The 144179-nt window shown below is 36.2% G+C and overlaps 8 protein-coding genes across 17 annotated transcripts in view; 5 read left to right on the forward strand and 3 right to left on the reverse strand.

Moving 5' to 3' along the window:
• The first annotated feature begins 14360 nt into the window (after positions 1 to 14360).
• Positions 14361 to 20399, forward strand: LOC122295733 (thaumatin-like protein 1b). Of its 4 annotated transcripts, none has more exons than XM_043104837.1 (3): positions 14361 to 14512; positions 19188 to 19289; positions 19596 to 20399. In XM_043104837.1, the coding sequence occupies exons 1-3, from the start codon at positions 14410 to 14412 to the stop codon at positions 20276 to 20278; spliced, it is 888 nt and encodes a 295-aa protein (XP_042960771.1). In that variant the 5' UTR covers positions 14361 to 14409; the 3' UTR covers positions 20279 to 20399. The 4 variants fall into 4 exon arrangements, with proteins under 4 accessions (XP_042960771.1, XP_042960772.1, XP_042960773.1 ...); XM_043104838.1 differs by having other exon boundaries at positions 14362 to 14512; positions 19188 to 19286; XM_043104839.1 differs by having other exon boundaries at positions 14395 to 14512; positions 19197 to 19289.
• Positions 20400 to 36952: 16553 nt separating this feature from the next.
• On the forward strand, positions 36953 to 37837 carry LOC122296823 (protein FAR1-RELATED SEQUENCE 5-like). The gene has a single exon (XM_043106620.1). The coding sequence runs from the start codon at positions 36953 to 36955 to the stop codon at positions 37835 to 37837; it is 885 nt and encodes a 294-aa protein (XP_042962554.1).
• A 27-nt stretch (positions 37838 to 37864) lies between these two features.
• On the forward strand, positions 37865 to 40094 carry LOC122296824 (protein FAR1-RELATED SEQUENCE 5-like). The gene is made up of 4 exons (XM_043106622.1): positions 37865 to 37995; positions 38092 to 39115; positions 39204 to 39302; positions 39996 to 40094. Exons 1-4 carry the CDS (start codon positions 37865 to 37867, stop codon positions 40092 to 40094), a joined length of 1353 nt encoding a protein of 450 aa, XP_042962556.1.
• Positions 40095 to 46781: 6687 nt separating this feature from the next.
• LOC122297661 (thaumatin-like protein 1b) lies at positions 46782 to 63293 on the forward strand. 4 transcript variants are annotated; one of them, XM_043107792.1, is made up of 4 exons: positions 46782 to 46921; positions 56923 to 57024; positions 57407 to 57477; positions 62632 to 63293. In XM_043107792.1, exons 1-4 carry the CDS (start codon positions 46861 to 46863, stop codon positions 63244 to 63246), a joined length of 849 nt encoding a protein of 282 aa, XP_042963726.1. In that variant the 5' UTR covers positions 46782 to 46860; the 3' UTR covers positions 63247 to 63293. The 4 variants fall into 4 exon arrangements, with proteins under 4 accessions (XP_042963726.1, XP_042963727.1, XP_042963729.1 ...); XM_043107793.1 differs by having other exon boundaries at positions 56923 to 57021; XM_043107795.1 differs by having other exon boundaries at positions 46794 to 46921; positions 56932 to 57024.
• LOC122297660 lies at positions 60725 to 62543 on the reverse strand. Its single transcript, XM_043107791.1, has 2 exons — positions 61120 to 62543; positions 60725 to 60790 (listed from the first exon to the last, which is right to left on the reverse strand). Exons 1-2 carry the CDS (start codon positions 62222 to 62224, stop codon positions 60753 to 60755), a joined length of 1143 nt encoding a protein of 380 aa, XP_042963725.1. The 5' UTR covers positions 62225 to 62543; the 3' UTR covers positions 60725 to 60752.
• A 6817-nt stretch (positions 63294 to 70110) lies between the features above and the next one.
• Positions 70111 to 71046, reverse strand: LOC122296825. The gene has a single exon (XM_043106623.1). The coding sequence runs from the start codon at positions 71044 to 71046 to the stop codon at positions 70111 to 70113; it is 936 nt and encodes a 311-aa protein (XP_042962557.1).
• A 42876-nt stretch (positions 71047 to 113922) lies between these two features.
• Positions 113923 to 115605, reverse strand: LOC122295672 (UPF0481 protein At3g47200-like). The gene has a single exon (XM_043104752.1). The coding sequence runs from the start codon at positions 115555 to 115557 to the stop codon at positions 114139 to 114141; it is 1419 nt and encodes a 472-aa protein (XP_042960686.1). The 5' UTR covers positions 115558 to 115605; the 3' UTR covers positions 113923 to 114138.
• Positions 115606 to 143027: 27422 nt separating this feature from the next.
• The window catches only part of LOC122295480 (phenylalanine--tRNA ligase beta subunit, cytoplasmic-like), a 13580-nt gene continuing 12428 nt past the window's right edge, over positions 143028 to 144179 (forward strand). For 2 of the 4 annotated variants that reach the window (XM_043104516.1, XM_043104515.1), the window contains exons 1-4: positions 143029 to 143228; positions 143353 to 143408; positions 143532 to 143632; positions 144084 to 144179. The exon at positions 144084 to 144179 is cut by the window's right edge and continues 34 nt beyond it. In XM_043104516.1, coding sequence (XP_042960450.1) covers positions 143171 to 143228; positions 143353 to 143408; positions 143532 to 143632; positions 144084 to 144179 — 311 coding nt within the window. In that variant the 5' untranslated portion in view covers positions 143029 to 143170. Of the gene's footprint in view, positions 143229 to 143352; positions 143409 to 143507; positions 143633 to 144083 lie in introns of all 4 variants that reach the window. The other 2 variants (XM_043104517.1, XM_043104518.1) reach the window with 2 other exon arrangements.

The raw sequence follows: 144179 nt of genomic DNA on the forward strand, positions 1-144179 counted from the left end.
AGATATTTTCATAGTAATGTCATAAAAAATCTGCAAAAATGTGACAAAGAACCCCACACTCGTCCAATCATGTATGTTCGGCAGACCAAACCCCTTTCCTGCAGGCTCCAGCAAAGCATACTTAAGACCCACATCCTCCACCTCCATCCGCTCAAACACATTTTGATACTTTTGTGCCACATCCAACATCATGTATGTAGAGTTTCATCGAGTCAGAACGTCCAAACACAACGTCCGTGAATGTTTTATCCCAAGCTATTCTTCTATTGCCCTGAACTTTTTAAGCCTTTGGGGGGAAGCCTCACATACCGCACAATGCTGCAGACTTTTGGAATGGAATCGTCAACCGCTTTTAACCCCTCAGTAATAATCAGGTTGATTATGTGAGCATAACATTGAATATGATTAAACTTATGGTCCCGAATGACATCATCTCTCACTCTCGTATTCCGCTTGAACCATTCAATTGCAGTATCATTGGCACTGGCATTATCAACTGTAATGCATAATACTTTCTGAATTCCCCAATCTTTCAAGCAATCATCCATCTCCGCCCCAATTGATGCAGCCTTATGATTATTGATTTCTTTGAATCCAATAATCTGTTTTCTTAAAGTCCATGAGCTGTCAATGTAGTGTGCTGTAATACACATATAGGAAATGTTCTATATAGACGTTCATGTGTCAGTCATAAATGAGACTCTCTGGCCAGTGGTCACAAACATTTTTTCTCATCTCAGTCTTGTCTTTTAAATGTCTTTTCATACAATCTCGCATCACTGTATATCGTGATGGCAATGGGAATCATGGCTCAATGAGCTTGATAAACTTTCGGAATCCTCTTTTCTCGATTGTGGTAAAATGCATCTCATCTTCAATTATCATATCTGCAAGCGCATCTCTCAACATTTTCTCACTGTATTGAGGGATGACCATTTTCTTAAGTTGCGTACCATCAGTCGTAGTAGAAGTTTCGTAACTAAGCTTTATCTGATCTTTGGCCGCCAATCCCTTTGCTATCTTATACCTCTAGCAACCATTTAGATGTAATATCAAACAAGCAGTGCCTTGTTTCTTTGAATGACATCCAACTTGTTGAGCACAATGGTTGCAAGCCGCCTGCGGTTCCTTGAGATTATCGTCAACCTTGGTGAAATGTTCCCACGTCTACGACCTTTTTTTATTTGATCATGATTGTAGTGGCCTTGTGGATGGAGGTGTTACATCCGGCTCATCCCCAATAACTTATCTACTATTTATATTCAACCATTTAATAAAATAATATATTTTTTTCAAATATTATTATATTAAGAAAGGGTGATTTAGTTGTAGGTGAGTGGGTCTCTATCACTTTTCTTGTAGCTATATAAGACCATTACAAATTAGCAACTAGTTGTTGCCTGCTGGAGATTCAAGAAAGAGATTCACTGATCCTCAGAATTGATGGGTTTAGCGAGTGGAAAGCAATTTAATGGACTTGAGATGACAGCTCTTTCAATTTATAAACTAAGTTCTCAATTTAATCAGAACTAAAATTTTCAAGTTGTTTTCCAAAGTAGAGACATTCACATTTTTTGACAAGATGAATTCTTTCTTGTGCCCTTAATTTTTTTTTTCCTATGCAAGTAAATTTCATTAAAATAAAAGATAATACATGTTAGGGGGTGGGGTTCCCCAACAAATACCCTAATACAACAACCACAATGTAAAAGAGGTGAAAAAAAGAATAGATTTTGAGACTAATTTCTTAGTCACAACCGGCCAAGCCCTACAAAGAGGGTATCATCTTGTGGTGCCCTTAATTTACCTATGAATGGGCTGATGTTTTTGTTGATTGATAGAGCACTTGTTGCAAGATTTATTACAGATATAGAAAATTCAAAAATTCATTACAGTCGAATAAAATTCAAAATAAATTAGGATAGGTTTGGAGTGTGAGATGAAAATTTTTAGTTTTAAATGAAAATTTAAAATAATATTTTTTTAATATTATTATTGTTTTGAGATTTTAAAAAAACTTAAATTGAAATTTTAAAAAAATTAAATTATTTATTACATTTTATATAAAAATTTCAAAAAATTATAATAATAAAATGAGATAAAAATTTTATACCACATTTCATACACTAAACCTACGTTGGCATAGGCGATACTGCTGCCACCAGTCACTTTAAACATAAAGCTTGGGAAAAGCACTCTTCATTTAAGTTAACCAAACAAGAAGAAAGAAACAAATCTTTCTGACTCCACCTTTAGAAAGAGAAGTTCTGACTTCTCTCTAGAAAAACAAATCTCTCCATTTGTTTTTTCCGGAGAGGAAGGTGTGAGTTCCGGCTCCACCTTCCTCTCCATCTCGTTTTCTTTTTCCGTTCATTTTCTACTACCTATATGTGAATATGCTTATATGGTAGTGTTTTTCTACCGGTTCGGATTTTCTTAGATTTGCAACTTTCTAGCCATGAACAATCGACACGCGCCCCAACATCACGTACGCCTTCCTCCGATCTACTGGAACGAGGCGGATCCGCGCCAAAAAAGTCTGCGCGTGGTCCTCACGCGCGGCTTGTTTCCGCGCTTGGCTCTCACGCACTGCTGCTCTCCGACAGCTCCATCGGCTACACGTGCCATACCAGCAGACTTCCCCGCCCTCCGATCCTTCAGATCGGCTCAACCTCTCACCTTTTCAACCGGCGCGTGGTCTTCACGCGCCACTCCAGAGGCGCTGTTCGGCTTTTCAGCGACTGCTTTTCTGCCCTTCCGATACCAGTCTATCCGGAGTTTTTCTTCCCCTAACCAGTGATCTTGTGAAAGAGACTAAGGACCTCACCAACAAATACTTCAAGACTTTCAACTACAGTGCTTCTGCTTGCACCGCCTTTGGCGGTGGCTTACCTTCAAAACGTCTTTTAAGACGATACCCTCTTTGTAGGGTTTGGGTAGAGACTAAGAAATTAGTCTCAAAACCCATTTTTTTTCTTTTTTTCCACCTCGTTTATATTGTGGTTGTTTGCTTTGGGGAATTTGTTGGGGAACTCCACCCTCTCTAACTTGTATCATCTTTTATTTCAATGTTATATGCTTGCTTAGAAAAAATAAAATAAAATAAAAAATAAAAAATAAAAGAAACATCCTCGGTTACTGGGAAAAGCTAATCTTCTCGGAGAAGTGAGCAAAACAAATACATGAACCTACCCCAGGGTAGCCATAGGCCCAAATTGCATTGATAGAATGCGACGCACCCAGGCGGCTATATACTGTATACATTTAGGTAATAAAATATTCTATCTTATTTTATCATTATAATCTTTTTAAATTTTTATATAAAATATAAAAACAATTCGATTTTTTTAATTTTTTAATATAATAATAATATTAAAAATTAATAATATAATAATATTTTATTCAACTTTCAACTTTTATATCAAATAATCTAACTTTTATCTAAACTCATGTTAATTTAGTGTGTAAACTGTTAACAGGAGACAGCCCTGACCCACAACGCCAAAACCACAAACTGGGTCTCATCTAATTGTTAGGAAGTCCAAGTTTGCTAGGCTGTAAAGCAACGTTAAAAACAAAGAAAGAAAGATGTAATTAGCCTTAACCTATTTGCCGTAGTTACGATTCCTCTACTTTCTTTGTTGGTGGATTCCTTTGTTTAGTCACATGGTAAGGGTCCACAAAGAAATGAGATGATCTCCAACGACACAACGCCTCTCATTCCAAGTAATATTTTCAGCCGTGTAGGTTCATCACTTCCACATAGGCACTTTCCCTGTATGACCAATATAGACCAGTACAAGCAGAGAAGAGACCATACCATCTGACTTTAATCTGCTGTTTGCAATCTCTTCCTTCTTTAATTTCCATTGATTTCCACCATTTCAACCCAGAGAACATGGCCGAGGCTACAGGCCTACTTCTCTCCCCCTTCCTCCAAGTACTCTTTGAAACAGTTGCTTCCCGCAAATTCGTGGGCTCATAAAGAGGCTGAAGATAGATAGTATTGCTGTCTGCGAATGTTGTGCTCGAAGATGCTTAGGAAATGCAATTTACAGAGCCTATGGTGAAAAAGTGGCTTGATGAGTTGAAAGATGCTATCTATGGTGCAGAAGATATCTTGGACGAGACCAATATCACCCCTACGTGAGACCAATATCACGACATCCCAATCGTTGCCGAGGCTGGAGTAGGGGGCACCACAAAATATGGAATATCATGTGTTGCTCTTTAAAGTGATAGGTTCGTCCTGAAAAAATTAATTAAGGAACGGCAACGAAATCAATAAAAAAGGAATCCAAAAGGTCTAATGTTGATCTTTATACTTTTTATTAGACTTATTTTTCTCTTTTAAAAAAACGAGTTTCGAAAACTAAACGAATTCAATTAATTACAATATATTCTCTTCTTGGGCAAATCCATGCTTCCCGTTTATTTCACCCCGTTTGATTCATGTACTGCTTTCAAAAGGAGTAGGTCCATGTTGACACACTCAATATTCAACACACCGGCAATAAAGAAATCTCAAAAGTCTAAAGTTCATACGGAAAATTAGTCGATCGGTGGATATCGAGTCTGGACGTTTGTTTTATGCGGGACTTCAGTTGGAATTGGTGTACGTAAATGTGTGCAAGTTGGCTTATCAAACATAGTACTTGTAACGCATTTTAGCAAGTCGTGCATGCATCCAAAAATATTTATTATGATAAAGACACTTGTCTATAAGTCTCCGGATACCATAAAAATATTTTAACGACATCAATCAGAAGTCCTCTTTTGAAGAAACATGCAATATCAAGAAACATGTTCTCATTATCTTCCAATACATCATTATTAATCATCTGCATATAGTTGAAATTAAAAAAAACCAGGTTTAGGGCCTGTTTGGGGTTGCGTTAAGAGTCTTAAAAAGTATTTAAATATTTTTAAAAACTCTTTAATAAAAAAATTAGGTCGTTTGGATGTTATATATTAAAGCACTTTTTATTTCAAATAAGCTAAAAAATACGTTTGAGGAAAAGTATTATTTTGATATTTTTCTCAAACGTGCTTTTCCAAATAATGAGAAATGTAATTCAAATTTTAAAAAGACTGTCAATGGACAAAAATATCCATACAATTTTAAGATAATTACAACTTCCAAACTTTCAAGAATATGATAATAATCTTTAAAAACTTAAATAATCGTCATTTCTACATTAGAAAGTACTTTTTAATTTGTTTCAAAACAAACGAAACATGTTTGAAAGTATTTTAAATATATGGTTACTAAACAGTAAATAAATTTTTAATAGTAAAACTTATTACTTAAATGATAAGTTATAAGTTCTAAAATTATAAACTATATTTCTCATCACAATCCCAAACATGCACTTAATAGTTGGAGACATAAAGCGTAAAACTATTTCGCTCCCTACGGAAATATTTGAAGCTTTGGATGTCCAATTTATATGAAATCCTGACAAAAGTACTTGCTTAATTTGGTTCAAAAAGCGTACAATACTGTGTGTAGATGAGTGGAGACGAGTCCCCACATTTGTACTGTACGGAACTGTTAAATGCACTGCAAGTTTATTTTTTACACTGTCAATGGTCAACACATCACCAATAAAGATGTTGGAGTAGGTGCTTACTTAATGTGATAAAATCTACAATCCTCTCCCGTTAAGAAATCTCGATTATCTTTTACTCCTTCCGAGTCTTCCAGCCTGCAGATCAAGAGCCTTCAGTAAGGCTTGATTTCGAATTCAATACTCAGACAAGCTGATTCCATTGCTTTCTCATGACCTCCAAGTTCCTATATTTCGGACCAATACAGCTTAACGTTCGGGCAAATGCTTCAATCAGCTTGCTTGATGGATAAAGCGATACACTCGTCATTGATAACTTTATTCAGAAAATTGTCCTTTCCTGCAAGTAATTAAAACTCTGAACAGGTTTCAAATTGTCACTTTTAATTAAATATTTCCCAATATTTCTACATTAAACTGCAATATTCATATATATGCATAATGCAGTTAGACAAATATATTTATTTTAAACCTTATTATATTTTAGAGGTAAATTCGCTTTGTTACCCATATGTATACATTTACCAATTGTCATGTGGCACTCTCTCGGGTGTTACCATTCGCCCGAAAAATCTCAAAACTTTTAATTGTACCATAAAATCTTAAATATTCTTATGTGTCTAATGGTGTAATTCGTTTTTCAAAATTCTACTCTTAAGTGCCCTAATTAAATATAAAGACACTCTCATCCACTATTCACCTAAGAAACTTGAAACTTATTATTGCACTGTAAAGTCCTAAATAAAAATGCAACTCTGCCACCATAGTAGATTAGGATCTGACTATACTAACGGACTAAACCCTAATCGATCACTTGATTCGTAAAATCTTTTAAGAATTTCATGACGTGTTCTAAGGTCTAAAAAAATTTATCTATTGAATGTCTTTCGGTTCTTTATACATACTCTTTGGAACTCCATTGGCATGAAGAAATTAAGCAATTACCAATACTAGTTTTGAGAATTTCTAGCTAAATGAATGTACCTATTACATTGCAATATCTTGGTGAAATTGGGTTGATTGTCATTGGTCATTAACAATGATTTCCTGCATTTCAATTGAAATACTAGTAGGTGGGAGGCCATACCCTTTCTCTATATATAAATTAATTGAAATTTGAAGAAAAAAAAAAGTGACTTTTGCAAAACAATGTTGGAGGTAAGTGCTAGCCCCCCCGGGGCAAGCAAAGAGTCCTCACACCCTAGACTAAGCAAAACTACTCAAAAGAGTGAGCAAAATGTGCTTGCACCCCAAGGTGAGCAGAGAGTGTTCGAATCCACGAGCAGGCAAAGCGTGTTGTCACCCTGGGGAAAGCAACAATAGCTCGCACCCGACGCAATCAAAAGTGTTTGCACCCTAGGCGAGTACCATGAAGAGCTGAGGTGAGCACTACAGAAAGCTCATGAAAATTGCCCCCTCGATGAACATCATGAAGGAGCATGAAGTCCGCTACCTCACAAAGCAAAGCAGAGAAAGAAACCACTTGCCCACAGGAGAACAAAACATATTCGCCCATAGGAGAGCAAAAGTGTTTGCCACCCAATTGAGCACCGCAGGAAGCAAAATACTCTCCCCAGGCGAGCAACTACTTGTCCCAAGTGAGAAAAAGTGCTTGTTCCATGGGCAAGAAAAAATGCTTGCCACACAGCCGAGCACAAGGTGGTAAAGTGCTCGAATCCTAGGGCGAGCACAGAGTACTATCACCCAAGGAGAGCAAAAGTGCTCACGTTGGAGGCTACCACCATGAAGACCAACAATGCTCGTTGCCAAGTAAGCATCCTGAGAAAAGGATGAAGGTTTTCTTAGGGGCAAGCACAGGGTGATAAAAAGTGCTACCCCCGAGTGAGCACCATGGAGGAGCAAGCAAACGTGCTTATCCCCAAGGTGAGCACCATGAAAACCAAAGGTGGCCGCCTCTAAGGAAAACACCACGGAGAGAAAAAGTGCTCGCTCCTTGTGTGTCAAGTAGATGGCTCGTGCGAAACTCATATAGAGAGTTTGCTTGACACTCACTCGAAATGACACTCAAATGAAGCTGATATAGAGAGTTCATTCTACACTCGCTCAACATGGAACTCAAGCGAAAATTCATACATAGAGTTCACTCAACACTGCATATAAGTATTTCTGATGGCGCCATTCAGTAGGGAGCTTGGTGCATGGGAGCCACTCTTGGTTCCAAGTCAATTGTGAACTTGGTTTCTCGAACAAGAGGCAGTCTTGGAAGATCATTTGCAAAAACACCTGAAAACTCCTTGACAATTGGAATTCCCATTACTGACTTCCTTTCTATTGACTTAGTAGCCACTTGCACTAGGTATGCTTCTACCCCACTGGCCAAATCTCTATTTGCTTGAATCGCTGATATTGTAGTGAGCCTCGCCTTCAGTTTACTACCCACAAAATCCATTTACTCTTCTTTGGGTAGTTGGAAATTGACAACCTGACTTTGACAGTTGATGCTTGTGTAATGTCTGAACAACCAATCCATTCCCATGATAATGTCAAACCCAATAAGGTTGAACACTATTAGATCAGCTTCCAACACTTTCCCTCCTAAGTCCAAAGGGTAGCCTAAGGCAACCTTTGAACATACTATCACTTCCCTAGTTGGTAATGCCACTGCCATGGACTATTGTAAGGGCTCCAAGATTAAGCCACACATTCGGGCAAAAGTAGTGGACACAAAAGATTGGGACACTCCCGAGTCAAATATAGTACAAGTATAATAATCATAGAGTTGAATTCTTTCTGATAAGGTCAAACATCTTCAATCTAAAATACTACGCCACACAAATGAATCAACTTTCAAAAGATTTGAGCAAGTTCATACCTGTGATGACTCTCACATCTTGGGTCTTTGGAACTTCATCATCCACCTCACTCGGTGTCAAAGCATATACTCGTGCCTGTATTGGTTGTCTTTGGCCTAGTCTTCCTCCACGTTGGGCTAATCAATCCCCCTGAGCGGCATTAGGGCAATCCCTAGCAAAATGCCCCTACTTGGCCAAATTTGAAGTAGTTAACTCCTTGGCGACAATCGCCCTCATGGAACCTGTTGCACCTACCCCCCCCCCCCCCCCCCCAAAAAAAATGAACTCCTGTAGTTTGCACTCCAATCCTTGACATGAACTTCTGGGGTGATCCCGTACTGCTACCTTCTTTAGTGTAGGTCCTTCTCTTTTGACCCATTGGAGAGGCCACCACAATGCCATATTCATGTTCTGCTATTAATGACACTTCTACCAACCTTTGATAACTTTGGCTCTGAAGACTTGCGACCTGTACATGGAATCGTTGTTGCAAGCCTTCCTATAAGTGTTCAGCTCACATCTCCTCACTAACTATTAGATACATAGCAAATCTTCCAAGTTTCATTAACTTCCGAGCATACTGTTCCATGGTCATACTACCCTAGTCAAGGTTAGCAAATTCCCTAGCCTTTTGTCGTCTCATAGAGCTCGAGAAAAAGCGGTCATTGAATTCTTTCCTGAATCATTGCCATGTCACAGCCACTATGGATCTTAGTTCCATTTCAAGAAGCTCCCTCTTTGTCTCCCACCATGTCGCTACTTCACCTTGGACTAGATATCCCGCATATAACACCTTCTAGTCTTTAGTGCTGCCACAGATCTCAAAGGTCCGCTCAAGATCAGTAATCCAACTACCCGCTCTGACTAGTTCTTCATCTCCAGAAAATCCAAGAGTCCTATAGGCCAAGAAAGGCTTGTACGAGCATCCTCTTTGCTAGTTCCGCTAGTGTTGCTTGAAATTTTGTTGCAGAAACTCAGTCATGCGGTTTAGTGCTCTTGCCATGGCGTAATTCCCGTTGCCACAAGGCAGATAATCTTTCAGGGCTTGGCCAAAGGATTCATCTCGAGAAAATGTAGGTTGCACTATTTGTCTTGCCTACCAAAAATCCAACTTTATCATCCTAATGATTTCCTTGGTCTCTAAACTTGAAACATTACACAAGATTGAAACTTAGAATTATGGTACTACAAGTAGGTGACTTATGAATTTAGCCAGAGCTGTAAAAGCTTTGATATGACTTATGGCGCCCTCAACCCCCTCTTATGTTTTGCGGAAGTCGTGATGCTTAGATGTTGGCCGCTTGGGTCACGCTCCTAGTGCATTGTGAAAGCAAGTGTGTGCATACATGTAATATAATAGTGTGTAGTTAATTTGTAGGGGAAAAATAAAAAGGATAGTTAGTAATTCTAACAATGCTAGAAATTAGTTATTGCGTTGCATCAATTTTAGCAAAAACATCTAATATGTTAAGATTATAATATAAATAATTAGTTTTTTTTTTATATATATTAGAATAACTTTTAGAAAAAGTAATAATTTTAAGTAATATCAAAGAGAAATATGACTTTAAACTCGAGCAATTTGGTCTAAACGATAGAGAAAAAATATGGACCAAAGTGTTCTCCAATGATAATACTTTTGTGATGGTATGTTTCATCTGCCTATTCAAACGATAGAATACAAAGTTTTATCTCATCATCTCTAATTCTTCAACCACCTCTATAGTACAGCTACAGTATCACTACAGTAATGCTAACTACTACATTTTTAATATATATATATAATTATCTATTAGAATTTTTTATTTTATTGTAATATATAATTAGAAAAACATATTTCGAATTTAATAAAATATGGTATAATAAATAAGTCATAATTAGAATAATTTCATTTAACAAAGAAATGCACTTATATTTGGGAATATTGAAATAACCACGGCCAACTACAAAAAATATATTTTGAAAAAGTCAAAATATTTATGGGCTTTTAAATTAATAATAGATATTACTTATTTTTAATATATATATATATATATATAATATTTTTCATCCAATAATTAAAAATACTTTTCAATATTTGGTGAGACCCACCACTTTATAATATTCTCAAAAAGTTAAAACCATCTCATCTCATCTCACTATCCAAACATGTGGGTGACAATATGTGACACGACCTGTTCACCCAATACAAACACGACAGGAAATTAGGAGGTTTGAGTTTGATATTTACGAGTTCGGGTCAAACGGGTTGACCCGTTAAGACAATATTCATTAACGGTTCAACCAGCTTAACCTGCTAGTGATCTATTTAGACCCGTTAAATTATGTACTCAAAATTACAATTACATCCTTTTAACCTAAAAAGCAAAATACTCTAACCTTATTTCGTATTTCCTAACTCTCTCTCTCAGACCCTCACTCTTTCTCAATTCTCAGTTGAGTTAGTTCTCACAGGTCACGACTGCCTCCCACACTTTCTTTGGATTGTAATTTTGTTGTTTTTATTATTTGGATTGTAATTTTCGACTTATGTAGTTAGTTTTATATTTTTTAGAGATATTGTAATTTTAGCTTTTTATGTGAAATTATGTTAATTAGGTCAAATAGATATTTGGATTAATTAAACCCATTTACATAAACGAATTGAAATGGCTCGAGTCGATATATTTTTAATTAATTCATAATAGGTCAAAACAGATCGTGTCGTGTTAACCCTTTATTTTAATAGGTTTTGTTAGGGTTTGAAAATCTGACATGTTAAGTTTAACAGGTCATGTTCGAGTTGACCCATATAGTATAATATATATATGAGTGGACACGACTTGAATTCGACCCGTTAATACGATTTGTCACCCCTATCCAAATGCATTGTTTTTAACAAAATATATCATCTCATCTCACTATTCAAACATATATTTTTACAAATCATCTCATTTCATCTTAACTGATTCGTTTGGGTAGTGAGATGAGATCAGATGAGTTAAGATGATTTGTGAATAGTAGTGAGATTATTGAGTTGAGATGAGATGAGATGATTTTGAAAATTTTGTGTATTTGAATTTAGAAGTGAGATGATATGGTTTTAACTTTTTGAATTTGTGCACTCTATGACTAGAAATATTATTTCTCTTATTTTAATTCACCTTAAGATGTTAAACAAAAACTAAAAGGATTTTTTTTTTTTTTTAAGTTTTTGTCATAGGTTGAGAGGATGACGGCTAGGGCAATGAGAGATAGACAAAGATGAGAAATGGGATGAAAGTTTAGGGCAACAATCGTTGGTGTGGCTTCATGGGCTTAAGTGATGATGGGCCTGTGGTGATGGGCCTTATGATTGCAAGTATGAGTTGTAGTTGTCTGGGTTGTAATAATCTCGTCTGGGCCAAGGACCGTAATTATAATAAAGCCTTGGTGCTTATAGTGAGATGTATAAATAAGTGATATGTAAGTACAGAGAAATTAATCAAGAAAATACAATTAAAACTCAAATTCCCTTCCACTTCATCCTTACACACTCTCTCATTCTTTTTAGTACATATTGTGACGTCCTTAACTCTCACATACGAACACGTGGGAATCGAGGCATCGGGATGATGACAACACGGGTCACACATCCCATCGTCAAGTGTCAAGTGTGTGTACATGCAACAAGTGTACAATAAAACTACGCAGCGGATAATAAAAGTCTTATAACTAAGTACTAGAATTTTGTTTAAATATAAACTCGCTTAAAACACGCATAATAAAATATTACAAGTTTCAACGTTGTTTCAAACCTAAATTACATAATATAAAAACAAGTAAAGATAATTTCCAACGTAAAACTACTCCAAGTCAAAACTCTGGCGGAGCCACCTTCTCAGGCTCAGCCTCCTCCTCCTCAACCTCTGCACCAAAATTTATGGTACTAAAAATGGTGCCGCAAGTAAGTAATAATTCAAACATCACAAGATAAAAATATATTACACTCAACAATATGCATGAAAGGATGCTAAATGCACATGCACATGTCCCAAAATCCACATTTTTTCACACACGCCAAAATCCCATTTTGGCCCAAAACATATCCTTTAAAACAAATCCTTGCCATTATCCCAGATAATGACTCAAACCAAGAAAACCATCATTTTTCCAGAAAAATAGATCACAATAACCTCATACAAAACCTCGTCATTTTTCAAAAAAATTGCCCATATCTAATATCCAAAACCAATTCCAATTTAATGCATGCACCATGATCTCCCCTAGGGATCATCCGCACACTTTGACTTCTATGTCATACTGCAGGTAACGACTATGCATGTAACATCTAAATGAGCGATACCCACTCTCGCGCCCAGCGCGTACCTGGACTAGGCATCCTCTAGTCCTCGTCAGCCGAGGGACTACGGAGTCTACACAACAGTGTTAACGTATCGTGCGATCCGGTCGTCACCCAGTGACAACCCAGGGGATGTCACTCAGTATTATCTACTCCCGAGTGACCAGAGGAGCTCCACCAAGATAATACCCCATCCCGGCTTGGGGTCGTGATACACACGCACCTGAAAATCCATTTACAGCTGAAAATCCATTTTTCTCAATTTAACACATATACATGTATGCCACATGCAATGCAAATGGCATGGCACATCAATATACAAATTAACCAACAAAACTCAAACATCAACAACAAACAAACAACTCTGTCCTCAAATCCATCCGACTCTCGACACCTCGGACTCAGTCCGGAATAACCAACCAGTCACAATTTATTGTAAAAGCAATAATATATTTAAATCTAAAATGAAGTTCAAAAAATACTTACAACGCTCTATAATAATTTTCGAAGGATCAAAGAGCTGAAAAGGGCGAAGAAAAAGCAACATAACAGTGTAAAAACAATGTGGCCGTGGGTTGTAAAATACCCACTTCTGAATGGGGGCGAACCAAGACTTGAGATTGATCGGGAATGGCTTAGAGGTGTTTATGAAGCTAGTGGAAGTGAGGTTTGGCCGTGGGTGGCGGCGAAAACGGCAGTATAAGGCCAAAAATTCCAAAACGAACAGTGAGGTCGTGGGGGCTGCTCCAACGACGGATCGGAACCGGAAATGGATGGTTTAGGTCGGCAAGAGGTCAGTGATAAATTGGTGAAGAGGTGGTGGTCAGAGGTGGAACGAAGGTGGCGCTGGAGCTCTTGAACGACGGCGGCGCTGGAGCTCTTGAACGCCGCGGTTTGGAGGGACACGTGCGGCTTAATGGCGGCGCCAGAGGAGTTGGAAATTGGAGGGTAGGTGCACCGGCCGGAGGGGAGTCAAGTGGGAGGGGCAGTGCATGCCACGGCGGCACGGAGGCGATGCAGTGGCCGAACGAAAAAAAAAAAAAAAAAACGAGAGGGAAGAGAGAGAAGGTCGCGCGGGAGAGAGGAGACTGGGGGAAAAAGTGGAGAAAAAAGAAAGAAAAAGAGAAAAGAAAGGAAGGAGAGAAAGAAAAAGAGAAAAAAAAAAGATGGGGAAAAAAATGAGATCTAGTCCTCACCTTTGGAGTCCAAAAACTGATTCAACGAAAGCAACTTTAAAAGCTATAAATCGAATAAAATAATTTAAACACAATATCTAGCTAAAATATAATAAATAACTAGTAAAAACTAACAACTAAATTTTAAATCCAATAAACTAAAATAAATTAAACAGCAATTTAAACACAAAACAATAACTAATATTAAGAAAACACTTCAAAATAAATTTTACAACTAAATACATTCAATTAAAATTTGATAATTTAAAATAAAAGAACTAATATTTTAATTAAATTAAAATACTATTTCAATAAAAATATACGTAAGAAGGGATGTCACAACATATTTCTCTCTCTAATTCTTGGACGTGTGACCGTTTTTTTAAGGGCCGGCTTGACGTTTACTACATTAACCCGTCGTATGCCCTACGGCCTAGACGTCCAATAGATGTTCCATCGTTGGTTGAAAGTAAACCGCGTATGACGTACATGAGCCTCCATATATAACATCGAGTTACGAGTATCCCATCATGTTCATAAGATCACAGCATCCAGCTCGGCAATATCTAGCAACGATGAAGAAGACTTCACTGATGATCTCCTGCCTTATCTTGGCCTTCTTTTTCCTCTCTGGTATGCCTCATCATCATCAGTATCGAGATTTCTTCAACGTTTTATATAGCTTGAACAGAAATTTCAATGGCATATCTTTTTTTATTTTGTCATAAAGCATTCATTTAGTTCTGAGCTCCTGCCAGGTACGAACAAATCTTAATTATAAACGCTTTAACTTTTGGATTTATATATGTATATATGTGTGTATGTATGTATTTTAGATATATGTATGGACTGTTCACCCGATCCCAAAAAGCATATTTCCGAACAAACAAATCCGAGTCACGTTACCCGAATTTCCGACCTGAGTATGATTTTGAAATCCAGATTTTCTGACCCAATTCCGCTTTCCAGTCTAACGCCAGCTAGCGGAGGAGGATACGGACTAGACCTGTTATCATCTGCACAAGCCCAGCTCCCGAACTTGTATTCACTTTCGTTTGCATCTCCCAAGCTCGATCCCTTGATTCTTACTCGCCTGACTTTTCCGAAATGTTTGGACTTAACACCTTGGTGTTAGACTCAACACTCTGCTGCTGGACTCAACCTCCGATTCAACAGATGCTCGTCCTCCAACTCACGCCCCCTTTGCAAAATCGAAGATGCCTGAGTATTCGGCCCCTTCACAACCCCCTGCCGCCTTGAGGTCGGGGACTTAAGACTCCCTCAAAAAAGATGAATATAGAATTGAAACCGCGTGCAAATTGTTCTATTTATTATGGATTAGCATAGATTGATCTTAACACAAGAGAAGCCCATTTCTCTTCCTATATATATAATAGAATTAATCCATTGGATTGTAATTGTGTGGTTAGGGATAGAGGGAAGTTTTTCTTCTCAAGTTTCAACCATCGCTACCATAGTGACGGTACGGGGCTAGTTTTCTGCTATAGTAAATCGCAACAGATAATGATAGACACTAGAGGTCGATTACGGTGTAAAGAGGCTGTTTACTCCATCCAATAATTAAGCAACTGCCATGTCGTGATTCCATGGAAACAAATATACAACCCAACTCATAGTCTCATACAATTAAAATACACCCCACTTAGTCCCTCCTCCAAACCCACGCGGGGATTTTTTATTTTTGGAAACTACTGGAGATATAAAGGAATCCACACAGGATCCCACGCACTGCTCTGCATGGTATCAAGTCAGTCTTTTTTTTTTTTTTTTTTTTTTAACTCTGAGAATGAGAGTCCCCCATCTGCCAGCTTCCCCTCTCTCTCCTCCCTTTCCCTTTTCCCCCCGCCTTTCTTTTCCTTGCCAGACCCTGCACGAAGACTGTTGTGTTCTTCGTCGCCCACAACGTGTCATCAACAGCTTTCACCGAGATTTCACTCTCCAACAGCCATCGCTGACGCCAAGTATATATCTCTCTCTCCACATTTGAGTTGCCCCAACACAGTAACACTTTATAATTTCTATAGAGTTTTTGGATTTTTGGTGGGTTATGCAGGATAACTCTGTTGTGTTAGCCCCCCAGGTTGTGGAAAGCTGTCCTTTTTAAAGGCCGTGTCCAAGAATAGACGAATCTCTCAAGGTTTCTTACTTTCATTAATCGGCATCTAGTTTTTTTTTTTTAATGGGCATCTAGTTTGAAGCTATAACTTGAACGTAAATCAGTAGAATGTTGATAGGGAAAAAAAAAACTCAAAAAAGCTCAAAGCAATCGATGAAGTGGATGGAGCTTAAAAGGACGGGATGGCTGGGAAACTGAAAGGACACTGAAGAGGACTGAACGGGATGAGATGGATGACACAGCAGTCTGCAGAAAGTTTTAAAAAATAAAAATAAAAATAAATAACTAAATAAAATTATGCCGGATCTCTGTCTGTCCTTAGTAGCTCTCTCTTTTTTTTTTTTTTTTTCTCCCATCTCTCCCTCTTGCTAACTTCTCCCCTCTTTCCTTTGGTAAAGGAAAACTCCCTCTAACATCTCTCTCTGATTAAAAAAAAAACCAAATTTATAATGAAGCAGCTTTGAATGTATTTCTTCTATACATAGATTGAAATAGGAGAGAAAGTTAAAGGGATTAGACACAGAGAAATGCTGAAGGGGGTTTTTCTTTCTATGAGAGAGTGAAAAAGGGGAGAAAGCTCGAGGGAGCGAGAGAAAGGAGAAAAAATTTCCTATGAGGGGTTTTGGGGGTATTTTAATTGAGTAAGGTGGGTTGTATCTTTTTTGTTTATGGAACCACGATGTGGTAGTTTCTTATTAGACGGTGTAAAAAGGGTGTTTACACCATTATCTGTTTGAAGTTAAGCTCATAATTGGTAATTTTGCACATGCTTTACTATCCAATTATTTTTTTTCTTTTACGATTTCAATTCAGATTAAAAATCTCAAAATATCACATTTTTGCATAATTTAGAAGATAATAAATTTAATATGAAATAATGTAAATTAATTAAAAATAAATTCAATTTTATAAAAATTGATTAAAAGAGTAAACTGTAAAACAATGTCAATTTTTATTAAATTGAATTTATTTTTAATTAAATTACATCATAACGTTACTTGATTGAATTTATTTATTTTTTGAACTATGAAAAAAGACAATATTCTAAGATTTTTAATCAAGATTTAAAAAGAAAAAAAAAAGAATAATAAAACAATAATAAAAGAAGTGTGAGTGTATAACCGCAACATTATAGAAACAGGGTCTTGTCCTTCGATTTGGGTAGGACTTTGTTCCTTAATGGGTCTATTCTTTAAAGCTTGGGCTTGGCCCAATTTTGAGTCAGTATTTCAATAAGGAATTAAGTTTTTTTTTTTGAAAGGCAATAAGGAATTAAGTTGAGTTTGAAGCTTGTGTTATTCGATTTTGGGCTTGAGGCTTGTAGATGTGATACCGCCCATTGTTGCTTTGCATTTAATCCTTTTGGGTTTTAAGTTCATTGGGCTAGATCAAATCTTATAACCATACCCACTATCCATGCATTGACCTTTAACTCGGTTTGACGTTGTTTGATCATTGACCATGACATGTTTGATCGCCTGACTTTAACTCGGTTTGACTGGTTTGATTGACCCAGTTGACCCGATCGCCCTGTTTGACACGGATCTGAATCCCGGATCCGACATACTATAATAATAATATTTAATATTTTAATAATTTTTTATTAGAAAAAGATTTCAAAGTTATTATATTTTTCTGTCATCCTGATTTCCCCATAAATAATTAAATAAATACATATTTGCAATATTGTGCACAGGGGCGGAATCAGAAAATCTGGTTTAGGGGGCAAGTTACAAAAAAATAATTTTGGGGGATCGAATACTAATTTTCATATAGTTTTCTTTATAAAAACACCTTCAAAATTATAATTTTCATATGATTTTAAAAATTTTGGGGGGGCCAAGGCCCTTAGTTGTTTCGCCTCTGATTGTGCATATTTTCATGCATTTTCTTTTAAGACTTGTACATTGTTTGCATGCATAAACAATGAAAGATAGATAAAATCAACGATTTTGATTGGTTATGTATTTGTCTGTCGTGAAACAAATCATGATGACTAATTGAGTTTTATAGTGAGAGAAACCAAATGCAACTTATTCCATATACCTCGTTTATTGGCAGTTTGATGTATGAATAAGCATGTAAGTGTCCTGATTGTGGTTATCTCAAGTTTTAGGCATTGCTACAGTGCTGCTGGTATAACGGAAAACAAATGTGTGGTTGTTGAGGTACTGATCTCTAAACCCTTTACTAGACTTTCCAACACAAACGTGCAAGCGCCATCAACTCAGGCTCGCAATTTCTCCTCTCAATTGTGGTTATCATCTCCTGCGCCTATCAGGAAGCCCACCTACTTATAATACGAGAGTGGGAGCACCATGCAGCAAATGACTCTGCCAAATCATCACCTTCCAAATTAGACCTCCTCCTCCTCCAAGCTAGCTGATAACCCTCGTCATCCTCATTATCAGGAGTGCTTATAGAGCTACATGAAGCAAATGACATACAGTCCTCCAAGTGCCCACGCACCAATTCCTTGTTCAAACTCAGAGTAGGCATCGGTGGATTCAGGTTTCTGTTGCAGCATTTGAAAATCTGTCATCCTCACCCAACCCCCACGCGCACCAAAAAAATCACACTCAAAGATCACCTTCAATTCGTCCACAATGTAAACACTACAAAGGAGTGTAGAATTTACGTAATTGTGGGTTTAACTCTCTCTATGCTTTGATTTATTCCAATAGTTTGAGTTAATTAGCGAAATAGTTTAAGTTAAAATATCTCATTAGGCTTTAGGAAATGAGATAGAAAAAGTTAAATAAAAATATTATAAATTTAATATTATTTAAAAATAATATTTAATTATTTGAATATAATTTTTTAATATTACTTTTGTTTTGAAATTTAAAAAAGTTGTATTATTTTTTGTGTTTTGTTTGGAAGTTTGAAAAAGTTGTAATGATTAGATAATGATTATATGAAAAAGATGATGATGTAAAATTGAAAGGTATTTTCTGTTTTAGTGATGTTTGAAAAAGAAATATTTGAGAATATACGAGAATAGTAATTTTAATTATATGACATACTGTAATAGATCGAATATATATGAATACCATGTCATAGCATATACACGTACGCACTTATATGATTGTGATAAGCATGCATATATGTGTGACTTACTAGCTGATATGGTATATATTTGACTAACTTCATTTGCTGCATATATCTAAGTCGATGCAGGATATAATGGCTCTGATCATGTTCAACATGATATATGCACGGTGACTAGCGGACCCGACGAAGTCAGGATTATGATTTTGAAGCGGCCAAGTAGTACTACTCTTTTATATTGGAACAACAAAGTTTATCTAATCTTTTAATTAAAAAGTGTATACACAAAATTTTTAGAGAATCTGAATGACTACAAATAAAAATACTTTATTTATCTTCTCCTATGTCTTAAATGTGTATAAAAGTAAATATTATTTTTTTAATAAATCCCCTAATTAAGAATTTATCTATCAATGTATTATATAAAATTAAATTAAATGAATAATAATATACTTAAAATATTAAATTTTATTAAGAATTGTTAAATATTAACCTTTGTTTGATGTTGCATATGTATGAAAATTGCAGGTGCTCAATCCGTTAGATCAATAACTTTCACAAACAACTGTCCCAATACCATCTGGCCGGGAACCTTAACGGTTGATCAGGAACCTCAACTGTCAACAACCGGATTTAAGTTAGTATCCAGAGCATCCACATCAATAAGTGTCCAAGCTCCATGGAGGGGCCGTTTTTGGGCACGAACTGGTTGCTCCGCGGATGCCTCAGGAAGGTTCTCTTGCGCTACTGCGGATTGTGCCTCCGGACAGGTTGCGTGCAATGGCAATGGTGCGGTCCCGCCGGCATCTTTGGTAGAAATCAACATAGCAAAGAATGGTGGGCAGGACTATTACGATGTCAGCCTTGTGGACGGCTTCAACCTGCCTGTTTCAGTGAGCACAGAAGGCGGGAGCGGTGAATGCAAGACCTCGAGTTGCCCGGCCAATGTGAATGCAGTTTGCCCAGCAGAGCTGCAACTAAAAGCCGCGGATGGGAGCGTGATCGCATGCAAGAGCGCATGCACAGCATTCAATCAGGCACAATACTGCTGCACTGGCGACTTCATTACCCCAGCAACATGTCCTCCCACGAACTATTCAATGATTTTCGAGAACCAATGCCCTCAAGCTTATAGCTATGCTTATGATGATGTGAACAGCACCTTTACCTGCTCCGGTGCACCTAATTACGTTATCACTTTCTGCCCTTGAATAACATCTAGCTTGATCATGAGATGAGATCAAGAGTTATGCATTCATGCATATTGCATGCATTTCCAGCTTCTCTTTATAATAATCTATTTAAATATAAAAAAGTCGTGTTCAGGATGTCTGAGTTGGCTTTCATTCCATATTTGTCGATTATGCATTAAATATCCACCAAACAAAGTGAGATTGTGGCACACTAAATTTCGAAACCGTCCAAACTATCGCACGCCTCTATTATACCTATGAAGAGTTGCCTATATGCTCATTTTTCGTTCACACTGAGTCTTTCCCCCATCGTTTGAAAACTCCATTTTATAGTTTCCTTGAATCGACTGACAGGACCCTTTCAAAATCATACATCGGTTCCATTCACAACGTTCAGGAAAAAACGCATTCTCTTAGAAGGGACAAGGCATATAATCTGGCAATTTCTTCTTCTGCACGAAGTGACCAAACATTACGTTCTCTCTCTCATGTCTCTGAAGTTTTTTTCCCACCATCATGTTTCCACATATTCGAAGGTATGTTTACTCATTCATTCAATTTCTATTTTGTAATTCTCATGAATCCAGCCACAGGATTTTTTATTTTTTATTTTTCCCTTCCAAATCTAGCATCCTATACTTATTTAAGTCAAATTTAAATGGGAAGAAATTATCTATTTCGGTGGGTAAAAAACAGAGCCTTCCACTTGCAGTGGCTTTTGGGTAAAAGCCGAGTTACAACTGTCTTGGTGGCATTCACACCATAAAAATCTGGAATGAAATGGTGCAAAGAGAGAGTTGCACCAAGTGAGCACCGCTTATATGCCACGTACAAACTGGCCGTTACATGAAGAGGCAACTGTTAAAAAAAAAACTTGTTTCACTTTCTTCTTCGCTCGCTCTCTCTCTCAAGTCAATGCCACCTCGACCACGAGGCCAAGCCACTGTATATTTCTGCATTAAAATGTGTTTCGGGTGCGGAGGTGTCGTGACCTCATCTCAAGAATTTTGGTTTCAGATCCTGTAGCGGTTAGTGATTTATTATTTCGTAAAATGATATTTTTGTTTTCCTGCAAATGCATTGGTATTTCTTATTCTAAAAACAACTTGATAGATGTGTTTATACATTTTTCCATACTCTACAATTGGGTGCCTATAAATGTCAGAAATTTCAATACGTAAATAAACGACGTGGTGCATGCTTTAAATTGCAGTAGTTTTCTTTCCCAACTGTGTCTGAACGCTTTGGCTAACAACTAAGACAAACGAAAGGTGAAAAAGGAAAATATCAAAGTGTACAAGAGGATGATTTGCACTTTTTAGGAGCTCCGTTGTCATGGGTTGCCATATGTGGTCCTATTTTTTTTTTTTTTTTTTTTAAATGTCGTATGTGGTCTTGATGTAGCCATTGCAGTCATGGGTTGCCATATCTGTTTAGCAGACCCACTGTCGGACACAGAGCCATTGTTGGGAGAATTCAATGCTTTCACAAAATCATGGTCTCCATGATTCTTGGGCTAACACCTATATCCCGGCCTAAATTATGGGTTGGAAGCCATTTTAGCAAGAGAAGTATTCCTAAATGCCAAAAGTCTAACTTGCAGAGTGTCAACTTCGCTTATATTCAAACTATCACTTCAAGAGAAGTGAATTTTTGTGACCAAATTTTTGTGACCAAAAGGACTATTTCTTATAAAAATCGTGGGAAATAATCATTTTGGTCACAAAAGCCCACTTTTCTTGTAGTGACTCCTCGTCTTCCTCAAACTATTTTCCTCTTCTCCTATTTTCCATCCTAAAAAACCTATCCTTAATCTTGTTAGCCTTGTTCCCTTTCAGATTGTAAGGTATCTCTCCATATATCAGTCTATCAAGAACTAGAATTAGTGAACAAGAACCCAGAAAATAGAGAAAAAAGTGTAATAAGAATGACCAAGAATGATCAAGAACTGATAAAGAAATGAAAAAGGAAACTAAGAATCCCTTTATTGATTCCTGAATAAGGTTTTCTAGTTACCTTTATACCTCCATACAATCCAAGGAAAAACTCATGCAAATTCAGTAGTTTTCAGATGAAGTCTGCACTACTATTTATAGACAAAAAGAACAAATGATAAACGAAGCGCACCGTTTCACTTCCCATTACTCTTAATTTTGTTACTTCCCTATACGCACCATTTTACTTAAGTGCAACTCACCATTTTATTCAACATGATACCCTTCAATTTCTCATCAACATGAACAACAAAACCAACTAATTCTTCCCTTGTAGAATCAAGTCTCTTTTTATTGAAAATTAAATAAAATATTGTTATAATATAATTTTTTAATATTAATTTTATTTTAGAATTTGAAAATATTAAATTATTTATTATATTTTATATGTTGATTTGAAAAAATTATAATAATGATATGAGATGAGATAAGATAGTTTAGATTTGGGTAAACAAACATGGCCTTTTTCCAGTAGCCGACATATTTCTTTCTTGTTGTTTTGTTAAATTAAATGATGAGTGCCTTTCCCAAGCTTTTGGTTTTGCTATTTATAGATTGCAAACTGTAAAAATAATAAACAAATAAAAGAATGTAAAAGAATGGATTTACAGCTCATGGCCTCTAACAGAATTGTATTCCTCATGTTACTGCTTTGTCCTTATCAGGAGGAACCGTAGGCAACTTAGATTTAAATTCATCTTGTAATTTCATCAGCCCCCCGCAAGATGGAGAGTAGATGTTTATCACTCCCATCTTGGACAGTAACCGTTTGAAAGCTGGAGAATGGAGCGGCTTGGTCAGCAAGTCTGCTACTTGATCTGATGACGACACATGCACAGTGGAAACTTGTCCAGCCAAAACTTTGTCACGAACTAGATGACAATCTAGCTCAATGTGTTTTGTGCGTTCGTGAAACACGGGGTTTGCAGCAATGTGTTGTGCAGCTAAATTGTCACAATGTAAAATTGCAGGAGTTGAAATGATGATGCCGAAATCCTCAAGCAAATATCTTATCCATGTAAGCTCACATACGACAGCAGCCATGGCCCTATATTCGGACTCAGCCGAGGAGCGGGAAACAGTGTTCTGTTTCTTGGATTTCCATGCAACGAGGGACTTGCCAAGAAGGATGCAAAATCCAGTTGTGGACCGCCGTGTATCTAAGCAATTCGCCCAATTGGCATCTGAGTACGCTACAAGTTGAAGTGCCGAAGTGCTTGAGAAAAATATTCCTTGGCCTGGAGTTCCCTTTACGTACCGAATGACTTTGATCAGAGCTTCATAATGAGTTGCTCGTGGACATTCCATGAACTGGCTCAATAAACTTACACTGTAACTGATGTCTGGGCGAGTATTAGTGAGATAAAGGAGCTTGCCCACTAATTTTCGGTAAAGAGCAGGATCATGAAATGGGTTGCCTTTATCTTTTTGCAGTTTGATATTAGGTTCCATCGGAATGGGAGATGGTTTAGCTGCAAGCAGTCCTGTTTCGGCTAATATATCTAATGCATACTTCCGCTGACATAATTGGATTCCACCCTTCGATCTAGCCACTTCCATGCCGAGAAAATATTTCAGTGGCCCGAGAGTTTTGATTCTGAATTTTGTGGATAGAAACTGTTTGATGGCATCGCTGGAAGTGGTGTCCGAGCTCAGTAAAATAATGTCATCGACATAGATGAGGAGAGCAATGAAGGAGGTGTCTGTCCGTTTGGTGAACAAGCTATAATCGGCTTTAGATTGTACTAGGCCGAATTCAGCAAGTGATGAAGTGAGTTTAGTGTTCCATTGCCGAGATGCTTGACGTAAGCCATAAATGCTTTTCTGCAATTTGCAGACTTTGTTGGCGTGTGATGAGGAAAGACCAGGTGGGAGCTGCATGTACAATTCCTCATCGAGTTCCCCATATAGGAACGCATTGTTTACGTCCAATTGCTGCAAGTCCCAGCCCTTGATGGCAGCGAGAGAAAGTAGGCATCGGATGGAAGTCAACTTTGCAACCGGAGAGAAAGTGTCGTGAAAATCAACTCCTTCACGTTGGGTAAAACCCTTTGCAACCAGTCGGGCTTTGGCACGTTCGATCGAGCCATCCGCTTTGAACTTGTAACAATAAAGCCATTTGCAAGCAATCGGCTTCTTGCCAGGAGGGAGATCGACAATGGACCACGTGTGATTCAGTTCCAGAGCAGTGAGCTCTTGTTGCATGGCTTCTCGCCAGATGGGCTGTTTAATGGCTTGATTGTACGTAGTGGGCTCAGTGTTGATGGAGAGGGATGTAGTGAAAGCATGAAATGAAGGAGATAAAGAACTATAAGATAAAACAGAGGACAATGGAAAAGAGATGTTCGAACCTGGGATGGAGGATGATTCAGGTGCTTTCGACATGGATGCTGATTGGTATGGGAGCAGGGCATTGCAATGGAAATCTTTAAGGTATGCTGGTGCTGTTCTGGTTCTTGTGGAGCGACGAAGTGGGGTTAAGGGTGAAGGTAAAATGGTTGTTGTAATGGGTGGGGGTGAGGGTGAAGGTGCAATGGTTGGTGTAACGGGTGGGGGTGAGGTGTTGTGGTTGAATGATTCTGTGTTGGTTTGGTCGAACGGTGGTGATGTATCAAGAATGAGAGGGTCTTGTGAAGTGGGAAGGTTGACATGAGGTTGTGAAGGGTCCTGTCCGGAGTGAGGGAAGGGGAAGAAAAGGTGAGGGTCATTTGTACGTTTGAGGGGAAATATATGCTCATGGAACACAACGTCACGCGATAGAAATATTTGTTGTGTGTTTAAGTCCAGAAGTTTATAGCCCTTGACCCCGTATGGATACCCAAGGAAGAGACATTTTCGAGCTCTGGGTTCAAATTTAGAACGGGTATGACTGAGGGTAGATGCGAAACATAGGCAGCCGAAAGTTTTAAGATGGGAATAAGATGGTTTTTGGTTGTATAGTAGCTCGAATGGTGATTTGTTGTGAAGTTGAGGTGTGGGTGTTCGGTTGATTAAGTGTACAGCAGTGGTAATGAAATCGGTCCAATATTTCATTGGTAGTCCGGACTGAAATTTCAAAGCTCTGGCTACGTTTAGTATATGTTGGTGCTTGCGTTCAGCCAAGGCATTTTGTTGAGGTGTTGCAACGCATGTGCGTTGATGTAAAATTCCTTTTGATTGATAAAAACTGGGCATGTGAAATTCGGCACCGTTATTGGATCGAATTGTTTTAATTTGGCTTTCAAATTGAGTGGCGGCAAGTGCAATGAAATTTTGAAGGGATGTTCTTGCTTCTGATTTGGTTTGAAGGAGATAAATCCATGTGCAGCGGGTGTATTGATCTACAATGGTAAGAAAATACTTGGTGCCATTGTAAGATTGAACTTGATTGGGACCCCAAATATCAACGGCAATAAGATCAAATGGTTTAAAAACTGAAGTTTCGGATTGAGTAAAGGGTAGCTTATGCTGCTTTGCAAGTGGACAGATCTCACAAGGGATAGGTGGAGAATTTGTTGGTTTAGAATTTGCGAGTTGCATGTCATTTAATATTTTTTGTGTCATAGAACTATGGCCAAGCCGATAATGCCAAAGAGTAAAGTCATCTAGCTTGGAAACACTTGTGGTATTAACATGACTGAAACGTAAGGCAGGAAAAAAAAATTGTAATTCGTTGAGGTGAGGTCTGGAAAGTTGGAGATGATAGAGTCCATTATGCACCTTCCCCACTCCAATCGTCATCCAAGAGGAAAGGTCCTGAATGTAACAAGAGTTAGAGAAAAACATTAGACAACAATTGGAATGAGTAGTAAGAGACTTAGCTGAAATTAAATTGAATGAAAAGTCAGGCACACACAAAACATTTTTAAGAATTAACTGATTGGAAATTTGGACGTCACCAAGATGAGTAGATGCTGTGGTTGTGCCATTAGGAAGCTTAATGGTGTGTGAAACGGTGGTAATATTATGAGTGAAGAATTGAGGGCTACAGATCATATGATCCGTAGCTCCCATATCGATTATCCAAGACACAACAGCGTGAGTGACGTGATTGAGTGTGTGTGTGAAATTGCAGGATAAGATACCAGACATAGGGGACTCGGATTCTGAGAGGTTTGTAAGAACTTGGTTGGCAGCAGGTGCGTGAACAGAGGAGGGGGAAGATTGGAGCAACGAAATGAGCTGGCTGTACTGCTCTGGAGTGATGGATGGTCCATTGCCGATGTGATCCTGTTCAAGAGAAGATTGGTTAGCAAATGTTTTATGTTTGGTATGGTTTTTGTGACCTGGAGGAAATCCATTGAGCCTATAGCACTTCTCTTTGGTGTGTCCTGGTATATGGCAATGAGAACACACTGGTAGAGTTGGATTTGCTTTGAAACATCGCTCCAAGGAGTGACCAGAAATGTTGCAATGAGTGCAAAACAAACGGTCTCGGCGAGTGGAGGAGTAACCACGATGATCTGGTCCTTTGGCAGCCATTGCAATAGGTGTCGGTGAAGAGTTGAGCTGTCTTCTTCGCTCCTCTTGTTGAACCAGCGATAACACACGGTTCAAAGCAGGGAGAGAATCATTTAGTAAAATTTGAGCTCGTACCGAATCATAAGAATCATGTAAGCCCATGAGGAACTTCATGACCTTGCTTCGGTGAGTATATTCCATCAGTGTTTTCATTGATCCACACATACAAGATGGCATAGGTTCATATATTTCCAACTCATCCCAAAAACTCTTAAGTTTGTTGTAATACTGACTTACCGAATCATCATCTTGGGTAAGTGTTGAAATGGATTTGTTGAGTTGAAAGATTCTTGGTGCATTCTGAATCGAAAAACGTTCGCGAAGATCGTTCCACACATGAGCAGCAGTTTCAGCATGTGCTATGCTCGAGCGATGTTCAAGGCCAACGAAGTGTTGTATCCAGGCGATTACCATGTCATTGCAGCGTTCCCAAGGGGTGTAGAGAGGATCGGCATTGTTGGAGGGTTTGAGGATTTTGCCATCAATAAAACCGAGTTTGTTCTTAATATTGAGGGCCCGGCGCATGGTTCTTGCCCAAGTTACATAATTTTCCGTAGTGAGCAAATCTGGTACGAGTGGAGAGGAAGCTCCTTCTCCAGGTTGGATGTAATAGGGACTGGCGGGATGGTGGGGATTGTTCTCAGGATGGGGAGGCATAATTGGTTCTTCAATTTCTGGGTTTGGAGGAGTATCTGTCATGGCTCTGGTACCATGTTAAGAGTAGCGCAAGAATAAAATGCAGAGCAAAGGACGAGTGGAAGATGAATGAATAACAGAATTATATTCTATATCACGTGCTCTGTTACAAGAGGGTATTGCTATTTATAGATTGCAAACTGTAAAAATAATAAACGAATAAAAGAATGTAAAAGAATGGATTTACAGCTCATGGCCTCTAACAGAATTGTATTCCTCATGTTACTGCTTTGTCCTTATCAGGAGGAACCGTAGGCAACTTAGATTTAAATTCATCTTGTAATTTCATCAAAAGTGACTGGTGGCAGCAGTATTATAATGGCTAATATGTGAGAATTTTCAGAGACTCCAAACTAAAAAATGTGAAGGTTTCTACTTAGGAAAACAATTTGAAAATTTTAGTTTTGATTAAATCCCTACATTGAGAACGTAGTTTAGTACATTAATTGAAAGATTTGTCATCTCAAGTCCATTAATTTGCTTTCCGCTCGCTAAACCCATCAATTCTGAGGATCAGTTGAATCTCTTAATTTCTTGAATCTCCAACAGGCAACAGCTGGTTGCTTTGTAATGGTCTTACAATATAATTCCAAGAAAAGTGATAGAGACCCACTCACCTACAAGTAAATCACCCTTTCTTAATATAATAATATTTTAAAAAATATATTATTTTATTAAATGGTTGAATATAAATTGTTGAATAAGTTGGTGTTTTATCATTTCTCTAGCTTCCAATGGGTGCAATTGCAACCACGGGAGATATATTACTTGCATTAAACTTTAAAGGCATCTTCGAGTTTGGAGTGAACTTTAAGCTAATTCTATGATACTCAGGCAAGGAACGCACAAAACCTCTCTCATTGCACTCTAATTGTTGAGCATGAGATTTCTTTGAGTGAGCTTCATGAGAACATAGTACCTCTCATCTTTGAGTCTCGTTAGTGAGTGTCATTAACCACTGGTCATCCCCTTTATTGTGGAGTTGGTTCAAGAGGTTTATTCCAATATTCATGTCATCTCGGAAGATGACTCATTTGGAGTTAGCTTACATAACATCCAATTCTGAGTAAGTTTGGGCATGTTAGCTAACTTGCTTAACGTCTCTCATGTAACAAACCCCGCTTATCCCTATTTTTCCACCTTTTCTCCTAGTAAGGTTGCCATTGCCACTTTCTTGTGTGGGTATGAAATTAATTGAGATGGTCAGACACTAATTCATGCAGTTGAGTTTCCACATAACTATCTCCTTCTCAGTCATGTAGTGCTCACTAATCTCTACCCTATAGCCCTTAGAGTGATAAAGGCCTAGACAAAGCTAGTTTGCTCTATACTTTGATCAATGACATTCCCATTCTTTTGGGAAGTCACCTGTGTCGGGTTATTCAATCGAGCAAGACCATGACTGCATTATCTTTTGCATATCTTATCAGACATATTGTTTTGTCCCAGATAGTTACTATTTCTCCTCAAGAGCCTAGAACTACTTTTAAGGCTTCTATTGGTCATAAGACCATCTAGTTGAGTCATGCACAGATTCATCTTCATCCTTTTGATGTTGAACATCTTCCTACACCCACTATTTGACCATCGAAGTCTGATCCATGCAACTCTGCATCATCCACTTCTGCATTGGATTCTATTAAGCCAACCATATAAATGGTGCTTGATCACTTAATTCGCATGGATGCTCGTCTTGATTTCATGGATGCTCAATTTGATCATTTGGATGCTTGCATCAATAACCTCAAACAACAGGTGACACGGTGCTTCGAGGACATGCAGGAGATCCACATTGCCACAACTAAAGAGGATGGTGACAATTGACTGAGAGAGCCCTTTGTTGTTTCATGACAGAAAGGGGGAGTAGCATATATGTAGGAGGAGTGTCAATAGAGTATGAGAGAATACATTTAGGGACAATAGCTTGTTTTGAAATTTTTTGTGAAATATGAATTTTTAAGCTAATGTGTTCCTTGATTAAACTATTTCGTAATGATGAGTTCCTTGATGAAAATTGTGCTTATCATGTCTATGCTTGAATTCTTGCCTTTTGATTTGTTAGCAGACATTGATTAAACAACTACAAATATTTCTTGCATCTCTATGTTTTAGGTGCGTTTACCTATTTGTTAAGTAATTGCAGAAATTTTCCAGCTTGTTCATAGATTGTACCGGTACCTGGGAATCCTGTGTGGGGTGTGTCAGGATTAGGTCCATGTATATATTAGAGATTTTGTCACAGAAATCCCGAAGGGGGAGATTGTTAATGTAAAAGAAGTGTGTTGGCATATTCATGTGACAACTTGTGTTAAATTGTGTTGTAACAATGTTAAGTGGGATAAAATGCCAAGGGATTGAAGTCAGGTCAACATGGCTTGAGCTAAACACCATATAGAAAGTCACTTGATCTGCGCTAAACATGGCTCAAGCGAAGCTCATACAAAAATTTTGCTTGACACTAGCTCGAAATAGTGTTCAAGCAAAGCTCATACAAAGAGTTTGCTCAACATAGAGCTCGAGCGAAAGTCCACATAGAGAGTTCACTTAACACCGCATATAAGTGTTTTTGCGAAATAATTTTTTTTTTTTTAAATCTTGTAAGGACCTTTCCGTCGGGAATTTTTTTTTTTTTTTTTTTTTTTTTTTTTTGCGATTGGGTTTTTATCTCGACAATCAACTTTCACCACATATAAATATTTCCCGCAGGTATGAATCGCTGCAAACACAAGTTTCCGACGATAAAAAAATGTCAGAAAACTACTTCTGGCAATGATTAATCATGGTTAACATTCTTGTGGATGAAATTTTAGGATTTTTTTGATAAAATTAACCATGGTTAACATTATTTGCAGGTTGTGTATTTTTCCTCACAGCAAATTCTCAATTAAGACTAGTCTTTCGCCGTGACTTAGGGGCAACGGAAAATCACAGGAAAAGGTTCATTGCAGTGACTTCAAGTACTTTTTGCCATGAATCCTATTGCCGTAAAAAGTATTATTTCTTGCAGTGTAATTAATTTCCCTTATGAACTTTAAGACTTTTATGATTTCTTAACGGGGAGAGCATTGTAAATCTTGTCACATTAAAGTAGCAGAAATGCTTCAGATCGGTTTATCCTGTAAGTGTAGAACAACATAGACCAATGGAGTAGTGCCACGTAAGGGAAACATCTTCAAACCTAGTGTGCCGCACTACAGGGGAAGATTTCTATTATGACCCCCCACCCCACCTCTCTCTCTCTCTCTCTCTCTCTCTCTCTCTCTCTCTCTGTTGAACCGAAAGTTTCTCTCTCCTTCCCTCTCATTCATGAATCCTAATGTGACCAGCAAAATCTGAATCTTCTTGGCCATAAGTACTGCAAGCAACACGTAGAGGACCTCAAAACCTGGGACACCAAGTTCGTCAAGGTCGACCAGGCCACCATTTTTTATCTTTAAACCTGGTCCGTATTATTGTCTCTTCATTTTCCCTTCATTTTTTGTTTAACTATGCCTATTCGGATGCTCTAACAGCTACCATTTAGACCAGATCGAATTCCGATGCAAACAAGCAGCCCGTGAACTTCAAAGCAGCTTGGATTCTACAAAAATGCACTTTTTCTATGCTTTTTCTAGTTTGATTTTGAATTTTCAAATCTCAGTTCCTTAAGATTTACTAAACTAGCCTTGTTAGAAGTTAGTGGAAACTGAAAGGTCACACCCAACGTGACTATCCTTGTTCAATGAATTTCCTTATTTATTGATTTTCTAACAAAAGATATATGCAAACCACTAAACACTTGTAGCACCTTGCGGAAAACATTTTGAGCTTTCTTATTATTTTCCCTCATAAAATCCCTTCCAATTTTGATTTTCCTGTTTTCTTTTCCTGAGGATTGGGGTTTTATTTTTTCTATTTTGGAGCTATGTATTTTCGGCGGTGTATTTTTTTAATGGCTTTTGTTTTTACTATAGGGTTTTGGCTTCGATTTTCCACTGTTCGCACACCGACACCCCCACAGTCAAAATCGTGGTATTAAATGTGTTTGGTATTCTCTGGTTTCCAGTTGTAATCTAGCCTAATCTTTGTCTACATTGGGCTGATCAATCTCCTTAGCATCACTAGGGCAATCCCTAGCAGAATGCGTTGCTAGACTCTTGGTGATAATCGCCTTCATGGGACCTGTTGCACCTACAACAAACTAGAGCTCCCCCACCCCACCCCTCAATTTGAGCTCCTGTAGATGCTTGAGTTCGAGCCTCGGTCCTCAACATGAACTTCTGGGGTGACCCCATACTACTATCTTCTTTAGTGTAGGCCTTCTCTTCTAACCCATTGGAGAGGCCACCACATCGCCACGTTCATGGTCTACTATTAATGCCAAATCTACCAACCTTTGATAACTTTGGCTCTGAAGACTAGCGACCTCTGCATGGAATCGTTGTTGCAGTCCTTCCTATAAGTGTTTGGATCACACCTCCTCGCTAACTGTTAGATGCATAGCAAATCTTTCAAGTTCCATTAACTTTCGGGCATATTGGTCCACGGTCAAATTGCCTTGGTCAACATTAGCGAATTCCCTAGCTTTTTGCCTTCTTATAGAGCTCAGGAAAAAGCGGTAATTGAATTCTTGCTTAAATTGTTGCCATGTCATAGCCACTATGGATCCGAGTTCCATTTCAAGAAGCTCATTCTTTGTCTCCCACCATGTATCTATTTCAACTTGGACTAGATATCTTGCATATAACACCTTCTAGTCTTCAATGCAACCACGGATCTGAAAGGTCTGCTCAAGATCAGTAGTCCATCTACCCGTTCTGATTGGTTCTTCATCTCCAAAAAATCCAGGAATCCTATAGGCCAAGAAATGCTCTTACGAGCAAACTCTTTGCCAGTTCCACTAGTGTTTATGGAAATTTTGCTATAGAAACTTGGTCATGCGATTTAGTGCTCTCGCCATGGCATAATTCCTGTTGACATAGGGTAGATTGACTTATGGGGCTTGGCCAAAGGATTCGTTTTGGGGAAATGTAGGTTGCACTATATGTCTTGCCTACCAAAAATCCAACTTTATCATCCCAATTATTTTCTTGGTTTCTAACCTTCAAACATTACCTTAGATTGAAACTTAGAATTTTGGTACTGCATCTAGGTGACTTATGTATTTACCCAAAGCCATAAAAGCTCTGATACCATCTTTGGCACCCTCAACTGCCGCTAGTATTCTGGTGGAAGTCGTGATGCTTGTTGTTGGCTCCCTCGGGACTCCTAGCGCATTGTGAAAGCAAGTGTGCGCATACATGTAATATAATAATGTAAGGTAATTTATAGGGGAAAAATAAAAAGGACAATTAGTAATTCTAACAGGACCAGAAATTATTTATTGTATTGCATCAATTTTCTTTCGGACAATTTTTTTTTTTTTTTTTTGATAGGTAGTTTTCTTTCGGACAAATAATAGCAGCAACATCTAATATGTTAAGATTATAATATTAATAAATATTTTTTTTATATCAGAATAATTTTTAGAAAAAGTAATAATTTTTAATAGAGTTTTACTACATACAAGCAAAGTCGTGTACTAATCTGCGTATCAATACTGATTCCTTCGTATTCAAAATTTAAATTAGCACTATTTTTAATAAAATTTACTTTTTAATCAATCCTATTTGATTGGTACACATATTACTACGCAGTTATGCTTGTAATTAAATTTTTCTTTTTAAATTATACCAAAGAGAAATCAGTTCCGCTTTGCAAGGGTAGTACTATTTTTGCCTTTAGATCAGCAGCCAATATGATATTGACAAGTCAACAATGTACATTACAACATAATGAGGATGACTACATCAGAACACCTAAAATACCCCATGTCTTTCCCTTCTCTTTTGCTACCACTACTTCTCCCATCGCCTCCCAGCCATTTCCACACCAGCAACCCAACGTTGGCAACTCGACGCCATAGCCACAACCATTCCGATGCCAACGGCATAAGGCAGCCAGATTTCTTCTTGATTCCGGTCTCCACTTCGAAGCAGACTTTGATTTCTCTTGTTTTCATGGGGATTTATCATTTGAGACATTCTTTCTTTGTATTCATTTTCTGTTTTGCAGATACATTTCAAAAATTATATCTGGCTTGTCGAAATCCCACACAATTCCAAGCCTTGTCGAAATCTCTTCCGCCTCTATCTTTAGCTTTCACATGAAAGACCTCAAATATATATGTGGTGAAAATAGTAACAATTTGAAGGTAATGTAACTGGGATTTGCAGATAGTGGAGGGTCATAATTCATGACATTGACAAGGGACCTACCTAGCTAGCTACTTGCTTTTCTAGAACACTCTTGAAATCGCTCACAGCTAAAGAAGATCTAAGAAGAGATATGATTATGTAAAAGGAAAAGGGAAAAAAGAGGCCAGCCAAGTGAATCACGAGAAAGAATGAACTGTGGCATATTTTATGGCGTCATCTTCATTACATACAGAGTTGGGAAAATAATTCATCAAAGGACAAGATTTCGTCAAAGGAGGTTCAAAGCGATTTCAACGATGCGGGGTTGGCCTCTTTGGGTTTAATGGAAGACTCTCGTCCCATCAAGCAATTTTTCCCTTGCCAACACAAGGTTGTTTGGCGAAGTTATTAAATTTGTGCTATATCTTGCGGCGATGACAGAGAGAGGAGGCGACGAGAGTGGTGGAGAGGGAGAGATGATGAAATTTCGAAAAACTGGGTTTTGGGGGAGGGAGAGAATGAGAGGGGATGAGGATCCATTGCATGCGTACGGCGGGGCACATGATAGTTACACTGAAGAGCCTACGTGTAAGTTACCTATTGGACGGCTGTTTATTGAAGATAAACAGACGAACTGTTTTGAAGATTAGCTCAAGGGAAGTATGACTTTAAGGGCCTGTTTGGGATTGCGGTGGGAGGTCTAAAAAGTGCGGTAGAATAGTATAAAATGCTTATATGACAAAATTTATCTGTTTGGTAGTTTTATATTAAAGCAATTCTAAACCAAGAAAAAGCAGAAAACTACGTTTTAACAAAAGCACCAAAGTGAAGCTTTTTGTCAGAAGCACTTCATAAAAAGTAATCCCTATTTTACTGTGCTATGTATATTACGAAATGACCATCATCATTTTAGTATAATGACAACTTTGCCAATCTATATTTTTTATTATTTCCGTATAATCTACTTAAGACTTTACCCATAAATATTTTTTATTTTTCTCCTATCACTTATGCATCGTTGAAGAAATTTTTTTTTCATTATAATTATTGAAAAATCTATTAGACTATTTTTGTTATTATTTTATTATAATATTTTATTTTTATCAAGTATATGTCCTTTTATGTCAAAAAGTGCTTTTTAAATTTGTTTCCAAACAAATTAGTATGTTTAAAAGTGCTATAGACATATGGATTCTAAACAATAAATAGTTTTTTAATAGTAAAGTTTATTGCGTTAAGTTCTAAGTTATAAGCTTTAAGTTAAAAGTAATATTTTCTATCGCAACTCCAAACATGTACTAAACTTGAGCCATTTGGTCTAAACGTTGGAGAAAATATGGAACAAGTGTTCCCTAGTGATAATACTTTTGTGACGGCATGTTTCGTTTTCCTATTCGAACGGTAGAATACAAGTTTTATCTCAACATTATTTATTTTTTTAACCATCGCTATAGTTTGTCTACCGTACACTACAATATCACAACCGTAATGCTAATTATCACATTTTTAATAGATATAATTATCTATTAATTTTTTTATTTTAGTTTATTGTAATATATAATTAGAAAAACATATTTTAAATTTTATAAAATATAATATAATAAATAGGTCATAATTAGAATAATTTCGTTTAATAAAGAAATGCATTCAGATTTGGGAATATTGAAATAATCACAGTTAACGACAAAAAATATATTTTGAAAAAGTCAAAATATTTATGGGTTTTTAAATTAATAATAAATATTACTTATTTTTAATATATTGATAATATTTTTCCCCTAATAATTAAAAATGCTTTTCAATAATTAGTGAGACCCACTACTTTATCAATTTTTAAAAAAATTACATCTCATCTTATCTTATCTCATTATTAATTAAGGACTAAACACACTATTTTTTACAAAATATTCCATCTCACCTTACTATTTAAACATAGTTTTTTACAAATTATATTCTTATTTCATCTCAATTGTCCTGTTTGGACAATGAGATTTGATGAAATGAGTTGAAATTATTTATAAATATTAGTGAGATTATTAAGTTGAAATGAGATGAGATAATTTTTAAAAATTTTATGTGTTTAGTTTTCAAATGAGATTATGTGATTTTAACTTTCTAGATTTATGAATTCTATAAGGGTAATGATACCCTTCCGGTTGGTTCACTACTCGTTTACCACTTATCCTACGTGGACCATTTTATATTCTAAAAACTGAATGCTTCTTCCCATAAAGCTGAATGCTTTTTATCACTTCTATTCTCTCTCTATATGTCAGAAGATGAGATATTGATGACGTGATTTCTGCAATCCACAGTATAGAAAGATTTTACCTCGCACCCAAAATGAACCCCTTTGCAGCTTTGCCGCTCCGTTTCTTCTCTGCTCTCCTCTCTATCTCTCTCTCTAACACCAGATTTAAAACTTCCCGTTTCTCCTACCGCATCGTTGAACGGCGTCGACCACAACCCACTTGCCTTGCCCAGCTCAGCCCACGAGTCCATTCGTCAAGCCCACCAGCTCACGGGCCCTCAAGCCCAGCCCATCCAAGCCCAGACGTCAAGCCCACTCCGAGCCCAGACGTCGAGCCCACCTCCACTGTGGTGAGGATATTTCTAGTAGTTGTGATTTCTGTCTGTCATGCTTCCGTGGTGCACTTTTTGTGGTATGAAAAAAAGAGTAAATTACTTGAAAATTCTGAGATATAGTATAGAATTTGTGGCACGTTCTTGCAAGCATACACATTAATTGAATTTGTATACCATGCACTTCTTTTGTTTGAGCAAAGTTCTTTACTTTAATTTGGTATTATCCATCCGTGAATTAAACTTGGATAAATTATTTTCAGAAACTAATATGTGGCAAGCAAACTTATTTTCAATAATTAATTTGACTAAATTAGGCTTAATTGTTGCAAGCACAACCTATTTAAATTTTTTTAGTTGGAAAATTAAAATTTAATAAAAAAAAATATACTTTACATTTGAAATAGTTTTCAAGATAAAGATAATTTTTTAACAAATAATGATCTTAAAGGTTAAACTATTGATATTATTAAAATCTTGAGATGTTGAGTCTAATTATTAAACTAATCCTTTATCACTTTAACATTGTCATTTTAATTCTAAGAATGAATTAAATTTATAACATAAGAGATGTTTTCTTTTTGATCAATCAATAAAAAAAAATGCAAATGATAAATTTATAACTGAAAATTTTGTTGTTATGAAGTTCAATGATGATATATAAAAAAAAAAAAAATGCATTGGATGTCTTAATGACTGTGTAGATGGAACCAAATGTTGGTGATAAGGATCTTGTTGAAGAGCCAAAAGAGGGAATGTCATTTTCCTCAGTTGAGGAAGTAAGGACATACTATACTAAGTATGCAAAACAAGTTGGTTTCGGAGTGACAAAGCGAAGTTCCAAAGTCGGAGATGATGGAAAAGTAAGATATTTCACCCTTGCTTGTGTCCGTCAAGGCACTTCTACGAGCACATCGTCGAATATTCTTAAACCGAGACCGATGGAACACAATGGATATAAAGCAAAAATCAATGTGATATTGGGTTCTGAAGGTGAATTTTGCTTGACCCATGTTGTCCTTGAGCACACTCATACTCTCAGTCCTGGAAAAGCAAGATATATTAGATGTCATAAGAGATTGGATGAGCCAATGAAGAGAAGATTAGAATACAATGATATGGTTGGCATTCAATTGAGCAAGAATTACAATTCTTGCGTCGTTGAGGTAGGAGGGTATGAGAATTTGACGTTTGGAGAAAGAGATGCACGTAATTACATACGTGAGGTTAGATTACTTCGGCTTGGGTTAGGAGGAGCCGAAGCATTACAAAACTACTTTGCTCGTATGCAGGCACAAAATGATGGTTTCTATTATGTCATGGACGTTGACAATGAAACCAGACTACGCAATGTATTTTGGGCGGATGCACGTAGCAGAGTTGCATACAAGTCGTTTGGTGATGTTATAACTTTCGATACGACGTACTTGACCAATGCATACAAAATGCCATTCGCTCCTTTTGTGGGCGTTAATCATCATGGTCAATCAATTCTTTTTGGATGTGGCTTGATTTCTAGGGAGGACACAGATACATTTGTATGGTTATTTGAGTCATGGCTTAAGTGCATGAATGGTTGCGCTCCATAAGCCATTATAACAGACCAAGATAAAGCTATGCAAAATGCAATTGCTAAGGTGTTCCCTAAATCTCGACACCGGTTTTGCTTGTGGCATATAATGAAAAAAGTTCCCGAAAAATTTGGATCACACAGTCAATATGATGGCATCAAAAGTCAGCTACACAGGTATTTATTTTCCATGATTAGTTCTTGAATGAATGTTGTGTTATCTCCTTCAATTATTATGGGAAATAATATTTTTTATTTGAATTTTTCACATAGGTGTGTTTATGACACATTGACTCCTGATGAATTTGAGTGCTGTTGGCTACAATTTCTTGATAATTTTGATCTACATGATAATCCTTGGCTTGAATGGCTATATTCTGAGCGTCATCTTTGGGTGCCAGCGTATGTGAGGAACAAATTTTGGGCAGGAATGTCAAGTACCCAAAGAAGCGAGGGGATGAATGCGTTCTTTGATGATGATGTAAATTCAAAGACAACACTAAAACAGTTTGTAGATCAGTATGATAATGCACTTAGGCGCAAGATTGAGAATGAGCTTGCAGTTGACTTCAGTTCATTCCACACACAAATTCCGTGCATAACTTTTTATGGCATTGAGCGGCAGTTCCAAGCAGCGTATACAAATGAAAAATTTAAAGAAGAGTTAAGAGGGTTGATTTATTATTGCGCATCAATGATTCGAAGTGAAAGAGGGATGTTTACATATCATGTGGCCGACGAGATCCAAGTTATGGATGAGTTTAGGAAAAGTACAAAATATGTTGTTGAGTTTAACGAGGAAGAGTGTGAAGTGAGTTGCACATGTCAGTTATTTGCTTTTAAGGGAATTTTGTGTAGACATGTCATCCGTGTGTTAACACTCCATAACAAAGAAGAGCTACCTGCAAAATACTTTCTTGATAGGTGGAGGAAGGACATGAAACGAGATTACACGCTTGTCCGAAGTAGCCGCGATAATCTGAGTCATAGTCCAAATGCACACCGAATTAATAAATTGAACAATGCTTTTTATGAGATTTCTTCAATTGCAGGCACCTCAGATGAAGGTTGTGCAAAGTTAATGACTCAGTTAAGTAAGTTGAAGTTAGAGTGGGTTGACATCCAGCCAGTGTGTGATAATCATTCAATTGAGTCATTAAGGGTGACAAAAGGGTTTGATAAATTAAAAAGTCATGTAGCTGCACATAGTAAAGGTAGGCCAATTTCTAAGAGGAAACAGTCCACGGCTAAGAAGGCAGTGAATAGGTTGAAAGCAAGGAAGACTCAACGAGCTCAGGTAAGTCAGGTAGTTTAGGTATTTTGTATTTTTAAATTTAATTTTGTAACCTATTGATATTAACTATACATCTTGAAATTATGAACAGCAGAATAGGCGTATAAATAGAACAGCTGTAGGAGATTTTGGCTCACCTAGCTTGGCGGAGCGTGACTTTCCTATAGCCTCGACTGCTCAATCGACTGTGGTACTGCTCAATCAACTGTGGTATTGTTTGCAAGTATTGTTTATATAAGGTGATTCTTTGACGATATTAATTATGGATTTCTTCTATATTCTTGGTAGGTACAACCATCTTTTCAACATTTAGACGATGATATCTCTTATTGTATTCCTACATATCAAGATGTAGACGTCGATATCCGTACGTATTATATCGTAACACTGATTTATGCTGAATTTAAATATTATCCAAAATAATACATTCATATATTGGTTTAACCATATAACTAATGCAGGTTTGGGATAGTAGATCAATTCTTTAGCTATATTGGCCAGGCCTTAATATGGCAGACTAAGTATAAGATACAAGGTATATATATTAAAATGTTTGATAGCATAAATTTGTTGAGTTTTGTCAAGGATAGTGATGAATTGCACAGTGGCAGTTTTGTGCTCATTTGTTGAATTGTGGGAATTTTTGCATAAGAAAGAATGATTAAGGGCTTGCTTTTAAACTTGGTAGATACAACCATCTTTTCAACTTTTTGTTATCACGATAGGTTTTGCATTCTTTTATTATTAATTGGAAGAATGATAGTAGTTTTGGTAATTTTTAAAAAATGGGTACCAAATTCATGAATTTTGATTGTAAAATTTGAGGAGCTTTAAAAAGCCAAGTGATTGTTTTTAAATTTTTTCTTTTTTCTGTTTACTACAGGATGAGATATTGCATGATGAGAGTGTTGTGATTTTACAATTTTGTGTATATGTTTTAGTTAATTGGGAGATGAAAGCAGCTAAAGGAAAGGAAGTTTGACAAGGCAAAGCTGGAGTGTTGATTTTGGGAGTCTGGGACTCCAAATTATTTTGAGTATTTGTAACAATTTGGTGAAAATTTGGGTATAACCAATCACTTGAAAAATTAACCATTTTGTAACTATGCTTTTAATGTTGATAATGTTATACTAACAATTATATATTATTGCTGATGTTATCTGCATATGATTGCATTGCATGATATGCAACAGTGCACGTACTCACCCAAAAGAAATTTATTATGCTACCCATAAAATTATGAAATGATTTAGTCCAAAATCTTCTAAATATGAATTACTGGTTTTGGAGAACATCTTGCTGCATGTACATTCTAGGTTCTTGAGGTGTGAACAACGTGAAATATTCTAGTCGTTAGCCACCCACTATCTTGGATGGTCAAATCTTGATTTTTTTTATTTTTATTTTTATCTTTATTGTTCTTTTGATGACAAAAGAATTCAATTCACATCGTATAGCACTTCGTATGACAAAAGAATTCTGATCACATCGTATCATCATATATAGCACATGTTGCCTAATTTGGTTGTGAATATTTCTGGGTTCTTTACACTTCCCATCTTTTTCTCCTCCTCTGGGATTCTCCCTTCTCCTAAACCAAAAACTAAAAAAAAAATAAAAAAATCTTGCTTCACAACGTGGAATATTCACAACCCACATTTTATAACTTCCAAGCAATTGACATGGGTGAAATTGGAAAACATTGCTGTTAAAAACAGAATAATTGGGGAAGCCTAAAGGAAGATGAAGATGAAATTTTGAGGCATGTGCTTCCAAGTGAATATTGTCAAGTACTCTAATGTGTCAAATACAAAGGCACGTTGAGAAGTTTACTTTCCTCCATAATATTACTCAAGTTTAGAATTTATTGTACATATCCACCATGTTGAGGATTGAATAAGAACTGAATCTTTATTTCTTAGTAATGACAAAAACAATCACACCTCATACATTGTAATCGTATACATTTAAATACAGAGATTAGAGAGTCTATTCTAGGAAACTTAGCTAAGAGTAAGGCTGTACAAAAACAGAGAATAAACTTGCTATAATTTGTGAGCTGATAGAGGCATGATCCTCGGCTATTTATTTGATTGATTTTCCTTGACTTGATTTGTGGGATCTTCCCTTATATGCCCCCTCAAGATAGGGCTTCCATCGGTAAGTCCAATCTTGACTCTGAGTAGTTGCATGCGCTGCCTGGACAGTGGTTTTGTGAGAAGATCTGCAAGTTGGTCTTGAGTATTAACATGATGAACTTGGAGTGTGCCTTTTTGAACCATATCACGCACAAAGTGAAGGTCAATCTAGATGTGCTTCATTCGAGAGTGTTGGACAGGATTGAAGCTCAGTTGGGTAGCTCCCAAGTTGTCACAGAGCAGCTTTGGTGCTGAGGGTAGTGGAAAACCGAGTTCTTGAAAAAAAGAAATGAGCCAAAGAGTTTCTGATGCTGCATTAGCTAGAGTGCGATACTCAGCCTCGGTGGAGGATCTAGCAACTGCCCTTTGTTTTTTTGAGCTCCAGGAAATTGGATTTGGACCAAGGAAGCTAATGTAGGCAGATGTTGAGGTTCTATCATCAAGGTTACTTGCCCAGTCTGCATCCGTGTAGGTAGTAAGAGCTGAACTGCTGGTTTTTTTGATGTGGAGGCCATGAAAAATTGTTTGTTTCAAGTAATGTAGAAGACGTTTTGCAGCTGTCCAGTGAGTTTCAGTGGGTTTATGCATGAATTGAGAGAGTTTATTCACTGCAAATGAAAAGTCTGGCCTAGTAAGAGACAAATATTGAAGAGCCCCTATGACACTCCTGAATTGGGTACTATCCACTGAACTTGTACCATCAACGAGTTTTAAAACTGTGGTGGTGGACAAGGGTGTCGATACATCTTTTGCACCTAGCATGTGCTGCTTGGACAGAACCTCTCTAATGTATTTATGCTGAGACAAAAAAAGGCCAGACTTTGTAGGTATGACTTCCATGCCTAAGAAATAATGGAGCTGTCCCATGTCTTTCAAAGAGAAGCAATTTCCAAGTTTTTCAATTACCGAGCCAACAAAAGTGATAACACTCCCAGTTATGACCAAGTCATCAACGTAGACTAGCAAAAAACAGATGACAGAGCTTGATTTGTAAATGAAAAGTGAAGAATCAGCTTTGGAGTTTACAAATCCAAGCTCCAAAATAGTTTGCTTTAAAGCTGAATACCAGGCTCTTGGTGCCTGTTTGAGGCCATAAATTGCCCTTTTCAGGCGACAGACATGATGAGGTTTGTTCTCATCCTTGAATCCCAGAGGTTGTAACATATAAACATTTTCAGTCAACATGCCATGCAAAAAAGCATTGTTGATGTCAAGTTGTCTTAGAGTCCACCCCTGCATGACAGCAATGGTTAAAACAGTTCTTATTGTAGCAGGTTTCACAACAGGACTAAATGTCTCCTTGTAGTCCAAACCGGGTCTCTGGTTGTAGCCTTTCGCAACAAGTCTCGCTTTAAAGCGATCAACTGACCCGTCAGCAAGCCTTTTTACGCGAAATACCCATTTACAGCCCACGGGTGTACAGGGTGAAGGAGGTGGAACTAATTCCCAGGTTCCATGCCTCATTAATGCCGTGAGTTCCTCAGACATTGCATTCCTCCATTTCGGGTCACAGAGAGCTTGTTTCACACAAGTTGGCTCAATAGTTGATTGAATGGGATGTTTGGTGACCGAGTGAAATTGTTTGGGTTTGTGAATATTATTCATGGAGCGTGTGGTCATGGTGTGGGTTCGGTTGGGTTCAATAGAGGGATTATTGGGTTCGGATTCAACATTACAATCATGAATAACAGTATTAGGTAAGACAATAGAGTGAGTGGACTCATCCATGTGTGACTCGTGTGGTGCGATGAAATCAGAGGAAGGTAAATTGAGAAAATTAGAAGAGGAGGGATTAGGGCAATTACCTGAGGGTGCAGGTGAAGGCGGTGTGCTCACGGACTGAACTGGTGGTGGTCGCGACAGAGGAAGCACCGTGATGACCGGAGCAGGAGACTTGGACGACATGCTGGAAGCTGGGGTTTCGATAGGGCTTCAGGTTTCATCAAAGAGGACGTGCCGTGAGATGTACAGACGTTTGGAGGAAAGATCAAGACACTTGTACGCGTTTTGGGTTTGGGAGTAGCCCAGAAACAGACACGGCAGGGATTTGGGCTGAAGCTTGTTTGAGTTATAGGGCCGGGTTAAGGGAAAACACAAACAGCTGAATTTTCTTAATTTAAGATAGTTGGGATTTTGTTGAAATAAAGCTTGAAATGGTGACTTATTTTTCAACAAAGGAGTTGGTTGTCTGTTAATGAGATAAACAGCGGTTTGAAAAGCATGAGGCCAATAAATTGAAGAAAGAGAGGCATCTTGTAATAGTGTAAGACCCGTTTCAACAAGATGTCTATGACGACGTTCGGAAACCCCATTTTGTTGAGGGGTATGTGGAGCAGTGGTATAGTGACTAATTCCATGGATGGAAAAATATTTTTTTAGTGCTATAAATTCGCCACCATATCAGAGTAAACACTTTTGATTTTTCTTTGGAAATAATTTTCCACAAGATGTTTAAATTGTGGAAAAATAGTGCTTACTCCGGATTTGTTTGTCAAAGGATAGAACCACATGTATTTGGTAAAGCGATCAACAAGAATCAAATAATACCGTGAACCATCAATACCAATTGTAGGTGAGGGACCCCAAACATCCGTATAAATGAGATCAAGAGGTGCATTGCTTATGAAACTATTTGAATGAAAGGGTTGTTGATGTGCTTTATTCATAGAACAAGAAATGCAAATGGGAGACACTTGGTCTTTTTTTATTGGAAGAGAAAAAGATTTGATGAGTTGATGGACAATTTTCTGTGATGGATGCCCAAGTCTCTTGTGCCACCCATCAATTGATGTCCGCTCGTGCACATTTGCAACCATGTTGGAAGGGGATCACACCAATGAGTTCGGGAGAGTATAAACACCGTTTTCACATGCACCCTTGAGTAGAGTCGCCCCCGTGATCTGGTCCTTGACAAGAAAATAGTTGGGATGAAATTCAAGAAAAACTTTATTTTGGGTGGTGAAATGATGAACAGAAATTAAATTCTTACGAATACTTGGAACACAAAGTGTATCATTTAAATAAAAGGTACGTGTTGGGGATTGAAAAACTAAAGAGCCAATGTGTGAGACACGCAAACCTAAACCGTCACCTATTACCACTTCATCCGTCCCGTCATATTCCGAGTGCACTGATAAGTTGGCTAGATCACCCGTAATGTTATGGGAGGCAGCAGAATCAATTAGCCATTTAGAATCCTGCTGTTGAGAACTAGAGACACAATTTGCAGTGGCTACAGAAAATGTCACTCTCTGGCAGTTTTTTGCAATATGGCCCAGCTGGTCACAAAATTGACATTTGGGCTGGTACTTGCGCTGCCCATTGGACCGACCCGGGTTGGGGCTCCTTTTATTATCACGCGGGCCGTAATGAGAGCGTGAGTGGGCCGAAGAGCCTTTAGAGGCTTGCGGCTTATGTGCACTCCTGGAGGAGTTTCCAGTGCTTCCATTTGAGGAAGACGAACCAGAGCTTCGGTTCGTATAGTTCGCCGTGGCAAGCAGCTGCTGTGTGGATGCTTCAAGGCGGCGAAGATAGGCCTCATGACCCACGAGTAAATCGTGGAGTTCCTCAAATGTGAGAGATTTCTCTCGAGCCCTAATCGGCGCAGCGATTTCACGATAATCAGAGCCGAGTCCATTGAGGATGTATAAAGTGAGGTCATCATCAGAAATGGGATGATCAATGAGGGCAATTTCATCCGCAAGGGACTTCACAAGGTGTAGGTATTCTTGAATTGGTTGATTGCCCCTTTTTAACAGAGTAATTTCTTCTTTGAGTTGCATAGCCCTGGTTCGGGATTTACAAGCATAAAGGGTGTTGAGTTTTTTCCAGGCTTCTTGAGATGTTTTGGCAGCGGAAATTAGAGGGGTGATGGTGGTTGTGGTGGAGGCAAGGATGGCACTGAGAATGAGCTTATCCTGCCTTACCCAATGTGTTTTCTGAAGGGAGGATGTAGGATTATCGGCTAGGGGAGGGCAAGGTTTATCTCCAGTGACGTAGTCGAGGAGATTATACCCAATAAGAAGAGCTTCAAATTGGGCACGCCACTGTGGGAAAGTGGAGGGGGTGAGTTTGTCATTGATTTGGGTAGAAATATTCAGGGCAATCAAGGGAGTTTCTGTGGAGGGTGGGGGATTGTGGGTAGGGATCGAATTCTCGTGAGAGGACTACTCTCCTGATACCATGTTGAGGATTGAATAAGAACTGAATCTTTATTTCTTAGTAATGACAAAAACAATCACACCTCATACATTGTAATCGTATACATTTAAATACAAAGATTAGAGAGTCTATTCTAGGAAACTTAGCTAAGAGTAAGGCTGTACAAAAACAGAGAATAAACTTGCTATAATTTGTGAGCTGATAGAGGCATGATCCTCGGCTATTTATTTGATTGATTTTCCTTGACTTGATTTGTGGGATCTTCCCTTATACACCAAGTCAACCAAAAGGAATTACTTATCCCAATCAATAAAAAATTTCACATATAAAATGGTGGCTGCCCCCTGGAAGACGATAATTTTCAGTCCTCATTCCGATTTACATCGATATCGCTAACCACAACTCCGTATAGGTCCAATTGTGCCCCAGCGAAGCTATCTGATTGTGTTCCATTCACCTCAACCACCTGTGCACATATATAAATATTTATCAATATTTTAGAACAATAAAAATGATTTTTCATTAATTTTATAAAATACAGTATACAACAATCAAGTAATCATCCTAGAAGAAAAATCGTAGAGGGAAATTTTGGGGCTTATTTGGTGGCTCAGAAGGGTGGTCAACTGTGCGGTGAGGCGGCAGACTCGGTGTGATTTCGCCTAAATCTCCCAAACCACCGAAACCATAGACAGATACAAACACACAGAGAGTTAGAGAGAGAGAGAGAAGAAGGAGAGGGGAGAGTTAGACGGTAACCTCACCTTCGAAGGCGCTGTTGAACGGTGGAGGAGCGACCGGCTTGGGAGTGACGCCAGGGCTCTTGTCAGAGAGAGAGAGAGAGAGAGAGATAGTATGAGATATTGGTTTTCAATGGCGCCGTTCATCACTATCGGCAGTTCTGAGAGGAAAGAATTCGACAGTTCTGGGATGAACGATTCTTGCTAGTATGAGATATGAGAGTTTTTAAATTTCAAAATGAAAACTGTGAAGATGAAGTCTGAAATGGTGATTCAAAAATTGAAAGGGGCACAATTTACGGAAAATACATCATGACAGAAAAATCACATCATATGATAGAAGTTTTAGACTAAATGAGAGAGAAGGTTTCAGTTTTAGTAAAGAAAATGATAAAATGGTCCAAGTAGGATAAGTGGTAAAGGGGTAGTAAATCAACCGCAAGGATATCATTACCCATTCTATAATTCCAAATATCACTTTCCTTATTAAATTCAGACTACGAAGTTAAACAAAAAAGGATTTGTTTTTCTTATTTTAAGTTTTTAGTGCCGACGTGACATTTACTACATTAATTTGTGGTAGGCCCTACCTAGACGTCCGATGGGTGATCCATCGCTGTTTAAAATTAAACCGCGTATGACTTGAGCCTCCATATAGAACATCGAGTTACGAGTATGGAGTATCCCATCATGTTCATAACTGGCAGCGATGAAGAAGACCCTTTCACTGATGATCTCCTGCCTTATCTTGGCCTTCTTTTTCCTCTCTGGTATGCCTCATCGTCATCAGTATCGAGATTTCTTCAACGTTTTATATATAGCTTGAATAGAAATTTTAATTGCATATCTTCTTTTGTTTTGTCATTAAGCATTCATTTAGTTATAAACGCTTTAACTATTGGATTTATGTGTGGATGTATGTATTTTAGATATATGTATCAAGTAGGACTGTTTACCCGATCCCGAAAAGCAGATTTCCGAACAAACAATTCCGAAGTGGTCACGTTACCCCAAATTTCCGACCTGAGTCTGCTTCTGAAATCCAGATTTTCCAACCCGATCCTGCTTTCCAATCTAACACTAGCTAGCGGAGGAAGATACCGACTAGACTTGTTATTATCTGCACGAGCCCAGCTCCTAAACTCGTTTTCACTCTCGTTTGCATCTCTCAAGCTCGATCCCTTGATTCTCACTCGCTTGACTTTTCCGAAATGTTTGTACTTGACACCTTGGTGTTAGACTCAACACTTCTTTGCTGCCTCAACCTCCGATTCAACAGATGCTCATCCTCCAACTCAAGCCCCCTTTGCAAAATCGCAGATGCCTGTGCATTCGGCCTCTCCGCAACCCCCTGCCGCCTTGAGGTCGGGGACTGAGACTCCCTCAAAAAAGATGAACAAATAATTGAAACCGCGTGCAAACTTTCCTATTTAACACATGAGAAGCCCTTCTCTCATCCTATATATACAATAGAATTAATCCATTGGATTGTAATTGTGTGGTTAGGGCTAGAGGGAAGTTTTTATTCTCTCAAGTTTCACCCATCGCAACAGAGCCGCCAGTACGGTGGAAAATGGATGTTTGGTTTCTGAAGTAATCTTTCAACCCTTGAGTATTTACATTGGTTTCCAATAAAATTTATTATAATTTAACTAAAAACGATATTTTTTAAAAGTTTTTTTAAAATTTTACTCATTTTTCAAAAACTTCCTACGTCTCATTCTCTGTACTTTCTCTATTATATTAAAATAATATTTCTCTATTCTTTCTTTATAATTTTTTTCTCACTTTTATTTATAAACTTAACTACTCAATATTTTTTTTGTTATGTTTTGAACTATTACTCTAGTAAATATTTTAAACAAAAATTTAAATTATTTTTTTGTGAGTATGATATTATTTTTAAAATTATTATTTAAAACTATAACAAATATAAGTATGATAGAAAGTGTAAATGATTGAAAGAATAATTTATTTTATGTATTAGAATAAAATATGAATAAAAAATAGTTTAGGGAATAAATAGTAGTTTCTCAAATATAGGTAATCATTGTTTATTTCCTAAATCTTTTTTCTAAAATAGGGATCCGGATGTAGAGAGTATTTTAATTAAAACCGTATAATAAACCTTAAATTAGAAGAAATCTGGTGCTTTAAGACACCGGATGTGAATGCTCTTGCTAGGCTTTCCAATAATTGGTATTCGAGCTTCAGTTTTAGATATTGTGAAAATAGTGTTTTGATTTTGTGAAATGGATAATGCTACAGTTACCGCTCCCAGCTCTCGCTGGGAGCCACTGTTAGTGTAAAGTTTGATTTTTTTTTTTATTTTACAGTTTTTTAGATGTATTTTTTTAACACTATTAAATACTTTTTTTTTAACAAAAAAAATTCATAACATCATTTAAAAACACATTGTTAATCGCTAAGTAAAAGAAAAAATTAAAAAAAATATATATTTTTTTTTCAGCGGTGGCTCCTAGCGGGAAGCATAGCATTTTTCTTGTGAAATACCCTTTCGTTTCTTGTGAGTTTTTCACCGTTCGAAATTCTTTTTGGTTCGGTTTTGAGTATTATGGGTTGACCGAAAACTTCTTCCCCATCTTATGTGGTGGTCGCTGGAGGCTTGTGTTATTTGATTTTGGGCTTGAGGCTTGTAGATGTGATTCCACCCATTGTTGCTCGGCATTTAATCCTTTTGGGTTTTAAGTTCATTGGGCTAGATCAAATCTTATAACCATACCCGCTATCCATGGATTGGCCTTGAACTGTTAGACGTTGTTTGATCATTGACCATGACCTGTTTGATTGGCTGAGTTTAACTCGGTTTGACTGGTTTGATTGACCCGGTTGACCAGATTGTCATGTGCCTCCTTGATGCTCAAGTCCAGTGTTTTTGGTACCGTACCGTACCGACCGGTATGGCCGGTACATTCCGTACCGGTCACCAGGCCGGTACAGGTAAGGTACCTGTTTCGTACCGACTGAAATACCGGCCGGTACCGACCGTATCGGCCTGTATTTCGGCCTGTACCGGCTTGCGTACCGGCCGGTATTTCGGCCTTTATGTTTTTTTTTTTTTCATTTTTTTAAGTTATAATCTCATTTTTTTACCTTAATTTATATCAGACTATTTATAATTTATATATACATATGTATTCATGTATAATTTATTTATATATAGATTATTATTTTGAAATATAATTTATATATATATATTTATATATATAATTTATTTATATATCGACTATCCCGAAACGGTACACGAAACGGTACCGGTACCGAAATATTTCGTTCCAGTGCCTTGACCGGTATGCCATCCGGTACGGTATTCAAAACATTGTGCTCAACTGCTATTACGATCAGAATTCTAATCTCTTCTAGAATAAAGGTTCAGAACGTAGTTACTCAAAATCATGAACAGACTCAATCACGGAAAGAAGAATTCAGAATAGAATCACAAGCTTCTATATTATTCGGAAGAGATTTTCGAGCAATCTCCAAACTCCTTATAAATCAATATCATAAGTAAAATGGTCGATGATTCTCTCTGCAAACCTGATTGACTCTATTTACAGGAAGAAGTAACAGAACTAACTAACAGACTACAAAGCTTCCCTAAAACGTAAAACATAAAACGGTGCCATAATGGCTTATTCCACATAACACCACAAAACAAATCGTTTTATTAAACTCAACCAATTAATTCGCACGACAATACTTTTTTCCGCTACGCACCGTTTCATTAACTCGCATCCCTTACTGCACACCGTTTCACTATATCCAAAACTCACCGTATCACAGTCTGTTAAAAACCGTTGCCTGTTGATTTGTTTCTTCAATCCAGATCCACACATAACATTCTCCCCCTCTTAAAGGACTTGCCCACAAGGCCTTCAACCCAAATCCACACATCTACAAGATAGTCCCAACCAAGTGGGGATATAACTACCTCAATTTCCACAAATACTCCCAAGAGGAATCTTCAGGAGCAGCCCCCACCCAGCTCAATAATACCTTAGTTACAGCATGGTTACCTCTCTTTTGCATCCTCCTATCAAGGATTTATTGTGGCTCAGGTTGCAATTGGCCATTAGAATCAGTTGGAGGTAAGGTGGGTAAAGGAATGACATGCTGCCCCAGCTTCTTCTTTAAGCAAGAGACATGGAAGATAGGATGGATCTTGGAAGATGATGACAAATCAAGTTTATAAGCCACTGACCCCTCTTTCTGCAGAACTAGAAATGGGCCATAAAACTTTGGAGCTAATTTCATATTATGGCGCATAGCCAATGTCTTCTGCCTATAAGGCTGTAGTTTTAAGAAGACCCAGTCACCCACCTGAAAAGATCTATATGTTCTGCCCCTCTTAGCAAAAAATTTCATCTTATGCTGTGCTTGTGCTATGTTATCCCTCAACAACCTTAGTAATTCATCCATTGTTTTTAACTGTTGATCAACAACATCATTCGAGGAAATGCTAGGCACATAAGAAAGGAGTTTAGGGGGACCAAAACCATAAAGGGCTTCAAATGGAGTCATTTTGATGGAAGAGTGTAGAGTAGTATTGTAACATCACTTAGCCATAGCCAACCATGAAGTCCACTGCTTTGGTTGTTGACTACACTAAAATCTCAAATATCCCTCCAAGCATTTATTTAATGCTTCTGTTTGGCCATCAAATTGAGGATGGTATGAGGAAGTTAAATCCAAGGAAACACCTTGCAAGTGAAACAACTGTTTTTAGAAAGAGCTAGTGAAAACTGCATCTCTGTTTGAAACTATTGATCGAGGCAATCCATGCAATTTGAAGACCCCATTAAAAAAACTAGAGCTACCTTAACAGCTGTGTAGGGATGTGAAAGTGGAAAGAAATGAGCAAATTTAGTCAATCTGTCCACCACAGACAACACTACAGAAAATTAGAAAGGGGTAACCCTTCAATAAAATCCATAGATATATCCAACCAAGGAAAATCAGTGACTGTTAAAGGTTGTAAAAGGCCAGGGTACTTCACATTTTCACTCTTACTGGCCTGACAGGTTTCACATTCCTTAACCAACTTCTTGACATCTTTTCGCATACCAGGCCATCAAAAATCTCTTCGAGCCCTTTGAAGTGTTTTATGATAACCCACATGACCAGCTTGTGGATTGTCATGGATAAATTGCAGTATGGATAAAAATAGATGAAGAATGAACTATCACCAGCATGCCCTTTCTGAGTAACAACCCTTGTTGAGTAGAAAAATGTTTTGGACCCTGCTAACCTTGCTGCAATTTAGGAACCAAATCCACATATTCAGGGCACAAGGAATAACTATTCTTAAGTTCTTCAATCCACAAAGGAGTGGGAAAAGTAATCATAACAATTAGAGCTTGTTCTTCTTCACCCTTCCTTGAAAGAGCATCAGCAACCAGATTCTCTTTGTCCTTTTTATAGTCTACGATGAAATCATAACCAATGAGCTTGGACACCCATTTGTGTTGGGCCTCCGTACCAAATTTTTGTTCCACCAAGAACTTTAAAGCCTGCTGATCATTCTTGATTTTAAAGGGATGGCCCAACAGATAAGGTCTCCATCTCTGAATAGCAGAAACCAAGGCCAATAGCTCCTTTTCATAGGTTGATAATAGAAAAGCTTTTCCCTTCAAAGCTTTACTATAAAAGGCTATTGGTTGAGACTCTTGTATCAAGACTGCTCCAAGACCCACCCCAGAAGCATCACATTCTATGGTGAAAACTTTAGTGAAATCCGGCAACCTCAACACAGGAGGACTACTAACAACACTTTTTAATAATTCAAATGCCATAGTAGCCTTATCATTCCAGCAAAAAGAATTTTTTTTTTAATAAATCTGTCAAAGGAGTTGCTATAGAACCATACCTTCGGATGAACTTCCTGCAGTAGCCTATCAAGCCCAAAAAACCTCTCAAAGACTTCAAGGTTTTAGGAACAGGCCAATTAACCATAGCTGCAGTCTTTGCTGGATTTGTTTGTACTCCTTTCCCAAATATAATGTGGCCCAAATACTCAATCTCAGGTACACCAAACTTGCACTTTGACATCTTGGCATACAAAGTATGTTGTTTCAATGTACTCAAAACAGTCTTTACATGCAACAAATGGTCAGTAACATTTTTACTGTATATGAGGATATCATCAAAAAAACCAAAACAAACATTCTCAAAAAAAGCTTGAAAATATGGTTCATTAAGCCCTGAAATGTGGCAGGGGCATTAGTGAGTCCAAATGGCATCACTAGAAATTCATGATGCCCCTCATGAGTTCGAAAAGCTGTCTTTGGAATATCCTCATCCCTCACACGAATCTAGTGGTAACCAGCGCTTAAATCGAACTTTGAAAAGATTCTAGCCCCAAACAATTCATCAAGTAATTCATCTATCACAGGAATTGAAAATTTATCTTTTATGGTTTCATGGTTTAGGGCTCTATAATCTATGCACATACGCCAAGTGCCATTAGCCTTCTTAACTAATAACACAGGTGAAAAGATTGGACTCTGGCTAGGTCTGACTACACTAGAATGCAACAATTCATGGACAATCTTCTCAATCTCAGATTTCTGGTAATGAGGGTACCTGCATGGCCTTACTGAAATAGGAGAAGCCCCTTCCCTGATATTAATTGGATGATCAAACGCTGTCCTTCGAGGCAGCCCAACAGGTTCAACAAATGCGTCACTGGATTGCTTAAGTAAGTCAGCCATTAGACCTTCCACAAAAACTTCAACAGGTTGATGTTCAATAGGCATCAACTGTAAAAACCAGCCTTGTTTATTCACAAAGTGTGACTTAAAGCCCTTAACACCAGACATCATATATATACTGGCAGAAGTTAAGCCTTGCAAGCTCACCATCTGGCCACCCCACTCAAACTGCATAGACATATCTACAAAGTTCCAAGTGATAGAGCCCAAAGTTCTTAACCATTGAACCCCGAGGACTACATCACATCCTTCCAAAACTAACACATGGAAGGGAATAGAAAATTTTGAGCCTTGAATCTTAAAGACTTCTACCCCATTGCCTTGACTCAGAAGCTTTTCCCCATTGTATTTAGTCAGTAGGAGGTTTGTATGTATGTGAGAATTGTGAATTTTGACTATGTTTCCATATGTTATTGTGTGCACATTATGTTTATGACATTAACATAGTCGTAACATAGGACATTCAGATTTATCTTGTTAGGCTTCTTATGAAAGTAGTTGTTAATTACTATTTCATATTATTTCTCCATCATACTTGCATCTCATCTATCTAAGTCATGTGATTGTGACCAATCCCTATTGAGCGTCATACATCCTGTCGTTGTATGGTTACCATAACTAATTAAATACTTGCAAACACATTTTGGACTTGTTATGTTATGAAGATGCTTGGTTGGTTTTCATTTGGTAATTGAATGATTTATGTTGTCCAAGTGGAAGCTACTTGTATTTATTATGGATCAGCATAGATCTTGTATCGATCTTAGGCTCATAATCGGATGGGTCAAAAATATTAATAGATGTGGAAACCCTTCTCTCACCCTATAGATAATAGAATTAGCCCATTGGATTCTATTATGTTGTGTGGCTAGGGACAGAGAAATTTTTTTCCTCTCTCATGTTTCAGCTATTGCTACAATGTTGCCGATACAATGGAAAACAAATATGTGGTTGTTGAGGTACTCTCTAAACCCTTTACTAGACTTCCAACACAAACATGCAAGCGCCATCAACTCAGACTCGCGGTTTCTCCTCTCAATTGTGGTTATCATCTCCTGTACTTATTGGGAAGCCCACCCACTCATTATACAAGAGGGGGAATACCACGTAGCAGATGGCTCTGCCAAATCATTACCTTCTAAATTAGACTTCCTCCTCCTTCAAACTGGCTGATAACACTCATCATCCTCATCATTAGGAGTGTGTGTAGAGCTACATTAAGCATATGACATACAGTCATCCAAGTGCCCATGCACCAATTCCTCCATCCCGTGCTCAAACTCAGAGTAGGCATTAGTGGATTCAGGTTTCTGTCACAGCATTTGAAAATCAATCATCCTCACCCAACCCCCATGCATACCAACAGAACCACACTTGAAGACCACCTTCAATCCGTCCGCAATGTAAACTCTATAGAGAAGTGCAGAATTTATGTACTTGTGGGTCTAGCTCCCTCTATGCTTTGATTTGTTCCAAGATTCTCTCTCTCGCGGATGGTGGTTCTAGAATATTTAGAATATCTAAGTATATCTATAAATAATAATGAAATAGTTTGAGTTATGATATCTTACTAGATTTTGAAAAATGTGAGAGAAAAAGTTGAATAAAATATTATAAATAATATTAAATTTTTTGAATATACCTTTGTTTTGAAATTTGAAAAAGTTGTATTATTTTTTGTGTTTTGTTTGGAAGTTTGGAAAATTATTGATGATTAGATAATGATTGTATGGAAAAGATGAATATTAAAAACTAAAAAGTGTTTTATGTTTAAGTGATGTTTGTGAAAGAAATATCTGAGAACACTTGAGAATAGTTGTTTGCCAAATTGAGTGTGAACCTCCAACGAACAAGCTTATGAGTAATTATTACGTTCTATTGGAGAAGAGACATGTGGCATACTCATTCTATCACAAAATTACATGCCAATAAAAATTGGTTGTTTATATATATTGAGTAATTATTACTAGCTTATGAGTAATTATTAGGTGCTGTTGGAGATACTTGAGTGATCATAGATTGAATCTCTAGAAACCTGCTAAAACTGTACTGAGGTACTCACAGGGTACAAAAGGTTTTTTGCTAACATATCGGTGATCCAACATTCTAGATATAGTTGGATAGTTTGATGCCATTTGTGTAGGTTGTCTAGATGATAGGAGATCAACTCAAGGTTATGTGTTCATGATGGCAGGAGGGGTTTTTTTTGTTGTACAAATGTCAAACAAATAGCTACAACTTCCTCAACTTTTATCTTAGGTTTGAGTATTGTGTATACTATTATGAGACCATTGAAGATATTTTGTGATAATTTTGTATTAGTTTCATTCTTTCAATATTCTAAGAGCTCTTCTATTGTATTTAGTCGGTAGGAGTTTTGTATGTATGTGAGAATTGTGAATTTTGACTTATGTTGCCATATGTTATTGTGTGCACATTCTGTTTATGACATTAAAATAGTCGTAACATAGGAAATTCAGATTTATCTTGTTGGGCTTCTTATGAAAGTAAGTGTTAACTACTATTTCATATTATTTATCCGTCATACTTGCATCTCATTTATCTAAGTCATGTGATTATGAGTGCCTGTTGAGCTTCATACATCCTATTGCTATATGGTTACCCTAACTAATTTTAGGCTTGTTATGTTATGAAGATGCTTGGTTGGTTTTCATTTTGTGATTGAATGATTTATGTTGTCCAAATGGAAGCTTGTTGTATTTATTATGGATTAGTATAGATCTTATATTGATCTTAGGCTCGTAATAGGATGGGATAAAAATATTAATAGATGTGAAAACCCTTCTCTCACCCTATAGATAATAGAATTAGCCTATTGGATTCTATTATGTCATGTGGTTAGGGACAGAGAGAAGTTTTTCCTCGCTCAAGTTTCAGCCGTTGCTACAGTGCTCCCGGTACAATGGAAACAAATGTCTAGTTCTTGAGGTACTGATCTCTAAACCCTTTACTAGACTTTCCAACACATATGTGCAAGCGCTATCAACTCAATCTCGCGGCTTCCCCTCTCAATTGTGGTTATCATCTCTTGCGCCTATCGGGAAGCCCAGCTACCCATAATACGAGAGTGGGAACACCATGCAGTAGATGACTCTGCCAAATCATCACCTTCCAAATTAGACCTCCTCCTCCTCCAAACTAGCTGATAATCCTCATCATCCTCATCATCAGGAGTGTGTGTAGAGCTACATGAAGCAAATGACCTACAGTCATCCAAGTGCCCAAGCACCAATTCTTCCATCCTGTGCTCAAACTCAGAGTAGGCATCGGTGGATTTAGGTTTCTATTGCAACATTTGAAAATTAGTCATCCTCACCCAACCCTCTCACGCACCAATAGAACCACACTCGAAGACCACCTTTAATCTGTCCACAATGTAAACACCATAGAGAAGTGTAGAATTTATGTACTTGTGGGTTTAACTGTCTCTATGCTTTGATTTGTTCCAAGATTCTCTCTCCTGGATGAGTAATGAAATAGTTTGAATTAAGATATTTTATTTGGTTTTGGGAAATGAGAGAGAGAAAAATTGAATAAAAATACTATAAAATAATATTAAATTGTTTGAATGTAATTTTTTAATATTGCTTTTGTTTTGAAATTTGAAAAAGTGATATTGCTTTTTATATTTTGTTTGGGAGTTTGAGAAAATTGTAATGATTAGATAATGATTATATGGAAAAAGATGAATATTTAAAATTGAAAAGTGTTTTATATATGAGTGATGTTTGGGAAAAAAATATATGAGAACCCTTGAGAATAGTTGTTTGCCAAATTGAGCATGAACCTCCAATGAACAAGCTTATATATAAAATTACATGCCAATAAAAATTGATTGTTTATATATAAAAGTAATTTTAATTATATGACATACTGTAATAGATCGAATATATATGAATACCATGTCATAGCATATACACGTACGCACTTATATGATTGTGATAAGCATGCATATATGTGTGACTTACTAGCTGATATGGTATATATTTGACTAACTTCATTTGCTGCATATATCTAAGTCGATGCAGGATATAATGGCTCTGATCATGTTCAACATGATATATGCACGGTGACTAGCGGACCCGACGAAGTCAGGATTATGATTTTGAAGCGGCCAAGTAGTACTACTCTTTTATATTGGAACAACAAAGTTTATCTAATCTTTTAATTAAAAAGTGTATACACAAAATTTTTAGAGAATCTGAATGACTACAAATAAAAATACTTTATTTATCTTCTCCTATGTCTTAAATGTGTATAAAAGTAAATATTATTTTTTTAATAAATCCCCTAATTAAGAATTTATCTATCAATGTATTATATAAAATTAAATTAAATGAATAATAATATACTTAAAATATTAAATTTTATTAAGAATTGTTAAATATTAACCTTTGCTTAGGGCCCCCACCGGCGGCCCCGGCGGCGCCCACTCTTCACGTCGTCACTGGTGGTGACAAGCGATTTTTTTGGTTTGATGTTGCATATGTATGAATGTTGCAGGTGCTCAATCCGTTAGATCAATAACTTTCAGAAACAACTGTCCAAGTACCATCTGGCCAGGAACCTTATCCATTACTGTTAAGTTTCAGATGAAATCAATATCATGAACTCGAGACAAGAGAGAAAACTTGAAACTGAGACTTGTATTGACTGAATTGAATGATTACAAAATGAAACTCTGTTTATATAAGTGCACAAAGAAAGTAAAATGACTAACTAACTAACTAACTAACTAACTCTTCTTCCTCTTTTTAATTTAACACGTGCTACTGCTGCTGCTGCTTTAGACTTTAATTCCATTTGTTCAATCTTGGATGCTATACTCCAACACCCCCCCTCAAGATGAACATGGATATTAATGATGTTCATCTTGCGTAATGTGTGATGAAAAAGTAGAGAACCAAGGGGTTTTGTCAATATGTCTGCCAGCTGCAACCTTGAAGGAATATGAAATAGCTTGATGACTTTTTGCTGTAATTTTTCTCTGATAAGGTGACAATTGATTTCTATGTGCTTTGTCCTCTCATGCTGAACAGGATTTGTTGCTATGGATAAGGCTGCCTTGCTGTCTGTATAGAGCATTGTTGATTGAGAATGATTAATTCCTAAATCTTGCAAGGCATAAATAAGCCATTGAATCTCACAGGTGGTTGATGCAATGGCCCGATACTCTGCCTCTGCAGATGACCTGCTTATTGTTGCCTGTTTCTTGCTTTTCCATGAAACCAGTGAGTTGCCTAAGAAGATAGCAAACCCTGTGACACTTTTTCGAGTGTCAATACACCCTGCCCAGTCACTGTCTGAAAAGGCTTTCAGTTGCAAGTCTGATGATGAGGGAAAAAGTAATCCTTGTCCTGGTGTTGCTTTCAAATATCTAAGAACTCTGGTGGCTGCCTTATAATGACTGATTGCTGGTTTGGAAAGGAACTGACTTAAGACTTGAACTGAATAGGTAAGATCAGGTCTGGTGAGAGTTAAATATAACAATCTTCCAATCATTCTTCTGTAAGCTGATGGATCATCATACAAGACAGAATCTGTTGCAGTGAGCTTTAGATTGGATTCCATTGGGAATGTAGCAGGCTTGGCAGCAAGCATGCCAGTATCTTGAAGTATATCAAGAGCATATTTCCTTTGGCAAATAGAGATTCCATTCTTGGACCTTGCCACCTCCAAGCCAAGGAAATATTTGAGTTCTCCCAAGTCTTTAATTGTGAACTGGTGATATAAGAAATCTTTGAGTAGTTGAATTTCAATCAAACTATCACTAGCCAGTAAGACATCATCCACATAGACCAGTATAGCTAGGAAAGATGATTCAGATTTCTTGATGAACAAAGAAGAATCTGAAGTACCTTGAACAAAACCATATTGAAGCAAAGCCTTGGACAATTTTTCAAACCATTGTCTACTAGCTTGTTTTAAGCCATAAAGACTTTTGAGAAGTTTGCAAACTTTGTTTTCTCCCTTTTGAGCCATACCAGGAGGTAATTCCATATAAACCTCCTCATATAAGTCACCATGTAAAAAAGCATTATTTACATCTAGTTGGTGAAGATGCCAATTTTTAATGGCAGCTATGGCTAGGATTAATCGAATGGAAGTAATCTTTGCTACTGGAGAAAAAGTGTCAAAAAAATCCAATCCCTCTTGTTGATTGTAGCCTTTAGCAACCAATCTAGCCTTGTGTCTCTCTATAGTGCCATCTGCTTTATATTTAATTCGAAAAACCCACTTGCAGCCTATGGTCTGTTTATTTTTAGGAAGAGTAACAAGTTCCCAAGTCTTATTTAACTCTAAGGCATTTATTTCTTTTTGCATAGCAGCTTGCCATTCAGGTATTTGGACAGCTTGTTTAAAGGTTTTGGGTTCTTGAGAAGCAGAAATTGAGGCTAGGAATGCTTTATGAGATGAAGACAGTCTAGTTGTGGATATAAACTCAGAGATAGGATAGAGAATACCTTTGTTAGAAGAACAAGCAGCATGAGGAGATGAGGAGTTTGCTTGTACAACATTTTGGACAGAACCACAAAAATAATCCTGCAAGTAGATAGGTGTTTGTTTCATTCTTGAAGATTTTCTGAGCTGCTGAGAGTGATCAATGTTGTGAGAATGTTGACCACTGGAAGATTCAGTATTGAGAGTTGGGTCAATATTGAGAGTTGATTCAATATTGAGAGTTGGTTCAATATTGAGGGTTGATTGATTATGCAGCATAGGATTCTGACTATTTGGTACAGTCAGTGTTTCTGTGTTTTCCATTTGTTGAATTGTTGGATTTGATGTATTTGAAAATGGATTTGAGGGAGTATTAGGAAAAAGGGAAGAAAAATCTGAAACAGAAGTATTTGGTGGAAATAGAAAAGAATGAGCCTCGGAATTAGATGGTAAGGCTTTAAAAGGAAAATGACTTTCATGGAATATGACATTCCTTGAAATGAATGTTCTGTTTGTGTTTAGATCTAACAATTTGTATCCTTTGATATCAGAAGGATATCCTAAGAATAAGCACTTTAAAGCCCTTGAATCAAATTTATGCCTGTGATTTGAAAGAGTTGATGCAAAGCAAAGACATCCGAATACTTTTAAATGGGAAAGATTAGGAGCTTTATTGAAGAGCATTTCAAAAGGTGTTTTATTTCTAAGTAGAGGAGTAGGGATTCTATTTATGATGTGTGCTGCTGTTAACACACAATCACTCCAAAAAGTTAGAGGGAGATTTGCTTGGAACATTAGAGCTCGAGCAGTGTTTAGTAGGTGTTGATGCTTCCTCTCCACAACACCATTTTGTTGTGGAGTTTCTACACAGCTCTTTTGATGTAATATACCTTTATCATGATAGAATTGAGGAATAAGAAATTCAGACCCATTGTCTGATCTAAGAGCTTTGACAGAAACATTAAATTGTGTTTCTACCATTGTACAGAATGTTTTTAAGATGGAAGGAACTTCAGACTTAGCTTTGAGCATATATACCCAAACACATCGTGTGTGATCATCAACTATTGTAAGGAAAAATCTGAAGCCAGAATAAGATACAACACCAAAGGGACCCCAGATGTCACAATGTATCAAATCAAAAATTTTATTTGAATGTGTCTGAGAAACAGGGAAATAAAGCTTTCTTTGCTTTGCAAAATGACATGTATCACAAACATTATTCGAATCAAGAGATATAGAAGGTTCTAATTGTCTAAGAAAAGGTAATCTAGAGATAGAAACATGTCCTAATCTGTTATGCCAGATATCTAAATGTTGTTGGGTAATAGCTGAAGCAAATGGTAGAGAATGAAACTTATTCTTGGTGCAGGTAGTAACTTGTTTGAAGTGGTAAAGTCCATGTTTTTCATGAGCAATCCCAATCATCCTCTTTGCTGATTGGTCCTGTAAAAGGCAATAAGAGTTAAAGAAGGAAACAGAGATATTAGTATCTTTGGTTAGTTTTGAGATAGAAAGCAAGTTGAAAGAAAAACTAGGGACACATAACACATTATTTAAAGATAATGTGTCAGAGAGGCAAATGGTGCCAATATAATTGGCAGAAACAGATTGGCCATTAGGTAGGTTAATGAGAGTATTAATAGGCTTAGGTGTAAAAGAATATAGAAGAGGTGAACAGATCATATGATCTGTTGCACCAGTGTCTAATATCCATGAAATTTCATGTTCTTGGTTTGAAGAAACAGAAAAACAAGAAGAGTTTAGAAAGTTACCAGAGAAATGAGAAGTGGCAAGATTCACAGCTGGTGTGAGGTTTGTTTGAGGCAGTGAAGGATTTGAATTAGCAAGTGCTAAAAGCTTGGTAAATTCCTCATGAGTTAAAGAAAACTTTTGGTTCTCATTGCTGTTGGTAATATAGACCTCTTCATTTGAGATAGCTGCATTTACAGTAGGTGAATATCGCTTGCCTTTGGGTCCAGTCCAACCAGGGGGGTATCCATGCAACTGGAAACACTTCTCCACAGTGTGTCCATTGTACCCATAGTGAGTACAGTATAGAGAGGACCTCTTTGACTTTTCTTTCAAGAACTTAGGCTGGTGATTAACTTGTTTGACCAACAGAGCATGAGTTTCATGATCAACAGAATTATTCAACTCTCTCTGACTTTCTTCTTGAATCAGCAAAGAAAATACCTTTGCCATGCTTGGCAATGGAGAACAGAGAAGTAATTGACTCCTTATTGAGGCATAAGAGTCATTGAGACCAACTAAAAACTTTAAAACATAATCAGACTGTTGTCTCATAAGAAGAAAATCAAATAGGTTGCAGGTGCATGAAGCCATCTTTCCACAGCTACAAGTAGGAAAGGGTCTGTAGTTGAGATATTCATCCCAAAGTGTCTTAAATGAACTGAAGTACTCCGTAATTGTTAAAGAGCCTTGAGTGATGGAACTGAGAGATTTTTCAAGATGAAAAACTCTAGGACCATCACTTCTCAAATATCTGGTTTTCAATTCATTCCATAAATCGACAGCAGAAGCAACATAAAGAAGACTACTTCTGATTTCTTTCGATATGGAGTTCATAAGCCAAGAAAGTACCAGATTATTGGCTCTAAGCCAAGCAGTGTGGAGAACACGTTGATCAGCAGGAGGAGCAAGGATTGATCCATCAATAAACGCAGCTTTGTTCTTGACAGTTAAGGCAATGATGATAGCTCGACTCCAGGCAATGTAATTATTGCCAACAAATATTTCTGAAACCAGCAATGCACCAGGATTATCACTTGGATGCAAGTAATATGGACTAGAGGAATCATCCGAAGGATTTTGACGAAGATGAGAAGAATGAACAGATACATCATCATCAGAATTCATTCTTGGAAATTTCCAAGAAATGCAAGAAAATTATGATTTAGAGATTACAAAGATTTCGGGATGAAGATGTTTGTAATCATATCAGGAAGTGAAATTTGAGATGAAATCTGATACAAGGATTGCGGAAGCAAGAGTATTTTCAATCTGATACCATGTTAAGTTTCAGATGAAATCAATATCATGAACTCGAGACAAGAGAGAAAACTTGAAACTGAGACTTGTATTGACTGAATTGAATGATTACAAAATGAAACTCTGTTTATATAAGTGCAGAAAGAAAGTAAAATGACTAACTAACTAACTAACTAACTAACTCTTCTTCCTCTTTTTAATTTAACACGTGCTGCTGCTGCTGCTGCTTTAGACTTTAATTCCATTTGTTCAATCTTGGATGCTATACTCCAACAATTACTGGTGGTCAGAGTACTCAACTATCAACTACCGGATTTGCGTTAGCATCCAGAGCATCTACATCACTGGATGTCCAAACTCCATGGTCAGGCCGTTTTTGGGCACAAACTGGTTGCTCCACGAACACCTCAGGTTGGTTCTCTTGCGCTACTGCTGATTGCGCATCTGGCCAAGTAACATGCAATGGCAATGGTGCCAGCCTGCCAGTGTCTCTGGTAGAATTCAACGTAGGGATGTTTGGTGGGAGAGACTTTTACGATGTCAGCCTTGTCGATGGTTTCAACATGCCTGTTTCAGTGAGCCCAGATGGCGGGACCGGTATTTGCCATACCTCGACTTGCCCAATGGATGTGAACGCGGTTTGCCCATTAGAGCTACAACAGAAAGCCCCAGATGGGAGCGTGATCGCATGCAAGAGCGCATGCACAGCATTCAATCAGCCACAATACTGCTGCACTGGCGACTTCCTTACCCCAGCATGTCCTCCCACGAACTATTCAATGATTTTCAAGAACCAATGCCCTCAAGCTTATAGCTATGCTTATGATGATGTGAACAACACCTTTACCTGCTCCGGTGCACCTAATTACGTTATCACTTTCTGCCCTTGAATAACATCTAGCTTGATCATGAGACGAGATCAAGAGTTATGCATTCATGCATATTGCATGCATTTCCAGCTTCTCTTTATAATAATTATAATAATAATCGACTGAAGGTAACAAATAATAATTAATGAATTACTGCATATAGAAAATTAATAAATAAATACGCAGCCTCATTTGTTTTCACAAATGAGATGAGATGAGTTGAGATAAAAGTTGAAAGTTGAATAAAATATTATTAGAATATATTTTTTTTAATATTATTATTTTTTTTGGATTTGAAAATGTTAAATTGCTTATTTTATTTTGTACAAGAATTTAAAAAAAATTGTAATGATGAGATGAGATGAGTTAAAAAGTTTTATGAAAGTAAATGAGGATTTCTTGTGCAGGCTTTTCTGTATCCAACTACTCCATCTTGACATACGGCTATATATCCATTCATTCATTCATTCATAGGAGCACATACTACGTACTACCATCTTGTGATAATATACCATCAAAAGCTTATTTCGATCTGTATGGATCGATCAAAATTAACCCATAAAATGAGGTTTCTATCATTCTTACATTTGAAGCTGGTTCCATATATTACTTAATCCAACACTAGCTTTTGTTTGGTAGTTCTAAGAAAAGGGTATTAGATCTTGGGAAATTTTCCTATTATTCACAACACACCATAGTTTTTGCCCAGACCAGAGCATCCATCCCTACAAATGCATATCTGACATACCTAGAAACGCACCCAATGGAAATTATTCAGAATCTTTGACAGAATAATTATTAACACGATCTCTTCTCCAATGCTCTGTAAGCCGCTAGAGAGAGAACCTCTAGCTTCTCTCTAGAAACCCAGCAAATCCAGTAACGAGTCCGGGGGCAGGGGGGGATGGGAGCCTCGGCTCCATCCTCCCTTCCTTCCTCCCTCCTTTTTTCTTTTCCTTTTTTTGGTTTTTTAGTTTAGATTTGGTCTAAAACTCTTGTTTTGATGTTGAATAAGCTCTCGGGTGAAGGTCGAAGGTGGAGTTGTATCGCCGTGACTCAAGCGCCGTGGCCAAGCCCTAGGCTTCACCCCTCTCCGGATGTATATGGCGACGTGTGGTGGTCGGACTAGCATCTGGTCTTTTGGGGTGAGTGGCAGAGCGGTGGTTCTGGTCTTTTGGGATGGTCTTTCGCGGACGTGCAACCCGTTGTGGGGGTGGTTGGATGGTTAGCGGTTGCTCTGTTTTTTTGGCTTAAAACAGGGGTGGCGTGGGTTGTGTTTTTATCATAGAGGGCTGCTCCCGTGGTGGTCAGCCGCTGGAGTGGTCTTGGTGCTGCAGGATCGAGGGGGAGGTACGTTAGAGGTGCGGAAGCGAGGGCCGACTAGTATACCGGGGCACGACTGAGCAGAAACTCATCGGTGTGGCGTGGAGGATGCGATGTGGGCTGATCTGAAAACTACTATCATGAGAGCAGTGGTTTGTTCGGTGCTTTTGGATGGTTTCATGCGCGGATGATGAATCTTCAGTGATGAAGACGGGCGGCGGCAGTAGATGGAAGAGATGAACCTTAACGGGTTGGGCCCCCACGTGCAAGCTGGGCCTTTGGCTTAGGCTGGGCCTTTAGTTTATAGACCAGTCCAGTTTTTTTGTTTTTCTGTATTTACTTTTATTGGTTTGTTTTGGTTTTATAAAAAATAAAAAATAGACTAGTGTCCCATTTCCTCTTTTGGAGGAATATCGGTGTTTGTCCTACTTCTCTTTTAGAGGAAGATAGGTAGTAGTACTCTTCCTCCTTGGGAGGAGAGAGTGTGGTTGTACTCCTCCTCTTTGGGAGGATGGAGCTTGGGTGTACCTTTCTTCTTTGGAAGAAAGATTGTGTTATCTCTGCTTAGACAGAGTGCTTTCTCTTTTGACTGCTGTCAGGAGAGGAGGTGTAGAAGTTTAGACAATGTCCGTCACAAAGAAATTTGTTGGCGAGGGAGCCCCTAGCAGTTGAGTAGTTTTGGCTGATAATATGGATTGTCCTGTATTGATTAGTCACAGATGTAACTTCGGTTTCAGTGAATGAAATTAAAGTCTATTCTAAAAAAAAAAAAAAAAAAAACGCACCCAATGGATATTTCTGATAATTAATCTTTCTGCAAAAATTATTTGAAGAACCATCAAACGGCTTATTACAAGTACATGATGTTATTAATATATGAAAATAACTTATAACCGGTACGTCTATTAAAGGGCTGAAATTAGCCACCAATATGCTCCTGCCACGTAGTCCATCCATTAGAGCTAGCATGTGTCCGCACTGCACCAAAGCCAGCACTCTCTCCCTCCCACGTCTCTCTCTCACCAAAGCCAGATCCCTCACCTCACCTCCCCACCCTCATCTCTCTCTCACCGAAAAAGACCAAATCCTCACTCCCTCGCCCCAAATCCCAAATCCCATTTGGAAATTTGCAAAAAAGTTGTTAGGGGAAGAGTCCAGCATGTGGTCTCCATTCTTTTAGTCTACTCCTATATGTTAAATCTGCAAAGGCTTAAAAAATTCACTGCTCTACTAGATCTGAGTTTGTTCCCAATATAAGTAGTCTACTCCTTATGGTTGTGAAAAGGCCCCAGAAGAGCAGCGAAAGAGAAGAGCAATTGAAGGCCCCAGAATTGAAAAGTTGGAGGAACTCTTGCACTGGCATCTTGAAGAGCAGCGAAAGAGCAGAGCAATTGAAGCATACAGTGAAACAAAATCTAAGATGGATGAACTTGAAAATGCTAGAGCGAAATGCTGGAGTGAAAATAGGTTTAGGGTATTTTGGGGGAAAAATCTGATGAAGTGGTCCTCATACAAGTTTTTACTACATTACTGATGTGGCAATTGCCTATTAGATTCTGGTTTCACCACAAATGCAGGTGGTACCGCTCCAAAGCGGTTCTCTTAATATATATAACATCATTGACATGGTAGATCTGCAGGCCAATAATTACTTCTTGGTTAAATTGATTTCTATTCCAAATACGACATTTTTGGTAATGCGTCTTGCGTTATTTTCATGTTTGTCTAGGCGTTGGTGGTGATCGCTAGATATGCAGTCATTTTTAGGCTAGCCTTTGTTTTACATTCTTTGAGGATTTGACTACAAATTCAGACTTCTATCTTGTTGACTATACCAGTAATTTCCGTTTTGACTTGAGATTGTTATAATTTCTGAACTATTGTCGCCATTTTCCGTTTCTAACTTTTAATTGAGTGTAAGAATAAGTCCAAGTAAGAGTTCGAACTGTTGGGTTCAGACTCCAATTATTTTCTCTCCATTTTCTAGCTAACTTATTGTCGTATTTATTCTACAACCTTTCCTACACTAGTTAGAGTGTACATTATTCCTCTCAACTTTTTACCATTTTGCATTGTAATCATTGAGTGGTTTGCCTGCAAGTTTTGACAGATCTTGTTTTAGATCTAGCTAAGTGTATCAGCTGGCTACCTCCTTCATTCCAACATTTTCATAGAAAAACTGTATAGTTGTGAGCATTTTATTGCATATACGATTAAATGTGTTTTATATTATGAATTGATCAACTTTTGGGACCTCTTTCTTGCAGACACAGTGGGTATTCATAAGAGGGGATGTGAAAACATCATTTTTAGGGGCACCCCTCAAACCCATTTTTGTCTATATGCATAATAGTCATGATATTCCTTCATAATGGTTCGACCAAATATACATACAGATACACATATATGCATAGACAATTATCTTGCATGCGATGCCTATTTTCATCAAGAAAGCTTTTATATTTTAGGAGCCACCAATTGTAAGCAATCTGAGTAGGGGAAAGCTATTACGGGTGAGGAGTTCCTTGCTCCAGCACCCCAAGCACCTACTCATCAGTCTATGGCCATCCAATCCCCTCTCTTGTGTTTCATCCAAATTGTTTATGTCTCGATCAGGAAATTAATTTTGATCTTCTTTGGAGTGGAAGACAATTTTATAAGTTCTATTAAATATGTATGTATAATATATTAATAAAAATAAAAGCACCCATGAGGCATGAGCTGTAGATGCATTTGTTTACAATCTCTCTTCTTTGCAACTTCCACACAAAGAGCTAGCTGTAGATGGATCAATAACAAACTTTATGCACTTACAAGAATGCATGTTAAAATGATGGTTGAATCTATATACTAATATTCAATAACAAAATGGGAAAGTGAGGAAATAAAAAAATAGTAGATAAGCAGCAAGCTGTAAGCCTGTAAAACAACAGTAACAGAAATAGCGAACTTGACTGTTGTTTTAAAACACTTGCATTTAAAAATATGCAGTGAAGTACATAAAACAGAAAATAAACATGAGACACACACACACACAGATGCTATGTATCTTTTCTAATAATACATCCACTTTGAAAGAAACCTTCACTTAGAATTAAAGAGAAATCATTAACACCTTTAAGAGTGAATTACACTGTGCCTCCTCGAATTTTCACTTGATTCACAATGTGCTTCTGAAACTAATAATTGCATCAAAGTGGACCCTTGAACTTTCAAAACTTACCAATCCCTCCCTTCAGTCTACTAGCAATGCCAAATCTAACGGAAATTCATTGCAAATATATAATTTTCATATAATTCATTATCATTGACCATATAAAATATAAAATAATATATGCTATCAATTAATAATAAATCATAAATTATTAACCATATATAAAATTATTTGATAATAAAAATATTATTTAATGATTTATGATTTATTATTAATTGATAGCATATATTATTTTATATATTATATGGTCAATGAGAATAAATTAGATGAAAATTACATCTTTGCAGTGAATGTTATGCACATGAGCAGTAAGTGCAGTGAATTTCCATTAGATTTGACGCTATTGGTATACAGAAGGGATGGATCGGTAAGTTTTGAAAGTTAGAGGGTCTACTTTGATGCAATTATTAGTTTCGAAGGCATATTGTGAATTGAGTGAAAGTTCGAGTGGGCAAAGTGTAATTAACCGTATCTTTAATTTCAAATGTAACATCATAGTCTAGAATTTAATTCACTACATTTATTATTGGAATAAGCAGCAAGCATAACTGATACTAACTAGGGACTTGAATAATTTCAAAGTTACTTAGAAATTGACGTGTTTAGTAATGGGAATTTCCTCTTTGCATACTGCTGTACTCTGCAAACAAGTGAAGGGCAGTTTTTTCAAAATAAAATGTCCGACAAAATGAATATTAAAAACTTCTATGATTTGTTTCAGGAAAGCATGTAGGGCATGCCCTTTTGATTAAATAAAAAGATTGGCTGGCTTCCCTTCTTTAAGATGGCTTCATTCTCACTAACAAATATGCTGGCATGAAGAGTAGTACAACCCAAAATCTACTTCAACTCCAGTTATATCTCAAATTCTGAAAGTTAGGCATGTCAATTACGCTATGTGTGATCATACAATAATAACATATACAAGCAAATTTATAGAAGGAAGCAGAGCAAAACCCAGTGAAGTACATAAAGACCATAAAATAGATTAAAAAAAAAAAAACCAACATTTTCAGCACCCTCACTGTTTGAACAATTGCTCACAAAAGTTCTCAACTCTCTAATTTTCTACCACATAAAGATTTTTTCTCCTTTTCTGGTGATATTAATGTTGGTTCAAAATCCTCTACTACCATTTCCACTAGTATCGGACCTGTGCTCTATTTGAATGTTTAAATTAAATGTTCTTGACTATTGGGGGACGTTTTTAATGAATGAGAAGATTAAGACATAAGTCATCACCATTATTTTAGCAAGTGGTTTTGATATTAACTGCCAAACAACATTGACTGAAATGAAGTGCACTTGTTAGTAGCTTTCAAAGAACAGATCACTATTGACCTTAATAAGGAAAGTTTTCTTCTTGTAGAATATAGATGATAAAAGGAAGCAAATCAATTAAGTGCCTAAATAGTGTTAATAAAAAAAAAAGGAAACAGTAATGATGAGGGATGTCTTGTTGGCATGGTGCTGGATCTTCCACCACTTCAAATATCTTTGGAAAAATCACCACAATCAGTTGCCATTTTGGTCATTTGTGTCTTGCATTAGTTCTCCCCCACTTAAAAGAAAATATGACCTTGAGGCAAGTCAACCACATCAGAGTTGTCATTAATCTTCTTCCTGATCGGAAAAGGGTCATAATTTTTATTATTCAATTTCTTGTAAGTACCTACAGGGAAACGATTCTTGCGTAGATGGGATCATTACTAGGTCACCTTCTTGGAAGGTTTAAGCTTGCCTGTGTTTATCAATTGCAGCTTTGTATCGAATAAAAGATTGGACGAGGTCAAATAGGTTGTGGAGCAGATAAAGAATTGATAGAGCCTAACTCCTATTTTCTGGACGTCATTTTGGATATTATAATTGAGCTACGTGAATAGCTTAGTTATGTTACAGATCTGTTGGACAAATACTGTAACCTTTTGGATACTAGTTATCATGTGAATTATATGAAGCATGTTTATGTATTGGATATATTACTTCTAGTACATAGTAGTGCTGAAAGAAAAAAATTATCCGCTACCAATATTTCATATTGCTAAATGAATACTAGGTACATTGCATCCTTAATTGTCATGAACGGGAATAGGTAACCTTATGTTTCATATCCCAACGCTTCAAGTTCCGTCAAATCCTAAGTGAAATTTTGGAGCGTCACATGTAACTTTGCAATTTAGCCCTAAGTTAGTCCTTATTTTGTATGAGCTTTAGTGAAATATTCTAACCTTATGAATTATCTCATTTCAGTTAATGCTTTTTTATGCCACAGTTTACATTACATGCAATCACTGTAAGTTAGCCTCTAACTTCTTCTTTTTTTTAAACAGTGACTTGTATTCATAACTTTAGATCAAAGTTTGGATACATGGTGGAATGAAATCAAAAGTAGTGGTGCTACCAATAATGCTAAGAGCATCCTTGCTTAAGGCATGAGCAACTTCATTGTTTGCTCTAAAAGTATGCCTTGTTGACCATGAATTAAAGGTGTTAAGTGTGTCTCTAATGTCTGCAATGATCAAGCTTGTATAGGTGAGGTCTTCTCTCTCTGATGTGAGGCCTGAGACTACCAGCAAAGAGTCTCCTTCCATGATGATGTCCAAGTATCCCAAAGACTTGCAGAAAGTGGCTGCCTGGAGAGCTGCAAATGCTTCTGCCATTAGCGGATCCGGGAATAGGTCATGCTTCATCCTAAAGGTTGCTAGCACTTTACTCTCCCAATCTCTGATGATAGCTCCCACTCCCACCTTACATGAGACTTTGTCAACCGATGCATCCCAATTAACCTTGACTTTGCCTTGAGGGGGTGCCTCCCAATGTGTATTGTGAGGCTGGCCAAATCCCTTGGTTTTCTTCTTTAGGTTAAGCTGTAGAAGGTCTTCAACAAGTTGTTGGGATAGTTGGACCACAGTAGAGGGGTGTGTAAGGAGTCCTTTGAATACCACCTTGTTCCTTCTCTTCCAAATGTTCCAAGAGGTGACTGCAAATGTGAGCATTACTTCTATTCCCAAGGAGTCGGCAAAGTTTTCAAACATCTCTACAAAATGAGGTGAGTGTGAGCTAGCCTTTTGGAGTTTTCTATTGCTCAGTGCCCAAACGTCCCTTGCTGATGGCATTCCCAAAGGATATGTTCTATGGTCTCTGCTGACTGTAGGCAAATTGGGCATGCTGGGTCCTGTACTACCTTCCTCTTGGCCAAGTTGGCTCGGGTGGGGAGTGCCTTGAGACAAGCTCTCCAGAGGAAGGTTTTGTGTAGGATGTTTAGTTTCCTTAGGCTGGTCCATGATGTGTGTTGGGGATTGGAGTTGGATGATTGCCCTCTTACTTGGTTATCCAGTTCAGTGAGAAGATGGTAGGCTGACTTAACACTAAATTGACCTGTTGAGGTACATCTCCAGTATTGCCTGTTAGGTTTAGAGGAGAGGCTAATAGGAATTTTCAGGATCAACTCAGCTTCTTCCTTAGTGAACATGGATGTAACCAATTCCCTCTTCCAATGAAATGTGGATTTATCTATGAGGATCGATACTTTAGTGTCCTCTTGCAGAAATCTGGTTGAGTTCTGGGGCTTGAAAGTATTCTGCTTGGGAAGCCATTTATCCTTCCATATCTCATCTATCTCACCATCTCCTATCCTCCACATCATCCCTTCCGAGACCAAAGATCTTGCAGCAAGGAAGGTTTGCCACACAAATGAGGTATTTTGGCCCAATTTTGCTGTGAGGGAAGTCTTGTTGGGGAAATACTTTTCCTTTAGCACTTTAGCAGCTAGAGAGTCAGGCTTAGTGATTAGCTTCCATCCTTACTTAGCTAAAAAGGCTAGGTTGAAGTTTGCAAAATCTCTTAGGCCAAGACCCCCTGCCATTTAGCCCTTTTCATCTGGTTCTAACCCACCCAATGAATCTTGTGCTCCTGAGCTTGTTGGCCCCACCAATAGTTCCTCACCAGTTTGTTGATTTCGTGAACTAGCTGCTTGGGAAGCTTGAAAATACCCATACTATAAGCTGGTAAAGCCTGAATGATGGCTTTGATAAGCACTTCTTTGCCAGATTGTGAGAGGAATTTGTTCTTCCAGTTAGTGATTATTGCATGCACCTTGTCTAGGATACTCTTGAAAGACTGAGTCCGAGATTTACCAATGGGAGCAGGGAGTCCTAAGTACTTTTCAGATGAGGTTGTGCCCCGTATCTTTGTAATGTTGGTAATGATGTCTTTGGTTTCTTCTCTGGTGTTGGAACTGAAGAATATAGATTTTTTTTCCTTGTTAAGCCTCTGGCCTGAGGCTGCCTCACAAGTTCCCAGCAAGTAATATAAATTACTTCATTCAATTGAGTTGGCTTTGCAAAAAATGATGCTGTCATCTGCAAAGAATAAGTGGTTAATAGAGAGTTTATTTTTCCTTATTGGCAAACTAGTGATGACCTTGGACTGCTCAGCATGGTTCAGCAAGCAACTCAGGGCTTCAGAGCACAAAATAAACAGGTAAGGGGATAGAGGATCCCCTTGCCTGAGGCCTCTTGTGGGGTGGAACCTATCTTGTGAGTCTCCGTTGATGAGAATAGAGTAGGAGACTATTTCTACACATCTCATTAGCAAAGTCACCCACTGTTGGTCAAAGCCTAGCTGTTCCAGAACTAACCTCAGGAAAGGCCATTCTATCCTATCGTAGGCCTTGCTCATGTCGAGCTTGAGGGACATAAATCCATCCTTTCTTTTTAGTCTAGCTTTCATTGTGTGGAGTGACTCGAAAGAAGCTATGATGTTGTCTGTTATTAGCCTGTCAGGGACAAAAGCTGCCTGTGTGGGGGAGATTAATGCAGGTAGAACAAGCTTGAGTCTATTGGCTATGGTCTTTGCTATGATTTTGTAAATCACATTGCAAAGGATTATCGGCCTGAAGTATGACATATGTGAGGGACTTGATTTCTTGGGGATTAGAGCAATGAAAGTCTCATTTAGAGCATTAGACCACCGGCCACCATTGAGAGTAGAAAGCACTGCTTGTGTGATTCTAGGGCCCACTATGGACCAATGTTCTTGAAAGAAGGCTGCTGGGAATCCATTTGGGCTAGGAGAACCCAGTGGATTCATGCTAAACAAAGCCTCCTTTACATTTGTTTCTGAGAAGGCCTGGGAAAGTGTTGCTCTCATTTTTTGTTGTGATTTTGCAAGGAAGGGTGTTGAGGCATTCCTTGATTCTAGAGGGATTAGAAGTGAATAGTTTGTGGAAATGGTGTTGGAATTCAGAACTTATGCCCTTCTGACTTGTTATCTCCAGATCTATATCATTGGTTATCTTAGAAATGGTGTTGTTCTTCCTCCTCTGGCTGGCAGATTTGTGGAAAAGGGTCGTGTTTATGTCCCCCTCTCTAAGCCAATTTTGTTTGGCCCTTTGTTGCCACTTAGTGTTTTCCTCTTCAAGTAAAAGGTCTACTTCCCTTTGAAGTTTCCTAATATCATCACGCAGTTGTCCTTCATTCAGTATTTTGATATGGTTTAGCCTGTCTAGTTTCATTTGTAGGAGTTCCCTTTCACTCTTGTAAGACTCTCTGCTCCATTGCTTCAGGCCTGCTTGACAATTCCTAAGGCCTTGTAGTGAGTTGTGCAAAGGGTCAGGTGTGCCTATGAGATTCTCCCAAGTTCTTTTGATTACATTCTCGCAACCCTCTCTCTTACTCCATTTAGCTTCGAACCTGAAGATTCTTTCTTTCCTTGGTCTATCTAGCTTATTATGGATGGTGATGAGAAGTGGTCTGTGATCTAATGATGAGCCTGCTAGGTGGTGGACTAAATGGTTCTCAAACTTAGTTATCCAAGTGGAGTTCCCAAGCACTCTATCAATCCTTTCTTTGGTGAATTGGCTACCTTCTTTATTATTTGCCCATGTGAATCTATCTCCCTCATAGCCAAGGTCATTTAGATCACATTGTTCTAATGTCTTCCAGAAATCCATGATCTATTTGTAAGGTCTAGTAGCAGCTCCATGTTTTTCATCAATGTTGGTAATTTCATTGAAATCCCCAAAGCATAGCCAAGGGACTTAGGTTGCAGGAGTTAAGGCTTTGAGGATTTGCCATGTTTCATTCCTCTTGGATGTGATGGGATGGCCATAGAAGCCCATTATAAGCCGAGTGTTATCATTGCTAGACATTTTGACATGAGCTAAAATGTGTCAATTGTTGTATGAGTCGACTTCGACATTCACAATGGATTTCCAAAAAAGGGCTAGGCCCTCACTTCTTCCCTTGCTTTTCACTTTAAAACAATTATCAAAGCCCAACTTCACACGAATTTGTTCCATCTTGTCATTTGAGCACTTGGTTTCAATGAGGAAAACCAAGTGTGGGGTCTTTAACTTCACCAGTTGGAGAAGTTCATGAATTGTCTGGGGGTTCCCAAGCCCCCGGCAATTCTAGCTTATGCAGTTCATTTGGCTAGGTGGGGCTGCTGAGTAGCCACCACCTTGGCTTCTTGTGTTGTGCTCTTATTTGTGTCGAGCAAGGTCTTCTGTTTCTTCAGGCCTCTAGAGCTAGCTCTGGTTTCAATACCAAAGGCTAGTCTTTTTCCATTAGAGGGATGGTTGGGGGCATGTGTGATGTTGGTTATGTTAGAGAGGGTGAAAGGTTGTTCTCGAGCTTTCATTTTTCATTTGGTACCAGCAGTGGTAACAAGGGGAGAGGCTCGTGGGTCATTAGTTTGAGTTGAAATTTTTTGGCTAATTGACTTGTTTGGAAAGGTGAACTTTATGGGAGAGCTAATGTCAGCTAGCATGTCACTATCTGATAAGGAAAAAGGCAAAGCTTGGCACGTTTTGCACGTTTTGCTTACTTATTGCAGTGGACTTGATGGGGGATGCAAGAGATTTTTCCTTGGGACAGCAGAGTCCTAGTGGCCTTGAGGTGCCTCATACAAGCTAAGTTGGCAACAAACCTTTTCCGCTTGCACATTCCTTGTGTGATTACTCTAACCTGTAGAGGTATGGGCCCTGACTTGCTCCTAGCAGACAACAGTAGGAGCCTGACTTGTGGCCTCATCCTCAATAACTATGTTTGACTTTCCCGAAACACCCTTCTGGTCTCCTACTGCCTCTCATTGCTCTTGGGCTGAATGGCTCCTTGAAGACTGTTTTAGTAAGCCACCATATTTCTTCACAAAGGAAACATGGGGAGAAACATGTGACGCTCTCATCCACGGTCTATACTGGTCCTGAGGCTGCGAAGCTAAATTGAAACTTGAGCACTTCCTGTTAATATGTTTCAGATAACCACACTTGAAGCAGTTGGGTAGCCGTTCATATTTGAAGTAGGTCCAACATTGTTTGCCTCCAAGATTGATCATCCTTCCCCGTGGAAGAGGCTTGTTGATATTCACATCCACCCTGAGTCTAAGGAAACAGCCCCAACCTCAACCTTGGTCGTCGACGTTGATTTTGTGGACTTTCCCTATAACTACACCAATCTGTTCACCTTACTTCTCGTTCATGCCTGCGAACGGTAAGTTGTGGACTTGAACCCAGAAGGGTTCTGAATTGAAGATAACCTCATTGGGTGAGAGTTCCCTTTCGAAGTTCTTGAAACAGATGAGGTGGCAATCAAAAGACCATGGCCTCCCCTAAAGCACCTTCCTCTTGTCTAAGAGGAGTTGAAACTTTAATAAGAACTTGTTCATGCCAAGTTCTTTGAATGTTAACCAGCCTTCTAAGTTCCGCACCTTTGCCATTGTGGACTTGAAGGCTTCTCGGTTTGCATTTCTTTCATTTAGAATGAGGGCAAATAGGCAATGGCTGCCTCTGAGTTTTGTAGATAGCAAGGCTTCCTCCGATAACACCACTTCTTGTTTTTCCTCTTCTGTAAGTTTCAGAGAATCCCACCTAGTGGCTATCTCGTCTTCCATTGTAGCAACCTCTAAAGACTGGCGTCCAAGAGACAAGAGCTTTGCCTGAAGACAAAGCAGAAAACCTCACCCTTTCGAAGAGGACCTTGGCATGATTATCTAGACCAACCAGTTAGCCTCTAACTTAGGAATGCCACCCGCATGGTGCTAGATCGCCCTCTGCCCCCACATGGGTGGATTGGGCGGATGAGGGTAGGGCCTCGCTACCCACCCCTACTCTAACTTACATCGATGTAGTTATGTATATGCAGTGGTAAGACTATTACTGCTATATTATTTTCACTCATAATTATTATAAATTTTTATAGCATGTCATGCCACAACATTTATTACAACTGATGCTTAACTGTTACATGCAATAATATGTCATTTCATATGTTACAAGTTCATTTGTTACATATTATGAATGTCATGTCATCTTGTGCAAGTTCATTTGTCACATGCATAAATGTCACATGCATAAATGTCACATTATATGTTACAAATTTATCTCTTACATGCCATGAATGCCATATCATTTTTTGTACATGTCTATTTGTTACATGTCATGGTTACATATCACGAGTCATATGAGTCCATCATTAAATATTTTTCAAGTCCAGTCATATTACATCCACATACAGTCAAGTTATTTTCAAATCATCATGGTAATCCCATGAGATAAGACTAAACTATCATGGTAACCCCATAAGACAAGAGTATCATGGAAACCCTATGGATAAGAACATCATGGAAATCCCATGAGATAAGAACATCGTGGCAACTCCATGAGACAAGAACATCATAGTAACCCAACGAGACAAGAATACATTTTCATGTTAATTTAGTATGAGTCGTGTAACCTTTCAAGTCAGTTCATGTTAATTTCAGTTCATGTTAAGTTCAGTTCAGTCAAGTCGTGTCACGTCCATGTTTAGTCACGTATTTTCAGTCAAGTACATGCCATGTTATTTGGCGAGACATGTCACGCATATTCATGTTTATATCACGATGCATTCATGCTATTTTACTGTCATGCATGCATATGTATATTGCTAGTTAAGTTAGTAGTTGACTTGCTGAAATTTGTAAACACATCTCACTCGGTAGTCCCAACTAACATCCCCAACGGAATGGTAGATGATGTGTAGGATCTGGAAAACCCACTCATGGGACACTGGACGAGGTCGAATAGAATGTGCAGCACACACAAAGAGTTGATCGAGTTTGTTCGCCATTTTTCTAGAAGTCAGTTTGAAAATCATAGTTAAGCTAAATGAAGAGCTCAACGATTTAGTACAATAACTTTTATTTCCAAACTGTATTTATGGAGCACTATCTCTATAACAACCCGCTCCTTCTTTCTTTTATAGTTATAGGCCTTGTTCTACGTGCTGAGCCTCGATTGCATGTTTTTAAATATACCAAAGGGATTTTTAAAGCAAGCATATTATTTTAAAGATTACGAATATTTTTAAATGTCCTGAAAATATTTATCTGTGATATTTCTAGTGTTATCGGACTAAACTTGTTTTTAAATAAGATAATTATAATATTTTTGAAGAGCTCTAAAAATATTATAATTGTGAAAAATTATTTAAATTAAACGATTTTAGTCATTTAAAAATATTATGAGATTTAAAATATGTTGAAAACTCTGAATTAATTTAAATGGTTTTATTCTCTTCAAGTGATTAACAAGACTTCATCATTTTAATTAATGCTGAAGGAATATTATTTTATAAACTTTAGTTTATAAAATAATATTTTATCTTAATTCCTCTCAGTGTTTAAAATTAAATAAATATTTACGCATTTTCAAATCAGTATTTAAACTCACCGTTAGATCCTTTTGAAGATCTCAAGACGAAGGCTTTGGATTAAATACTCAAGCCCCTAGGTTTTTTTCCTTCACTTTTTCCTTCCCTCTCTCTCCTCTCCCTCTCTCCCAGCCTGACATACAACTCTCCTTTCTCCCTCTTCACCGTGCTGCTTCTCTCCTCCAATTCAACTCTACCATCGACCGCCTAGCCTCACCTCCACCACATGCAGCTCCCCTTCATGCCAGCAAGTCTAACCTCACCGGTGGTGAGTCCCACAGCAGCTTCTCTCTCTCTCTCTCTCTCTCTCTCTCTCTCTCTCTCTCTCTCTCTCTCTCTCTCTCTCTCTCTGAAATGGGTAAGGAAACCCATTCTCCTCATTGTGCCGCCGTACGTGGCCAGTTAGGCCACCGAGCACCTCCACCGACATCACCACCTCATGGGCTTCACCCCCATGGTCTTCCTTTCCCCCCACTTCTCTCCCTCTCCATTGCACCACCACTCCATCGCACGAGGCCTCACACGGGTTTACCACCCTTGCATCACCGTACACAGCTACCCAAGCCACCACACCACCACCAACGGCCCCCCCTAACCACCATGACCTTTCCTAGCAATTCTCATGCCCAACCGAAGTTCCCATCTCTCTCATGGCCTCTCCGCCACCTCAAGGCCAGATCTACCGCCGTGGACCACTATACAGCCACTACCTCGCCACCATAACTCCATCACACCTCCCTCAAGCTCCTCCATGCCCAGCCAAGCTCCCTTAGCTCTCCCTCTCCATTTCCCTTGGTTGAGACCCAAGGACCACCGCGTGCCACCTTGGCACCGCCATGAGGCCACCACTCTAGGACCACGACCAAACATTTTCCTACTTTGACACACACCCATAGCCACCTCTAGTAGCCCAAACAGCCACCATATGCGGTTTAACTGCCATGTACAACTATTTCGATAACTTTAACCTTGACGGGCAGCGAGTGACGCAAGGGTTATCCCGTGAATAGTATAACCCTATATCCCTCGTTATTTATATTAAATGCTAGTTGATAGGTTGTGAATTGTATTGTCAGTATTATGGATTTTGCTGTGAAGTGTGGTTATGTAGTGAAGTATTGGGTATAATTGTATAGTGTTGTGGACTGTGCTGTGAAGTATGGGTGTGGGGTGTAGTTGTGGTGAAGCATTGTGTGAAAGGGATACACATGGCATGTGCTCTATGTCGCGTAGCGACACATCGTATGGTGTGCATCGTGGTAATACGTGATGTAGCGAAGGGAGTACACATGATGCGTACTCCATGTGGTGTAGCGATGCACTATATGACGTGTCAAGAAGAAAATGATGGTTGTGTAGTAGATGAGCGTAGAGCGTGTGAGTAGTGTCGAGAACTATGGAATGGTGTCCCGAAATAGCGATGATGTGACTTGTAGTCCGAGATGACAAGTGTTGCCTGGTACTTGACTTATGGCTTAGAGTATGTGTGAAGTGATGGGATAGTGTAAGAGTAGTGCAGCGAAAGCATGACGGGTGTCATGACATAACTCGGGGTTTGTCTCGAGCTACGTGACGTGTCAGGGATGTTGTATTGAATGGAGCCCTGTCGTGTCAAGTGTTGGGATGAACTTGTAAAGGGGACCGGGAAGTAGGAAGGTCCTGCTGACCAGGTTTGAATAAAAGTTGGTATCGAAGTATGAAGCTTGTATATACAAGCGGGCATTCATTGGACTATAAGTTGATCTCAAGTGAGAAAGGGTAAGGTACATATGCATCTGGTGAGACACGTGTACCGGACGGATTTACCATATATAATGGGTAATCTGTCATAAGCATCGTTGCATGATGTTTAAGCCTCAGCGTTGGCTTAAAGTTATGTTGCATGTATGGTTGGGAATGAGGATTGAGTATGGGCTAGGATGCATGAAGGTAGTAATGGGTATGTTGTCTAGAATCGAAATTCGTGACTTAGTTGGTCTGAGTCATGCATCGGAATGTGGTTAATAGGAGAGTAAGATGAAGGTTTTAACGTCTTAACCCCAAAGTGAAACACGGAGGTAACGACAATAAATGGACCCCAAAGGTTTTAGCATAGTAAATGGCACGTAAGAACCCAAGGATGGATGGAGAGTGTTCCAAGTGAAGTGTAGTTCTATTTCTAGTATAGTTACTTATGCATTAGATAGAGAATGACGTCGAGGTTATGTGTATACACATAAGTTGCCATCTGATACACACATGAATGGACTGCATGGAATAAGTGTGGCATGAAGTCCAGGTAAGTATTATGTTCATACTCTTCTAGAGTTTTCTAAATAAATGAAAATGAAACGCTTTGCCTTTATGATGCTTTATGAAAGAATGCTAAGTATAAGTTTTCAAGTGTAAATATGTAACGGCCCTCCTTGGTAGCCCCTTTTTACGCACCCCAAATACGTAAGTGTTTGCATGTGAATGAATGCTATATACACTTACGTAGTAAGTACTAGATGTATTTTTACTAAAAGAAATGAAAAGAAATGTCAATGCTTATGTCTTATGCTTTAAACGATGTGAAGAAAGTGTTTTAAAATGCCCCTATCAAAGATCATGCTTTAAAAGATGCATGAACTGATATTTTAAATGATGTCATGAAAGATGATGTTTAAGCTCATACTTTTAAATGACTTTTAAGAATGAATGGACCGAAGGACTGAAAGAACTGTGAAGAATGAAAAGGACTAAACTGAATGAAAGGACTGAATGTTTAATGTATGAAAATACATAACGGCCATAAATGAATGAACAGATGATGGTACCGAAAGACTGGACTATGCAGATTGCAATGCCAGGTAAATAGTACTAGTAGTGCACCCAGTGCTGCACCCTGACGGAATGAATTCCCAACTCGTGGCCATGGGCAAAATCAAGTCCAAAAAACTGCTAACCCTCACACATGGGGCGTAACAGTGTGTAATGGCCAATGAAAGTGGTAAGAAAGAATGTATGTATGTTAAGAAAAGATGTATGCATGATAAGACTCTTCAAGAAATGAAGGCAACGGGGAACTATTTACGAGATGAAGACCACTTTTTAAAAGAAAAACCCTAACTAGCAACATTTTAAAATGAATTGAATGTCCATGTATAATATGTATGGAGTGATGAATGCATGACTGAAAACCTATATTATTATATTTTAATTGTATGAAGTAATGTTTACGAGTCATCAACTCATTTTAGTTTTTATGTGTGCCCTCCTAGAGACAAGATGAGCATGATGCGTCAGGACGAACACGGCCTAAGGGGAAGAGCACGAAAGTCTAGGCACAACGTTTTGTATGAGAGACTTTAATTTAAAATTTTAATATTTTCTGTTGTAACCTTTTAAATTAAGAAACATGTTTTATTTATAAACATTGAGTCTTTTGTATCCTGGTATGGAAGGAAAATTTTTTTTAAAAGAAACCGCAATTCCCGTCTATTTTCTTAAAATCATTTTCTAAAAGACCTACCACGAGGGTAGGCTTTACAATCTTGAGTACTCTTTATGTTACAAATCTATTGAACAAGTAATGTAAACTTTTGGATATCAGTTCTCATGTGAATTTTATAAAATATGTTTATGTTTTGGGATATATTACTTCTAGTATATAGAATTGCTCAAAAAAAATAAATTATCCAGTACAAATATTGTATATTGTCTAATGTATGCTAGGTGCACTACATCTTTAAGTATCATGAACGAAAATATGTAACCTTATATTATATATTCCGACACTTCAAGTTCTATCAAATTCCAACCAGGGTTTGCAGGCATCACAATGAATGTTGGATGTTTGGGACCCAACTTTTGATGTATGAGTGTTAAAAACATGATATTTGGGATATGTTAAAAATATAATTTGGTACCATATTTATTCTATGATCTCGAGAACCAATGCCCCCACAAAGTATAGCAGAAGCTATCCTCCCACAAAGTACCCTATGATCTCGAGAACAAATGCCCTCAAACTATAGATATGCTTATAATGATAAGACCAGCACCTTTACTTGATCCGGTGCACCTAATTACCTTATCATTTTCGACCCTTGAATTTGCTCAAGAATTATGAATATGCATACATATGCATACATAATAATTATAATAATAATCTACTCGGTGTAACAAATAATAATGAATTACTACATAAAGAAAATAAATAAATGTGCAAATTATATAAATTTCTTGTTTTTTTTTTTATCTGTATATATGCAGCTACTCCATCTTCATTCATGAGAGTACATACTCGATCTCCTGTGATAATATACCATCAGAAGCAGTATTTTGTTTGCATCGATCAAAATTGAATAATGCTAAGTACAGGTCAAATAGATAAGTTTTATACAAGCATTTTGTAAAAAATGAGTCTCACTAATAAAAAATAGTTTTTTATTTTTTTTTTTAGGTGTGATCTACTATTTTATAAAGGCTTGTATGTGATTTTTCTATTTCAAACTTCAACAAATCATTTCTCATCAAAATTAACCCATGCATGCATAAAATGAGGTTTCTATTATTCTTAAATTTGAACATGTAATACTTCATCCAACACTGGCTTTCATGATTTACCTGATGACTCACTCAACATTAATGTTTCTGTATTTTCATTTGTGAGCAAATTAGACGTGCGGGCGCGCGCACAAACATATTGGTCTACTGACTCCATGCCCATGACTGATACAAATTGTTGTTAAAATCACTAGAAACTATTTTAAGGGGAAATTACTGTTCAAGTTTATCTGAGTTTCACTTTTTCAAAATTAAGATCTTTGTTTGAATAGTGAATTGATATGAAAGTTAAATAAAAATATTTTAAAATTAAAATATTATTTTTTAATATTATTTTTATTTTAAAATTTGAATTATTTATTATATTTTATTTGAAAATTTGAAAAAGTTAGAATGATTAGATGAAATAAGATGAGTTGAAATAAATTCTGAAAATAAACTAAACATAAAAAATTAACAAATATTATGATTATGGTTAAGTTTCAAATTGGTTCCTTCGTTAAACAAGAAAAATGATAGTCGCACTCATACACAAGCGTCGTATAATCATTCTAAGAAAAGTAAATAAATATAAAATCTACGTAAAAAGAAATTAATTTTTTTAATAATAAATTTAATTTTTTTTTAAAATAATTGTATAACACTTTCACACTCCATAACTCTATATATAGTTAAACAAAAACATATGAATGCTTTCACACTCCATAACTCTATATATAGTTAAACAAAAACATATGATTATGTTTAAATTTCAAACTGGTCCCTTCGTTAGAACTATATTTCTCCTTACGCAGTATTGCCGTAGGAAAACTCTTCTCATATGTGACTCGCATAACAAATCACACACCAATGCTGACATGTCAAATGAAACGGTGCGTTGCATTGAAAGAGAGATTTGCTGGGCGTCTGGAGCATGAAGCCGATTTCGCCTTCATCAAACAGTGCATTTGGAGCGGGAAGACTGAAACTCAAAATCTCTTCTTCCCACTGAAATCTCCTCCCGTGGCTGAAACCATCGCCATCGACATCTCCTCCCCTATCTGAAACCGTCGAAATCTCCTCCCCCATCGAAATCTCCACTCCCTCGCAGTGAGCCACGATGCCACAGTGAACAACCTCCATAACCAACAACGTCCGCAACCTACACAGCATCAATGGCCAAGTTAAGCACGGCCAAAGGGAAGCAAGCCCCCAGCTCACGGTAAAGCCACCCAACGCTACCCAACACCGTAGTGCTCAATCCCCTACCTCCTCCACGGACAAGCAAACAATAGATTTTTCTCTGATTTTGCTTCCTGAAACAGAGCAATCCATCTATTTTTTCCCTGCAGCTCCCCACATCGAGCACGACAAAACAAGACGACATCGCTAGCCACAAGACACGGTCACCAGGTCTACCATCACCCCCTCCCATCGCATGATGAGTTTCTCCTCCTCGACGTCGCACCACCCTTTTGTTGTCTTCTCTCTCTATCTGATCTCTCAGTCTACTGTCTCTCTCTCACCACGCAAGGAGGCTGCCATTGCACAACCCAGTCCCGATTTCGTAACGTGCTTCTTCATCCCCTCGATGCCGCTACTTCTTCTTTATTCATGGAGTAAGTTGCCGCCGCTCAACTGCTCAAGTATTCATGGTGTAAGGGCATCTATATTTTTCTGTTCTTTCCTTTCTTTTTGTTTAATAAAATTATATGAAAAGCACGTCCGCAACAGGTGCGCAATCGATACATCAGATTGTTTGTACCTAGTAATACTGATATGGCCGTTGAGTACTGTCACGTTAGCACCGGTTGAAACAACACATTGAATACTGAATAGTATGTGTAGTCAATATCAAAAGAAAAATGATTGAGCGATTGAAAAAATTCTATCTATTTTGTATCGAATATTTTTTATTTTCTATTTATTTTTTCACTTAATAATTAAGAAAATATTTTTTAATAATTTTATATATTTTTTTAAATGTTAAAATTGGTTTTAAAATATTTTAAAAATATAAAAACAAAAATTAAAAAAATTACACTGTTTAATAAAAAAAAGATGTAAAATCTTTGGTGGCACTAGCACGTCCTCCCATATTTAAAATTTTAAAATATACAAAATTAGCCTGAATATTAAAAATTAAAAAAAAAAAAGGTAAAACTTTCATAAAAAATCAATAATAATTTAAATTTTAAAAAAAATATTAAAAGAAAAAATTAATGAAAAACTATAAAAACTTTAAAATTTAATAAAGTAACAAATTTTTAGAAATTACAAAATAAAAAACACATAAAAATACGTCAATAATTTCTGTCATAAGACTGCCAGTAGATAGTTATGAAATTTGATCATAACTATTGGTGCCTGTTTTAAATTTTTTGAGCCGAGGTACTAATTTCGAAAGAGTTTTACTAATTCCGACGTACTATTTTTTATTTTATAAGATTTTTTCAAAAAAAAAATTAGACTTATTTTTTAAAAACTAATTAATTTTTTTACTCATTATTTATACACTAAATATTGATAAAATATATATATATATATATAAAATATAATGTGTAAAGAAAATGTTTTCATTTCGAAAAAGTAAAAGCGAGAGGGGAATATATGAACAGTAATTCTCCCTTATTTTATTTTTGCGATAAAATCTTTTTTAAAAAATAAAATAAGAATATGAAAGAAATTAGAAAGGTTTGGGCTTTTTTCTCTGGGCTTGAAAGATTTGGGTTCGCAGGCATAATCCAATCAATTAATCTATTCTGAAAAAGAACTAGTCGGCTAATTTTCCTTTGGGTATAGCTTAATTGTCATTTGTAGGCCCAATAGAACCAGATTTTCTAACTTCGATCGATGGTTGGTGGGAGTGTAACCTATCTGGTTTGGTATGATTTTGTAGAATTTTTTAAACCGAATTCGCTACACCGGTTATCTTCTGAAACTGATACTTTCAATTTTTCGATTTTAATCAAGTGTCAATTTATATTATATATTAATATATCATAGTATTATAATATTACTCCTATAAATTATAATATTATGCTAATATCATAGTATGATACTAATATATATCATAGTATCACACTATACTAATACCATAATATTAATACTAACATATTAAGTTAACTATATTATGCTATAAATCTTATAACATATGATCAAATAAATTACAAATGTTCATATTTAAGATTAAAATTTTATGTTATAAATTATAACATAAAATTATTTTATATATGATATAGAATTATATATAAAAACTTCATATATAATCACATATATTATACATATAAATTCTATATATATTATTGTATATAATATAAAAAATTTAATTTATATATATTTTTTAAACCAATCCGGATCGATTTAGGAAAGTACATAATCGAAACTAGATTAGATCTGACCGATTTTTACAATATGAAAACCGGTTCTGGACCGGACCAATTCAAAACCAGACCAACCGGTCCAATTCGGGCCAGTTTTCTAATTTTTCGATTTAAAATTTCACCCTTAGTGATTGGATAAAAAAGAAAAAAAAATGTTTTGAATTCGCCACAAACAAAATATGGTAAGAGGAAAGTGAGGGAGAACTAAAGGACCACTTTTGGAACAAAGAAGGTGGGAAAAATTATTAGGGGGAAGCCCAAAGAATGGTTAGCTCTTGAAATTAGAGGTGTAAAAAAAAATTGGTAAACTAATAAACAGGACTGGACCAAACCAAACCGGTGGGATTGGTCTAGTCCCGAGTTTGGTTCGGTCTAGTACTGGTTTTATTTTTCTTAAAACCGGTCAAAATCGGTCTGATTCCGATTTTTCTTTTTATCAAATCGGGCCGAACCGGTTTATATATATATATATATATATTTTAATTTTTTATATTGTATATAATTTTTATATATAATATATAATTATATATAAAATAGTTTTGTATTATATGATAAATTACTAATTAATATAATATTAAATTTTAAAATCTTATATCATTTTGTTTATTGCATTAATAGTTATACTAATATTATATAGTGCATATTAATAGTTATACTAATACTATATCATTATATATTATAATATACTATATAATATATCACTATATTATGTATTATAATATATTACTATAGTCTATAATACAATTATAATATATATTATAATATACTACAATATATTATCACTATAGTATTATATACTATAATATACTAAATTATATAATATATAATAAAGTACATTAAAACCAAAAAATTAGACTGAACTGAACTGAAAATCGATAAAATCGGAATACCAGTTTAGGAAGGTAACCAGTGCGTAATTGGTTTAAAAAAATGTAAAATCGCTGCGTACCGGTTTGGTCCTAAATTTTATCTAAAATCGAACCGGACCGGGCCCGTTACACCCCTACTTGTAATAGTGGAAGTTCAAATTTGACCAATCACGAGAATTTGAAAAAGTAAAACAAAACAAATTGAGTTCATTTCATTTCCAAATCATGATCCCCTCCACTTCACATGAAATGGATACGATCAAATTCATATTTTACTTTATATATATACTTTATATATATATATATATATATATTTATAAATAACTAATTCGAAATGATCAAATTCATATAATTATTATTATAATAATAATAATTAAATTGACGCTATATATTTCAAGTAAACTAGATAGCATGCAATTCACATTTTACTTCATATTTTATATCAAATGGACTCTATATCTATATCAATATCTATATATAATAAAAGAGCGAGTTTAGGGTCTATGGAGTAGAAATCCATGTGATGACTTGGACCAAAATGCCCATCTACAAATTCCATATTGGATTGAAACACACCTACTACATATACTGATCTAACCTAAGTACCCCTACTAAGTTCTCCGTTTAAGCTTAAACGTCCTTGCTATATATTCAAACGGACTAAAATATTCTTACAACAGGTCAGATTAGACAGAATTGCCCTTGATCCAAATCAAATCAGTTGATTAGCAACCAAAATTCTCTAGAACTATCAACAGCCAAAAATTTCCATCTCATATCTCAATCAATCATGGAATAGACACAAACCTACGATGGTGTCATCGATATGAGAACGAGTGACCCATAACAACATCATGAACCTATGGTGAGTAAACCCATGGAAACACAACGTTGTGTGTCAATATCAACCCACAAATAGACCCATGACATCTTCGTGGGTCTAGATTTTCCTAGCAATGGACCACATCATCGACATGGGTCTAGATCGACCAAGGGTTAGATCACAACGTCGACGTGGGTTCATATCAACCAAGGGATGGACAATTGACCTAGTGATGGATCGTGCTTCCATATCGATTAGGGATGGACCATTTGTTTTTTTGGGCGAGCACTTCCTACCTTTCCCTCACCTGGGGGGTCGATACTTTTGCTTGCCCCTAGGATGGGCACTTTTGCTTGTCCCTCGTCTCGAGCAAGCACTTTGCCACCTTATGCTCTCCTGGGTGGTGAGTACTTTTACTTGCTCTACAAGGTGTGAGCAATTTTGGTGAACATTTTGCCTCCCATGGTCCTCACCAGGATGCGAGAACTTTGCCTTTACTCGTAACAAGGACTTTTGCTCTCCATGGCATTTGCCTTAGAGGCAAGCACTTTTGGTTCCACTGTGCTCGTCTAAGTGATAGCACTTTCATCTCTCCATTGGGACAAGCATTTTTTCTCGTCCCTCCATGGTGCTCACCTGGAGGGAGCACTTTATCACCCTGTGCTCACCCTTGAGCAAACCTCCATGTTTCTCTCAAGGTGCTTACATGGGGATAAGTATGTTGGTCTCTATGGTGGTTGCCTCCAATGCGAGCACTTTTGCATCCCTTGAGTGATAGTACTCTTTGTTCGCCCTAAGATTCGAATACTCAAGGGGTGAGCACTTTGCCACCATGTGCTCGACTATGTAGCAAACACTTTTTCTTGCTCATGGGATGAGCACTTTTGCTTTTGCTCATTCGAGTTGAGTACTTTGTTTTGCTTGCTCGAGGAGAGTGATTTGCTCCCCATGGTGCTCACTTGAATGGCGAGCACCTTTTGTTCTCCCATAGGCAAGTGGTTTCGTTTTATGCTCTACTCGACAAGGTGGCTAACTTCAGGATCCTTCACAATGTTCACCGAGGGGATGAGTTTCATGCTCTTTTTGCAATGCTCGCCTAAGGGGAGCATTGTTGCTCATCTGGGGGGAGCATTGTTGCCCGTCATGGTGCTCACCTAGGGTACAAGAACTTTTACTTTTTGCAAGTGCAAACTATTAATGTTGCTCGCTCCAGGGTGACAACAATCTTTGCTAGCCTTGGGGTGCAAGCACATTTTACTACCTCTGAGTTTAACTAGTTTTCCTCAGCCCAAAGTTTGAGCATTGTTTGCTCATCCTGGGAGGCTAGCACTTTCCTCCTGCATTATTTTGAAAAAGTCACTTCATATTTCAAAGAACCTATATAGCGAGAACCAGGCACGTGCCCTCCTACTAGTATTTCAATTGAAATACAAGAAATCATTGCTCATTACCAATGACAATCAACCCGATTTCACCAATATTTTACAATTTAGTACATTCATTTAGCTAGAGATTCTCGTAACCACAAGCCAACGAAGTCTCCAAAGACTTTGAAACAATTTAAAAGAATGATTATGTTTTAATTTGGCTCATAATGTAACATTTTAAGCAAGTGACATACTTGATCAAGTATGTCATCTTTAATTTATTGGCCCCTCTAATGATTAGTAGTCATTTTTAACTTGATTGCATATAGTACCACTCTCATGTCATGCACATTACACTATATATTTATTATTTGTTGTTTAAATATATCATTTGTTGTAAGGCTCATTATATTTTAAAAAAATTGAATATCTATAAAAAAAAAATTGATTTGAAAAATAATTTTAAAATAAACTCTCTTTTAAAGCAAATCATATCATGTCAATACTACAGAGGGTATGTCCTCCCAATATAAGAGATATGTATGTTTGCAATGAGAATTTTTACAACGATTATAATCTCGTTGTACACAATGGGTATTTGCAACAATTTTTTTATCCTTACAAAGAAACTTCATTTTTGGTGTTATAGATCAAAACTTATTGCAAATAACAAGTTTTGCCAACGAGAATTAACTACTTACAAAAGATTTAATAGTTTTAACAAAATATGTTTATTTTAACAAAATTTGTTGTTGCAAATACACAAATTATAATTGCAAAAAAAATCTTATGCAACAAAAATCAAAACGTTATTTGTAACATTAAATCGGACACGTTGTAGGTCCATTGTTAGAGTTGAAGCTTATCCTCACTACCAAGGTCAAGCACCGCATTGCCGATTAGCCCACCTCTCTCTCTCTCTCTCTCTCAACTTCACTTTGATGTCGTGACACCACCACTGAGAGCATGCTACAATGTCATCTAGAGAGCCATTGTTGGTGAGTCATCCTTCTCTCAATCTTGTCTCCCTCATCTATCCAATCTCTCTAAATTGAATCTTTCTATCTCCACATATCTACCTCTCTATCTGGGCATTGGCACCATACCTAAAAATCTTTGTTAATTGCGACTCCTATTTTTTTTCTTTTAGAGTTGATTAATCAAAAGTGTTATAATTAGGGTGTCACACCACATCTCTATTTTGATATATATTTATTGATAGTATTTTACTTTGGTAGAGGCATATTTTATTGGTTAACTATCAATTCTATATGTAAGATTAGATATAACAACTAGCTAGAAATCCAATAGAAGAATTTCTTTAGGTTTTACCAACCTCGCATAAATTTTAGTTCGTTAACATATTCAGTATTTCCACGTACTATGGTATTAGAAGTGCAATTTTATTTATTTGAAATACTTAGGAGTGTGAGAATGAGAAACGGTTTGGGCCATTGGTTTCAGATGAATATTTAAGATTTTATAGCACAATAAAACTATTTTCAATTTTCGAACTAATACTTGTCCAAATACGCGTTTTGATTATTTAAAAGCACTCCGAAGTAAAATTTTGATAAACTATTTGTAATCTAAGATTAGTATGATTATTTAAGATTTTACAGTACAAATTTTATTTCTCACTTTTTCAAAATGAATGGTAACCTTGTTAGTAACACCTAAAGCATTATTTTTAAAATTACAGCGTGAAGTATCTAAATTATGTTAGAGAAGTTTTATTTTGACATTTGATAAGATCTTAGCTACACATGATGTGAAAGAAATCAAGTTTTGTGATCATGCTACCTAAGCAAAACTCTATTCTATCTAACAATCCATTTTGTACCAAACCAAAGAGGGTTTAAACCCTAACGAAATCATAAATACTTGGAATCAAATTGAAACCCCAAAATTTTGGTTGAAACTGAAATCCTAAATGGTTTCCACAAACCCCAAAGTTTGCCTCCAAACCCTAAATGAACCTGATTTTATGTTAGTATTTAATCACTTTCACATGCTACATCATTATTTGTTCTTTTTAATCTTGTTATTTTTATTTAACCAAGAAAAATTAGATTTGAGCTTGATAGTAATCCAAACCCCAATTAAACCCTATTGAAACCCTAAATAGAAGCCCATTCGGTTAAGGCCCATTAAGGATCATGAAATTGAGCCACCAAAACAAAACTTGTGGAGGAAGTTCCCCCTGTCTTGGAAATCTAAACACTGCCAAAAATAGTCCCAAACAATGCATGATGTGAAGGCCAAAGGTCCCCACACCCCTTCCTCTCACATGACGGCTAGAGGAAGAAAACCATTGGTTTATTTTGCCCCTGGTTTTGGCTGACACACCTATCACTTTAAGTGTTATTCACAACCGTTATATCACTCTCAAGATGTGTAAGAGGATTCCATGTCCTTTCTTCATTCATTTGGTCACTTTTCAACACTTTTCTTGGAGCAAAAACCAGGGAAGCTTTCAGGTAGATTTTCTAACTTACATTCTCGACTATTTTGAAGCCGTTGTAAATATTTTCTTACAAAATATCCTACACAAAAGTTATTCCTATTCAAGTTTAATATCTTTTTTTTTATGTTTTATGTTGACTTTAATGGTCATTTGATGATTCAAAAGTTGGTTTAAGCATGAATAGGTCATTTTGGGCAATAAACTAGACAGTGTGTGATATTTTGATGATTTTTTCAAGTTATTGGCAAAATTTTAGTCTGGCTTTTTTATGCAGTATAGCTAACATGTTAATGTATAAGATTGAAAAATATTAGTTGCATGTTATAAGTTTTTTATGAAACTTTAACTTAAATCTAAAAAGTTGAAAACTAGAAGTTTGAAAACAGTTTCTATTTTGAATAAGTTATAATCGTTTGTTGAGAAAGGATACTCCAATGACTTTAGTATTTTTTTATGAGTTCTTAAAACTTTTATTTACATGTTAGGAGGTTATTTTAAGGATTTATGAAGTTGTTTTAAAGATATAATGTTTTATGCACTAAGGCGGTTAGGTCATGTATTTGAGGTTTTAGGATAGAATGATGTTTTGATGTAAATATGACCACGTGATCTTGAGTTTGATGCTTGGATCCACTTTATGACATGATTTTTAACCATATTATGTTGTTGATTTATGATTTACCTCGTGCTATGTTTCCAATCAAAGGGTTTGATCAAAACCAAACTATATATAAATCATTTTTGGTAAAAGTGTTAAGGCTAAATGCTTCAAGATGGATTTTTATATTTTTGTAGTATTGGCTTGATTATTCAAAGAATTTTAGATCTTAAGAATATATTATGAATGTATTGGAAGTATGTTTTTGAAATTTTAGAGTTGTTGAAGTTATTTTAAAAAGTGATGAAATCTTGATAATCAAGGATTGTGCTTAAGGTTTAAAAAGTTTGAAGTTTTGTAGTGAAACTATTTGTGGTTTTTGTTAAGTAAGTTTTTTTTTTCTTGTATGTTATTTGATCATACGATATAATATTAGATGTCGCAATATTTTTGTTTAAGCATGAAAAATAAGGTTTGATAAAATTACAACAAAAATAAGGGATTTGGCCAATGTACATTTCGGCCTTGTCATGTTTGACATAATTGTGATGTGTTTTAATTATTTTTTAATTAGATATTTAGATTTAAGAAAAACTTTAACTAAAAAATGTACATTTTGGTGAATTTTAGAATTTTGATGTAAAATCCTTCAAATTAGAAATAAAATGATCGTTTTTCACATGTATAAGGGTAAATTAGTAATTTTACTCTATGATAGCATTTTATATTTCTAAACTGTTAGTGATGAGTTTCTGACGTTTAAAAATATCTACATAAATTTTCTCATATTTCACATAATTTTTATACTGTAAGGCAACGATCACTATAAGCTAACTTCTAACTTACTATCATATTACTGTATATGTTTGTTGGTAAGAGGACAATTAGTTATGTTCTTATGTCATTATATACACTACTTTATATCATGTGATTATATGTATGTATGTAACATATTATATTCTATCACGCAATGTTTATCTATTATACATTATATTCTATCACACAATGTTTATTTGTTATACATTATATTCTATCATGCAATATTTATTTGTTATACATTATATTCTGTTATGAAATTTGTCTGTTAAATATTATGTCATGTTAAGAAATATTTGTTTATTTCATGTCATGCCATGTCATTTGTCTCTTTGTTTCATGTTAAGTCATGCTTAGAGTACAAAGTATCTCGAAAATTGTTTTCCACATTAATTAAAGTTGGTTTACATTTATCACAATCTTAAGTGTTTAAACAGAGTAATATTATAGTAGAACTCTTTTATTAATGTTGGAATGTCTAAACTAGTGTGAAATTCCTTGAATTGACAAGGTATAGATCAACGAGTTTCAAATAGGCCTAATTAACTTGTCATTGAAGCAGAGCAAGCATTAATGCCAATAGTGGCCCCTATATTGTCAATTTCATGTTATACATATTTGTACTGGTGTAGATACCTATCACGAGCTACATACATTATGTTTTCTATAGTAACTACAGATACCTATAAATTGGTATGTATGTTAACGCACTCATAGCTGGTACAGATATCTATAGTGTGATGTGATAATTGGTATGGATACATAGCTTAAGATGAATTGTATAGCGCTCATATGGTCACTTTTATTAATAATGCTATTAATGAACAATATATTGAGTTAATGTATTTCTTGTTTATGCGCATGTTATTTAACGTTCAATTCAAGTTCAATCCATGTTTAGTTCATGCTTAAGTTTATATCATGTCATGTTTAGTTTATGTTCAAGTACTCTTCATGATAGTTCAAGCCATATCAGTACATACCATGTTAAATGTCAAGTTAGATTAAATTTATTTATGATCATATTATGAATTCATGCTTTTACTACTATGCATGCATCTTTAAACTATTAGTTAAATTTTTTGTTAACTTAATGAGATTTATACTCAAATCTCACCGTGGCATTTTCAACTACCATACCCTCAAAATGGTAAACGATGTGTTAGTACCAGAAGATACAACGGATGCTAGCAGATTAGAGACAGTCGACTAAATATCGCAAACATGATGCGAAACTCGTACCCTCCATGATCCAATTCATAGAAAGTATTATGGTGTCCCTAATCAAGTTGCGCAAGCTACTTGATGGATTAGCCCAATAGATGTTTCAGTTTATGCACGTACTTTTGAATCTATCTTCCATATTTTATAATTACGGACTTTTTGGACTTATGCTTTAATAAAAAATGTATATCACTCTAATGTTTATATAATATGTTTCAAAATTTTTGGAATATATCTCAATTAGTCCATGGTATTGTTCAAGAAAAAATATTATCTGTTGTAAATATTACATATTGTTATATGCATACTAGGTACATTGCATCTTTAATTGTCATAAATAAGGCAAGTAACTTTATTTTGCATATCCCAACGCTTTAAAATCTGCCAAATCCCAAGCGGAATCTAGGAACGTCACATTAGGTATGCTTTATAATTCCTATTTTACATTATTCAACTATGATCATCTAATTGGAAGTATAGCTCACTAGTTTTTAATTCGTACATGATAGGGGCATGTTTAGTTTAGTACTGAATACTTTATCAGAAAATTTAAAATATTATTTTAGTACTATTCATACGTCTTTGTAGCTACAACTATCCATATCACTTTTAATAACTTATATAAGGTTTTTATGTTTTGGGTGTACTATGATAGGATTTGGATCTTTGATGAATTAGTGGTGGCATCATAATTCTTCTATGTTAACTCATTAATTTTTTTCCATCTTTCTTTGATGGGCACGTAATCATTTGTTTGCATTTAACATTCAAGAAATGCTTTTATTCTGATTCGGCTCGGTAGGATTTTCTGTCTCATTATCCTCCCAATTTGTCTCTCTTTGTTTTCTCTCTAACTCTCCCTCTCTAACTATACTTTATAAATCATTCTAAAAAAATAGTAAAAAAGATTACAAAAAAATTAAAATTCTTTACAACCCATCAAGCATGAACTTGACCAAAGTCATATGAGTAATTTTTATGATCTAATAGTTCTATAAAATTAATGTAGGGATAACGTTGGATGAGACTTTAGGAGTATCACCCTATAGCTTTCTAAGCGTTTTGTCCATTTTTCTTTTTTTCTTTAAATTAATCCCTTCTTTACTAACTAACAACAAATTTCTTTGCAACGTTATATTTATTAGATAAGAATGGTTGGTGTATGTTGTGCTTGTGAACAATATTAACATATTCTTGATTTATATTAGGCTGCTAAAAAAGGTAAGGCTTGGAGCATGAAAAACAATGCACAATACATAACGTTAATGTTCTTAAATGTTATAAGGTCTGTATTTTTAATCTCTTGTAGTGTGAAAACATTCACTACAATTAATTTAGTTCAAGAAATATTGGATCTACATCTTTTTTCCTTACAATTGAGATTTTCTATTCGTTTGAGTCATTTTCGTCTATGAATATGTGCAATATGATATTTTAATCAGTAGGTTTTTTTTACATAAATTCTTCTTCTTATCAAAAGATTTGTATTAAACTTAAATGTTATAGTTTGCACAAATCATTTTTTTTAATAAAATATTATATTCCATATGTGGTATAGTACTTGTGAATCGTTCCCATCTCTCTTACTACTAATAGCACCATTGTCTGTATGTATTAAATTATCTTGAATGTTAGTAAGACAAGGCTATCAAATTAATTTGCTTGGAATCAATTTTCAAGTTCCATCGCTTTCTTCAAAGCAAAAAATAACATATTGTTACCCTTGCTCTTCTTGCACACAATTAACCCAAGACAAGAGTCACTCATTTGTTTTTATTTCTCCCTTACATTAAATGTATATGGCGATCGTCTACCGATTGCATTTCAGTTTTTTTCTTCTTTAGTTCTCTAACACCTCCAATAATAGAACATTCTCTATATTCCAACGACAATGATATTGTAGATGCCACATGATAAATCTAAAAGAAAAAAAAGCAACATTAACATTGTTTATTATTATTGTTATGGCATGTATATATCCAAATTGAATAAGAATATTTGAAATAATTTATAATTGTGAGCTTATCAGAATAGTCATGAGATATATCTGCAACGAGAAATTTTATGACGAAATCTCGTATTAGATAATAGACATTTCCAATGATTTTTTCATCTTTGCAAAAAAAAAAAAAAAAAAACTTCATTTCCTTCGAATTTATTTTCAATGAATCAAAATTCATTGCAACATATCAAATAATAAATTTTGCCTATGAGAATTAACTCCTCGCAAATAATTTAATAATTGTAAGAAAATATAATTATTTTTAATAAAAGTTTTTGCAAATAAGCATATTGTAATTGCAATAAAATTTTACATAACAAATATTAAGTTATTTGCAATGACTACATTTATTCTTTAAAGTAAAAATATGCAAATTGTAATGATATTTTCCTTACAAAAGGTTATTTTTCAAGAAAGTTGCAATGACATATTTTCGTTGCATTTTATATTCATGTTTTGTTCATTATGACATATTGTAAGAAGTATTTACTTTGTTGTTTTAGTGTTTGCATAGAAAAATCGTGGCCATGAATGGAATCTAGTAAGTTTGTATTGTGATTGGATGTTGTATGTGGTGATGGAATAATTATGAATTTTGTGAAGTATCTAAATACCATAAGAAGTGTTAGGATGAGGTATGGAGTTGTGAGGAAGTGTTTATTTTGTTTATTTGTTTGAGTAAACATTGGTAATTTCAATAATTGTTTGATAAGATTCAAATGGTACATGTTGTGGTTTGAATGGTTGTGGATTATTTTCTTGGAGGTGGTAAATTTATATTGCACTCAAATAATAAATGGATTGAGTATGATTATATGTATGGATTTCATGAACATTTTTTTTTTTTTTTTGGTTATGTATTGGATAGATTTTTGTAATTATTATGTTAGTTTTAATAAATTATAATTGATGAATGGATTGAGAACTTGTTATAAAGTATATATATTTGTGTAGATAAAACTTGTAGGAATAAGTGAACATTTTAATGGATTATATATTGATCTTAAGTGAAAAATTGGTGGAACACAAATGTATTTTTAGTTGGATATATGTATTGGATATATTTGATATTTATATATTTGGCTTCATTAGTTTTTACGTTCAATATGAAGGTATTTGAAATTTCTCGATTATTTTTAATGTTATACTAGACTAACAGTAGCTAGCCTACTTATATTTATGTGTTACATGTATGAAGTGTAGTTGGAATGAATTTTCTTAAAGTGTCGGAATAAATGTTGGAATTGTAAGAGAACTTTAAAAAGCGTGTTGTTGTATCGATTTCTAAATGAGGGACAAAATTGTATATGCTTATTGAATGTAATATGAATGGAGGAAGTTTATATGACTATATGGTTGGAATGTTATGGAGCCATGAGCGAACTTTTAAAGTTTTGTGATTGTATTCGTGTTGATGTATAATTTGTGTGAACGGATTTTATATTGATAGCGTAGTGTTGGACTTATTGAATTATGGAGACCTTTGTATAACATTTGTGAATCTATGTTATTAATTTAATGAAATCATATTGAATTTAAGCAGATGATGGATTGATTGTCTGTGTATATTTTTGTACTTGAATAGTTCATTAGTTTTGCTTTATACAATGAATTATGAATTGGAATTTCATGAGGATTACGAGACTAAAAAACTGGATAAATTTGAGTATATTAGGCGTGTTATGCATGAGAAATGATTGTATGACAAATTTGTATTAGACTAAAGTGGTAAATGATTAGAGTGGTTATGGAAGTTTCATTACAGGAGAATAATTGATTTAGGTCTTATTCTAAGCCAGCAATGAGTTGCGTGGATGTGAAATGCATGCTAATAATATAAGTCAACTTCTAACTTACTTTTGGTATATGATGTTATGCTAGATAGTAAATTTCATGCAAGTAAATCATGTTTTATCTAAAGTCTTATTATATTAGCAATGATTACATTATGCCATGATGTCATATGTTATAAGCATGAATATCTATCACATTGCAGCAACATATGGCATGAAGCATCATAAAGTCATTTTTCGTACGTATGGATATCTATCACATAGCACAAATATATGTCATGAAGTATCATGAAGTCATTCATGATACATATGAGTAACTGTCACATAGCACAAACATATGCAATGAAGTATCATAAAATTATCTATTATAAGCATAGATATATATTACAGAGCTCAAACTTATGTCATGAAGTATGCATGTTTGTCAAGTGTTTGGAGTCAAACATGAAATGTTAAATTCTTTTCACCACACCAAATGTTAGGATGGAGAATTATCCTAGTGAAACTCCTATGTTCACTCTTAAATGAATAAAATAAAGTGAAATCTGATGGGTTAATGAAGAATAGCCAACAAACTTTAACTAAGACCAAAAAAACTAGTTTCTGGAGTAAAGATGAAACACGCCTAACAATGATTGGTGCTATTGACATCATGGAAACCCCATGACGTATGCCATCATAATAATTCGATGAGATAAGACATCATGGTAATCTCATAAGATAAGACTATGATGTACTCACAACTGGTGTACAGATCTGTAATGTGATGCGATACCAGTAAGAGTCCTCAGTTTAGAGGGAACTGTGAGGCATCCAATCTCTGTAATAACAACTATAAGAATATACATGAAATATATTTATGAAAGCAAGTATAATATGAGTTATGAACCATAGAGCATCCACTCTCTATAACAATATGAATAAAAATTAATGAAATTTGTTTATGAAAGCAAGTATGTTATAAAATACGAAGTATGAAAACTCTAATGTTGATAAAATTATGTTTTGTAAAATTAAGTTCATGTCAATCATGTATACATGCTATGTTTATTATCATGCATGCTTTATAAATTAATGGTATGTTGGATGTATAACTTATTGAGATTGAAAAATTTTATTGTGATAGTCCCAATTACCATTCTCCTGCAATGGTAGAAGTTCTATCAAGATCGGATGTAATCTAGGAAGATAGTGATGAGCTCAACCCCTTGGATGAGATTGATTGAAATCTAGTTTGTCCTAAATCAAAAGATGGAGCTAATTGTGATGTTTTTTAAAATAGTTCTAACAACCATATAAAGGATCAAGGAATATCTTTTCATGTAAAGAAATGTTTTGTTAGATGATGACCTTATTTAAGTATAGATTATAAGAAATTTATTTTAGAATTTAGTTATTCTGGTTCAACTTATGACTGAGCAAAATAATAATTTCCGTTGCAATTATTGCATATTGTTTAAGCATGTTAAGTGCTTTGCATTTTAACTGTCATGAACAGAAATATGTAACCTTGTATTGCATATTCGGTACTTCAATTTCTGTCAAATCCCAAGCGGAATTTGGTGTCGTCACAAGACTTACTTATTAAAAAAAGCTAACATTGGATGAGTGATTTGGAAATTTATTTTACACATTTTCTTGGTCCTAATTGTTTAGATTCAGATTGTTTTGTATGTTTCTTAGCTCATTTTTCTAAAATTTTAGGTGTTTTTAACATTTATTTAATTATTGAAAATTCTTGATATTTTTCAAGTATTTAATTATTGAATTAGGTTGAAATTGGGATGATGTGAAGATGTAGAAATCTAGCTAGGCCTAGAGAGCAAATCCTAGCTGGTCAAACCAAAACACTATTTGATTTTTGGGTTCTAACTAGAGCTACACACCTCATTTTTAGGTGTTTTTTAACTTTTTGAAAAGCTAAGAGGTAGGCTTAAAATTTTTATAAAACTTAGAAGAAACAGAGAAGTCTGAATCTATCCAGAAGTTTATTGCAACCCAAACCTTGTTTATGTTTTCAGCTTGTATCTGGAGTTATAAAAGTAAGAATAAAGCAAACTTAGGTGCGTTGGAAATCTGAGAATGAAATCTAAAACTTTCATGAAGGGCTCAGCTCCAAAATATGTCATTATGATGTTCTAAATCTAGCTAGAAGTCAAGCAGCCAAGATTTATAAATTTTCAAAAGCATATATGGGGAATATTTTTGTTTTAAATTTGAAAAGAGAATCGATTTTGAATGGATTGGATGACCTGAAGATATGAAAGGAGGTTTTTAAAAAGAAAAAGTTCTAAAAAAAAGAAAGAAAGAAAGAAAAAATGAAATCACAAAAGAAATCCACAAGAAATTTAAATTCGAAATGTGCTAAGAGACAGGTTGGACATACTTTAATATTTTGACCATAACTTTCTATTCACATATCTGATTAATACAATTCTTGATGGGTTCGAAAACTATCTTAAAAGGTTACAACTTTGTCACTGATAAGGATTTTAAAATTCAAACTCTTGAAGCTTATAAACGGCAGTCAAGATGAGTCTAAAAGGTTAGGTAATTTTTTAAGGAAAATGAGGAAAACCTTAGGATTTCTTTTCTACCATATATAAGCATATTATTGGCATGAAATTAAAAGAAGAGGATTGAAAGGAGAAGCTGTAATTTCAAGAGAAAAAACAAAACTCACGATTTCTACAATTACAAAATTCTTTTTTTCTTTTTATAATTTTTAGTTTCTAAATTGTTATTAATGATGTTGAATTCAAATTTATGTTTGAAAATAATTGGCTTGTTTTGTCATTTATGGTTTGCTAGTTTTCTTATTTTAGGGCTAGGACGTAGTCATTGAATTTTTAATATAATTTAAGTGTGGTTGTATTGAATATCCTTTATTAATTGCAATTTGATGATTTCGGTTTTCATTCTTACAATTTACTAGCTATGAATTGCATGTTTAAGATGTTGAATAAAGTGACGAAAGTTAAAGTTTAATATTAGTTCATAAATTCGTCTAACCTTGACAGTGTAGTTCAGAAATAAATACCCATCTTTTTGACCTACATTCAAGAATTTTACAGAGCATAATGAATTTATATTAATTTCTGTGATCACGATAATAGACATATGACTAATATAGATATAGGTGTTATACCTTAAAATAGGATATCACATAAAAAAGGGAATTTGGTAATTGTAATTAGCAAAACATTAATGCAAGCAACCATGTTTAAACTCATTGAAAGAATTAAATTAATGAAATCCAAACCCTAAGAACCTTTCATATTTGATTTTTTTAAAAGTAAAAATTTGCAGTCAGTCACAATAATTTGGGATCGTCTAAGTAATATAGAAAATTTTATAAATTGATACTTGAATCTCTTCCTTGTGGAAACGATATTCTTTTTGCCCTGTACTATTTGTCATGACCCATGCGTTTATGGTAGAGTATATGGACTATCAAGTTTTTGGCACCAATGCCAAGGATGATTATTTTCAGTAGTAATACAAATAATTTTCTGTATTAATTTAGACTATACGTATTGTTCTATTTTATTATTTATTTACTCATTTAGACTGGCTCAACCATCTCGAGGCCAAATTCCATCATTTTCTAGGGTTTTTAGGTTGTTCTGTGTTTCTATTTGTCAATTTATATTTTATGTATTTAGTATATGCCACATAATTGTAAACTAATTGAGTGTTTTGATTCAGAAATTGAGAGAACCTTACGCACACTAAGGAGAAAACAAAGATTAGAGCTAGAGCAAGAACAAGCAATAACCATGGTAGATAACCAGAATCGAAGGGTGTTGTGTGACTATGCCATGCTGAATGTCAATGGTGCTCAACCCATCATTGTGAGACCTACAGTCAATGCTAATAATTTTGAGATTAAGCCTGGTCTTATCTTGATGGTGTAGTAGGAGCAGTTTGGTGAAAGACTTGGTCAGGATCCATATGCACAACTTGCCAATTTTTTTAGAGATTTGTGGCACAATTAAGATGAATGGAGTAGGTGATGATGCTATTCGACTTAGACTTTTTCTATTTTCTCTAAAAGATAAAACTAAGGCCTGGTTGAATTTCAAAGCACCTTACTCTTTCACCACCTAGAATTGGGGGTGAAAGTTTAAACCAGAAAACTGAAGAACCGGCCCAAATCGGACCAGACTGATTGGCTCGGTTTTGAACCGGTTCGGTCCAAAATCGATTCATATATTTTAAAATCCGGTTAAATCCAGTTCGGAATTGCTTCTTGGCTTTTCTGCACCGGACTGGACCAAACCAGTTTATAGAATATATATAAATTAATTTTTAATATTATATAAAATATTTTATATATGTATAAATAATTATATATGAAATAATTTTATATTATAATTTATAACATAAAATTTTAATATTATATATATAGATATAATTTTTATATATAATATATAATTACATTTACACTTAATTAAAACCAAACCAAACCAGACCTGAACTGAACTGATAAAATCGAAAGTACCAATTTACAAGCGTAACCGGTCTGAGATCGGTTCTTGAAAATATAAAACTGGTGTATACTGGTTCAATCTCAAAATTTGTACAAAACCAGACCAACCGGACCGATTACACCCCTACTTGGAATGCCTAGTCACAAGCTTTTCAAAGTAAGTATTTTTCGTAGGTAAGACTGCTAATATTAAAAATGATATTACCAGTTTAAAGAATTGCAAAGAAAGTGTCCACATCATGGTCTTCCTGATTGGCTAATTATACAAATTTTCTATAATAGATTAACACATTCAATCAGGATTAACATAGATGCAACTGCAGGAGGTAATTTATTGAGTAAGTCAATAGAAGAGGCATATGAGTTGTTAGAATAAATGGCCTTTAACAATGATCAGTAGTACAATGAAAGATGTATGCCTAAGAAAACTCCAGGTATGTATGATGTAGATGGCATAGACATGTTAAATGCCAAGGTTGATTTTCTGGTAAAAGTGTTTGGTAAGCTGGGTAATATGAATTTTGTTTCTAGTCTTATATTGAGTTGTGATTGCTATGGAGGAGCTCACATGAGTTTTGATTGTATGTAGGTAAATGAAGCCCAATTTGTGTCTAATTTTAACAGGCAGCAGCAGCAGAACAATCCTTATTCCAACATATACAACACAGGCTGGAGGAACCATCCCAACTTTTCATTGAAAGATTAAGGTAACCAAGGTAGCAATTTTAGACCTTTCCATCACCTCATTTCCAACCAAGACCATCCCAATCGAAAAGTAAGCAGGCTTGGGAGATTGCTATTGAGAATTTAACCAATGCCAGTTCAGAGAGATTTGAGATACTAGAAGCAAAGTTTGACCAGTTGGCAAGTTCCAACAGAAAGATGGAGGTGCAATTGGGGTAGTTAGCCAATTCCATCAATCCAAATGAGCATTGCAAGGCAGTCACCTTGAGAAGTGGTAAGCAACTTGGTCAGGTAACTAGTGAGACTGTAGTTAGTGATGAAGTAGACCATGAAGAGGCAAGCAAGAAGGTCAGTGAAGAAGTTGATGACCTAGCCAAGACTCCATCCCCATGACCACCAATCGAACCTTATGTCCCTCCCATTCCTTTTCCTTAAGGGTTTAAGTAGAATAAATTTGATCAACAGTTTGAGAAATTTTTGAAAGTGTTTAGGTAGTTTCACATTAATATTCTTTTGTAGATGCCTTAGCACAGATTCCTGCCTATACAAAGCTCCTAAAGGTGATCATGTCCAAGAAGAAGAAATTGGAGGATTTCGAGACCATTATCTTGACGAAGGAGTGCAATGCCATTATTCAGAATAAGATTCCACCAAAACTAAAAGATCCAGGGAGTTTTTCTATCCCTTATACTATAGGTGATGTTAATTTTTCTAAAGTTTTGTGTGATGTAGGTGCTAATGTTTGATTAATGCCTTTATATGTGTTTAGGAAGCTTGGATTAAAGGAGTTAAAGCCTACCACCATCTCTTTGCAACTAGCTGACCGATTAATGAAATATCCTTTGGTGTTCTTGAGAATGTGCTGATCAAGGTAAAGAAGTTTATCATTCCAGTTGATTTTATTGTGTTGGATAGAAGAAGACACCGAGATCTCCATCATTTTAGGTTGGCCTTTTCTAGCCACAGCTAGAGTTATCATAGATGTTAAGAATGGTAGGCTGAGGTAGAGTTTAATTTATTTGAAGTTGCTAAATATCATTCTTTTACAGACTATGTTTTTCGAGTTGATGTTACAAATAAGTTGACTAGAGAGGTATTTAAGGCTAAAATTACTAAAGAACCTCTTGAGACTTGTTTAGTGAATGCAAGGACAAGTAAAGATTATAATTTGGATGTTGCAGAAGTGGTGTATGCATTAGAGGCTATATGTCCTAAGTCAAGATAAAGAGGTATTCATTTGGAGGATCTAGGCAAAGGTAAGCCACTCCCTCCCACTTCTAATGTGTAAGCATCAGTTCTGGAGTTGTAGCCATTACCCTCAAATTTCATGTATGCCTTTTCAGGTGAGAATAATACTTTGCTTGTAATTGTAAGTGCTTCTTTATCTGATGATCAACTTGAAAAATTAATGCGCATTTTGAGATTAAGAAAAAAAGCCATAGAATGGACTATATCAGACCTTAGAGGAATTAGCCATTCATTGTGTATGCATAGAATTTTAATTGAGGATAATCATAAACTTCTTGTTGAAAATCAGAGAAGGTTAAATCCTAACATGAAGGAAGTAGTTAGGGCTGAAGTTCCTAAATGGATGCAGGGATTATTTATCCTATATCTGATAGTTCATGGATTAGCCTAATGAAAGTAGCACCTAAAAAGAGTGGGATGACTGTGGTGCATAATAAAATAATGAATTAATTCCCACTAGGATAGTAACTGGGTGGAGAATTTGCATAGATTATAGGAAACTTAATAGTGTTAATCGTAAGGATCATTTTCCTATACCTTTTCTTAATCAAGTGCTTGAGAGAATTGCTGGGTATGCATGTTATTATTTTTTAGATGGTTATTCAAGGTATAACCAGATTCCTATGTTCCCCAAAGACCAAGAAAACACCACATTCACTTGTCCTTACGGTACTTTTATATTTTATAAGATACCTTTTGGTTTATGTAATGCACCTACTATATTCCAACATTGCATGATGGCTATTTTTTCTGATTTTTTTTAAAAGATCATGGAGGTTTTCATAGATGATTTTTCTATTTTTGGATTTTCTTTTGATAGCTATTTAGATAACTTGTCTCAAGTTTTGCAGCATTTGAAATCTTATCTTACTGGTAATGTGGTTCCTAAAGGAATTACTTCTTGAAGAATTCTACATATGGTTGATGGTGTAAAAGTCAAGCTAATGACTATTAAAAAGCACTTATTGGGAGGCAACCCAAGCTAATTTTTTTTTTAAATAATGATGGTCATGACCCCCCTTTTTTGGTTGTGTTGTATAGGTTCGAAAAAATCAAGCAAGAAGCTAGTTGTGTTCAATTCAATTGGACCTTTGTTGTGATCAGCCTTGCTAAAAATGGGAGTATAAGTCTTCTATTTTTTTTCCTTTCACATTGAAGACAATGTGAAAATTAAGTTTGGGGTTATAGATATTTGATTATACTGAATGTTGGTACTGGCTATGTTTGCTTGAAAAAAGAATTTTTTATTTTTTTTTTCAAAATTCTGGTTTGTTCATGCAAGTTAATTGGTGATCATATCTATGTCTTCCGAACTAGATTTTTATGCGAAAGATTAGGCGAAATGAACCTACACATGTACTTGTGTGAGACTTATTTAGGATCAACATTACACTTTTGGGTTCTTTATTGTGTTAAGCATTGCATTTTTTATTTAGGATAGGCAATATTTTATCACGCAAAATTAAGCATATTTGTTTTCTTTAGAATTATTGAAGTACACATTTCTTTACAAAGTTGTGTGAGTTGTATTACTATGCATAAAAGATGAGTGCGATGCTTTTCTTGTGATTATCCCCTTTGATCTAGTCCTAAATAGGGTTTTAGTAAATAGAGTGATAATGATTAGATAGTAGAATAAATAAATGTGTATGAAGTTCTATATACTCTAATGTTTTGAGTTGCTTAGTAATTAGGGGTATTCATTACCAATGTTTACTTTTATGTCAAACGACAACTTGAAATATGAGCATGCAAAAGCACTTTAAGTGTGTGATTTGTTGAGTAACTAGGTGCATCCATCACAAATGATTGTATTTACGTCAAAAGACGAGTGATGACTTAAAAACAGAATAAATAGTATGCTAAAAAAAAATTATATATATATCTCTAGTTTACTACCTTATTTGTAGTAATGAGAAGGGGTGATTGTAGGTTGAGTTGTTACATGATTCAATTATGTTGGTTGCATGATAAATATGATTGAGTTTGGAATTATGTATGGATATTTGAACTAGAGAAAGTGAGAATACTTAGTTTTCCCTCATTTGCTATTGTTTATGTACTAAGTTGAAGATTTGATGTTTGAATGATATATAGATCCTTTGGGTGTGATGAATTGAGTCTAACTATGATTATTGTCCTTGTTTTTATTGTTTTTCTTTTGCTTGGGGATAAGAAAACATTCAAATTTGGGGGTATTTGATGTGGAAATTTATTTCACACATTTTATTAGTCCTAATTGTTTTGATTCAAAGTGTTTTGTACGTTCTTAGCTCGTTTGTCTAGAATTTTGGGTGTTTTACATTTATTTAATTCTTGAAAATTCTTGATATTTTACAGATATTTAATTATTGAATTAGGTTGAAATTGAGATATGTGAAGAGGCAGAAATCAGGCTAAGCCTAGAGAGTATCTGGTTTAGTCAAACCAGAACACTGTTTGGGTTCTAACTGGAGCTACACACCTCAATTTTAGATGTTGTTCAGCTTTCTAGAAAGCTAAAAGGTAGGCCTAAAATGTTTATGGTGAGTCCAAAACCCAGTTCTGCCGTTTTGAAGTTTGAAACTTAGAAGAAACAAAGAAGTCCTAATCTGTCTAGAAGTTTATTATAGTCTAGACCCTGTTTATGTTTTCAGCTTGTGTTTGGAGTTCTAGGAGTCAAAATAAAGTAACTTAGGTGCGTTGAAAAGCTGAAAACGTGATCTAAAACTTTTGTGAGGGACCAACTCCAAACTATGTCATTCTGATGCTCTAAATCTAGCTAGAAGTCAGGCAGCCAAGAATTCCGAATGCTCAGTAGCATATATAGGGAATATCTTTTGTTTTAAAATTTGAAAAGATAATCAATTTTGAATGGATTAGATGGCCTGAAGATATGGAATGAGGTTTTTAAAAAGAAAAATTTTCACAAAAAAAATAAAAAAAGAAACAGAAGAAAAAAAGAAATTATAGAAGGAATCCACAAGAAATTCAAATTCGAAATGCGCTAGGAGATAGCTTGGATATACTTTAGTATTTTGACCGTAATTTCCTACTCACAATATTCAATTGATGCGATTCTTGATGAGTTGAAAAGATCTCTTAAAGGGCTACTGATTGGTGCAAAACTGTAAGAGCACAGTATCGTAGTTTTATAGTAAAGTGATGAGAAGAATATCGTCCTCAGGGATTGGTAACTTTTGACAAATACCGAAATTATACTAATCTCAACTATATCTAGAGAAGTCACTAAGATTTTTATAATTTCAATTTAAAATAAAATCAATTCAAAGAAAATACTCAAAGGAAAAGAAAGATATTGTTCAAAGATCAAATCAATGGGAAAGAAAACCTCTAGGAAATTGATTTTACATAACCCCTCACTATACTTTACTCATCTAACTAATTGAATTTAATTCTCTATGTTTATTAGCAAATCTCTAATTCATCCAAAAGTCTCTTTCGATAGTCAATTGAAAATTATTCTTATTCATCATTTTACATAAGAGTATGCAAATTAATAAAATAAGAAAGTAATAAGACCAATGATTTTAATACTACATAGGTTCATACAAGTCTTTCGATCTCTACATTTACCTATGCCGAAATATCCAAGATCTATCCTATAATTCCCTCTTTCGATAGAAAATCACAAGATTAAAATATCTAATTAATGGCCAATTAATTAGAAGCAATAAGCTCAGAATAAATCAGACAAACATAAAAGAGAATTACTTCAAATTAGCATAGAAAATCAAGCATAGTTCAGAACTAGATTACATTGTTTTCCTAGAATAAAGAAAATTTAGTTCATGCTAAAAATTAAATTTAACATAAACAAATTTACCATAATTTTTCTTGAGAATAATGAAAGAAAAATGAACATGGAAAAATGCTCCTCGTTGTAGTCTGCAGTCTCCTCCTCCTCAAACGAAAGAAAAAAAAATTAAAAACTGAATATCTCGTTCCGTTCGTGCATGTAAGAGCAAAAAATGCCTTGCGTCTCGATCGCTACGTCCAAGTCAAAAACTAAAGTTGCATCTTGTGCCAAGTCAAACCCAAAAGCCGTATTCCATGCATGCCTTTTTATTCTTATCCTCATTTCCGTTTAGCCCCTTTTTGATTTGAACCATTTGAACCTTTTTTTTTTTCTTTATGCACGTCGTACTGTATAGCCTAGTTGGTAGACTAATGGATAGATTTTTTCCCCCTTCAAATCTTGAATGTTGAACGTTTGAACCTTCTCTAATATCTAATCCAACTTTCAATTTCTCACATGCACGTCACTTCTTCATATACCATCCAAATTTTCAGCCTTTTTGAATTTCGATCTTCAGCATTTTTGCTTTTTCCAGATTTCTCTATTCAGTCTTGTCCTTATATTCATATAAACCTGTTTTTAAATGAGAGAGATTCCAAAAATGCTAACAATTTAGACAATTATAGAGTTCTTTTTTTCTACCATATATAAGCATATATAAGCATATTATTGGTATGAAATTCAAAGCTAACAATTTAGACAATTATAGAGTTCTTTTTTTCTTTATATAATTTTTAGTTACTAAATTGTTATTAAGTATGTTGAATTCGAATTTATGTTTGAGAAATAATTGGATTGTTTTATCAGTTATGATTTGCTAGTTTTCTTGTTCTAGGGCTAGGATGTAGTCATTGGATTTTTAATATGAGTTGAGTATGGTTGCATTGAATATCCTTTGTTAATTGCAATTTGATGATTTCGGTTTGCATTTATTCAATTTACGAGCCATGAATTACATGTTTAAGATATTGAATAAAGTAACAAAAGTTAAAGTTCAAAATTAGTTTGTGAATTCATCAAACCTTGGCAATGTAGTTTAGAAATAAATACACACATTTCTTACCTACATTCAAGAATTTCACAGAGCATAATAAGTTTATATTAATTTATGTAATCACGACAGTAGACATATGACTAATATAGATATAGATGTTATACCTTGAAAGAGGATATCACATAAAAAAAGGAATTTGGTCATTGTAATTAGCAAAACATTAATGCAAGAAACCATGTTTAAACTCATTGAAAGAATTCCATTTATGAAATCTAAGCCCTAAGAACCTTTCATATTTGATTTTTTTAAGGTAAAGAATTTCCAGTAGTCAATCACAATAATTTGGGATCTTCTAAGTAATATAGGAAATTTTATAAATTGGTATTTGAATATCCTCCTTGTGGAAACAATACTCTTTTTGCCTTGTTCTATTTGTCACGGCCTATGCACTTGTGGTAGAGTCTAAGGACTATCAAGTTTTTGTGGGTATCACCCTTTAGTTTCCTAAGCCTCGTCTTTTTATTTTCTTTAAGATAATCTATTCTTCACTCATTAATAACATATTTCTTTGCAACTTTATATTAATATAGGATAAGTATGGTTGGTGTATGATTTGCTTGTGAACAATATCAAAGCATTGTTGATTTAGATTAGGCTAATGAAAAAGGTTATGCTTGTAGGATGAAAAAACATGCACAATACATAATCTACGTGTTTTCAAATGTCATGGGGTCACTGTTTCTACTTGGAATTAAAAAGGACAACATCTTTGGTCCATAGATAACTTCTTTGAAATGTGGTGTAAACTTATATTCGTTTTGATATATGGTATATTTCTAGGTAAGTCATGTTACTAAGTTTCTCGTTAGTTTAGGACACTTAAATTGATGTACTCTAGTCTAATGATTATTGAGAAATTCTTTTTTATATTTTTCACATCGTTAAGACTATTTCCTTATTAAATGCCCTATGTAGTTCTTAGATTTCTTATTATGCAATTTCCAATGACTAAATTGAGCTGAGAATCCAATCAGATTTTAAAGATGTCTTTGGTCCTTATAAATGCTTGAGGACCATTGATGTTCGTGGCTTTTTTTTTTAATGCGTGTAGTGCATGTGTTTCTTTTAATATCATGTTGTTCAATAGAGATTGGTTCTATTAGTAATTTACTGACTCTAATTTGACTTAATTACTTTTATATTATGATTTTAGAACTCAAAAGGGAATTAATATGTTAGTTGTTGAAAGTGCATATATAATGATTTTCTAGATATGTTGCAAGTTTGTTGGGAAAAACTAATCTTTGGTTGAAAGCACCATAAGGTGATACTTTTTATTTTTATTTTTATATGTAATTAGTAGAGGATGCTTCCTCTTTATACATGAAGTTTGGTCTATTAATACTCTTGACTTTTTGTATCTGCCGCTTTATTTGGAATGGTTAGCAAATGACTTACGATAACAAGATGTCAATTAAATCTATATGGTGTAAATTGTTATTACTTTCTTTGTAGTGTTGATTTAAGAGCATGACATGAACTTTGTAGTGGGACCAACTGCTCTTTTTCCTCTCGATTGGTCACGAGTCACACCATTACAATCTTGAATTTGTGTATTAAATTTGGCACATGATTTTTAAAATGCGCGAGCTAAGTATTTCAAAATCCTCGAAATATTTTAAAAGTAAAAAATTATTTCAGATGGGGTATTTTTTAGTATTATTGAACCAAACTTAATTTTCAAGTAAGCATCTTTATATTTTGGGAGCCCAAAAAATAATATAGTTTTAGAAAATTATTTTATTTAAATGATTTTATTTCTTTAAGAATATTATTTAATATTCATTATTTTATTTATGTCAAATATTCTATTTATTTAGATGCTTTTATTTCTCTTAAGAAATATATATATATATATATATATATTTATGTATTAAAGCTTATCATTTTATTTCATGATGAAAAATATTATTTTTCTTTAAGGGAAACTGTCATCGTTCATTAATCAGAGAAATTTATATCCATGACCGGATACATTCTGGGATGTCCCTATATCAAACATGAAATCATAAACCAAAATAATGCATTTGAAGCTCCACCAGTACACTATTTCCTTTTGTGACTGGTATGGTTTTCACTATTGTTGATACTCTTTATAGATAAACGTTCAAGAGACAACACTATTTGCCTAAATAGAGATTCAACTCCACCCTTTATAGAAAGAGAGGACTCAACCTCTGCAGGTAAACATTCGAGAGACAAATTATTATTTTTTATTTTAATTAACAAAAAGGAAAGTAAGATAGATGTGAAAAATGATGGATTATAGTTTTGATCAACTCTGGACCTTGGTAGAGTTCAGAATTTGTGATGGCCTATGAAGGCAACATACTTGTCTCTTTTCAGCCATAAAGGTCATATTTGAAAGGTTTGGTGGTGAAGAGTCTGATGATCTTTTGCGCATGTTGAGAAGAGCTGCTAGAAGGGGTGGCACGTGAGGACCACAAGCAGATGTGGGCAACGCATGAGAACCATGCCCAGTGATTTTCACAAAATCACCACTTTCCTTCAAACAATTTTCGACTTGTGAATCTGCTTATGCCACGCGTGTCTCTTGAGAGTTGCTAGAAAGTTGTAGATTTATCTTTTTCAGCTTTGAAGAAAGTAAAATAAAACTAAACAAAAGAAATCTTGATAGACAATATGGGTAAATGGAGGAATGAGGGAATGAGAGGGAGGAAGGGGAGGAAGTTGATGCCTCCTCCACCTCCGGTGAAAATCAAATCTGGAACTCTTAGTTTCTTACGAGAGAGAGAGAGAGAGAGAGAGAGAGGGAAAAGCATTATTTTTGGACCTATACAACAAAGTTGTATTCATACATTTAGTCTATTTCCCTTTCTTTTCTTTTCTTTTTTTCTTTCTCATATTTTTAAGTGTTTAATCTCTACCATTGGATCTAGGTTAGGAATCCCAAGATGTATGACTTAGATTAATTACCCTAAAGCCCTCATTTTCCTCTCTTCTCTCTCTCTCTCCCCTCCCTCTAGGCGCTACCCCCCAACAAAAACTCCTAGCACGCCTCCATTGACCACACCGTCTCCTTCATCGTGCATCCCTAGCGACTAGGCCCCCTCCTCTCCCTCAGCTCCACCCTCATCCCAGTAGCTCTCTCTCTCTCTCTTGTCCCTCAGTTTCTCTCCTCACGGCACAATGCCACTAGCCACACTGCAGTGTGCAACCACCTTGGCCACCACGAGCATGTCGTTGCCGGCTGATAGGCCCCCTCCTCTCTTTGACCGGCTCCCTCTCTCCTCATCCCCGAAGCTCACTCCCTCTATTTCTCTCTATCACTCTCACAGTAGCCACCAGCAATGCCGTGTGCCACCTCTAGCCATTGTCATCACCACCCACAACAGCCTACGGCACTGCCAATCACCAGCCATCGTCTACCACTGCTCCCACCAGCCACGGTGTTCCACTGTTCCTTATTTTTTCCCTCTTGCAGAACCTCTCTTAGCCTCTCCTTCCTCCTCATGACCTTGCTGCCACCACCCACAGTAACACCACCGCCAGACGCAAACCCCCGACCCTTGCCACCACCTAGCTCCTCCACCTTATCACCCCTCTTTCTTTCTTTTTTTGGCCAGGTACTGGTAGTGCACCCAATGCTATCTCCCGACTGAAAGGGTTCTCAACTTGTAGTCACAGGCGGAATTCGGGTTGAAAAGACCTCTAACCCCAACACACAAGGAGTAACAGTGTGTACCGGCTAGAGAAAAAGTGAGCATATATATATAGTTAAATTGAATGTTGTGTAATCATTTAGCTTTTTATGAATGAATGTAAAAAGGTGTGGGGAATGTTTTATGAGAAATTAAAAGTTTTTTTTAAAGAAAAACACTACCTTGTAATGTTTTCAAATAAAATGATGTTTTACGTAAAGTATGTAATTGAATGTCAAATGCATGAACGAAAATTTATATTAATATATTTTTACAGTATAAAGTAATGCTTATTGAGTTTTCGATTCATTTTGTTTTTATGTATATTCCTCCTCCTTCTAGGAACAAAATGAGAACAGAGTATCGAGACAGATATTGCCAAGGGAAGGGTAACAGAAGCCTAGGCGGTGTTTATGTAATGTATGAAAGAGTATAGTTTTATAGAATGACTTTTTATTTTAATTTAAGGATTTTCGTTGTAAACTCTTTTTTAATTGCAAAGCATGTTTTAATTTAAAATATAGAATCTTTTATACCATGTGAAGGAAAGGAAAAAGTTTTAAAAGGTTTAGTAATTTCTGTCTCATTGTCTAAAATTATTTTCTGAGATTCCACCACAAGGACGGGTGTTATATGTAGTGTTGATTTAATGTCATTTTTGTAGACGTAGTTGGATTATATTTGCACTATGAATAGAACAAGTCATATTGAAATGTTATGGTACTGTTTAATTATTTAATAGCATAAAATGATATTTGTGAGTTTTAATGTTATTTTTGTAAAATTGTTTATACAGTGAATAGAACGCGTGATAATATAATTTTTCTCATATGTAAGACTATTTGCAGTGATATATATTTGTTGTAGATAGTTTTATTTTTGTTGCAAATACTTATATGCCATCAAAGATATATCCTTAGTAATAAATATATTTGCAAGGATGATACTATCTTTGGGAATATATTATTGCAACGCTCTATCAAATTATTGCAAATATAGTATCAACGACGATAAATTCAATGTGCAACGATGAAGTTTTGTCGCAAAAGGAAACTATCTGCAACAAGAAAATATTTTCATGGGATTAACCTTTAACCACACGGTATTTGTGACAATAGATCAAATAAAAATCGTTGCTGTTAGAATATTATGTTATAATATTACCTCACATAATAGAATCTTATGAATTAGAAAAAGAGATGGAAAATTGAGAAGCAGATAGACATTTTTAAAGCTACATCTTTGTTATTCTAAAGTGTCCTTGAATACGTAACATATGTTCCTATTTATAGGGGAATGAGACTAAAGAAATAATAGAAATACAATATTTAATCAATGATACTAATTGATATTGATTGATTTACATGATAAACTAAATATGCTAGAGAATAAGTTATCTTACCATACTTACTTAGGTTTGGTACGTAATATTCTAGCAGTTGCAAATAGTCTTTTGCGACGGGAAAAAAGAAGAAGTTATAATTACGATGATTTTTTCCTAACAAAAAGCCAATCTCTTGTAGTGTCCTTACATGAATGGTACGTCAATTAGCCGTTTCATCTCAAACACATTACTTCAAATTATCCCTTACAACCAGCCCCAACTTATGATACAAGCATAATTAAGAACACCAAAACCGAAGGGGAAAAAAAAAAAAAAAAAAAGAAGCTAAAACAATGATGTGGTCTGGAAAGAATGACCTTATGTGAAATAATGACAGGAGTGAAGCTCTGAAGGGTTCTTTCTGTAATTGGAAACAACGGCCTAAATCCTGAGGCAAAGAGGCCATGCATGCATGCCCACTATATATAGCTAACAGAAAGATGAGGGATACATGGAGATGGCAAAGGAAACATCAAACAAATTCCTTCTGGACCTTACCTTAATTTCCACTCATAAGTTTTGTGTAAATTTCTTGCAAAAATCATTGCAATCGTCAGGGGAGAACACTGCAAACCAAGTCTGAGTGGCACCCAGAAAAAGCGCAAACAATGCACCCAAAGAAGCGAGGCCCGTCCAGGAGTTGCGGAAATGATAGTGAAAGAACTCAGCTGTGAATTTCATCCAAGTGTTGTCGTAGCATTCCTGAATCTGGTATTTGACATCCTTGTATGCTTTAAGGTCTGGCACCAAGTCTGTCCCTATCTCATTGAATAGCTGAGCCACTTCCTCGTCGCTGCCGAGGAAGTTGTACAGCACGCGCGCTTTTCTCAGGTCCTTGACGTCGCTGGCTTCATCAATGAGCGAGTCGAGGAAGGATATGTAGGAGGTGACGCCGAAGTCGTTGTAGAAGTCCAGACACATTTCGTAGGCTATCATGTTCAAGAACTTTGGCCGTGTCGAGTCATCTACAATCATGGGTGGGAGCGAAATGTGTCCTGTGTGCAAATTGAAGTACTTTCCTGGCAACAAATTAATCCATTTTCTAGCGAAAGATATACTTCTCAAGTAATTACCAGTTTTAATACAACTCCTTTTCACGATGATTCCTGCTGCTTTAAGCTCCTGCAAATTGCGGTAGGATTGCCATTCTGGATCCTTTCGTTCTATTTTGCTCTTCTTAGTTTTTGTCTGAGACCCTGGCGGGCCCAAGAGGCTTGTCCTCAGAAGATCCAGAAGATGGGTCGGCGGCGGCTCTGAATCCTCTGATCTTTCTCTATTTCCTGGTAATTGCTGACCACCCTCTAGTACCATGTTGTGGTTTTTTTTAATGAAATCCCGAATCGAACTCCTGAACTTGCCTTTCATCTTGCTCAGGCTCATCAACGACTCCAGGAGACGATACGGAAGTTGGTTCTCCAGCAGGAACAAATCCTGTTGCCAGAAGGCTACGCTGGCGCGTTTTATACTCTTCTCTGTGAACTTTTCTTTAACAGCGTAGTATATGTATTGCAGTACTGCGCAGCCGTCCACGAACAGTATCCAGGCGAGGCCGCCATTATCGTAGGGCCTCGTCACCTCTTCCTCGAAGCATTCCCTGAGTGCCTTGATTTCCTCCTCTATTTTCTTGTATAAATCTTCTATAGTTACGTTCTCGCAACTTTCTGTAACAAAATCTTTGGTCAATCCGAGCTTGTATTTCTCTCCTAACCGGTACTTTTCCTTGCCATGATGGATGGGACCCAAAGATACCACTCTTGGCTCGTAAAACTTTGCAAAATTCTTGTTATCACGGAGCAAGAATTTAACCTTCTGCAGCTTTGGTGTTGGGGCCGTTTGGGGTTGATTTTTCGCATTTTCTCCAGCCGCCATTACCGCTTTGAACCTTTCCTTCATGCAACACTCTATGCAAGGCGTCGACGTTCCGGCCATAGCAAGCTTTCATGCACTCAACAACACAATAAAAAGTTTGAGAGATCTTGTTTGACGTATTTAAGGAGTCTTTCTATTATTGGAAATAATTAAGTACTTCTTTTTCTTTTTTTCTTTTTTTCTTTTTTTTATCAAATGCACCCATTTTATTGAGAGAATTTATAAATTAACCGGACGTCATGTGATGTATTAATAACTTGATTTTATAATAAAAATAGTTTTATAATTTGACACATCACAGTCTTATAAATTTGTAAATTTATTTTTAAATATGATTTCTTTTATATATAGTTAAAATATTCCTTCTTCGCTAAAGCATTAACCGTATTTACTGTTTAATATAAAATTAGTATATTGGTAAACATATCTAAAAGAAATTCAAACAGCTTGCTCAATGATTTATTTACACGTATTACACTTTTTCTGAATAAATTATCCATTGACTATGATATTCTTTATCCATCGAACAAGATAGGTATCAAGTGCATGCATGTAATTTCATGGAAGCCTTTCAACTCGATGAGCATGAAATTCTTGCTAAAGCTAAAGATGAATTAGAATCCTGTGGGCCGGGTTGAGTCGTCTTGCATTTTATTTATTTATGTTGGGCGAATCTGCTAACATAAATATTAATTATTAATTATTAAATACCATAACACTCACTATATTGTATATATATGGAAAATGATTAATCTCATGTAACTCTTATACATGAACTCTCTTACAATTATATTTGAATGAATGATAATCTTAATTGTAAAGTTGGAATTTCATTTATAATAAAAATTGAATATTGTTTTGCATAGTTGATTGTGAAATGAAATGTAAAAAAATTATAAATATGTCATTACCCTCTTTATATCTGTCTCATAGAACTCTAGAGTCTAGACTATATGAACGATTAAGATCTCATCTCCTCGTTTGGTTACACAGTTCAGATAAGATGAGATGAGATATTTTGTTAAAAATTGAATAAAATATTGTTATAATATAATTTTTTAATATTAGTTTTGTTTTGGAATTTGAAAAGGTTGAATTGTTTATTATATTTTATGTGAAAATTTGAAAAAATTGAGATGATTATATGAGATGAAATAGTTTGGTTTTGTATAACCAAACTATTATATTTCGCAGATGAGATAAGATGAGATGAAATGAGTTGAGTTAAGTTAAAAGTTAAATAAAATATTGTTAGAATATTTTTTTTAATATTATTTTTATTTTGAAATTTGAAAAAATTGAATTGTCTATTTTTTTTTTTTTGTGTGAGAATTTGAGAAAGTTGTAATGATTAAATGAGATGAAATGAGAATAGTTGTGAAAACAAATGAAGATTTTTATATATCCTAATTAGTTATGATAGAATGATGAAAGGGAAATTTGATAGAGAAATTATGAATTGAACCAATTCACCTTTTTATATAACAATGGCTTAAGCTATTAGATTTTAGTCCAAAATGTAGGTTAAATTTCATATAAATATAAATAAATAAATATATATATATATATATATATATATAGACACTAGCTTGTAGATCATTTTGAAAATTTTAATTTTCCCATTTATTTACGCCTAACAAAACAAGAATTAGCTTTAGCTAGCTTGAGGAATTCAGGCCGATCGTTATTAATTAATAGTACACTTTTTGTTTCTATATATTGGCATATATATTTTATGAGCCTTACATTGGAAGCTGTAAGTTGATGAGGCCAAGAAATCAGCCTTTTTCACCCTTTATTAAAGCAATATGGGAATTCACGAATAAGGAAGCAAAATTCTTAACTTGTGAGAATTTAATATATATATATATATATATATATATATATATATATATGTGTGGGTGTGAAAAAGCTTTTGCCTAGACTACAATTTTGGTACAAATTCTTTTAAGATTAAAGTACTAATTTTTGCTTAGTACTTTATCTTTGCCTGAAAAGAAGTTTGAAGCATGCATGATCTCAACTTGTGAAAATTCTAGCGTGAGATCGATACGTACCTTTTTTTTTTTTTTTTTAATCCGAGGGAAATTTTTAAATCTAGATTTTTTATTTAGAGATCCAGGTCTTGCAATACGTACATTAGGTTTACAAAAATTATAACTTAAGGTGATTTAATTTAATTATATATCTATTCTATTATAATACGTGCGGATATAGCTGTGAATAATAATTTTTGTTGTGTTTGTAGAATACTAGTTTTTAATTGTCTTTAGATGCTTGATTTTTCACTTTAATTATCTTTATTCACAGATATTGAGATTTCTTTTGTTTCATAATGTAGGGCCAATCAAAGAATTAGTAGTTTGCGTGAATGGGGATGCGGGCCATTGCTTCTTCACTTTTCGATTTTAATATTAAAGCTTATAACGTCGCTTTCTTTTCCTTTTCTTTTCTATTTTTAAAGATGGGCTTTCCTTTTCTTGAAATTAATTAAGGGGGATACAACTATATATACTAAAAAAATTTATATGATTATCAAATGCACCCATTTTATTGAGAGAATTTATAAAAATAAATTTATAAATTAACCTGACGTGATGTGATGTATTAATAGATCTATTTTATAATAAAAATAATTTTATAATTTGACACACCATATCAAATTCTGTCAATTTATAAATTTATTTTTAAATATTATTTTTTTATAGTTAAAATATTCCTTCTTCGCTAAAGCAACCGTACTTACTGTTTAATCTAAAATTAGTATATTGGTAAACATATCTAAAAGAAATTCAAACAGCTTGCTCAGTGATTTATTCACAGGTATTACACTTTTCTGAATAAATTATCCATTGATTGTGCTCTTTATCCATCAAACAAGATAGGTATCAAGTGCATGCATGTAATTTCATGGAAGCCTTTCAACTCGATGAGCACGAAATTCTTGCTAAAGCTAAAGATGAATTAGAATCCTGTGGGCCGGGTTGAGTACTCGTCTTGCATTTTATTTATTTATGTTGGGAGAATCTGCTAACATAAATATTAATTATTAATTATTAAATACCATAACACTCACTATATTTGTATATATATGGAAAATGATTAATCTCATGTAACGTACTCTTATACAACTCTCTTACAATTCTATTTGAATGAATGATAGTCTTAATTGTAAAGTTAGAATTTCATTTATAATAAAAATTGAATGTTTTGCATGGTTGATTGTGAAATGAAATGTAAAAAAAATTATAAATATATCATTACCCTCTTTATATCTGTCTCATAGAACTCTAGAGTTTAGACTCTATGAACGATTAAGATCTCATCTCCTCATTTGGTTATACAGTTTAGATGAGATATTTTGTTGAAAATTGAATAAAATATTGTTATAATATGTTTTAGAATTTGAAAAAATTGAATTTTTTATTATATTTTATGTGAAAATTTGAAAAAATTGTAATGATTATATGAGATGAGATGAGATAAAATAGTTTGATTTTGTATTTTGCAGATGAGATGAGATGAGTTGAGTTGAGTTAAAAATAAAATAAAATATTGTTAGAATATATTTTTTTTAATATTATTTTTATTTTAAAATTTGAAAAAATTGAATTGTCTATTTTATTTTGTATGAAAATTTGAGAAAATTGTAATGATTAAATGATTTGAAATAAAAGTACTTGTAAAAACAAACGAAGATTTTTATATATCCTAATTAGTTATGATAGAATAATGAAAGGGAAAATTGATGGAGAAATTATGAATTGAACCAATTCACCTTCTATGTAACAATGGCTTAAGCTATTATATTTTAGTCCAAAATATAGGATAAATTTCATATAAATAAATAAATATATATATATATATATATATATATATACTAGCTTGTAGATCATTTTGAAAAATTTTAATGTTCCCAGTTATTTACGCCTAACAAAACAAGAATTAGCTTTAGCTAGCTTGAGGAATTCAGGCCGATCGTTATTAATTAATAGTACACTTTTGTTTCTATATATTGGCATATATATTTTATGAGCCTTACATTGGAAGCTTAAGTTGATGAGGCGACCAAGAAATTAGCCTTTTTCACCCTTTATTAAAGCAATATGGGAATTCACGAATAAGGAAGCATAATTCTTAACTTGTGAGAATTTAATATATATATATATATATTTATATATATATATATATATATGTAGATGTATATATGTGTGTGTGAAAAGCTTTTGTCTAGACTACAAGTTTGGTACAAATTCTTTTAAGATTAAAGAACTAATTTTTGCTTAGTACTTTATCTTTGCCTGAAAAGGAGTTTGCATGCTTGATCTCAACTTGTGAAAATTCTAGAGTGATCAGATGGATACGTACGTTTTTTTTTTTTTTTAATATAGGAGTGAAGATTTCGAATCTAGATTTTCTATTTAGACATCTGGGTCATAAGATATGTATGTTAGGTTTACAAAAATTATAAATTAAGGTGATCTAATTTATATATCTATTCTATTATAATATAAATATAGCTGTGAACAGTAATTTTTGTTGTGTTTCGTGCGTGGAATACTAGTTTTTAATTGTCTTTAGATGCTTTATTTTTCACTTTAATTAATTATCTTTATTCACAAGATATTGGGATTCCTTTTGTTTCATAATGTAGGGCCAATCAAAGAATTAGTAGTTTGCGTGAATGGGGATGCAGGCCATTGCTTCTTTACTTTTCCATTTTAATGTTAAAGCTTATAACTAGCTGTCGCTTTCTTTTCTTTTTCTTTTCTTTTCTATTTTTAAAGATGGGCTTTCCTTTTCTTGAAATTAATTAAGGGGATACAACTAAACATGCTAAAACAATTTACATGGTTACGTAAAATGAGTAATATTACATACAATTATAAAATGTGTAAACGTAATGTAATCATTTTGAAAAAAATTAAGATTTTTTTTAATTGAAAAAGTGGAGTTCATTTATAAAAAAATAAAATAAAATAGTTTATTTTCATTTGAGTTCCGTATTCACTCATTTTAAAAAAAAAAAAAATTACTTAACCTTTACACATTTTACGAATATAAATATCATTTCTCTTGTTAAAGATTGTGCTAACCAATGTAGATGCTAAGGCCCCCAAGCTTCAAAAGAAAATTAATGTATATGAATTTTTGTAGATTAATTATAGGGATGTGAATATTAGCCCCTCAACAAAATAACCTTAACCCAATGGACTAATGATTTATAAACCCTACTTTAAACTCAGCCCAATCCGAAAACATACAATAAAAACTAAAAATAAATGCGCACACACAAAACAAAAAATAAAATAAAATAAAATAAATCTACCTATTGGGTGTTGACACATTTTACCTACCACCAAAGATATAAACCAAAACCAGATTGATGGCTCCAGTTTAGTTTGGGTTGGAGCATTTAGGACCGGTTTGGATACCAAATCAATCTCAATTATTTTTAATAAATTATTATAATCTTTTAAATTTTTATATAAAATATAATAAATAATTACTTTTTTAAAATTTTAAAATAATAATAATTTTAAAAATAAATATTTTAATAATATTTTAATTAATTTTTATCTTTTTTTTCTTATATTATCTCACTAATCAAACGGCACCTTAGAATGGCGGTGAGACAAGCTTTTTTCTATCTTCTTGGCTCGAAGTACACAACTGAAGCTTTTTTTTTTTTTTTTCCTTTCAATCTTTCTTTGGTTCTCATGAGTGGGGCTGTGGACAACAAGTAGGTTTGATTTTATTTTTGTTGTCCCTTTTATTAATTGATGCCACCTTCAGTGTATGTTCAACATTTGTTTTAAGTAGGGTTTGTAATAATTTATTAATATGTATCGCAATGATTTTCTTGTACTATTTTTTTTTTATAAAAAAAAAAACACATTGTTTGAATTTTCCCAAAAAAATAATTATAATTGTTTCCCTATTGAGTTTCTATGGTGCAAACCTCATAAGTTTATTTATGAAGTTAAATCCTAATACATCTTATCTTGCAACCTCTAGTTTTAACTACTAATGGATAACATCTTGATATTTATGCAATACATTGATTAGTAATTGGTTTGACAATTATTAGCTCTATTGAATGATTATTTATTTTGTAGTTATAATTTAATTTTAAATTCATATCTCATGAGTAATTGAATTCATGTCTCATATTTCATTTTATCTTATAGTTTGTAATTTTATTTTAAGTTTATGCACATGAATTATTTCCAAATTAAAAACTATGCATTCATTTTTCAAAAGAAAGAAGTTGACATTCTAGGTCGTCCTTCTAAAACTGTAGGAGTTGGACCCAATGGACATCCTCTTAACTTTCTAACGAACATCTTCTAAAACTGTAGGAGATCCATGATTGTATCTTCCAATGTGGGACTATCAATTCAATCAATATGATGAAATAAGACGGAATTATTTGAAATTGAGATCATATCAATTATGTCTTTCAAAATATACATTTTCTAATTCATAAAAGAATCCCCATGACATTCAAACTTTTAGTTAACATGATTTTCATCTTGGTTTGAGTATTCTCCATCAAAGGATATTGCATTCTATTAATGTTGTGTTTCTTATGTTTTTGGGCCAGGCCCTTAGCAGCTCTGATCTTCAATCTTGAGCTAGGAGGGGAGAAGGATCCCAGCCCCACTGAGGTGGAGCTAGGCCTTGATTGGTGCTAGATGCTGGGCTTGGATACCAATCGTGACTTATCTTGACTTACAATCTGGACTAGAGCATTTCATCCCAATAGTCTTCAAGATACCAAATGCCACATCTACATTTTTCCAACCAATTTACTATAAGTAAAGAATCAAGCTCAATCTCAATTCTATGCAAATCAAACTCCTTACAATGTTTGAGCCCATAATAAAGAGCTAATAACTCTGCTTCATTATTAGAGCCATGATCCAACTCTTTAGCAAAAGCCAACCTCAAACAACCCTGATCATCCCGAATGAGGCCACCCACCCCCATGCAACCCGGATTTCCCAATGAGCTCCCATCAACATTCAACTTAAACCATCCTCTATTCGGTCTATTCCACTTAACCAAACAAACCTGCTTATGTAAAGGAGCTTTAACCAGGATCGAAAAGGCAGCCAATATTTGATCATCACCATCATTTAATTTTTTACTCGCCCTCAAGCGTAAACCCACCCATGCAATTGCTACCTTTATTGCACCCCACAATGATTGCACAAAACTTTTTTCCCTTCCATACAAGCCTTACACCACCACAACCAAAGGGGCCACGTTAAAATAATAGGAACCAAGCCAAGCAACATACCTTTTTGAGAAAAATGTGAGGTTCGTCTAAACCAAAGCTCCATAGTGGCCTTCCAATGCCGGGATGGATCATAAGGCATCCCCAAACTCAGATACGCTCTACACCAAAAGTCTACCAAAAGTCTACCAAAAGTCCCCTGAAGTCGTAAGTCCCTTGCCTTTTATCTCCTGCCTTCCCTTGATTTATGTCACATCACCTCCCTTTTATGTCCCCTCCCCTCTTTTTCTCCTAACCCCTGACACCACATCTTGCCTTCCATCCTTTCTTCGTCCCCTTTCATTTTCCCTAGTGATGGTCTTTTGAAGGGCTAGGCCTTTAGAACCCTTTTGGGCCCTGTGATATTTTATCCCTCAACAGATGCCCGCGATTCTAAGGGCAATTTCACTTAGAAAGCAAATCTTGAGAATCTTCAAAGATAAAATATGTAATCAAGCAGATCCACCCCAATCTGTAGAGAAATAAACTTTGGGAGTTGGTCCCTATTCTTCCATTCCTCGCGCTAAGTAGTAAAGATTTCTGAGCTGGGATTTAAGCGAGAGATGGGCTCTACTGTATAGACTGCGAGCACGTAGCTCGTCTTGGTGAGGTAAGATAGGCTCGACCACATAGAGTGTGAACGTGTAGCTTGCCTAAGGCAGGAGATGGGCTTAACCGCGTAGAGTGCGAGCGCTTAGCTGGTCTAAGGCAAAAGATGGGCTTGACCATGTGAAGTGCGCATGAAGGATGGTCAAGTAGTCAAGCGACCTGCCCACCTATTTGGGCGCCTGGGAGGTCATGCGGTCCCTAACCTTTCCCGAATAGGGTGCAAGCAGGAGCTCGACTATGGCGGGAGATGGACTTGACTACATAACATGCGAACACGAACTCGTCTTAATGAGATAAGCGAGAGATAGGCTCGACCACATAGAGTGTGAACGGGTAGCTCGTCTAAGGAGGGAGATGGACTCAACCACATAACGTGCGAAAGTTTGTCTTAATGAGATAAGCGGGAGATAGGCTTGACCATGTAAAGTGCACACGAAGGATAGCCAGGCAGTCAAGCGACCTACCCACCTACTCGGGTGCTTGGGAAGACTTTTCCTTACTGTTGACTTCTTCAAAGAAGGCTGAGTAGTGCGTTAAGACTAAACTCACCTTGAGTTTTTAGATAAAGGCCAGGCTCGCATAGAATCTTTGGCAAGGGTCAAGTGGCGCGTAAGTCAAGTTCGCCTCATTGACCCTCGCACTCGGCGAGAAGGGGTCAAGAAGCATGTAAGGTCGAGCCCGAATACTCTGACGAAGGTCGAGCAGCATGTGAGACCAGGCTAGCCTTGTTGACCCTCGCGCTTGGTGAAAGGGGATCGAGTGACATGTAAGTCCGGGCTAGCCCAAATACTCCGATGGAGGTCGAGCAACATATAAGGTCAACCTTGCCTCGTTGACCTTTGCATGTGGCGAGAGGTTGCCGAGCGGCATGTAAGGCCAGGCTCAGCCAAATACTCTAATGAAGGTCAAGCGGCACGTAAGCCAAGCTCGCCTCATTGACCCTTGCACTTGGTAAGAGGGGGCCAAGGTAAGGTCGGGCTCACCCAAATATTCTGATGAAGATTTGAGTACGCTGCAGCAGTCAAACCAGTTAATGTAAATAATCGCTGGAATTCAGAAACCTAAATTGTCTGGCTAATGTGTGGTGAAGGTCCATGGCGTTCTCTGTCGCAGGAGATGTTGTCCTCTAAGTAGTGTCGGGTAGTCAAAGGACTAAACCCGCACTCCGACATGGGAGGGGTTAGGGCGCCTCAAATCACAACCTTCCCTTTAGGCCCCCCAAGGGAGGTAATCAACCCTTCGCTGTAATAGGACGGGGTAATGTTTGGGTCATGAGCTTCTTCATGGTTGTCCTACTTGCACTGCCTGCGAGCCCTCCATGATAGCAGTAGCTACTGCACTACCTGCGAGCTCTTCACAGTGGCAGCAGTTAGTGTGCTACCCGAGAGCTCTTCTCGCAAGCTCTTCACAATGGTCGTTGCCCACGAGCTCTTCATGGTGGTCATGCTTGCGCTGCTAGCAAGCTCTTCACGGTGGGTGCTTGCACGGGAGCTCTTCGCGGTGGATGCTGGATGTTGCCTATAAGCTCTTCACAGTGGATGCTGCCCATAAGCTCTTCACAGTGGATGCTGCCCATAAGCTCTTCACAGTTGGTGCTTGCACTGCTCACAAGCTTTTCAAGGTGGATGCTATCCGTGAGCTCTCCACGGTGGTCAAGAACCACCCTTAAGCCGGTAGTAGCGCTAGTGTTCCAAGTGATGGTCGTCGGTGGGGACAAAGGGCTCACAACATTCTGCCCTGCCGTACCATGGCGGGAGTGGGCCAAGGGGTGCTTACTCTGTATTGCATTGTGCGCATGGCTGGTACAAGGAGTATCTTTGCCGGAGGTTGGTGGTCAAGGACCATTCTTGCGGCCTCAAATGAAGTCAGCGTTGTCGCCGATGGGTCCATGTTACTCACAGTGTGCTCCCGTGTGCATGTCGAGATTGCTCTCCTTCACCATCGGCCGCCTTTGCGCAACGAAGGTGGTCAGCAACCACGTCTTAGCCAACAAAACGTGTCGGCAGATCAAGGTGTGGCTGTAAGTGTCCTCGTCAACTGCATGGCCATTAGGCCAAGGCCACTAGGCGCACGTTGCATGGCAACATGGTTCATGGCGGTGAGTGCAGTCCCTTGAGTGGGATTGATCGTGCACTGAATAGAAGCCTCCGGTGGCCCACGAGGTGCTCGCTGAAAGGTTTACCTTGCCCATGGCAGGCTGCTATGAGCTCCCATCATGGAGCGGGGGTGTGCTTGCACTGTGCATGCACAGTAGGGACATAATGCCCATGTAGGCATTGTGCACTTAAGTGCACAGTGCTTGCCCGCTATGCACATGTATGCTCCCAATGCATACTAGTGAATAATATTTCTGCATACTTAAAAGTAATTAGAATGGTAGGCACCTTTTAAGCTCAAGTGGCGGAGGAGTTTGGGCGGGCTCCCAGCCTACACGTTACTTAGCCGGCTGAGCGAGGGAAGTCTCACATGATCCTTTTCCGCAGTAGAGCTTTTCATAAAAGTAAAAGTGAGAATGCTAAGAATACTTATCTGAAGAGTTTCATATGTTCCTTTTGGTTGCGTTATTTCCATGGTCTCCGCTTCCATGCCTATTTGTGCCACTGCCTCATCATGCTCCCAAGCTATCTGAGAACAGGTTCTCACAAGCGTATGAATGACACATAAAAGTTTTTTCGAGGAACCCACAGACAGTGTCACTATTAATGTTATGTTTCATATGCTTTTGGACTAGGTCCTCAGCCACTCGGATCTTAGATCTTGAGTCGGGAGAAGAGAAAGATCCATCCTCGACCCCACTTAGGTGGAGCTTGGCCTAGAAGTGTGCTACGTGGGCCCCTAGTGTGCTAGGCCTGGATCGGTGTTGTGTGGGCCCCAAGCTGATTCGGTGCGGCTGCACGATTTCAATGCATATATCCATGGTGGAGAACAGTAGATAAATGCAGGGAAAATAGGAAGAGATAGAGACATAGATTTACTTAGTTCGGCACTGGGCCTACGTCCACGGGAGCTTGGAGAGGGGGGAATCCACTATAATAAGCTTGATTTATAGTCTCTCATCCTTACTGTACAATAAATTTCGTGGGTCTCTCTTTTGTGTATGGACTCTATCACTGGAACTTAGGTCTTGAGTTTGAATAAGCCTTCTCTAGAAGCCTTACCCCTGAAGCCTAGCCAAAAGTCTACTAGAAGTCGTAAGTCCCTTGTTTTTTATCTCCTGTCTTCTCTTAGTTTATGTCACATCACTCCCCCTTTATGTCCAATCTCCTCTTTTCCTTCTGAAACTTTACACCACATCTTGTCTTCCACTTCTTCTCTGTCCCCTTTTATTTTCCCTTCTTCTGCCCTCTAGTGATAGTCCTTTGATGGGCTGGGCCTTGAGAACCCTTTTGGGCTCTGTGATATTTTACAAATCAACACATACTATTTACCATATTATCCTTTTACATCGAAAGAAGATGAACCTCCTATATATGCGATGTATTTACTGTTAAGGCTTTTCAAAGTTAGAAAAATGTTAATGATGGAAAAATTATGTCTTGTTGAATCACATTGGGACGATCCTTGCTCTTATCAGAATAATACTGTGAAATCTTATGAATATTTATTATATCGATATAAATTAGAAGGCACACAGCTCCTCCCCATTGAGCTTGAGGGGGCGTAATAGCTCACTTACTTTTCTAGCTCATGCTAATCTTGATAGCTGCCTCACATTGAATACAGAAGTCAACACCACATCTTCTCCCAAGACTCATGCACTCCAGCATAACAAAGACAGCTAGCATTCATGGGTCTGCTATTTTACAACTAGTATTTCCTTCTTGTGACAATTGTATAGTGATCCAGTCACTCCTAGAATCACGTAATTTTGTAGCCTTGTAGTTGTGGACAACAAGTAGGTTTGATTTTATTTTTGTTGTCCCTTTTATTAATTGATGCCACCTTCAGTGTCTGTTCAACATTTGTTTTAAGTAGGGTTTGTAATAATTTATTAATATGCATCGCAATGATTTTCTTGTACTATTTTTAAAAAAAACATATTATTTAAATTTTCCAAAAAAAAAAGAAAAAATTGTTTCCCTATTGAGTTTCTATGGTGCAAACCTCATAAGTTTATTTATGAAGTTAAGTCCTAATACATCTTATCTTGCAACCTCTAGTTTTAACTACTAATGGATAGCATCTTGATATTTATGCAATAGATTGATTAGTAATTGGTTTGACAATTATTAGTTCTATTGAATGATTATTTATTTTGTAGTTATAATTTAATTTTAAATTCATATCTCATGAGTAATTGAATTCATGTCTCATATTTCATTTTATCTTATAGTTTGTAACTTTATTTTACGTTTAGGCACATGAATTATTTCCAAATTAAAAACTATGCATTCATTTTTCAAAAGAAAGAAGTTGACATTCTAGGTCATCCTTCTAAAACTGTAGGAGTTGGACCCAATGGACATCCTCTTAACTTAACTTTATAACGAACATCCTTCTAAAACTGTAGGAGATCCATGATTGTGTCTTCCAATGTGGGACCATCAATTCAATCAACATGATGAAATAAGACGGACCTATTTGAAATTGAGATCATATCAATTATGTCTTTCAAAATATCCATTTTCTAATTCATTCCCCATGACTTTCAAACTTTTAGTTAACATGATTTTCATCTTGGTTTGAGTATTCTCCATTAAAGGATGTCGCATACTGTTAACGTTGTGTTTCTTATATTTTTGAGGCAGACCCTCGACAGCTCGAATCTTCGATCTTGAGCAAGGAGGGGAGAAGGTCACAACCCCACTGAGGTGGAGCTAGGCCTTGATTGGTACTGTGTGGGCCCCAGTGTGCTGGGCCTAAATCGGTGCTGTGTGGGCCCCCAACTGATCTAGTGTGGCTGTACGGTTTTAGTGCGTATAACATGGCTAAGAATAGTAGATAAATGCAAGAAAAATAGAGAGAGATAGACACACAGATTTACGTGGTTCGGTATTGAGCCTGTATTCACGGGAGCTTGGAGAGGGGGGAATCCATTATAATAAGCTTGACTTATAGTCTCTTATCCTCATTGTATAATAGATTTCATTGGTCTTTCTTCTGTGTCTTGACTCTATGATTGGAACCAAGGTCTTTTTTTTTTTTTTTTTTTTTTAAGAGTCAAGGCCACATATCCCATAGTGGCCCCTATTCCTAATTTATTAATAAACTCTTACTTGTGGTGTAGGAATAACGTGGAACAATACTACACTTGAATGGAAAGAAATAACGAAATAAAGCAACTCAATCCAAGTGTTACTAAATACATTATTCTTATACACCTAGCATAAACCTTATTTTAAAACAAGCCAAAAGAACAAACATACTTGTAGCCAACAAACATCTTTTCAAATTAAGACCTCAAAGAAGGGAGGCCTAATTTATCCACCTTTAAAATACCTTTGAGCTTCCACGGAATATCATTAAAATTAAACCACATATTAGATTGATGATTCAAGGCCAGACAAGCAAGAAAATCAACTCCTAAATTTCTTTCTCTATAAACATGACTTATCTTGACTTGCAATCTGGACTAGAGCTCTTGGATTTCATCTCAATAGTCTTCAAGATACCAAATGCCACATCTACATTTTTCCTACCAATTTACTACAAGTAAAGAATCAAGCTCAATCTCAATTCTATGCAAATCCAACTCCTTACAATGTTTCAACCTATAAAGAGCTAATAATTCCGCTTCATTATTAGAGCCATGAGCCAACTATTTACAAAAGCCAACTTCAAACAACCCTGATCATCCCAATTGAGGCCACCCGCCCCCATGCAACCCGGATTTCCCAATGAGCTCCCATCAACATTCAACTTAAACCACTCTCTATTTAGTATATTCCACTTAACCAAACAAATTAAACCTACTTATGTAAAGGAGCTTTAACCGGAATCGAAAAGGCAACCAATATTTGATCATCACCATCATTTAATTTTTTACTCACCCTCAAGCGTAAACCCACCCATGCAATTGCTACCTTAATTGCACCCCACAACGACTGCACAAAAACTTTTTTCCCTTCCATACGAGCCTTACACCACCACACCCAAAGGGGCCAAGTTAAAATAATAGAAACCAAGCCAAGCAACATACCTTTTCGAGAAAAATGTGAGGCCCGTCTAAAGTGAAGCTCCATAGTAGCCTTCCAAGGCCAGGATGGATCATAAGGCATCCTCAAACTCAGATATGCTTCGCGCCAAAAGTCTACCAAAAGTCCCCTGAAGTCATAAGTCCCTTGCCTTTTATCTCCTGCCTTCCCTTACTTTATGTCACATCACCTCCCTTTTATGTCCCCTCCCCTCTTTTTTTCCTAACCCCTGACACCACATCTTGCCTTCCATTCCTTCTCCGTCCCCTTTCATTTTCCTTCTTTTGTCTTTTAGTGATGGTCTTTTGAGGGGCTGGGCCTTTAGAACTGTTATGGGCCCTGTGATATTTTATCCCTCAACAAATGCCCGCGATTCTAAGGAGAATTTCGCTTAGAAAGAAAATCTTGAGAATCTTCAAAGATAAAATATGTAATCAAATAGATCCACCCCAGTTTGTAGAGAAATAAACTTTGGGAGTTGGTCCCTATTCCTCTGTTCCTCACGCTAAGTAGTAAAGATTTCTGAGCTGGGATTTAAGATGGAGATGGGCTCGACTGTATAGACTGCTAGCACGTAGATCATCTTGGCGAGGTAAGATAGGCTCGACCACATAGAGTGCGAGCGTGTAGCTTGTCTAAGGTGGGAGATGGGCTTAATCGCGTAGAGTGCTCGCACTTAGCTGGTCTAAGGCGAAAGATGGGCTTGACCGCGTGAAGTGCGCATGAAGGATGGCCGAGCAGTCAAGCGACTTGCCCACCTATTTAGGTGCCTGGGAGGTTAGGTGGTCCCTAACCTTTCCTGAATAGGTTGCAAGCATGGAGCTCAACTATGGTGGGAGATGGACTTGACTGCATAACATGCGAGCACGAACTTGTCTTAATGAGATAAGCGAGAGATAGGCTCGACCACATAGAGTGTGAACGAGTAGCTCGTCTAAGGAGGGAGATGGACTCGACCACATAACGTGCGAATGCAAAATTTGTCTTAATGAGATAAGTGGGAGATAGGTTCGACCATGTAAAGTGCACATGAAGGATGGCCGAGAAGTCAAGCGACCTGCCTGCCTACTCAGGTGCTTGGGAGGTCGGGCAGTCCTGGACCTTTCATTACTGTTGACTTCTTCAAAGAAGGCTGAGCAGTGCATTAAGGCTGAACTCGCCTTGAGTTTTTAGATAAAGGCCAAGCTCGCATAGAATCTTTGGCGAGGGTCAAGTGGCGCGTAAGTCAAGCTCGCCTCATTGACCCTCGCGCTCGGCGAGAAGGGGTCAAGCATCATGTGAGGTCGGGCCCAAGTACTCTGATGAAGGTCGAGCGACATGTGAGACCAGGCTCCCCTCGTTGACCCTCCCGCTTGGTGAAAGGGGATTGAGTGACATGTAAGTCTAGGCTCGCCCAAATACTCTGATGGAGATCAAGCAGCATATAAGGTCAACCTTGCCTCGTTGAACTTTGCATGTGGCAAGAGGGGGCCGAGCGGCATGTTGGGCTAGGCTCAGCCAAATACTCTAACGGAGGTCAAGCGGCGCGTAAGCCAAGCTCGCCTCATTGACCCTTGCACTTGGTAAGAGGGTGCCAAGGTAAGGTCAGGCTCACCCAAATATTCTGATGAAGATTTGAGTACGCTGCAGCAGTCAAACCAGTTAATGTAAATAATCACTGGAATTCAGAAAACTAAGTTGTCTGGCTAATGTGTAGTGAAGGTCCATGGCGTTCTCTGTCGCAGGAGATGTTGTCCTCTAAGTAGTGTCGGGTAGTCAAAGGACTAAACCCGCACTCCACCACGAGAGGGGTTAGGGCGCCTCAAATCATACCCTCCCCTTTAGGCTGCCCAAGGGAGGTAATCAACCCTTCGTCATGATGGGACGAGGTAATGTTTGGGCGGCCCGTGAGCTTCTTCATGGTTGTCCTACTTGCACTGCCTGCAAGTCCTTCATGATAGCAGCCGCTAGTGCACTACCTACGAGCTCTTCACAGTGGCAGCAGTTACTGTGCTGCCCAAGAGCTCTTCCCACTAGCTCTTCACAATGGCCGTTGCCTACGAGCTCTTCGTGGTGATCATGCTTGCACCGCTAGCAAGCTCTTCACGGTGGGTGCTTGCACAAGAGCTCTTCACGGTGGATGCTGGATGTTGCCCATAAGCTCTTCACAGTGGGTGCTTGCACTGCTCACAAGCTCTTCCAGGTGGATGCTGTCCGTGAGCTCTCCACGGTGGTCAAGGACCACCCTCAAGCCAACAGTAGTGCCAGTGTTCCAAGTGATGGTTGTCGGTAGGGACAAAGGGCTTACCGCAGTTTGCCCTGCCGTACCATGGCGAGAGTGGGCTGACGGGTGCTTACTCCATACTGCATCGTGCGTATGGCTAGTGCAAGGAGTATCTTCACCGGAGGTTGGTGGTCAAGGACCATTCCAGCTGCCTAAAACGAAGCCAACGTTGCTGCTGATGAGTCCATGTTACTTGCGGTGTGCTCTCGTGTGAATGTCAAGATTGCTCTCCTTCGCCATGGGCCGCCCTTGGGCCATGGAGGTGGTCAGCGACCACGTCTTAGCCAACAAAACATGTTGGCAGATCAAGGTGTGGCCGCAGGTGTCCTCGTCGACCCCATGGCCATTAGGCCAAGGCCACTAGGTGCACATTGCATGGCAACATGGTTCATGGCAGTGAGTGCAGTCCCTTGAGCAGGATCGATCGTGCGTCGAATAGAAGCCTCCGGCGGCCCACGAGGTGCCCGTTGGAAGGTTTACCTTACCCATGGCAGGCTGCTGTGAGCTCCCGTTGTGGAGCGAGGGTGTGCTTGCACTGTGCATGCCATGCACAGTAGGGACATAATGCCCATGTAGGCATTGTGCACTTAAGTGCAGAGTGCTTGCCCGCTGTGCACGTGTACGCTCCCAGTGCATACTTGTGAATAATATTTCTGCATACTTAAAAGTAATTAGAATGGTAGGCATTTTTTAAGCTCAAATGGCGGAGGAGTTTGGGCGGGCTCCCGGCCTACACGTTACTTATACAAAGTGCAATATGCTTAGCCGGCTGAGTGAGGGAAGGCTCACATGATCCTTTTCCACAGTAGAGCTTTTCATAAAAATAAAAGTGAGAATGCTAATAATACTTATCTGAAGAGCTTCATATGTTCCTTTTGGTTGTGTTATTTCCATGGTCTCCGCTTCCATGCCTATCTGTGCCACTGCCTCGTCGTGCTCCCAAGCTATCTGAGAACAGGTTCTCGCAAGTGTACAAATGACACATAAAAGTTTTTTTGAGGAACCCACAAACGGTGTCACTATTAATGTTATGCTTCATATGCTTTTGGACCAGGTCCTCAGCCGCTCGGGTCTTCGATCTTGAGCCTGGAGGGGAGAAGGATCCATCCTTAGCCTCGCTGAGATGGAGCTAGGCCTAGATCTGTGCTGCGTGGGCCCCTAGTGTGCTAGGCCTAGATCGGTGTTGTGTGGGCCCCAAGCTGATTTGGTGCGGCTGTACGATTTCAGTGCGTATATCCATGGTGGAGAATAGTAGATAAATGCAGGGAAAATAGAAAGAGATAGAGACACAGATTTACTTGGTTCGACATTGGGCCTACGTCCACGGGAGCTTGGAGAGGGGGGAATCCACTATAATAAGCTTGATTTGTAGTCTCTCATCCTTACTGTACAATAGATTTCGTGGATCTCTCTTTCGTGTCTAGACTCTATCACTGGAACCTAGGTCTTGAGTTTGAAGAAGCCTTCTCTAGAAGCCTTGCCCCTGAAACCTAGCCAAAAGTCTAGCAGAAGTCCCTTAAAGTCGTAAGTCCCTTATTTTTTTATCTAATGTCTTCCCTTATTTTATGTCACATCACTCCCCCTTTATGTCATCTCTCCTCTTTTTCTTCTGACCCCTGACACCACATCTTGTCTTCCACTCCTTCTCTGTCCCCTTTTATTTTTTCTTCTTTTGTCCTCTAGTAATAACCCTTTGATGAACTGGGCCTTGAGAACCCTTTTGGGTCATGTGATATTTTACAAATCAACACATGCTATTTACCATATTATCCCTTTACACCGAAAGAAGATGAACCTCCTATATATGTGATCATGTATTTACTGTTAAGGCTTTTCAAAGTTGGAAAAATGTTAATGATGGAAAAATTATGTCTTGTTGAATCACATTGGAACGATGCTTGCTCTTATCAGAATAATACTGTGAAATCTTATGAATATTTATTATATCAATATAGATTAGAATGCACAAAGCTCCTCCCCACTGAGCTTGAGGGGGCGTAATAGCTCACTTACTTTTCTAGCTCATGCTAATCTTGATAGCTGCCTCATTGAATACAGAAGTCAACACCACATCTTCTCCCACGACTCATTCACTCCAGCATGACAAAGATAGCTAGCATCCATGGGTCTGCTATTGTACAACTAGTATTTCCTTCTTGTGACAATTACTCACAACTGTATAGTGATCCAGTAACAATCATGTAATTTTGTAGCCTTGTACTTGTTTATATTCTGTTGCTGTACATGAGAATCATTGAGTTGAGATTCAAATTAATATTTTAACATATTTTTACATGATATTAAAGTAAAGGTCCTAATTTCGAATCCTAACTCTACACTTCATACGTGAGGAAAAGTATTAAGATATAAATTAAATAATAAAATCTGTCTTTTTCGACCGGCTTAAACTTTTGGAACAAATAATAATTTCACAATATAATAAATAAATATATATAAATATATATATATATATATATATATATAGATTTAGAAACTAAACAAAAACAATAATTCTTGTTATATTTTTAGCTTTGCTTAGCACAGTACCATAAACAAATTCTTGGTTTCGCAACTAAACATGCATGTGTCTGATAATGCTTATAGCGTGAATTTGACAAATATGGTAACTATAGAGCATAAGTCTTGATTACTCACTTTGGTTTGTGAAAAATGAGACAAAGTTATATATGAAACTTTACTTTGATAAAGGCTTAATTCAGCCAAACCATGCAAAGTTAGCTAGGTTCTTATGACTTAATAAAACATGCATGTGCATATTTATGCTAAGACTTGGATTTATGGAAAATATGTGGATCGAGATCATAATGAACTTGATATGTAACTTCGGACGAGACATCCATTAATAAGACTTTGGAGTTTTGGCCACTAGGTAGCTAGGGAAGATCCCAATGAAGAGTTAAATACAGTTTGGATAATGAGATGAGATGAAATAGTTTTAGAAGAAAATTGAAAGTTAAATAAAATATTATTAGAATATTATTATTATTTTGGGATATAAAAAAAATTGAATTGTTTTGTTATATTTTAGGTAAAAATTTGAGAAAATTGTAATGATGAGATAAAATGAGATGAAACACTTTCATTATTCATCAAATCAAGAATTTAAAGATTTTTATTTTGGCGACCTTATGGTTAGGTTGGGAACACTGAACAACGTACTCGATTTTAATTTATGTTGAAAAATAGAGGATAAATAATATTTTGGCAAAATGATCTTGAGATTGAGCGGAGAACACTCAATGCCCTGCCCAAAACGCGATCAAGGATTGTTCTATAAACTCAACTAAGGATAAAAGAACAAAATGAAACATTAAAAAAATTTAATATTCTTTTCACTTTTATATATATTATTATAAAAAAAATTATTTATTTGTTGCCAGTTATTTTCTATTAAAATGAGTCTAATTTTTTTAAAAATAACTCGTTATAAATATTTTTTTTATAGTGATATATATATATATATATAATATATGTCTTTATTTATGTTATTGGTACGTGCGCTCCCCTTGATATTAATTTGTTATTTAATCATCAACCACTTATATATATATATATGTTTATTTAAATACTTGAATGGACATCTAATGATCAACTTGATCATATGTCTATTGTGCTTGCAAAAATTTGTTTGTGTGAATATTACTTTTATATAATTCTTTTGTAGCTATAAATAGCATTTTTTTTATTAAGAATGAGATTAAAATAAAATGTTGGAAGAGAAACATCTCTGTTTGTATGCCAAGAAAAAAAAAAAAAAAAAAAAAAAAAAAAAAAAGAACATCACTATTTGTATACATGTTATATTGAAAACGAGAAAAAATTAGAATGTTTAAATAGAACGTTTATAGGGAGAGGAAAAAGGATGGCTTTTTAGCATATTGTGGATAGAGTAAGAACATTAGTAATGGGCTCAATAAACTTTAATTAAAATTTAATTAGAAAATTTACTTGTATAAATTTTAGTTAGTCATTTTTTACAATACTAAATAATAGGCTCAACAAATCTTTCACTATTATATTAAAATATTGATTTTGAACTTTTTATATATTTTAATTCTAATTGTAATTTGAATATGATTATATTAAATATTATGGTTGCATTAAAGTTTATTGTTGTATTAAAGTTTATGATTATATTATTGTTGTATTAAAATTTATGATTATATTATTATTGTATTAAAGTTTATAATTGCATATACTCCACTCAATCCACAACAAAAACCCAAATTGGGCAACAGTTCCCATATAATAATCCAACACTGGCCAAACCATGTTAAGTAAAAAGCTAGATCCCTTGGGTTTGCACAAACACTAACCGGTATTTAATGGGAGGAAACTTTCGACCCAGTGCTACATAAGTGTAAATTTCGAGAAGTAACAGTTCCATTGCAATTTGGAGATGGGACAATGGGTGAATTGCACAATTTCACGTCTCTTCAATATTTATGAAAACCAGGTCCGTCCGGTACTGCAGCTGGGAGACGATGGGCAGCAGTGAGGAGTAATATTTTATTCTAAATATAATATTTAGCTAGTCATTTTGTTTCAATAAATTTAGTCAGTCAAATAGTTATTAGGAAAGAAATTTTAATTAAAGCAGTATTACAAATCATACTAACTTATTGTATGAGTATATTTCTACTACCAAAGTCTCCATGTAAAGAGTTAAACTCTTTAATCTCTAATTTCTGACGCGGTCATCTTGATAATCGTTCAAAGGTTCATTGGAAGAATTGAAATTCTGTGTGTTTGGGGTAACAAAGTGGTGGATTGGGTTTTGGGGATTGGGAGTGTTTTAATTAACAAAGCACTGTTGGCAAGCAAGCTTGGAGAATTTTGCGATCACCTAACTCTTTAGCTAGCCAAATCTGTAGAGCAAGGTATTTCTCTCACACAACAATTACAAAAGTTGTTTTGGGTTCCCGGCCTCGTTTTGTGGAGAAGTGTTTGTATAACAACCTGCTCATTCTTTTTTTTATAATTATGATTCTCGTTTTACGTGACAAGTTTCAATGGTGTGCTTTAAAAGATACCAAGCAGATTTTAAAGCAATCTGTATTTTAACGCTTACGAATATTTTTAAATATTCTAGAAATATTTATATGTGATATTTCCAGTGTTATCGGATTAAGCTTGTTTTTAAATAATACAATTATAATAATTTTGAAGAGCTCTAAAAATATTATAATTGTGAAAATTTATTTAATTTAAAACATTTTAGTTATTTAAAAATATTACGAGTTTTAAAAATATGTTGAAAATTCTAAATTAATTTAAATGGTTTTATCATCTTCAAATAATTAACAAGATTTCATCATTTTAATTAATGATGAAAGAATATTATTTTATAAACTAAAGTTTATAAAATAATATTCTATCTGAATTCCTCTCATTATTTTAATTTAAATAAAATGCTTACGCATTTTCAAATTAGTATTTAAACTCACCGTTAGATCGTTTTGAAAATCCTATATATCCAAGCCCCTACCTTTTTCTCTTCACTTTTTCCTTTCCTCTTTCTCTCTCTCTCCTCTCTCTCTCTCCCAGCCGACATAAAGCCTCTCTTCTCTTCTCACTGTGGTCTTCTCTCCTCTAGCCCAACCATCGTCAGCCACCCTTGGCCTCATCGCCGGTCACCAGCCACTCCCCTCACGCCAGCCAACACTTCCTCCCACTGGCAAGTCTCCACATGCTCTCTCTCCCCTCCCACGACAACTTCAACCAAAATGGGTTTCAAGCCCATTTCTCATTGTAACGCTGTCGTGCATGGCCAACTGGGCTATCGAGCTCCTCCACCAGCATCCCCACTCCATGGGCTTCATTTCCATGGTCTTCACTTCCCCTACCTCACTCTCTCTCCTTTGGACCACTACACACACACACACGCACGGGTTCTCCACCATGCGCCACAGTACGTGGCAACCCAAGCCATCAGCCACCTCTCCACAGCATCCCCTGCCACCGATGGACCTCCTCTACCAAACCCACCTTCTCTCTCCATCCCCATGGCACATACATACACAACCCATAAAATGGGTTTCATGCACGATTTTACCCCCATCGACAGCTCTAGCGCCACCGTACTCCACCTCCCCTGCCACCAAGCACCACCACCAGCCTCCCTCTTTCTCCCCCTAGCTCCCCATGAAATCCCATAGCCTTTCTCCACCTCACGCACTCTCACTCTCCCCCACTCTCCCATGCACAGGTTGCATCACCCATGGCCAAATCTCCCTCAAACTCCTCCATACGTGAGATGACGTCGTGCTCCACTCCTTACCACCATCTCGAGACCACCATGAGCCTCCCCATGGTTACCCCTTCCAAGTCCACCAACCCACAAGCCCAAACAACCACCATGCATAGTAAACAGCCACTATACGTGGCTAATAGCCATCGTACACGATTTAACTACCATGTACGACCCTTCCAACACCTTTAATCGTGACGAGCAGCGAGCAACACACGGGTTATCCCGTCGATAGTATAACATTCTATCCCTCGTTATTTATAATAAATGTTAGTTGATAGGTTGTGGAATATGCTGTTAGTATTGCAAAGTATGGTTGTGTAATGAATTGTTGGGCATAACTGTGTAGTATTGTGGATTGTGCTGTGGTGTATGGGTGTGAAGCATGTGCTGTAGTTATATTGTGGCATTGTGTTGTGGAAGGAGTACACGTTGTGATGGAGTGGTGTACCATATGGCATGTATGCCATAATGGTGATGTGGCGTAGCAAGTGTGAAGGGAGTACATGTAGAGTGTACTCTATGACGTGAAGCGATACACCGAATGGCGTGTCGCGAAGAACAGAATGGTTGTGTAGGATGTGTTGTGTAGTGTCAAGAACTATGTAGCAATGTTCCGACATAGCTGTAATGTGGCCTATAGTCTGACGTGACAGGTGTCACCTTGAAGTTGACTTATGACCATAAGTACGCGTAAAGTGGTAGAAAAGTGTAAGAATAGCGTAGCAGAAGCATGACGAGTGTCGTGATGTAACTCAGGGTTAGTCTCAAGCTACGTGATGTGACGGAAATACATTTGTGGATGCCATCCTATCATGTCAAGTGTTGGGATGAACTTGTAAAGGGGTTGAGAAGTAGGAAGAGTCCTACCGACCGGGTCTGAGTAGAAGTTGGTATCAAAGTATGGAGCTTGTTTATACAAGCAAGCATTCATTGGACTATAAGTTGATCTTAGGTGAAAAAGGGTTAGGTACATGTGCATCTGGTAAGACATGTGTACCGGACGAATTTACCATATATAATGGATGATCTGTCCTTGGCATATTTGCACGATCTTAAGTCTCAAACCCGGATTGGTTAACCAAAACTAAAAATCTCATCTCATCTTATCATTACAACTTTTTCAAATCCGCATACAAAATATAATAAACAATTTAATTTTTTCAAATCCCAATACAAAACTAATATTAAAAAATTATATTATAACAATATTTTATTCATTACTATTCAAAACATCTCATCTCATCTCATCTGTGTAACCAAACAAGGCCTCAAAGTTAGCTTAAAATCATGTGGCATTGTATGTATAGGAATGAGGATTGAGTATGAGCTAGAATACATGAAGGTAGTAATGGGTATGTTGTCTAAGATCGGGATGCGTGACTTAATTGGTCTGGGTCATGCATCGGACTGTGGTTGATAGAAGAATAAGACAAAAGTCTTAGTGTCTTAACCCTAAGGTGAATCATGAATGTTCACTTTAAAGGATAAGACTCCAAAGGTTTTAGCATAGTAATTAGCATGTAAGAACCCAAGGATAGACGAAGAGTGGTCCAATTGAAACGTAATTCTATTTCTAGCATAGTTGCTTATGCAATAGATAGAGAATGACGTGAGGTTATGTGTATGCATGTACGTTGCCATCCGACACGCACACGATTGGACTGCATGGAATGAGTATGGCATGAAATCTAGGTAAGTATTATATTTATACTCTTCTAAAGTTTTTTAAAAGATATGAAAATGAAAACGAAATACTTTTTCTTTACGATGCTTTACGAAACGACATGAAACACGTTTTAAGAAAGAATGCTAAGTATAAGTTTTCAAGTGTAAGTATGTAACGACCCTCCTTGGCAGCCTCTTTTTACACACCCAAAGTATTTAAGTGCATGCATGTGAATGGATGGTATATGCGGTAAATATTGTATGTATTTTCATGAAATGAAATGTGAGGCCTCGGTCCTATGCTTTAAGCAACGTGAAGAAAGTGTTTTAAAATGCCCCTATGAAAAATGATGTTTTAAAAGATGCATGAACTGATATTTTAAATTATGCCACGAAAGATGACGTTTAAGCCCATGCTTTTTAAATGACTTTTATGAATGAATTTAAAGAAAGGATTGAAAGGACTGAAATGAATGGAAAAGACTGAATGTTTAATGTATGAAAATACATAATGGATACATGAATAAATAGAAAAGGTACCAAAGGACCGGACTGGGCAGATTGCAATGTCGAATAAGTAGTACTAGTAGTGCACCCAGTGCTACACCCTAACTAAAATGGATTTTTAACCTGTGGCCACGAGCTGAATCAGGTCTAAAAGACCGCTATCCTTAGCACATGGGGCATAACAGTGTGCAACGACCAATAAAAGTGATAAGGAATAATGTATGTATGTAAGAAAATATGTATGCATGAATAGACTCTTTAAGAAATAAAGGCAGCGAGGCATGAGGAACTGTTTTACAAAAGAAAACCATTTTTAAAGAAAAAACCCATCTCGCAACATTTTAAAATGAATTAAATGTCTATGTATGATATGTATGGAGTGATGAATGCATGAATAAAAACCTATGTTATCATATTTTAAATGTATAAAGTAATGTTTACGAGTCATTGACTCGTTTTAATTTTTATGTGTACCCTCCCAGGAACAAGATTAGCATGACGCGTCAGGACGGACACAGCCCAAGGGGAAGAGCACGAAAGCCTAGGCATACTATTTTATACGAGAGACTTTAATTATAAAATTTAATATTTTTCGTTGTAACCTTTAAATTAAGAAATACGTTTTATTTATAAACATTGAGTCTTTTGTATCCTGGCATGAAAGGAAAAGAAAATTTAAAAGAAATCATAATTCCTGTCTATTTTCATAAAATCATTTTCTAAAGGACCCACCACAAGGACAGGCGTTACAATTTGACACGGTAGTTACTTGCTAAAGGAAGGCATCCTTTGGAGAGTTGGTGATGGGAATCGGATTTCTATCTGGCATGATAAGTGTCTACCTAATACTTGCTCACATAAAGTGCAATCTCAAGTCAATATTCTACCTACAGATGCAAAGGTTGTAGACCTTATTGATTCATATGAGGGTTGGTGAAAGCAAGACCTTTTGAAGAGCATTTTTAATAAAGATGACCTATCTCAAATAATGATAATTCCAGTACATCCAATGGAAGATTTAATGTCAAGAGTGCATATCATCTATGTATGCAAATTCAGAATCGGAGGAAATGGGAGTCCTCAAGGAACAATGAATGGCAACATATATAGAAGAAAATCCAGCACTTACCTATATCTCCTAATGTTAAGGTTTTTATATGTCGTGCCTGTATTGATGCCCTCCCTACTAAGTTTAAACTCTTCTAAAGAAAGTTGACTTTAGATTCATTATGTCTTGTTTGCCTCAAAGAAGTGGAGACTGCTGGTCATGTTCTCTGGGCTTGTCCTACAGCTCAGGATTTTTGGTTACTTGGGGGGGAATGACTGTTACGAAAGGTCTCTATTGTAACTATAGGTTTTGCAGTTATTTTCTCCCAAATGTTGGACAAGTTATTTGCACAAGATCTGATTTTATTTACTTATTTGGCTCGATCCATTTGGTTCAAAAGGAATGCTTTTATTTATGAATATGATTTCCAACCTCCTGCAATTCTCTTCCAAACAGCACTCAGATCATGCAGTGAATATGCAGATGCAATGTAGAGGCTAAGAGGACCATCTGTAGATCTTCAAACCAGTATTCCTATATGGGAATTATCTCCTGAGCAATGGGTTAAGGCCAGCTGGGATGTGTCTGTTAAAGATGTTGATAACAGATTGGTGTTGGTGTGGTTGTTAGGGACAACAATTGATCAGTACTAGCATCCATCATGAAACCAATTGGTTTCTGTGTAGAACCTACTATTACTAAAGCTCAAGGTCTATTGGAAGCAGCTCATTTCTGTAAGGATCTTGGTTTACACCAAGTTCTTTTTTAAGGTGATTCTGCCAATGTAGTTCAAGTTGTTTCTCAAAGGGAGTCCTCTGTTGCAATTTTCAATTGCCTTCTTAATAAAGTTAAGCTTTTGTTTTCTGATTTTGAGTAGAAGCTTAAGCATGTCAAACGTGGAGCAAATGGGGTGGCATATACTCTTGCTAAAGATGTTGCATCTCTTCATACTAAACTTACAGATATTATTTCTACTCTTTCATGTATTTCTGCTCTCGTATTGGCTAAGCGCCAAATTTGTTATTGATCTAAATGAATATGTTTCTATATCCTTTTGTTTTTTTTAAAGTATATTAATATTATAGCCGTACGGAGACACTTGGAGACTTTTAGCCATAATTATTAATTGGAAAAATATAGTTGCAAGTATAATTGTGTACTAATCTGTGCACCAATTTAATATGATTGATCAAAAAGTAGATTTTATTAAAAATAATGTTAATTTAAATTTTAAGTATGAATAAATCAGTATTGATACGTAAATTAGTATGCGACTTTACTTGTATATAGCAAAACTCTTATTAATTTCTATTGCTTTTGGTAAACTTTCTATACGAACGATTCTCTCTTTGGTTTAAAGTAAGAACATGATAATGTACGGAAGTTTATTTTCTTTTGGGTTTGGATAACGAAGGAATTTATTCATAGACAAGTGGTGTGTACTTCATGTCTCCAACCAAAACCATTATCAATAAATATTTTTAAAAAAATTAATTTATAAATGGTGTAAATAATAAATGTTTAAATAATAATTAAAAGAATAAATAATATAATAAAAGAAGAAATAATAAATAATAAAATAATATATAACATAATACATTTAAAAATATTTGTATAATTTAATTTAATTTTAAAAAATAATTTTTAAAATTTAAATATTATAAATTAAATTATATAATTTTAATAAAAGAGCATTTACTTCCCACTCGGCGTGAGGACGAATACGAGCTTTTAGAGGGGGCCATAGGGAATCCTCGTCCAGTTTACGCTAACAGAATCAGAAAGTAAACTACAAAACCCGACAACCTTGGATTGTCGCTTTTCCAACACCTGCTGTCTTTTTCTGCTTAGTCGTTTACTTTGAACATTTCTCTCTTCCTATTCTCCAACCATGCCTACTATCAGCGTGGGAAGGGATCGTCTCTTCGCAGCGATCGGGAAAACTTACAGTGAGCTTTCAAATTTTCAATCCCCCATCTCTCGCTCTTTTTTTCATTTTCGTTCTTTCGGTTTCAAAGGAAGAAACTTTGTTTACATGTGTTTTGTTTTGTGTTTTGGTGTTGAATGTCACAGCTCGGGAAGAGTTCGAAGGCCTTTGCTTCAGGTTCGGCATCGAGCTCGACGACGTTGTAAGCGTTTCTCACTCTGTGGGCTCTGTTTTACTTTTCTATTTTCATTTTGTTGTTACTATTGATAAATTTGAAGTGGTATGTTTCTTGTGTGTCAAGAATGTATTTCTTTGACTGTTTCAGTCAACGGAGAAAGCGATTATTAGAAAGGAAAAGCATTTGGAAGAGGAGGAAGATGGGGACGATGAAGAAGTTCTCTACAAGATTGAAGTCCCTGCCAATAGGTATTTTATTAACTGGTTTACTCAATTGGATTGCGTTCTCCCCTGAGGCACTTCAACCTTTTTTATACAAATTTTGAAATTAGAATTTGAGTTTCTCAACGGCGCCCGTTACTTGATTTGTTCCTTAGGAGGTAGGAACTCATAATGTCCTGTTCTAACCTTCGCTTTTGTTTTTCTTCTCACACACTACGTTTTGGTTTTCTTTTGAGAACATAGTATGTGAGTATATGCTCTCACGTACCATTTTTCTCCCCAGTATGAGGAATTTTCTTTATGTTTGAGTTTCTGAAGTGAATGAATTAGTTATTCCCCCTTAATATTGGTTATTTATTTTTTGAAAGGTAAGTCGCTTTGTTAACTTGAAATATAGGAAGGCCTTAGCAAGATTCTTATTTATTCTAATAGTAACAAATGCAAGTAAATATAATTGTTCTCCTTCTGATGTGCACAGATATGACTTACTTTGCCTTGAAGGAATTGCTCAAGCCCTTCGAATCTTCAATGGGCTGCAGGAGATGCCGACATATAAAGTGGTTAATATTAGTAG

The sequence above is a fragment of the Carya illinoinensis genome, chromosome 15 (genome assembly GCF_018687715.1).
Source record: "Carya illinoinensis cultivar Pawnee chromosome 15, C.illinoinensisPawnee_v1, whole genome shotgun sequence".
Taxonomy (NCBI): domain Eukaryota; kingdom Viridiplantae; phylum Streptophyta; class Magnoliopsida; order Fagales; family Juglandaceae; genus Carya; species Carya illinoinensis.

What these genes read in the sequence shown, in the direction of transcription:
- LOC122295733 (XM_043104837.1), top strand. Translation starts at nt 14,410, where the DNA reads ATGTTCATAAGATCACAGCATCCAGCTCGGCAATATCTAGCAACGATG. An exon ending in GGCCTTCTTTTTCCTCTCTG is followed by an intron (nt 14,513 to 19,187) that starts GTATGCCTCATC and finishes CATATATCTAAG; the next exon opens with TCGATGCAGGATATAATGGC. An exon ending in GATTTTGAAGCGGCCAAGTA is followed by an intron (nt 19,290 to 19,595) that starts GTACTACTCTTT and finishes TGAAAATTGCAG; the next exon opens with GTGCTCAATCCGTTAGATCA.
- LOC122296823 (XM_043106620.1), top strand. Translation starts at nt 36,953, where the DNA reads ATGGAACCAAATGTTGGTGATAAGGATCTTGTTGAAGAGCCAAAAGAG.
- LOC122296824 (XM_043106622.1), top strand. Translation starts at nt 37,865, where the DNA reads ATGCAAAATGCAATTGCTAAGGTGTTCCCTAAATCTCGACACCGGTTT. An exon ending in ATCAAAAGTCAGCTACACAG is followed by an intron (nt 37,996 to 38,091) that starts GTATTTATTTTC and finishes TTTTTCACATAG; the next exon opens with GTGTGTTTATGACACATTGA. An exon ending in CGACTGCTCAATCGACTGTG is followed by an intron (nt 39,303 to 39,995) that starts GTACTGCTCAAT and finishes TGTTTACTACAG; the next exon opens with GATGAGATATTGCATGATGA.
- LOC122297661 (XM_043107792.1), top strand. Translation starts at nt 46,861, where the DNA reads ATGAAGAAGACCCTTTCACTGATGATCTCCTGCCTTATCTTGGCCTTC. An exon ending in GATTTTGAAGCGGCCAAGTA is followed by an intron (nt 57,025 to 57,406) that starts GTACTACTCTTT and finishes TGAATGTTGCAG; the next exon opens with GTGCTCAATCCGTTAGATCA. An exon ending in TCTGGCCAGGAACCTTATCC is followed by an intron (nt 57,478 to 62,631) that starts ATTACTGTTAAG and finishes TATACTCCAACA; the next exon opens with ATTACTGGTGGTCAGAGTAC.
- LOC122297660 (XM_043107791.1), bottom strand. Translation starts at nt 62,224, where the DNA reads ATGAATTCTGATGATGATGTATCTGTTCATTCTTCTCATCTTCGTCAA. An exon ending in TGCCACTTCTCATTTCTCTG is followed by an intron (nt 60,791 to 61,119) that starts GTAACTTTCTAA and finishes TGCCTTTTACAG; the next exon opens with GACCAATCAGCAAAGAGGAT.
- LOC122296825 (XM_043106623.1), bottom strand. Translation starts at nt 71,046, where the DNA reads ATGGACCAGCCTAAGGAAACTAAACATCCTACACAAAACCTTCCTCTG.
- LOC122295672 (XM_043104752.1), bottom strand. Translation starts at nt 115,557, where the DNA reads ATGGCCGGAACGTCGACGCCTTGCATAGAGTGTTGCATGAAGGAAAGG.